At 37.0% G+C, this 104,259-nt stretch overlaps 4 protein-coding genes across 7 annotated transcripts; all 4 read right to left on the bottom strand.

The window, feature by feature from the left end:
- Nucleotides 1-7,011: 7,011 nt before the first annotated feature.
- LOC308702380 (arf-GAP with coiled-coil, ANK repeat and PH domain-containing protein 2) lies at nt 7,012-49,724 on the bottom strand. Of its 4 annotated transcripts, XM_081385190.1 has the most exons (24): nt 49,357-49,724; nt 42,030-42,087; nt 36,523-36,642; nt 35,699-35,752; nt 34,415-34,473; nt 33,378-33,561; nt 30,550-30,594; nt 30,376-30,471; nt 26,629-26,703; nt 20,804-20,916; nt 20,666-20,717; nt 20,487-20,587; nt 19,293-19,398; nt 19,006-19,214; nt 18,153-18,222; nt 17,706-17,800; nt 17,237-17,427; nt 14,005-14,085; nt 12,793-12,885; nt 11,563-11,762; nt 10,110-10,219; nt 9,898-10,008; nt 9,740-9,801; nt 7,012-7,914 (listed from the first exon to the last, which is right to left on the bottom strand). In XM_081385190.1, exons 1-24 carry the CDS (start codon nt 49,407-49,409, stop codon nt 7,835-7,837), a joined length of 2,418 nt encoding a protein of 805 aa, XP_081241316.1. In that variant the 5' UTR covers nt 49,410-49,724; the 3' UTR covers nt 7,012-7,834. The 4 variants fall into 4 exon arrangements, with proteins under 4 accessions (XP_081241316.1, XP_081241315.1, XP_081241317.1 ...); XM_081385189.1 differs by lacking the exon at nt 14,005-14,085; XM_081385191.1 differs by lacking the exon at nt 7,012-7,914 and having other exon boundaries at nt 9,519-9,801.
- Nucleotides 49,725-51,849: 2,125 nt separating this feature from the next.
- ppp1r2 (protein phosphatase 1, regulatory (inhibitor) subunit 2) lies at nt 51,850-76,750 on the bottom strand. Its single transcript, XM_081384534.1, has 6 exons — nt 76,344-76,750; nt 67,465-67,572; nt 66,714-66,797; nt 57,518-57,618; nt 55,143-55,313; nt 51,850-53,995 (listed from the first exon to the last, which is right to left on the bottom strand). Exons 1-6 carry the CDS (start codon nt 76,466-76,468, stop codon nt 53,976-53,978), a joined length of 609 nt encoding a protein of 202 aa, XP_081240660.1. The 5' UTR covers nt 76,469-76,750; the 3' UTR covers nt 51,850-53,975.
- Nucleotides 76,751-81,667: 4,917 nt separating this feature from the next.
- On the bottom strand, nt 81,668-89,107 carry alpi.2 (alkaline phosphatase, intestinal, tandem duplicate 2; the record flags this gene model as incomplete). The annotated part of the gene is made up of 11 exons (XM_081383985.1): nt 81,668-81,930; nt 82,420-82,536; nt 82,894-83,073; nt 83,164-83,313; nt 84,448-84,517; nt 84,975-85,100; nt 85,213-85,385; nt 87,278-87,452; nt 87,546-87,661; nt 88,831-88,947; nt 89,029-89,107. 11 exons carry the CDS (start codon nt 89,105-89,107, stop codon nt 81,668-81,670), a joined length of 1,566 nt encoding a protein of 521 aa, XP_081240111.1.
- A 405-nt stretch (nt 89,108-89,512) lies between these two features.
- Nucleotides 89,513-99,276, bottom strand: alpi.1 (alkaline phosphatase, intestinal, tandem duplicate 1). The gene is made up of 11 exons (XM_081383984.1): nt 99,141-99,276; nt 98,769-98,888; nt 95,181-95,296; nt 94,685-94,859; nt 93,160-93,332; nt 92,782-92,916; nt 92,624-92,699; nt 92,416-92,550; nt 92,136-92,327; nt 91,232-91,348; nt 89,513-90,040 (listed from the first exon to the last, which is right to left on the bottom strand). The coding sequence occupies exons 1-11, from the start codon at nt 99,226-99,228 to the stop codon at nt 89,769-89,771; spliced, it is 1,599 nt and encodes a 532-aa protein (XP_081240110.1). The 5' UTR covers nt 99,229-99,276; the 3' UTR covers nt 89,513-89,768.
- Nucleotides 99,277-104,259: the final 4,983 nt, after the last annotated feature.

Below are 104,259 nucleotides of genomic sequence, written 5' to 3'. Positions count from 1 at the left end.
CACTTCATACTGGGCTTTTTAAACCTAAATCAATGAGGTTTACACATTGAATATACAGTATATAAACCCGAAGACCCAATATATCAGTGATCTATAATAATACAATTATGAGGGTCCCAATGTTTTGCAACTTTTTATGAGTTTACCTCAGACTTTGACAATTTTATAAGACCATCCACTGCATTGTCAATACAGCTAATATATATTTTAAGGTGGTTCTGAATTGAAGAACCACCAACAGTCTGGAGTAAGGAACATATCAACACGTATTATACTGGTAAACACACATTACAGTATGAGAAGCGTCATCAATCATACGCTGCGTCCGGACCTGCGTACTGTATCGTAGGTGCTTTATTTGGTTTGAAACTTGCCTTGCCACGGGTAAAAAAAAAAAAAAAAAAGGTATGGTCTATAATATATTGTGTGGAATGAGTGAAATTTGTACATACTACATCCCCCATGTTGTCATTGTCATGTGACCTACCGTGTCAGGTGTGTCGCACCACCTCCATTCACAAATCCTCTCCAGTGGCCTCATGGGATAGTAAAGTGTCCATTGAATGCGCACTTCAGAATCTCACTGGTCTTAGTTTTTACTCACAAATTACCGTGAATTTGGTCATTCTACTCGTCTCCTATACTGTTTTTGACCTATATAGTATGGAAGTAGGCATATTCGGACACAGCGATTAGTGAAATTTTCCTTGTTTTCCTTGAAAAATAAACAAGCAACCGTCTTCATGTACTGTATATCCTAAGGTGCTTTCTATAGAAACTACCAAGTGACTGTGTTTAATGGTATGCGGTCAGAAGTGTTCCACCAACCTAAACTAAACTGACCGGAGGAAGCGTTTAGTCACACTTTTTTTCTCCCATACTCCAGTATATCCCCTAAAAGGAAAGTTTTTTTGTGAAGGCGTTCATTTCCCGTATGTCTTTGCAGTGTGGGTGGTGATTCTTTGGACTTTGACTTCAGGAAAATTGGCACATTTCCGGAAAGATAGTCCTATATCATTTATATTTCCTTGTAATTGTCCTAGCATCTCATTTTAGGGAGTGTGGAGGATCCCGGCCTTCCAGTTCTCTTGTTTCAGAGAATGCTGCATCCTGGTGTTTTTGTAAGATTAAAGATTGTGAATTCAGTCATAACTGCAGAAATTATAAAAAGAAAATGTTCCACTGTTCTTTTGTTTGGACTTTGCAACACAGTTCCCAGACATCATCAACCTCTCTTAATCGACCATGCTCTCGTCAACTCAGAAGTATTGCAGTCCGAGCGAATCCAAATCCACTGGCCGGATAGTTCGACATCACGGCAAAGCAGAAGAAATGTAGATGAGATCACTATATCGTTACTCTTTATTATGTGTTGATATCTTTGAAAGTCCTTCATTGCCCCCGTTTTAGTAAATATGACCATAGAAGGTGATGAGCACTAACTGGGGCAACAGAGACTCGAACGCGAACGCTTCGGGAATGGCACGTCCAACCCAAGTAAGATTGTTGGTGAACAAATACCTCCATCGTTTTCTGCCGTGGAGTCACAGTCTGTAACTATTGATGACAGACCGGATGGCAAGAGCAGGAGAAGTGTTTATGATGGGTGTCCAGGCACTGGAGGTGGTCAAGAGCCCTCGGTTTGTTGTTCTTGCTGGCTGGCGTTTGAACTGGGGACAGGGATCACTCTTACGATTCCTCGAGAGTCAGGGAGTGTTTGGGTCTTGGCAGGAATTGCGGAAACAATCCTCTAATGGGACCAATGGTCCTCCCAGTGGGAATAGTAAAAGTCACATTAGGCGACCAAGATTTGACCAGCAGGATTTCTAGCAGCATCAACTGACCTATCCGTAAGCCCCGCCGGTAAGCCCCGCCCTTACCGATAGGTCGAAAACTTACTTTCAATAGTTGGGATTGAGCTGATCAACAAACGGACAGGGAACTACGTCACCACGTTGAAAGGTCACGCGGCGCCGGCAATACTATTTGAACTACTATTCATATTCATCAGAATGTTATTCATATACTATTCATATTCATATTGACTGAATACTATTACTAAATATATAATAGCAAACAATACTATTTGAACTATCCTCCTACGTACGGTCGCATTGTAAACAGAGGGGCGGTACTTCTGCCAACGTGATGCCGTAGTTCCCTGTCCGTTTGTTGATCAGCTCAATCCGAACTATTGCAGGTAAAAAGTCTATAAATTATTTTTATTTTTTTGAAAATGACCCATCGTTTCGCTAGATAATAACCTCTTCTTCAGCTGTGATCGTGTACAGCCTGTTTAAACACTTCAAAGACTTTTGAAACTGCATTGATTTGGGCTTAAAAATGATGGTAACCAATGAAGTCCATTGTTAGACGAAAAATCCAGAAATGTTTTCCTCAAAAAATATAATTTTTCTCCCACTGGGGAAAGAAAAACATGGATATCTTGGATGGCATTGGGGTGAGTAAATTATTAGGACATTTTCATTTTGGGGTGACCTAATCCTTTCGAGAGCACTAACAGCTCTTTCATTTCCAGCACAGCTGAGGTCATCATTTTGGACCATCTTGTTAAGGACTGTTGTTTGACAACTGTTTGTTTCCATGATTGCATATCTATAGTGCCCACATTCCAGGAACTACAGCGAAGGAATTAAGTTTATATAAGAGATGAACATAGTTGATAAGCTTCTATTAATGTGCACAGTCTTTGGGTGTGCCTCGATCTGCTCCCTCGTTCAGTAGGAAGTACAAGGCCCATTTATAGCCTATATCGTTTTAGAAAATGGAAACAATACGGAAACATTTGCTCCCTGAAACTGCACCGTCTTCATCTTCTGAAATGTGATATTTTTCAGTCTTCGAGCCACTGTACTTTCGAACATCTACAGCAAAAGTCACGGTGTATTCAATGACCTGTGAGACTAGTCATCGTGTTGCAGATATTGGAGTCATCATCAGAGGAGGATCAAGGCCCTTACAAGTTCCCAAATTTGTTCCCAATATGCTGATTCATGTCATGGGGAACTAGGGAGTTTGATTTTGCAAGTAGACCGCCAGACCCAATCTTGGCAGGATTAGGAAGTATTGAAGAATACAAGGTCCTATTAAATTAATACATTAAACAAACAGTTTATTTCATTTAGGGTCTGGCTGAACATCGACCATAGAAGTGCTTCCACCAGTCTTGCTTTCAGGATGTGTTTCATTGGGTCTATATGTATGTGTTTATTTTATTAAAGAAACCCTGGAAAGAGCTAAAGACATTTTGGACACTGATAGCCTCTCGGACAATGTGTTGATTGAATGGACCTCCACAACAGAGGCTTCTTGTACTGGTCAGGGTCTGGGCTAACCTGTCTGAACTCTCTCTTTGAACACAGCTGGAAGCCAGATTCGCTGTCATGGATTCAGAAGATTTTCCAGCCATTCTCTGGCGAAGCATTGAGGTGTAGATGAAGAGACCCATGGGACTCTGCTCTTATAAAAAAGTGGTTCCACTGGAGAAAGGGCCTCCCTATTCTGGGAAGTGAGAATAGAGTAATAGAAAAGCAATGAGAGTGAGATGAGTGAACGGATGGTATGGAGCAAGAAACATCTACAATTTTCCAGACATTAGGTGGACAATTGTGGTGTAGAAATATGTTGCTGAAAGCTCCCTTTCCTCACCGTTGAAGGAATATTTCCATTAAGACTGTTTGGGTTCTTCATGCTAGTGATTCTGAATGGTCAACTTAGGGAAAGAAGTGAAGACTTTGGTTCATTAGGCAAGGAACTTATTAAACAGAGAGGTAGAACAAATGTGGGCCGTGAACACGGTTATGGTTGGCCTCTACACTTCCCACTTGGTATTACTGATACGTAGGCTATGACATAATTTGGCTTGATTGAAGCATTAGCAGACCCAAACTTATTGTTTCTGGGGAGCTTGTTTCTATTGGCTTGTTGCCGTTTTACAAGTTTGAAGAAGCCATGGACAAGTTTAAAATAACACTCAAGTATCCTGGGACTTTTGAGGACTGTAGTGTCCAGCCCTCGCCCTGACTCCTAAAAAGCAATCCAATTATATTAATAGAGCTTAGCCTCTTTGTTTTTGTGCAAATGTCTTTTTTTATGGGGGGAAAAGGACTCAAGCAGTGGCTCTCCGTCTCTCTGTGGGAAGCCAACCACAGGTTCTCTCTCCAGCGCTGAGAGACGGATGGATGCCCGGATTCCCGGAAGCACTCGCTCGGATAGAGTGGAATGAGTTTTATCATTGTATCATCTGACCAATTCCCAAATGAATGATTTAATGTTATGACATAATTTCCAAGTTGCTGTCAAGTCACTCACTTTTAAATCTGTTTCACATTGCTTCATTTGTTTTGTACTCTCAACCGTCCCAGGCCACAGTTACTGTTGAGTTTTATGAAGCATCCAATGCAATAATCTGAGCGCAACAGTTCAGTGACTTCAGGAAGGAAACGACTTGGCACAGCACACAGACGGGCCACACTGTTTCAGAAGTAATGAGGTTTGCAATCAGTTATTGGACACTGACACCAATATACAACATTTCTTTCCCTGAATTCGTTGGGTTTCTGGGTCACGGGCTGGAGGATGGAGGAAACAGGGAAGCATCAAGTTGAGCTGGAGTTTCTTGAGTCATAGCTATCCTTGCTGAGAATTTCCATCCATATCTTTCACCCTAGTTGGCAACTAGCAGCACAACCTTTAAAAGTCTGAGATTAAACTCACTGTTAAAGGGAGCGTTCATTGTTATTGTTAGCAAGACATTGTTTGGGATACGATTGGGGTAATCCACCCAGTGGTGGCACCTTGTGACTTTCATGTTGTGTAACTCTTTCCCCGCCATTGATGTAATTTTACATAATTTATGTTAATCGCGATTAATCACATCCAAAATAAAAGTTTGTGTTTACATAATTTATGTCTGTGTACGGAGTATAATTATTTTCTATATATAAATACACACACATGCATATATATATTTAAGAAAATGTGTTATTTATATATAAAATATTTATATGTAATATAAATTATATATAATATAAATATATAAACACAGTATATACATGCAAATATTTCTTAATGAATGTGTGTGTATTTATATATAGAAAATAATTATACACCGTACACACACATGTATTATGTAAAAACAAACTTTTATTTTGGATGCGATTAATCGCGATTAATCGTTTGACAGCCATAAATTTATGACAACGCCATTGACGGAAAATTTCGGCAATCCATGTTTTCACTGTCTTACGCTAGGGGTCGCTATTACACATCTTCTGAAAGAGAATGGCATCTACGGATCCAGACACAAGAGATAGGCCCTGTCCCAAATGGCACCCTAAACACTCTGAGTCGGCACTTTCGTGACGTAACGCCGCTTCGACTGTCGGGAAGAAGGAGCTTCAGTGCGGCTCAAAAAAAGTGTGCATCGAGGGCACAAATCAACCGCAAAGGGTGTGCTCGCAAACACCCTTCTAAATGCTAAAATGACTAAATGGGACACCCTACGGTCTCATGGACTTAACATACAGGCGCACTGCAGCCATTGTAAGTCCACAAAACAAAGTGCATATGAAGTGTGCCATTTGGAATAGGGCCATAGAAGCATTGCTTATGCACATGTAATAACACGATCTTCAACATTAAACAGCATATAAATCAAAACTGTCTAATGTTACTGAATGAAATGTCGACCCAGGACGAGCTTCAGGACTGTGACGCATTGGAGGTGTTGATGGATGGATTTGATTTACTCCATCTCTGTTTAGATCATCATTTTGAATCTGATCTAGATGTACCTAACCCTAACCCATATATATATATATATATATTCAGATATTCATTCATAATTTCCATGGCTCGTATGGAAATTTTCAAGCATGTTTTTCAAGCACCACTAACTGGCCTATGTTTTCTGAATGGAAAGTCTAGACTTACTAAAAGTTTTAAATATTGTATTTTATCAAATGTATTTTCTTTCTAATGCATTAACAATAATTAATAAACATGCAAGCTCAAAGGTGCGACCTTCTGGGTTTACCATATTCGATACTAAATCTGAACTTTCCTTCTGGGTGAACTACACACAATATATACTGTTGCCATCCACTGCGATTATATTGTGACAATATATTGTTACACCCCATTATGCAGATATACGCCAATGAAATTTTGCATCATGATGACTAAGGATACATTTACATGTCAATGATGTACTAAAAGATTTTACTTTGCTTTTTCTCGCGCACAAATGATCCCCATTCACACGGATCCGCGAAAACGTTTAAAACGCTGTTTTAGTCATGCCAGGCCAGTAGGTGGCGACGTCACTTTGTAAAGAAACACTACGCGCCTCTAGACTGAACATGTGATACACATGCGCATGACGTTGCCGTTTCACAAATTAGTGTTTGTGTAGTTTTGCAACGGTATCGATTTCAACCCATTTTGTAAAGTTTGCGTTTTCAGGACCCCCGCGTAATTGAACGACCAAAACGCATAAAACGTTTTTAGTTGAAAACGGCATCATGTAAACCTAGGCCCCTAATTGACACAAACTTTCACTTAAGCACAATGGCAGTTGCAATTTTTACCCTTTTAATGATATTGACAGTACTTAAAAGGAAAGACGTCCCAGAAGCACTTCTTCTAGAGTCACTATTCACTTGGCTTTAGTAGCAATAACCGTAACGCATGGCTTGAGCCGTCTTATCTGGCGAGGTTTATAAATAAAGCAGTGTGACGGTAATGTTGTACGTTTAGAAAAGCATGATATGAAAAGGTGATTCAGCTGGCAAGAGCCACAACACCAGTGTTTACAGTATACAGACACGTACGACACGGGAGATTACTTCACACAATCTGATACTGTAAGCTAGAAACGAGACCGGTTCAACACACAGGTTTCAACCAGCAGTTAAACAAGCCGACTGAAGAACTCAATGCTATAAATCAAGTATTTCAAGTAAAACAAACAAGGCGGCGTTATAAAAATGGTAGAGAAAACAATTTATAATATATCTTGAGGCATTTTCAGTCAGACATTCGCATTGGATAAAACAATCTGAAAAACTCATACACTCTGAATGATTACAGAATCAAATATAGAAGACATGCAAAAACAAGCTTATTACAACATTGAAAAGTACCACAAAATGCCAAATGTTTCCCAGCCCAAGATGATGTATGTACAGAATATACATAATTTACACCCCTTATTCTGTGGTCGGATTACGATTCGCTTGTGTACTATTAGAGCAAAGAAAACAGTGGGGTGTGCATGCTAACAAAATGGCTTTTCGCAAGATTTTCTTTCAGATATGCATTCAAACATCATCAACCTGCAATTAAATACATGATGAACATAATAAAAAGAAGTGAAATTGGTATTATGTAAACTTAAATCGTATCATCCTCGCTCTACATTCATACTGAAATGTAATGTTTAGGTAAAAACGGGCCTCATTTATGAAACAAATGTGTGCATTAATGCATTTACTTAAAAACTGTTTGGTGTGTTTCATAAGTTAGATCCTATGGCTCAAATATAACATTCAGCAAGAGATTCTATATAGATATACTGATAGAGCCAAAGCCATGAATTAAACACTATATGAAAGAGTTTTATCTACATTTACATTAAAAAGACACATAATTCAACTGGTGTTGCTCAGATTATGATGTGGGCAACAATATTGATTTTATAAAAAAAAAACCTTTATAAGATGTCCCATTGTGACTTGAGGAATACCTACTGATAAAAAAAATCCCATAGAAAAATGAGGAGGTTGTTATGGAGTGATTATGCCATCCCGAATCAGTAGCGGTTGAGTTTGTCCGGGTCATTTGATGCCATCTGGGTGAAGTCTTGGAAAATGTCCTGGTACGTTTCATCTCCTGTAAAGAGAAACCAGCTTGATTAAGAGAAGTAGAGAGTGATTGATCTGCATCAGACACGCTAAACACACACACGAGCACATGCTGTAATCTGAAGAACACACACACACACACACACACACACACACAGAGATGAGCTCCATACCTGCTCTACTTCACAGCAGAAACTCACAGAACAGCAGGAGAACGCAGGAGAAAAGAGCAAACGCAGTGTTTGAGAAGCACATGATGAGATATCAAGTATATTTATTGACTCTTTACATGATATCTATCATATAGTAGCACAGAAAATAATTCTGTGTCAAAGTGTGAAGATTTCCATGTAAAGAAACGTCACAGGAGCGACAGATGGCCACATAAAATATGTATCAGTGTGCCAAAGAAAGAGAAACAGACAGTAAATAAATGAATATACAACATTTTTAATGCTTTGCAGGATTATATATAATAATTCCATCACTTAAGGCCTTCTGAACACCTTGATGTTGCATATTAATACACCTGAGACTCTAATTTTAGACTGTGCTCTGTTGAGAGATCGCAATGATGATTTGTCGAATATAATATTTTGTTTAAGAGAGGTCACATACAGAGGTAAACGTCTGGCGAAATGAAGCAGAGGAAGAAAACGAATCGCTTGAACTGCATTGTGGGGCGTAAAGTCCAGCTCTATAGCGCCCCTCTGTGGCCGATGCAGAAACTGCAGCTCATTTGGCACTAAATATATTCATTACAACATTCAGACTGTCAAATTTCTTGTAATGTAGCTGAATAAACTTTAAGTACAATCTATTCCACAAAAAAATATATATTACTTTTTTTTTTTTTACAGGAAAAAATATATATTTTCATCAGCATCATTACTCCAGTCTTCAGTGTCACATGATCCTTCAGAAATCAGTCTAATATGATGATTTATTACCAATGTTGGAAACGGTTGTGCTGCTTAATAAAAAAAGACATCTTTTGTAACATTATCCACTACTGTTTAAAAGTTTGGGGTCAGTGCTTTTATTATTTAAACAAATTAATACTTTTATTCAGCAATGATGTGTTAAATTGATAAAAAGTGATTGTAAAGATTTCTATTGTTATAAAAGATAATAAATAACTTTCACTCATAAATCAGCATATTAGAACAATTTCTAAAGGGTCATGTGACACTGAAGACTGGAGTAATGATAAATTATATATATATATATATATATATATAAATAACCATTAATTACCATTTATCTGCATAACACAAAAGTGATTTTTAAAAAGTAAAATAAATAAATAAATAAATAAATAGAAATGGTACTTTGTGCTAAAACTGATGGTCAGTATAGATCTGTTATTAATAACAGAACATGCATTCGTAACAATGATCTATATTTTATCTATGGCCAAATGCAGTGGTCTACTCTACGTCTTCATAGATATAATAATTATAAACACACTGATTTGATTTAGACAGTTTCACTTCCCCAAGAATATATAAGAGATAAATACCAGGAATGTGTCATAAATACACTGAGCATTCATTGCACTGCTCATTCAGACAGTTTTAAGACAAATATACACTATGTAAATAAGGTGCATATGTGTTCAGCACTAAGTAACGTCACTCTTTCACAAGACTAGTTATTGCACGTGTTCCAGCGGTAACATGTAAGATGAGCCCATCCTGGGGCCGAGCGATATACTGGCTGTGTACATTCGTCTGCTACAGGTTTGTGGCGTAATGTACGTGTGCGTTAGGCGTCTCGGAGCTGCAAGCTAATGAACTCCTCCATACACTTCCGGTACTGCATTTCAGTGGGGCTGTTAGAGTTATATTGACCTGAGTGACTGTACGGGCCCTCCGACTCACGCATCTCCTCGTTCATCTTGGCCAGACGAAGCCTGTCAGCCGCACACAGGAAAGGCAAAATTCAACATTTTATGATCGACACAAATTTCTCAATAAGCATCAGACGTGTGAAAGCTAGGGGAACTTACAATGTGACAATGTCAGCGTTTGCTGCCTCGACTGCGATTGTGAGTGGCGTTTGATTCTCTGCGTCTGCTGCGTTCTGATTGGCTCCACGTTTTAGAAATAAACACACTTGTCTGTAGTAGCCAAAAAAAAGAAGAAGAGAGCATTAAACCATGATTCACAACTATGAAAAACAAAACCTGCATTGTTATGAAGTGTGTTGAGCAGAACTAACCCGGTATGGCCCAGTATAGTGGCGTGATGTAAAGGTCCTCGGCCGAGTTTGTCCAGCTGATTGACACTGGCTGAATTCTGGAGCAGGAATTCACAGGTGACGAGAGACCCCTGATACAGACACACACGAGACACTTTCAAACACGCAGTCTCTGCTGGTCTAAATAAAACAGCATTCGTCATTACGTCTGTAATGTGATGCACTTCATGTTCAAATATTAGCCAGAAATGCCTTTTGGAATAACATGCACTGATGAATCGTACAATAAGACCAGGAACACTGATTATTTTGAAAGTAAAAATCGACTTAATCTGCACAATTAATTGCTGTATGTCGACAAAAAAACACAATGCACGTGCGAAAAAAGCAATACCAAATAAAAAATAAAACAAAAGCAACAAAAAACACAAAAACATGAAACAAAAAAAGAAGCAAAACAAAATGCAAATTGCAAAATGCAAAAAAAAAAAAAAAAAAGAGTAAAATCACAAAAAAACAAAAAACAAAAAAAGACGCAAAACAAAAACGATAGCAAAACAAAACAAAATGCAAAAAAAAAAAAAAAAAAAAAAACATTATCCACTACCATTTAAAAGTTTGGTGCTTTTATTATTTAAACAAATTAATACTTTTATTCAGCAATGATGTGTTAAATTGATAAAAAGTGATTGTAAAGATTTCTATTGTTATAAAAGATTTATATTAATAAATAACTTTCACTCATAAATCAGCATATTAGAACAATTTCTAAAGGGTCATGTGACACTGAAGACTGGAGTAATGATAAATTATATATATATATATATATATATATATATATAAATAACCATTAATTACCATTTATCTGCATAACACAAAAGTGATTTTTAAAAAGTTAAATAAATAAATAAATAATAAATAAAAATGGTACTTTGTGCTAAAACTGAAGCAAAACAAAATGCAAATTGCAAAATGCAAAAAAAAAGAGTAAAATCACAAAAAAACAAAAAACAAAAAAAGACGCAAAACAAAAACGATAGCAAAACAAAACAAAATGCAAAAAAAAAAGTAAATCATAAAACAAAAAACAAATCAAAACATGAAACAAAAAAATGCAAAAAACAACAAAAACAAAATGCAAAAAAAAAAAAAAAAAAAATCACAAAACAAAAAACACAAAATAAAACAAGAACAAACAAAAAAGAAGCAAAACAAAAACGATAGCAAAACAAAATGCAAAACAAAACCTAAATAAAAACAAACCACAAAAAAGCTAAACAAAAACACACCAAAAATTAAAATCATGAAAAACTAAACAAAAACAAAATAAAAAACAAACCAAATCATGAAACAAAAACAATGCAAAAAACAACAAAAAACCCCAACAGAAAGAGTGTAAGCATTGTGAAGGTGGTGTGTGACCAGCATGAAACACAGAAACTCAATCCCTGAGTGTGTGCGAGAGTCTCCTCACCCCATGGACGGCCATGATGAGCGGCGTCCGGTTCCCGTCGTCTGTGTTGGTCCAGTTCACTTCTCCCCCGTGCGCGAGGGCTTCGGCCATGTCGGGGAGGCTGCGTGAGAACGAGGCCCAGTACAGCTGCAGGCCTGAGGTGAACTGCTTCGGCTCGCAGAACACCACCACAGCCTTCCCAGGACACTCCTCTGGAGGATCTGAACCACAGCATGGGCAAACTACTCACAAGCGGAACAATGACTCTAATGCTCTGTTATCTAGAGCCGCAATAACTGAAGAACTGTGCAACACTAACAATACTGTCTTGTTTATTACTGTGAAGCTGATTGGTATAAATGAATAAATGTGACATGACTTGACTATGGGGCAAGTGTGAGGCGTAAAGTTTACTGAAGCTCAAAAGCCCCTGGGTCACGCTCTAATTTCCTTGATGGAAAAGACAATGTCTCGACATTGTGCTAAATAACTTTTATATTTGTTCATAAACAAGTTTATATCTTAAAGTCAGAACTGCAAGATGCAAATACAAAAAAGAATTGCAAGAGGCAAAAAAATGTCTAGCAATTGAGAGTTTATAGTTAAACTCGGAATTATGGGGGAAAAGTCAGAATTGTCAAAGTTGGAATTGCAGGAAAAGAGTCGAGTTTATATCGGAATTGCAAGAAATAAAAAGACTAAACTGTTAGCTATAAACTTGTAATTGTGAGAAAAAAGTCTGAATTTCAAGTTAAAAATTTGGAATTGCGAGAAATAAGTCAGACCTGCAAGTTATAAACCTGGAATTGCAAGTAAAAAGTCTGAATGAATGTGAGTTTATATTGAAATTGCAAGAGAAAAGTCTGAATTGCAAGCTATAACCTTGGAATTGTGAGGAAAAGTTTATATAAGAATTGCGAGAAAAATGTCAGAATTCTGAGATAAAAAATTGAAATTACCTTTTCATTAGATATTTTTATCTTATATCTTATTTTTTATCTTTATCTTATTTTTATCTAAATATTATTATTATTAGTTTATAGTCATATTGACATATAACCACAAATTTTAGGCCAAGTTTTACAAACAAGGACAAAACGTGGAGTTTCTTTTTTTTAAAATCAAATTTTAAAATCACAATTTTTATGAGAAAAAAAACCCGGAATTTTTTTTAAATCAACAATGCGATGCTATTTTTCCCTCAAATGTTGCATCCTTCCGGAAGTATTTTTCCCTGAAGCTCAGACTGACCCGTGTTGTTCGGCGTGTTGGAGGCGGCACTCGTGCTTAACATCTCTCCGCTTCCATCTGATTGGTTCTGCACTTCACCGTCTGTACTTTTCACTGCCAAACAGAGATCAACTTACAGACTGACTCTGTAATACAGTACGCAAACCAGCAACATCACGAAACATAGCGTGAAACAAAACATGAAAACAAATAGAAACACAAAAAACATTCAAAGGAGAAAACAAATAGGCATGAGCGATGTTAAAGTTTCTTACAAAGAAACATGTGATGGGATGTTGAGCGATGGAGAGACGCTGCAATGTTTCCTTCACAGAAAACCCACCCGGGTGTTGATTGAGCAAATTTCAGAATTTTACTTCAATTTAAAACTTTATTCTATCTTGAACTGACGTAGCAAATAGGATGCGAAACTACTGAATTTGAATGTAAACAATGAGAAAATGGAGGGAAAACACTCCAGAGAGATTAAAGCGTAATGAATAATCAACATTTGAAATCTCAATATCAGAAATTTGTGTTGGTACATCTCAATATAACAATCAACAGATTAAAATTTTATTTTATTGTCAGTATTTATGTGCTATGTAAGTTTTTTTAATTTATTTTTTACAATTTGTGGTGCTTATGGGGAATTTAAAATCTGTTTAATTGTGGTGCTTTTGTCAGCATTGAACTTTTAATTTTTTTTTAAGAAATATGTCTAATCAGTTAAAGAAATGTATCTACAAGTGAGAACTTATTTGAAACTAAAAGCATTTATTATTAAAAATAAGATATCTATAGTGCACAGTTAAAAGTTGCACATTGATGAAACGAAAATAAAATATAACAAAAACAATCTTCCTTTGTGATATATAAATATATAAAAAACAACTTCCCTTTGTCATCAAGTCGACTTGTGTATTAAAGTGTTTATTAAGAAATATGACTAATCAGTTAAAAAAATCTATATTTTAGACAATAAATTGGCATAATCAGTCAAAATGATTTATAATTAAGAGTAATATAATTCTTGCTAGTTAATGACATTTGTTTTGTCAAAAATTTGTATGACAGCGTTGATTTTTTTTTATTCATTCAGTAAATTTCTCATCCTGTAGGATCTGTGACGAGTTCAACTCAAATCCACACTTGTGAACTGGAAGCGAGTCGGTGACATGGTGAATTTTGCTCAACCGTGACACTGAATAAGACACAGACAGCTGTACTTACAGCGGCGAGGCTTGGCGGAGGAGTTAAAGTAGGAGAAGAGAGAATCAAGCTCATCTACACAGAAGAGAGACTCGTGGTGCGCTTCAGCAGGGTAGGGTCACAGAGAGGGGCAGAAACACAGAGTAAAGCACTTCATTGAGCCCGCGGCCCCGTTCACAACGTCAGATAGAGGTCTGCTAGAGGTCTGCTAGAGGTCTGATCATAGACAGTAAAGAAGTGGACAGAGCCATCTCATTGGAACTCAATTGAGACAAGTGAAGCCCATTTTTAGCAATTTTTTAGGACTTCTGTTCCTGACGCGCAGACTCAAACCGACTCAAACTGAGCTTGACGACGTAGATGTGACGTGAGCAACCCGTCTGTCTTCTAGTGGCTGTGGCAAGAGAAATCTGAATCATTCCCTTCCGAATCTTGCAGAGATGGAGATTGTGAGTAGGAGCTGTCCATGAGCTAGGAGCAGGAGACACTTTTGCTAGGTATTCTGATTAATTATTTTGTCATTTTGCCTCCACGTCCCCCCGATTGCCCGCGAGCTTCTCCTCCTGTCCATACGGTAATCTCTCTACTGTGCGACAGAGAGTCGCTTGGTTATGATGCAATCGTTAGCCTACTTTTACAAAAACTGCTTCTACGGGGCCATAACATAAGCTACAAGGTAATGGAGCATTTTATACATTGTCGTGTTTCTTTAGAAATAAATAATGGACAAATGGAGTCTTCAAACGCCTCAGATGTGAAGTTATTCGCTGTCAAAGTGACGCCAGAATTAATGGGAGTCAATGGAATGCTAACAGCAGGTGATGGTCTGCTACAAGATGGTGGCACGCGGCCGGCTTTAACTTCCGGTCGACTTCCTTCCCGCTTGGGTCTGATAGAGGTCAGCTAGAGGTCAGCTAGAGGTCAGCTAGAGGTCTGCTAGAGGTCAGCTAGAGGTCAGCTAGAGGTCTGCTAGAGGTCTGCTAGAGGTCTGATAGTGGTCTGATAGATAGAGGTCAGCTAGAGGTCAGCTAGAGGTCAGCTAGAGGTCTGCTAGAGGTCAGCTAGAGGTCAGCTAGAGGTCAGCTAGAGGTCAGCTAGAGGTCTGCTAGAGGTCTGATAGTGGTCTGATAGTGGTCTGATAGATAGAGGTCAGCTAGAGGTCTGCTAGATAGAGGTCTGCTAGAGGTCAGCTAGAGGTCTGATAAGAGGTCAGCTAGAGGTCTGCTAGAGGTCAGCTAGAGGTCTGCTAGAGGTCAGCTAGAGGTCAGCTAGAGGTCTGATAAGAGGTCAGCAAGAGGTCTGCTAGAGGTCTGCTAGATAGAGGTCTGCTAGAGGTCAGCTAGAGGTCTGATAAGAGGTCAGCTAGAGGTCTGCTAGAGGTCAGCTAGAGGTCTGCTAGAGGTCAGCTAGAGGTCAGCTAGAGGTCTGATAAGAGGTCTGCTAGAGGTCTGCTAGAGGTCAGCTAGAGGTCAGCTAGAGGTCTGATAAGAGGTCAGCTAGAGGTCTGCTAGAGGTCAGCTAGAGGTCTGCTAGAGGTCAGCAAGAGGTCAGCAAGAGGTCTGATAGAGGTCAGCTAGAGGTCTGATAAGAGGTCAGCAAGTGGTCTGCTAGAGGTCTGCTAGATAGAGGTCTGCTAGAGGCCTGATAGAGGTCTGCTAGATAGAGGTCTGCTAGAGGTCTGCTAGAGGTCTGCTAGATAGAGGTCTGCTAGAGGTCTGATAGAGGTCTGCTAGAGGTCAGCAAGAGGTCTGCTAGAGGTCAGCAAGAGGTCTGCTAGAGGTCTGCTAGAGGTCAGCAAGAGGTCTGCTAGAGGTCAGCAAGAGGTCTGCTAGAGGTCTGCTAGAGGTCAGCAAGAGGTCTGCTAGAGGTCAGCAAGAGGTCTGCTAGAGGTCTGCTAGAGGTCAGCAAGAGGTCTGCTAGAGGTCAGCAAGAGGTCTGCTAGAGGTCTGCTAGATAGAGGTCTGCTAGAGGTCTGATAGAGGTCTGCTAGATAGAGGTCTGCTAGAGGTCTGATAGAGGTCTGCTAGAGGTCAGCAAGAGGTCTGCTAGAGGTCAGCAAGAGGTCTGCTAGAGGTCTGCTAGAGGTCAGCAAGAGGTCTGCTAGAGGTCAGCAAGAGGTCTGCTAGAGGTCAGCAAGAGGTCTGCTAGAGGTCTGCTAGAGGTCTGCTAGAGGTCAGCTAGAGGTCTGATAGATAGAGGTCTGCTAGAGGTCAGCTAGAGGTCTGCTAGAGGTCTGCTAGAGGTCAGCTAGAGGTCTGCTAGAGGTCAGCCAGAGGTCAGCCAGAGGTCTGCTAGAGGTCAGCAAGAGGTCTGATAGAGGTCAGCTAGAGGTCAGCAAGAGGTCTGATAGAGGTCTGATAGATAGAGGTCTGCTAGAGGTCAGCTAGAGGTCAGCAAAAGGTCTGCTAGAGGTCAAATAGAGGTCAGCAAGAGGTCTGATAGAGGTCAGCTAGAGGTCAGCAAGAGGTCTGGTCAGATAGAGGTCTCCTCGGGTCCTGAGATCTGTACCCGACCCCAATCACTTCTTACCACAGATCTATATGATGACTGATCGCTCCTTTTGCTCTAAACTGCCATCACCGGAAGTGTCCGAGCGGCCATCTTACTATTCCCTACAGAGGGCATCATTGAGTTACAGCCAAAACATCGACCTACAAACACCCGATTTGCAGCGTCTCAGTCGCACAGGATTAGTTTTATGACATATATATGTAAATTAATTGTTCTGATGTTATCTGTAATGGTCTTTTCGGAGAGTACTGAAATAGTTAATGTGGGTGTGTCTTACTGCACACTTCCCACACAGGTAACCGGCCGAACACAAAAATAAGATTTATATATTTATAAATATGTACGCAATTATGGAGGAAATATTAAACATGAACATATATGATTAATTGATTAGTTGCAGACATTGATTTGAATAGCCTAATATTAATACAAGCTATTTCTTTACCTTATTGGGATTTAAATTAGGAATCGATAAGCAGAATCAGAATCTAGACTAAAACACTTCAAACGATACCCAACCAGGTCGGACCTCTGGTTTTCGTATTGAAGTGGACCCTTGTAGACCTCTACCATGAACATCTGTCTATGGTGATTACACCACTTGGATGATGATATGATCATACCAGCTAAACGGGGCCATGGCAGGACAAAGCAAAGGTTAAATTGAATCAGCAGAGGGTCCAGTTGCAGGATAGAGACGACGGCTCACATTGGGTTTGATCAGACCCGATGATCAACTCACCAGAGGAACCCGAGGCTGGATGGGGTTTTGACGTTGACGGCCCACTTGTAGGTTGGGCATCCGAGCAGTCGCTGAGACATTTATCTTGTTTACTCAGTGATAAAACCTTCTGTCTGATCTCATCTTCTGACCGTCTCTGTACAAACCTTCGCTCCACATACTTGGCTTTAATGTAGGCCTCCACCTCATGCCTGTGGGTCACAAGACACAAACGCAGAGCTTTTACAGTTGAAAACGCTTTTTTGTTTTCCAATAGGAGATGTATAAAGTAATCTCGGTTTTAACAATTACAATTGAATTATTTAATGCTTTTGAAATCAGTCTCTTCTGCTCAACAAGGCTGAATTTATTTGATCCAAAATACAGTAAAAACGCTAATGAAATATTATTATAATAAAAAAAAAACAGTTTTCTGTGTGAATATATTGTTAAACTAATTTATTCCTGTGATTTATTTATTTATTTTTACCTGGGATCTCCTGGTTGTGGTTTTCTGGCTCCTAGTTCTTCTCGTCGAGCCTCGTAGATCTGATTTATGACACCATTTCCCAGCTCACACATCAGCTTAATAAAAAAATAACTCTATTATTCATTCATATATAAGAACTGGAGCAGTCCAAAACACTGGACCATTTTAGAATGAGAAAAAAATCCTCTTGAAAAATGTTCAGTTAAAACTTTGACAGAAACGAAGAAGTCTCTTTTTCCTATTTGAACAGACAGACGAACTCAGCAAACCTAAAATCTGGTGCAATCGCACTCCGCATGTCTGAAAACGATCTGTGAATTCACGTGTACGAGGTAATGAGATGTTCATGAGATGAAAGAGATGGACAGATGTTCATATGCTCTAACAACCATCTGTCGACCCCTATCCATATGTTCATTATGCTGGGACTGAAGCCTCGTGTCTCACCTTGAGCAGTTCAGGCTCCCATGTGTCCAGCGTCAGGGATCTGACCTTAGAGAAATGAACTCCAAGACTCCTGACAAACAAAACATATATTTTATAAAATATATAGTACACTCAAGTAGTGGTAAAACAGATATTTGCCTTTTTTTATTATCAGCATTTATATTTTTCTGTTCGGCTGATGTGATGGCTTTAATTTTAACAGTGTGTGGGACTTTTATTTTGACAGCACAATACGTATTTGAATATCTAATGAAGATTTAATTTCACAAACTTAGGCAAATTTAGCTGTGAGATCTTCTTAGTCCTGCATAAAAACGTGAACTGCGATCCACACACTTTAAACCCTAGATTTCAAACTATGCTGCGCTATATTCAGTTGCCCACTATGTCATACTCACTGTGTGCTGTGTGTAAAATTAGCGTTCATTTTGCTAACGAAAAATTTGTCGAAGAGCTCTTTTCCCATGACTAAGACGACGAGACGAGAATAAGGTCATTAAACGATTCAACTGCGTCTGTATCAATATTGTTGTTGAAAAAAGACAAGCATAAAATGTAGTTTAAAAAAGTGATAACTGCCAAAATCTCTCTTTATTTTTGCCAGGAAAAAAGGAGACAAAATATTACAGACTGATGTTCAAGCCTCTACTAAAAGCTTTCATGTTTGCGGTTGCCAGACGTTAAGAGCTTAAATCCCCCAATCAGAGCTGTTCTATTAAAAGTATACATCTTCTGCCTGGTGTTTTACTTAACAGTAGGAATCTGCTCAGCCACCCTGCTCTCTAAAATATCAGCACCAGCCATCAAACATCGGTCGCCCACTACATTGCAGAATAAGTGCGGTGAAGCGCACCTGTGTATCCCGGAGCACTGTATGCAGAGGGTGATGCCCAGGTTGATGCTGGCCCAGCACGGGTCGGGTTGCCCACAGTCGCAGCAGCTGCTGTTCCCAGCGATGGCCATGACCTTCTGCAGCGCACCGTCCCCCTTCAGAGACTTCTCCTTCGCTTCGCCCGCTGAGTCCAGGCTGCCTGTAGAGGTGGACGACTTTCTGTCCATCTTCTGCAAACACATGCCACTGTTACACTGAGCTCCTCCAGCTGGGCGTGAGTGAGCTGAAAGCGGGGTAAAGCGTGGTACCTCTGCGTCCTCTGCGCGGTCCCTGAAGGCTGTGGCGATGCTGTTCTGGACGGCTTTGATCCAGGCCTGCCTGAGTTTCTCAGAGTCCGCTTGCATCATACAGCTCCTTTAAGAGAAAGAACATCAGCTATCTGACATATGCACTGCGAAATAACCAGACAAGAATCAGTGTTGTCTTTTTTAAGTGAAAAACTAAAAAGAAAAAAGTGCCAATTTTTTGGGCATAAACCATGAAATGTATTTGTTTTTTCTGCACAATGGATTAGAAAAAAACTATTCAAAATGTATTCTATGAACATGTTTTTTTTCCAAATCTAATTAAAGAAATTTAGTTTGTAGGATGTTCGGGTATTTTTACTGGGAAACAAAACTTAATATTTAACAAAATTTATAAAATAGTTTAAGTATACTGTCCATTTTCTATTTAATTTTGGTAATTTTGTTATGTGCTTTTGTTATTTTTTTATTTATTTTTTTTTTATTTCAGTTAGTTGCCAAATCAAAGGTTTTTCATTAAACACTTAATTGCAATATTCCAATTTTATTTCTCTTTCTTTTTTATAGTTTTAGTTAACAATAAAAACATTGGTTAAAGTGATTGGGACATTAGTAACAAATGCGCACACTGGACTTTTTACGCACTAGTATTTTGCATATTACCAGCAATTTCCACTGTCACAGCTATATGACAAAAATATAAATATATAATGACAAAATGAAAAATAAATAACTATTGGAATTGTGTTTCAAAATCAATTTTTAGTAGAAATGACACTCTACCATCATATATAAAGTGCCCTCCTCTAATATTGGCACCCTTGGTAAATATGAGCAAAGGCGGCTGTGAAAATAAATCTGCATTGTTTATCCTTTTAATCTAATTCTAACCATTCATTGAGGCAAAACAATTGAAAGTGGGGGGAAACTCTCATTATGAAATAAAAGTTCACGTTGGCCACAATTATTGGCGCCCAATCATTGCAACGTCCTTTTCTCGTTATAGGAGAGTTTCTCCTATAATCAGAGATCATTCCTCCATGCATATGACATATTTATGTGTAGATAATATATATATATATATATATATATATATATATATAGGTAACAGACAATTATTTGATAAAGTAGGTGTTTTGTGTTTCTTTGCAAAAATAAAACTGACCAGCGTGATCATAATTGTGTGCTTTTACTCACTTGGTTGGAGAAACCACTTCAAAACAAAACCTGCGCTCGATGTCCTCGCAGTGTTTGACGGTGCACAAGCGCAAGTCTTCCACCACAACTGTAGGGTTATCCTGAAACACAACACCACAACCACTGCTAAACACAGTTTAAAAACTCTTGCTCGTTCTTTTCTATCATCCAAGGATTACCTTAAATTTCTTTTGGTACACCAGCTGATTGTTCTGAATTGAGAACCATCGCCTGCAAAGAAAACGCAATTAGCAACGATGACAAATGTGTGTGTGTGTGCTCACCTGGAAGACACAGTATGATGTCTCGTCACTGACCTGTTCCATGTTTTGAAGGCGTTACTGGCCCTCTTGAACAGATATCCCTCCATGACAATCCCATTCTCTGCATCCACATTGTACTCCAGCTTAGTGTCGTCATTTGAGAAGTCCTGAGCAGAAAAGGCAAAAAAACAATCAATAATAATACTGTATAAACACTCCACACACATTTTGGCTGATGCACACCCAATGTTTTGCTAATGGACGATAGACAGACGATAAAAGCGTAAGATCACAAGAAGAAAACCATTAAACCACTTGAACTTAGCCTCTGTTAGATCATGAGGTGTCTCGGGTCTCGAACCTTCTGGATACCAGATCTTTAACGGATTAGTTCATCAAAAGTCGAAAATCGTTCACCCTTATGTTGTTCCAAACTCGTATGACTTTCCTTCTAAAGGTGAATTTTTGACGTTTCTGAAGAGAGTTTAGAGGTCGTACCAACAAAATAAATGTCAAAAAGTCTGTCAAAAGCCAATGCCATTTGACAGTACAGCCAAACATCATTGGCTCTGGAGTGTCATGTGACCAAACGTCAAATCTAAAGCAGCCTGTCTAATAATACCATATTTTCATATTCACTTTATTAAAGGAAATGAGCAGCGTGTGCATTCTTCAAAGGTTCTACTTTTGCGATTGTAAATGTGACCGATTTAGACTAGAAAAGGCCAATTACTAATACCATTAATTAGATGTACTGTATCTATAGTGAATTTAAATATAGTGCACTGTAAGATATCTAGCCACTGGTTCTCGTTCACGGTAAGGATTATCCTGGAGATGTCATGAGAGCTCAGACTAGTTAAGTCCAGCCCAGCTGAGCTCAGACTAGCAAAGCCCCAGTAATACTAGAGCCGTCACCGGATCCCGTGTTTGTGTGGCTGGTTGGTGATGGAGTGAAACTCAAACAGCTGAAGACAGATAAGTGTGACATACTAGTAGATGAGGTAAGTTTACAGCCTGACCCGTATGTGCTGCGTGAATCCAGTTTGATCGGCTCTTAGATACTCTTACGTCACATGATCTCCAGTGAACAGGGGAGAGCAGAACACACGAGTGTGTTTGCTCTGAAATAATTCAGCACCCGTTTTAAGTGTGCCTGCTAACAAAATGCTTGAGAATGCAACGATTATTGTATTTTAATATTAATTAGGATACTTTTACAATATTTATTAATCTAGGTTAACATTCTAGGTTATATTTATACATTTAAGTTCTATACATTAAAGTTTTATTATTTGTTTTTTATGAACAAATATGAATTAACAAAATCATATTTATAATAGATTCTGTCAAAAAAAAAAAGATGCCTAATGCATTAATTAATGTTAACAAATGGAACCGTATAGTAAAGTGATACCAAAAATGTTATTGCCTTATATCCATGTTGCAGAAATATATAACTACAGGACTTAATTTGATTAACTAATTTTAAAATAGTTATTTATTTATTGTTGTTTAAACAAACACACACACAATAATATGAATTCATTTAAGAGTTACAACACTCTGCAGTGTGAACAGAAAGTGGACTGAGACCAGAAGTGGCTAAAATGAGATCTGAATCCACTTTCAAGGCCAGTGACAGTATGAACGCTAACAGAACTGGGTTCTTTGTCACTTTATGATCCACAGCTACAACAATCCTCCTCTACGCGAACTCCAGACCACGACATTCAGTGTGACCCTTCACTTGTGTGTTCACTGTGGGACCCTTCACTTATGTGTTCACGAAAAACGGACACGACAGCACCAACTGTTATTAAAAAGCAGATTCGGTTTCCATTTCTTTGTAACCTGATCAATCCATGAGCTGATACGTGAGCCTGCCTGCTTAATATATACAGGGTGGCAGGAACAAAGATTGAGGCTCCAGCTGTTCCCAAAAGCCCAGAGTACCCCGCTGTACCTGCAGCTCTTCTTATCTCCGCTACTACAGCCAGAAGCAGAACACAACTCAATGAAGGCGCAGAGCAAGTCATGTTGTGTTTTCTAGAGTTTAGATATCATACTGTGTAGGCTGAACATACTTTATATTGCAAAGTCAAAAAATTCTTAAGTAGTCCAGCAGTCTTGTTTAAAAACTATTTATTTTATTGAAAATGATCAACATTAAGTGACACTGGAACATGAATTTACATTTTAAAAAATGAGGACCTTGCCTTTTTTTCTTTTATATATATATTTATATTTTCCTTGATGGTTAAACTACTTGACTTTCTGAGTCATTAAATGTAACTTATTCTTCCAAAAATGTTCATCTTTTCATCATAATGGACATCCGTATTTGTCACTGACCTAATATTCATTTGAACACAGCACTTCCAGACACAAAAGCTGATCACTAGATACATTAAAATGAACCAAAGCAAAACCTGTACTATGACATAGTATCATTATGAAAATCCCATCTTGATGAAGTAATGCTACATTAAATAAACAAACCACATCAGAACCAGCAAACCAAACAACTGATTACACAGGATGACCAGACGTCTAAATGAAAAAAAAATCATAATTTAGGCAAGATGTCACACCAAGCGGCAATAGGAGACGTTCGCATTTATCACCTCTCAAAGTAAACAACAAAAACAAAACAAATAGTAAGATTAACTCACCAGATACCACACATAGTGGAACCTGCTGAAGATCTTCATGCCGAAGAGAGAAGTGTGTGTGTTTCATCTAACTTCCAAACATTACTGTGACAGTCTACGATCACCTGACCTGAAATGAGCCTCTACACACTCAACGTTACGCGTGTATGAGAATGAACGTCCATGTATATGAAGACTGAGACGGGCATAAGCCTTGGTAACCATTGCTGGCTCCTCCCCTTCAGGAACGCTCTAGTATATGTGTGTGTGTGTGATGTATGAATTCATTAACTGTGGCTCATGGGTTGGATTCACCAATCCAAGAAGAGCATTAAACATTTACACTGTCGGCAGTGCACTTGTTTTGAGTATTTTCTTCCAGAGTGCAAGTACGATAGTGTGATTAACTCTTTATTATACAGTTACAACCAACATAAACAAACTTCAATGTGTTTTTGACAACTTGTGAATGATTATTAAACAGGGCTGTCAATGTTAACACATGCAATTAATAAAACAATCCTTAAAGCGTTCAAATAATTGGACACACTGTGTTTTCAGTGAATTATTCACTCAGTGTGTGTTTCGCTTTAAAGCACAAGCTCGTCATATTCTGTGATGTTTCCGAAGAGCACGAGAGCTCACACACCGCTGTATGGCCAGATGATACACACACTACATTTCTCTGCTGGATAAAGCAAAACAGCGTCTCGCTAGTAAAGCTTTGATGGATTAGGATTGAAATCAAGGTAAAGGCGATTGCAGTGACGTACAGGAGTCGTACAGTAAGCACGCGCGAGTCCGTTATTACTGATGCACAAACAAACCGTGTGTGTGTGTGTGCTCTCGACGCACTGATCACACACTGTATTTATGCACGACACATTTCAGGTTGTTTCCACACACATTCAGGAGAATGGTTTGATCTGTCATGTGTGTGTTGCTGTGTTTAGTAATTCTGAATGGATCCGTATACTGTGTGAATGCAGTCAGGTCAAGGCTGATGGCTGGTTTAGGGTTTGGGGGCGGGGGGCGTCTCCATGTGGTCCAGTTCAGTCTCGCAACTTGACATGTCTAAAGCGTAAACGAGCTCTTTGCTGTTGCACTGTACACACACTGTACACTGAATTCTGGAAAGTTTTGTTCTGTAATGTTTTAATCTGATCTTGATGCATATAGCAGATAATGACAAAATAAACGCGTTAAACAAGATAAATGATGTATGCTTAGTTCCAAGAGAAGTATGCGATTAATCGCGACTAATCGAACAAATGAGTGCGATTAATCGCGACTAAAATCTTAGTCTATTGACAGCTCTATCGTTAAATTATTAAACACAGTTTCTAGGGCATTGGTCACCAAACTAAGGCCCGCGGGCCCGACCCAGGCCCGCCACCCCCCTTTGACTGGCCCCCCAGCCCCCCAGCCCCCCACTACTTGAACCGGCCCTATGAGGCAATCCCCAAAAGTCATCATGGCCTATTTTTTTTTATTTGCTTTTTGGAAAATAATAACATGTCTGCATCTGGTATTTTGTCGATTTTTCCGAATTTTCATCAACCGACATGCTCGTGATCAAGCACTGACCTACCTATAATTTGGAATAAATGGAATATCTGTGGTATTTCAAATTAAAACAAAGTGTGAAGACTCGAGTACTACTTTTGCAAACCACAAATATGTGCCAGGAATCAAGTGTTGATATAGTAGTTGGGATATAGTAGTTGGGATGGCTGTGCCAGGCTAGTAATCTCTACTACACAATGAGGCCTGCTGGTGGTCATTTTGGTCTGGGTCATACAATTCTATGTTATATAGCTGACCCGGCCCCGGCCCCCCCATCAAAGTCAGGAACGATAATGTGGCCTCCTGAGAAAAAGGTTTGGTGACCCCTGTTTTAGGGTGTTCTTGATGGAGATTAGCACGATGCTATGTGGTTGCTCATGATCCTTTTTGTAATAAATTGTCTGAAACAAATCTCTTATATATTAAAAATTTTTGAATTTTTTGAATTAGAATTAAATTTAAAAAATTGATAGAATAACAATACTTGTATTTGATAATATGAGCTACTGAAGTAAAACCACGTGTCTAATAATTAACGCAAGTAACGTGATTCATGCAGCATTCAGAAGGGACAGACTCACCCGCAGTGTGGCCTCATATGAGCAGTCAGAAAAGAAGAGAGAGCACGTTAACAACTGCTGATAGAGCCGATGAGAGAGAGAGAGAGAGAGAGAGAGAGAGAGAGAGAGAGAGAGAGAGAGAGAGAGAGAGAGAGAGAGAGAGAGAGAGAGAGAGAGAGAGAGAGAGAGAGAGAGAGAGAGAGAGAGAAGAAAAACAAATATAGAGAGATCGAGTCACACTTGACATGAGATCAAGGTCAGGCTGGATTGTGGCATGAGCAATATGGCATGATAGATGAACATAAGAGCCTTCAGTTCATGAAGTGCCTTCAGGTCGTAAATGACGTAACTCCGGATATTTACAATATAAAAAAATATAGACATTAAAAAAATGGCATTTTTCATTTTTTTTTTCAATTATGATCCACTTTAATTTAGCTTAGTGCATCTTAAGGCGCAGTCACATTGGCAACATTTTGGTAAAAAGTTCACAAGAAAAATAAGTCCAATGAGAAGCATGAAACTCCAAACCAAGTCGCTTCTAAAGGCCAATGTGGCGAAAACTGAACCCACTATCGAAATCCACGCGGCAAGACTTTTTTGCGTAAATTTTATGAGGGACTTCCAGTGGCAAAAAGTTTTTCAATTTGCTGTGGTAATGAAACTGGTAGAGGAATAATGAAATTTCAGTGGAATTGGTATTGAGATTTTGATATCCTGATGACCCAACCACTACCCAGAATGCACTTGCACATGCCATGTGTGAGGATTCAGTTTAAATCTGCCATCATGCTCGTGGTAATACCGAAAGATGAACAGCTCTACTGTAATAACAGCAGCTTTATTACTCTGAGTGTTTATTCATACACCCGAGGACAGGATATCAGGCAAAAGCTTTGCTTTGTATTCTTTAAACCATTTCTAAAGGTCAAAACCCAAAGAAAGAAGAGAAGAGAAGGATGTTCCGTTTCACAAAGCATCAACAACATGCTTTTGTTGCTTGTTCTCATTGGTCGAACAACTATTTTCTGATTGGCCCTGTATTTTGTGTGAGATTTGAGGATCATTAATGTTCAAGTGTTTGGAGAAGCTCTTGTACCTTCTGTTGAATAGTCGAGTGTTTCGTCTCCATATCCTTCCTCTCTTTGGCCGAATCAATCACCAGCTGATCCAGCTGAAAGACAAATATTCATACGTGTTAAAACAGGAAGAAAAATGAGGAGTCGACCTATGAAGCAGGTCCATTTTAAACATTCTGCTCGATTAAAAACATTTAATAAGGCAAAGAATGTTATCGTGTGTTAAACAAAATAGTTTCAAGGCACAGAGTGAGACACCGCCTACACACAACGGTACTGAACTTCATAAAACTGGAATTAAACGCATGGCTGCCAATGAGAAGCCACTTTAAACACAAAGTCATATGGTTTAAAGATGGTCTGGTTTCCTACATCTGCATGGAAATCCACTCTTGCCTCATTATTTCCCCATATTCTAAGATGATGATGGAACATAATGCACTGCTTCACCACCACTACACACTGCCTAACCAATTCAACATTTATAAACTTTCCAATGGCCAAATCTACGCTCAGTGACTCCAAAGGGAATATTCCACTACACTGTTCTTCAAAACTATGGATCGTTCTACTATGGATCAAATTGGAGGTCTTTAATATATTATTGGACACTACTATTATTACCTCTACAACTGATGTGTGTGATTTCAGATTTCACAGTTTATTTATTTTTACCATTCACTTCCTATTCAACTACCTCATCAGATCCGCAGAAGATCAAATAGTGTGTAGAAAGTATAAATAAATAAAATAAATGTGAAATTTATGGAAATAAAACAACTAGCCAATTCAGTGACTTGCTCATCTGCCACAAATAAACCTCGCCAGCCAACAGTTACATGCTATATAATTGCGAGCAATTTTATTAATATTTCACCAGGTTGAGAACCACGGATCAAAACTACGTTTTGGATGAAATGAAAAATGTATGTGAGAGCCGGAATTCTTACTGGTTGGTAGGTGATCAAATACTTATGTCATGTATTAAAATGCAAATTAATTACTTAAAAATCATAAAATGTGATTTTTTGGATTTTTGTTTTAGATTCCGTCACTCACAGTTGAGGAGTACCTATGATAAAAATTACAGACTTCTACATGCTTTGTAAGTGGGAAAACCTGAAAAATCGGCAGTGTATCAAATACTTGTTCTCCCCACTGTATATATATTTATTTATTTATTCAGTTCTCAACCAGAGGGCCTCATGATTTAAAATTGTTTAAAACAACTAAAAAACAGATTTTTCTTATTTTAATTAATTCCCTCAACAACTGTTTGTTTCTTTTGAATAACCAGAGTTCTTGGAAAACTTGGATATACAGTATGAGGATGTCTAATTTTAAAAGTGTGGTTTCTAGACATGTAAACTCCAAAGACATATTTATAATTAATGTACATTTTTATAATTATGTTAAGCTCTAAAATATTTGTTAAACTCTAAAAATCGTTACCCTATAGATCGCGAATGACTGGAAAAGACTTAAATTCAGTGATTAAAAAGAGTAGGAAGCATGAAGTATTATAATTATTTGTCTTGCTTATTTTAATCAATTTTATAATTAATCTGAGGGTGAAGGATCTGATGAAGAGGTTACTTGCTACAATTTGTACATGCTAAAACTGGTTGTCAACACTTAGGAACTAGCCAAGTGTAAGGGTTCAAATAACTAACCGTAAGCGTAACTGCTTTCGAAAACATCACTAATTTGTCTTTTCTATAGGGGAAGTTTTTCTATAGGGGAAGTTGATGAAAGGAACTGAACTATAATGGGATCTTAGCACTCTTTATCTGCTCAGATACAGCCAGCGATCATCCGTCACCCCGTATCACGCATGGATCCACGTCACGCGCTGTATTCTGCTCGAGCGCTTTGTTTTGATCCGCCAGGAAAGAGGCGGGAAGCACCGCTGATAATATCAGATGGGAAATGTTTTTCTCCGTCGCAGTCATAAAGTTTCCACTCTCGATAGGTGTTCTGACTGACCACCTGACTAATCCTGTGAGCATGAATCAACCATGAGCTGCACTGAAACAACGTGACTCAAAGTTTTACTACAATAATGCTATTTTTTCATTATGAAAATGCATATTGTAAATGTACATAATAACTCCAGATCTTCATATTTCAGTACAGCATCAACAAATCATAAAAATACTCACTGACACTTACAAAACACTTTTTTCAACATTTTGTCATGTGGTTTACTTTTTGTTTTCAATATTTTGGGTCACTGTATAATTCCCATACTTCCATTTGTGCTATTTCACAGAAAGTGAAAAATAGCTGAAAATGAGCAGATGTGTCTAAACTGAAATGAAAATATCCAGACACACAAACCTGCGAGCAGCTCCTCCAGACCTCTCGACAGAAGCGCTCCACGCTCTCGAGCTTCATGATGTCCGACACTAATCCTGATAACCTTGTGCTGTGTAATTCATGTCCACACTGATCTAAACTGCCTCATAGAGACTCAATTTATCTCCCAGACAGGGAAAACCCTTTAAATCACCCAGTTTAAGTTCCTGTTTCCAGTGAGAGCTCTGTGTAACAGCAGCTAGTCACACATCTCCAGAAGCCCGTCTCATTCCTGCCCACAGGAAACAAAGATTCACGTGCTCCTCATCTCACCGGGGTGAAAATGAAAACACTGGTTTGATGCAGAAATAGAGCTTCCGCTTTTATGTAGAGACACAAATGATATGACCACTATCTGTTGGCACATGCTAAAAATAGATAGATAGTATGTATAGGTGTGTATGGATAGTATGTATAGGTGTGTATGGATAGTATGTATAGGTATGTGTGTATGGATAGGTATATATAGGTATGTATGTATAGGTATGTCTGATAGTATGTATAGGTATGTATGTATAGGTATGTCTGATAGTATGTATGTACAGTATGTATAGGTATGTGTGTATGGATAGTATGTATAGTATGTATAGGTAGGTATGTCTGATAGTATGTATAGTATGTATGTACAGTATGTATAGGTATGTATGTTTAGTATGGATAATATGTATGGATAGTATGTATAGGTATGTCTGTTAGTATGTATAGGCATGTGTGTATGTATAATATGTATAGGCATGTGTGTATGTATAGGCATGTGTGTATGGATAGTATGTATAGGCATGTGTGTATGTATAGTATGTATAGGTAGGTAGGCATGTTTAGGTATGTCTGGATAGTATGTATAGGTATGTATGTTTAGTATGGATAATATGTATGGATAGTATGTATAGGTATGTCTGTTAGTATCTATAGGTATGTCTGGATAGTATGTATAGTATGTATGAATAGTATGTATAGGGCTATAGGCATGTGTGTAAGTATAGTATGAATAGTATGTATAGGGCTATAGGCATGTGTGTATGTATAGTATGAATAGTATGTATAGGGCTATAGGCATGTGTGTATGTATAGTATGTAAAGGTATGTATGTATAGGTATGTCTGGATAGTATATATAGGTATGCATGTTTAGTATGGATAATATGTATGGATAGTATGTATAGGTATGTATGTATAGGTATGTCTGTTAGTATGCATAGTACCATATGTATGTATAGGTATGTCTGGATAGTATGTATAGTATGTATGTACAGGTATGTCTGGATAGTATGTATAGTATGTATGTACAGGTATGTCTGGATAGTATGTATAGTATGTATGTACAGGTATGTCTGGATAGTATGTATATGTATGCATGTTTATTATGGATAGTATGTATGGATAGTACAGACAGACAGATGTATGACGTACCTGTCCAGTCAGGTGTTTCATGAGGGGTTGTAGTTCACTGAACAGATCATAGCCCTGATGGAAGAAGGTCAGGTGGGCGTACATGAACGACAGCATCTGTGCAACACACAAGAGTTTCAGCAACAGCTCACACACGATCATCTGAAGGACACATCACGAGTGGGAATACTTTACCGATTTGAGGATTTCTGATCGCCTCTTCGACTGGAGCACATTAATCTGAAATACAGAAATGAATACATAAAGGTTATACTTTATCTTACTCAAATAAGTACTTAGTAATATTAATTAACATCATGTACTTACTATAGAGTTACGGTTAGGGTTCGGTTTGAAGATTAGGTACTTGTAATTATGCATCATTTACTGTTAATACTATAGTAAGTTCATGTAGGAACGTGTAACTACGTCACATTAAAATAAAGTGTTACCTAAAAATTCCCTACTTAATAAATAGGTAGTTTTTATTGGCATCATTAAGATTTCAAAGCAAAAGTAAAACAATAAAGACATGAGGTCAACAAAAGAATCTGGGATTTCCCACAGAAGGGAAGTGGTAATATCGTCAACAAAACTACAGACAAAGATGTTTTTGATTTTGTCTTTGATAATTTTTTCATTATATATATACATACACACACAAACATATATATATATATATATTATATGAAAAACATTTGGTAATGTTTGGTGACGTGTCACTTTACATGTTTTACTCTGAAATATTTAGTGACTACAATATATGCAATTTCGGTCACGGCAAAAATAATACATATTACATGACAAACAATAACAAAAACTGTAACAGTGAACACCGACAACTACTATAGCTTCAATAATGACACATTACTATCAAATGTAAGACATCTGCTTCCTGAAGTCCTAAACTGCACATCCTTCATTCTTCCTCAACAGAAATCAGCCGTTCTCTCTGTGTGCCACCAGGTGGCGCTCTTCCCTTCACGCCACTTCACACTGAGAACGAGCCCATTAAAAGCCCTCGCTGACGACTGACTCACTGGAGGGACTGACTGCCGTTTCCAGGCGGATGCACATCGTTCTCGGAGAAAGGTCAGCCTACGGTAATTGAGTTACAGTCACTCGAGTGACCCTGTGAAGGGGACTCGCTTAACCTGAGCTTGTGCGGTCACACAGGAAGTGCAATCAGAGAACAGCTGTGCTGTGAGACATTAGCCAAAGTTTCCCTCTCTTTCAAACACTGCTTCACTGCAGTGTGCAGTGCTTCACTTCATCTCCAGTAAATCTGTATTATTAATATGATATTTATGTATTTGTTTTGTGACTGTGATGTAATGGCATAATAATTTGTACAAAGGTGGAGGGAATTAGAGGAGTTTATACAGGGGCAGCAAAGATTCAAGACTACAAAAAGAACTTTCCCGAATTTAACAAAAAATGAACAACTAGGCTAGTAAACATGAGCAGAAAATATGGTATATAATTATGTATAAAGTCTTATTGTCCACCAGACAAAACTCATGAGTCCGTTTGCTTTGAAAAGCAAAACAACACACAAAACAGTAACACTTTATTTTGATGGTCCCTTTAACACATTCTGTTGACTATTAGTAACTTTACCACTACATGTCAACTAATTCTAGACCTAACCGTACCAGTCTACTAATACTCTAATGAGAGTTAGTGGACATGTAGGAGCAACGTCACTTATAGTCAACAGAATGTGTTAAAGGGACCGTCAAAATAAAGTGAAAACAAAAAAACAAAACAAAGCAACACACAAAACAAAAAACAAAACACACAAAATAAAACAAAACACACAAAACAAAAAACACAAAACAAAACACAAAATAAAACAAAACACACAAAACTTAAAATAAAACAAACAAAACAAAACACAAAATAAAACAAAACACACAAAACTTAAAACAAAACAAACAAAACACCCCACAAAATAAAACAAACAAAATAAAACAGAACACAAAACTAAAAACAAAACACACAAAACAAAAAACACACAAAACTTAAAATAAAACAAACAAAACACCCCACAAAATAAAACAAAACACACAAAACTTAAAATAAAACAAACAAAACACCACACAAAATAAAACAAAACACAAAACTAAAAACAAAACACACAAAACAAAAAACACACAAAACTTAAAATAAAACAAACAAAACACCACACAAAATAAAACAAAACACACAAAACTTAAAATAAAACAAACAAAACACCACACAAAATAAAACAAAACACACAAAACTTAAAATAAAACAAACAAAACACCAAACAAAATAAAACAAAACACACAAAACTTAAAATAAAACGAACAAAACACCACACAAAATAAAACAAAACACACAAAACTTAAAACAAAACACACAAAACAAAACACCACACAAAATAAAACAAAACACAAAACAAAACACAGAAAACAAAAAACTAAAGGCAAAAAATGTTTACCAAAAACAAAAAAATGAAGTAAATAAATTAAATAAAATTGTAAAAAGTGTAGCTTAAAAAATGAAGTCTGACAAAAAACACACACACAAAAAAATAATAATAATAAAATAAAACAAATATAGCTTAAAAATGTAAGTCTGACATCTTCACAATTCCCCATATTTTCCCTCCAAGTTCTCATTTTGAATTTTGTCAAAGTCTGTTTTGCTTTGAAAAGTGGTAGATACTAAATATAAACAACAAAACACTAAATAAAGCAAAAATGTTTACCTAAACAAAAACAAAACTAAAATAAATTTAATGTAATTAAAAAAGTTTAGCTTAATAAAGTAATAAATAAATAAAATACGTTTTTTTTGTAAACTTTTTTTGTATTTCATTTGTTTTACGTAAAAAATGTAACCTGTTAAAAACAGCAGATAAATGATATACAGTAGTGTACTGTACTGTAACACATATAATCCATCAGCATAAAGGCAGTGCAACACTTTGATGACCACAGAACACAGCTGTCTCTCATTAATGTGATGTGTGTGTGTGTGTGTGTGTTAGTCACCTGCAGCACGTAGTCCAGCACGATGTGTCGGAAGCACTTGCGCGTGGCGTTGAGGATGTTGGTGGCCTCCTCCACCTCGTGCTGCTTGTTCCGGGGCGCCTGGGCATTTTTGGACAGCGCTGCGTCTTTCTCCTCGCTCACTTTGTCAAACTGTTTCTTAGCCTCTTTAAACTTCCGAAGGTCCCTGCGCACAGCAATACCAGTCCTTAAATGTGCACTCAGCGATCGCTGAACCTGTGCCAGCACAAACTATAAACCGAGACGAGAAGACCGGCTCTGTGTTTGGACTCGGCTTGGCAGATGTAGAAGATTAGAGTCTGCGCTCACAGAGTGGACGACTAGCATCGCTCTACAGAGTTCTGTTGTGGACGCTTCAAAGTTTGGGATCGGGAAGATGTGTTAAATGTTTTAAAGGAAGTCTCTTTGGCTCATCAAGGCTGCATTTATTTGATTAAAAATACAATAAATTATTTATCAAAATAAATATTTTTATGTTTTCTATGAGAACATATGTAAAACTGTTTTTAATTTATTCCTGAGATCAAAGCTGTATTTTCAGCTTCAGTGTCACATGATCCTTCAGAAATCACTCTAATATGATGATTTGATGATCAAGAAACATTTATGATTATTATTATTATTATTATTATTATTATCAATGTTGAATAATTTTTTTTAAGGATTATTTGATCAATAGAAAGTTTAAAATCAGCATTTATTTGACAGCATTTTTTTGTAACAATGTAAAAGACTTTTGATCAATTTAGTCCTTGTTGAATAAAAGTACTAATTTCATAAATTACTTTTTACATTGTCTCTGGCCTGAAACTTTATAAAACATCCATGTGATGTGGACTACATTAACTTTTCCAAATAAATTAGCAATAAACCGACATGTTGGCCAATGGTCATGCATGCAAAAACCCATATTAGTCATATTAGCTAATATAAAACTTCAAATGTTAATAACTAGTAATGATTAAGAGATCAGAATCATGTAAATTGATACAACACCGGTTTATCTTTGTGATACTCACTCTCGCACAAACGCCAGGAGTTGAGATTTGATTGATCGCTGTGCTTGGTCAAATAAAATCTGCAAAAAATACAAAAAATAAATCACCATAAAACAAATTAAGACTGACATTATTTTCATAACAAATAACCTTATTTTCTCTCCAAGTTCTCATTACTGTAATGCAGCAAATACAACTTACAGTACTTTTGAGTTTTTTTGTTGTTGTAATTCTCATATACAGATTTACAAAGCAAAATACTGTTAATTTATTTATTTATTTATTTATTTTTTCTGTAATACAAATGTATTTTTCAGACACCATAATGGCAGTACCACAAATACTGCAATGCTTTATAATTTAAATATATCATACATTTTGGCATTAAATTATGAAATAATGTTAAAACAAGTATTAAAATAATTACAAACAATTAATCATGTGTTTGTTGTTTTTGCACAAGTTAATTACAAAGAAAACCAAAAAAAAATTTTTTCGTAGCATGTTAATATCAAAGCAACTGCTATCATCACATCAATATTTAATATATGAACTACAAGCCCATTTCCCCCAAAAAATTGCTCTAAAAATAAAGTCATATATGTTAGTACATAATGTAGGTAAAGCACCATGAGAAACCAATTCAAAGTATACTTTTATCACATATTTTTGACATATTTCAACTTTAAAGTCATAAACTGTGTGTGTTTAGACATTCGAAGCCAGTGCCAACGGGATCAAGTGTGTGATGGATGCATTTGTGAAAAATCATGTGCTTAGTTCAGACTCATGAGGACTTTAACCACAAGTCATCTGACCTCACCACAGACTTCCACACTGACTCACTGAGTCCCAGTTTAAAACACACCAGCACTGTCCAGCCATGAAAATCACAGAACGATCCTTTATATTATAGGAATAAAAAAGGCACAAGGACCCGAACACAAGCTCGATATGTAGCAGGTTTGATTTCACATGTACAGTAGCAGGATATGAAGTGTGGCCACAAGGGGCGCTATTGCAGGCATTAGCATTAATCGCTTTCTCCGGTCAGTTTTAGGAGAAAATAATGAAGAATCAGTTTGAAGATTAAAGTTAACTTCCAAAAACAGTAATCTCATGCTTGACAAGTTCAACAGTGAAACGTGTCAAATGATGACGGGGTCATTTCTCCTGATGTCAAAATCCTCATCTCGGCACATTCAAGCTTCGCATTTCGAAAATGATGGGGGGGTGGGGGGAGAAAAGAAGAAGTCATAAACAATAATGCAATAGCGCAGACGCTTTTGGCCCAGATTCTCTTACCGTGTGGTAGTTGATCATCTCTTGAAGATTCTCTGCAAACGTGGTGAGGCTGGACTGTGGACAAATTAGAGAAACACTCGGGTTATTCATCACAGATGCACAAATACCACGCAGAATCCCACAAAACATGTGTGCAAGTCACACAAAACAAAATTAAGTAAGTTAATAAATAAAAAAAAAAAAAAAGTTTAGCTTAAAAATGAAGTCATAATACCATCATATTCGCCATACTTTCCCTAGAAGTTCTCAATTTGACTTTTTGTAGTTCATGTTTTACATTAAAAAACTGTTAAAAAGTATAAAAGCAGTACAACAAATACTGTAATGATGTATGAATGCTCTATAATCTTAACATATCTGTATTTTCCCAATATATATACATAAACAGGAAATTAAAAATAGATGCATTTCATGAATATCTTGTACATATTGATGGAGGCTTGCTGACCCTTAATGATAGAATTGTAGAGGTATTAAAAACACACACACACACACACACACACACACACACACACACTGGTATTTACCTGCGCCAGATGCATATACAAGGAAATACACAGGTATGTTTTTATCGTACAATGGATCGTTCACAATGGACATTTCAGAGAAGCAGGAAAGTAGATGTGCAGAGACCAGGAATGCTGGCTTGTAGCCAAAGTGTTTATGTGAACACGAACTAGAATGATCCGTAACGAAAGCGCAGTCTTTAAACTGGACAGCCTACAGCAGGGCCGGTCAGCTCTCGAGGCGTCTGCTCACGTTCATGCGCCCAGCTGCGTGTGTTTCTGACTCTGAAAGCCACTGATTGGCCGTCACGCACTCACCTCAATGACAACATCTTTGGCGGACTGCTGTGCCAACTCCCGAATCCCGTTCACAAACTGCTTGTTGGCCGTGTTGTACGCCTTCCCAGCATCTATCATCCCGATGCAGAGCTTCACCAGCTACACACGGAGGAGAAACAAATATATACACTGATATTTGAATATAAACATAGTCAAAATGAATATAAAATATAAATATACATTTATAGTATAGAAATATACAAATATATGATTAAAGGTATTTGGGATTTGCTAGACTTTTGCCTGACAAACGATAAAACAAGCCAGATTGAAGTGGTTGGTGCTTTATTTTTGTACTTTCTTGTTATTGGTAAAAAATAAATAAATAAATAAATAAATAAACACAACGACAAAACAACGTGACAACAAAAACACAATAAAACATTACGATAAAAACACAGAGCAAAACAACAAAACCCCAAAACAAATATAACAATAAAACAACATGACGACAAAAACAACACAACATCAAATGATCAAAGAATCCTGAAAAAAATTGTACATAACAGTTTTCAACATTGATAATAATAATACTAAACGTTTCTTGATCATCAAATCATCATATTTCCCTGTATTTTTAATTTTAAGCCTTGGTGAGCAGAACCGTTAAAAATAAATAAATAAAATAAATAATATATATGCATACATATATATATATATAGCTGCCTTAAATTTAAGACAATCAACATTTCAACTTAATTTACATTACACTGACTTAAAAAGATGAGTTGAATCATGTATAACTTATATAAGTTTAAAATTGTTTAACTTTTTTTGATGAGTTAAAGCAATGTAAAACATATGTTGCCATAACTTAATGATCATATAATTTTTTACAGTGAAGAGACTTATTTTAAAAACATTAAAAATCGTAGTGTTTGTACAATTTGTACGGATTATAGTTGATAAACCCATAAAACAGAAATTGCTGGTTGTCAAAATATTAAAATAACTACTAACAATTAATAACTTTAAATCATTTGTTTAGTGGCTTCTAGTAGCACCTGGCTGTCACCAGGTCTGTTAATGGATGATGTTAATGCAGATAGACGTTCAATTATTACACGTGTCACACGCACAGACACATTAGTGTTGACTTTAAGAAAAGCTTCAGCATCAGCTCCTCCTTCAGAGCTCATATCCTTCCTCAGAGAGAGAGAGAGAGAGAGAGAGAGAGAGAGAGAGAGAGAGAGAGAGAGAGAGAGAGAGAGAGAGGGGAGAGAGGGAGAGAGAGAGAGAGAGAGAGAGAGAGAGAGAGAGAGAGAGAGAGAGAGAGAGAGAGAGAGAGAGAGAGAGAGAGAGAGAGAGAGAGAGGAAGTGAGTGGCCCAACGGCTCTGGGTGGGTCTGACATCTGACCCGACAACGAGCCGCTCGCTCCTGCTGTACAGCACTCGACGGGACTACAGCTGGACTACAGGCTCGCAGATGAAACTAGGGTTTAATAGTGACACGTTTCTGTTTTCCTCAGATCCAAACTAGCACTATACTATGGGAGCTTGTTTACGCCACAGAATAAAAAAATAAATAAAAAGTTTGTTATAAAATGTTATAAAGTCAGAATTGCATGATAAAGTTGCAATTGTGTGTTATAAAGTCAGAATTGCGTGTTATAAAGTCAGAATTGCATGATATAGTCGCAATTGTGTGTTATAAAGTCAGAATTGCGCAATTGTGTGTTATGAAGTCAGAATTGCATGATATAAAGTCACAATTGTGTGTTATAAAGTCAGAATTGTGTGATATAAAGTCACAATTATATGTTATAAAGTCAGAATTGCATGATATAAAGTCGCAATTGTGTGTTATAAAATCAGAATTGTGTGATATAAAGTCGCAATTGTGTGTTATAAAATCAGAATTGCATGATATAAAGTCGCAATTGTGTGTTATAAAATCAGAATTGTGTGATATAAAGTCACAATTATATGTTATAAAGTCAGAATTGCATGATATAAAGTCGCAATTGTGTGTTATAAAATCAGAATTGCATGATATAAAGTCGCAATTGTGTTATAAAGTCAGAATTGCATGATATAGTCGCAATTGTGTGTTATAAAGTCAGAATTGCGCAATTGTGTGTTATGAAGTCAGAATTGCATGATATAAAGTCACAATTGTGTGTTATAAAGTCAGAATTGTGTGATATAAAGTCACAATTATATGTTATAAAGTCAGAATTGCATGATATAAAGTCGCAATTGTGTGTTATAAAGTCAGAATTGTGTGATATAAAGTCACAATTATATGTTATAAAGTCAGAATTGCATGATATAAAGTCGCAATTGTGTGTTATAAAATCAGAATTGTGTGATATAAAGTCACAATTATATGTTATAAAGTCAGAATTGCATGATATAAAGTCGCAATTGTGTGTTATAAAATCAGAATTGCATGATATAAAGTCGCAATTGTGTGTTATAAAATCAGAATTGCATGATATAAAGTCGCAATTGTGTTATAAAGTCAGAATTGCATGATATAGTCACAATTGTGTTATAAAATCAGAAGAATTGCACAATATAAAGTCGCACTCGCAATTGTGTTATAAAGTCAGAATTGCATGATATAGTCACAATTGTGTTATAAAATCAGAAGAATTGCACAATATAAAGTCGCACTCGCAATTGTGTTATAAAGTCAGAATTGCATGATATAGTCGCAATTGTGTTATAAAGTCAGAATTGCATGATATAGTCACAATTGTGTTATAAAAATCAGAAGAATTGCACAATATAAAGTCACACTCGCAATTGTGTTATAAAGTCAGAACTGCACAATATAAAGTCACACTCGCAATTGTGTTATAAAGTCAGAATTGCATGATATAGTCACAATTGTGTTATAAAATCAGAAGAATTGCACAATATAAAGTCGCACTCGCAATTGTGTTATAAAGTCAGAATTGCACAATATAAAGTCACACTCGCAATTGTGTTATAAAGTCAAAATTGCATGACATAGTCGCAATTGTGTGTTATAGTCAGAATTGCGCAATTGTGTGTTATAAAGTCAGAATTGCATGATATAAAGTCACAATTGTGTTATAAAGTCAGAATTGTGTGATATAAAGTCACAATTATGTTATAAAGTCAGAATTGCATGATATAAAGTCACAATTGTGTGTTATAAAGTCAGAATTGTGTGATATAAAGTCGCAATTGTGTGTTATAAAATCAGAAGAATTGCATGATATAAAGTCGCAATTGTGTGTTATAAAATCAGAATTGCATGATATAAAGTCGCAATTGTGTGTTATAAAATCAGAATTGCATGATATAAAGTCGCAATTGTGTTATAAAGTCAGAATTGCATGATATAGTCACAATTGTGTTATAAAATCAGAAGAATTGCACAATATAAAGTCGCACTCGCAATTGTGTTATAAAGTCAGAATTGCATGATATAAAGTCGCAACTGTGTGTTATAAAGTCAGAATTGCATGATATAAAGTCGCAACTGTGTGTTATAAAGTCAGAATTGCTTGATATAAAGTCGCAACTTTGTGTTATAAAGTCAGAATTGCACGATATAAAGTAGCAATTGTGTGTTATAAAGTCAGAATTGCATGATATAAAGTCGCAATTGTGTTATAAAGTCAGAATTGCGTGATATAAAGTCGCAATTGTGTTATAAAGTCAGAATTGCGTGATATAAAGTGGCAATTGTGTTATAAAGTCAGAATTGCGTGATATAAAGTCGCAATTGTGTTATAAAGTCAGAATTGCGTGATATAAAGTCGCAATTGTGAGAAATAAACTTGCAATTCTGATGTTGTGAGTATATCTCGCAATTTTGACTTTATATCACGCAATTTGGAGTTATAAAGTCAGAATTGCATGATATAGTTGCAATTGTGTGTTATAAAGTCAGAATTGTGCAATTGTGTGTTATAAAGTCTGAATTGCATGATACAAAGTCGCAATTGTGTGTTATGAAGTCAGAATTGCATGATATAAAGTCGCAACTGTGTGTTATAAAGTCAGAATTGCACGATATAAAGTCGCAATTGTGTGTTATAAAGTCAGAATTGCATGATATAAAGTCGCAATTGTGTTATAAAGTCAGAATTGCGTGATATAAAGTCGCAATTGTGTTATAAAGTCAGAATTGCATGATATAAAGTGGCGATTGTGTTATAAAGTCAGAATTGCGTGATATAAAGTCGCAATTGTGTTATAAAGTCAGAATTGCGTGATATAAAGTCGCAATTGTGAGAAATAAACTTGCAATTCTGATGTTGTGAGTATATCTCGCAATTTTGACTTTATATCACGCAATTTGGAGTTATAAAGTCAGAATTGCATGATATAGTTGCAATTGTGTGTTATAAAGTCAGAATTGTGCAATTGTGTGTTATAAAGTGAGAATTGCATGATACAAAGTCGCAATTGTGTGTTATAAAGTCAGAATTGCATGATATAGAGTCGCAATTGTGTGTTATAAAGTCAGAATTGCGCAATTATGTGTTATAAAGTCAGAATTTCGCAATTGTGTGTTATAAAGTCAGAATTGCATGATATAAAGTCGCAATTATGTGTTATAAGTAAGAATTGCATGATATAAAGTCGCAATTGTGTGTTATAAAGTCAGAATTGCGCAATTATGTGTTATAAAGTCAAAATTTCGCAATTGTGTGATTATAAAGTCAGAATTGCGCAATTGTGTGTTATAAAGTCAGAATTGCGCAATTGTGTGTTATAAAGTCAGAAAAAAATGTGTAATTATCTTTTAAATTGTTTTATACCATGGTCTGGTTGAATACTCGATTCTGATTGGCTGCAGGGTGTCCGTTAAAAAGTGATAATGTACACCTAGGAAAGGCGTCCCGTCAATTTGCCTGATGACCGTTCTAAATGATTGCGCTGGCTCAAACTCACTGATCAGCTGCTGCGGTCGGGTCGCTGTGGCCACGTTGCTTGGCAACGCCTGTATACGGGAGATATTAAATAGTGCGCTCGACTTAATAAATAAAAACCCTCACGATTTTTACTCTAAAACACATTAAAGTATTATTAATTGATTCAATATTTCTTTCTTTCGTAAGGGACCATGGTATAAGCGGGTTAATGCCCTTCGAGGTGTCCATTGTCAGGTATTAATGGACTCCGCTGCGCGTCGGACGGTTCACGCCTCGCCGTCGTCCATTAATACCTGATAATGGACACCTCGTCGGGCATTAACCCTTACTTATTCTGTGGCGGAAACAACCTTGCACACTAGACTGATATCCGGACACTGGAACAGATGTTTTCACATCGTGCTGTTCATCAGCTTTTCTTCTCGTCAGTTTGAGTGCTGATGACATTAAAGCTGATGACAGAATACACTGCATGCATATAAAATTTGGAATAATTCTATAAATTCCAATGTGGTCCTCGTACCATCGCAAAGCATTTTCACAAGAGGTTCCCAACTAAGTTGAGTAGGAAACGCAGGCCGTGTTCTCTACACACTGGCCTCAGCTGACCACTGCTCTGAGAAATACCTTGTCTAGTTTGGACTCCAGCTCACAGACGTCTCCCTCCACCTCCTCGATCGTCGCCCTGTTGAGGACACAACAAAACTTCAGTCACAGAAGAAATGACACAGGACAGGCTGAATTGTCTCCAAATTGTGTAATTTATTGTTTTCCTTTCCTGTTTATCAGTGTGCAGCTGCTTTGAATAGGTACAGAAGCACAGCAGCCCATGACTAACACTATTAAGTGCCTTCAGGACCACACTAAAAGCTACAATAGTGTAAAATATGATCCCTAGGCATATTAGCGTGAAAACAGAATGGCCACCAGCAAAAGGAAACACTCAGATTCTGTTGATTAGCCAATAAATGAATGCAATATGTACTTCAATGAACACACAGCTCTAGTTTGATCTTAAACAGCTTCTTCTGGTTCCTGTCTGCAACTGAAACTCTGCCTAGCTTTGTTTTCAATCTCTTTTCTAACCAGCTCTTCACTGTTTAAATAGCTGGATACAACCTCATTATTATCATATATCTGATATTATCTATTAAATTAATCTGACATTGCTTGCTTTCTTATTTAAACTGCTATAACTAGCACACAGTGTCGTTAGCATTATGCTAGCCTGTTAGCTTGTCGTCTGTGTTTACCGTTGAGCTGGATGTATATGATATCGGATATCAATATTTTTCAAGGTTTAGATCAAAGTTAGATACAAGTTACACTACACTGAACTGGCTTGAGCTGCTTTACAGCAGAATTTGTGTAATATTTCATGAAGTTTAGTTTACATAATATGTTTTCCTTTCCTGTTTATTAGCGTGCAGCTGCTTTGAATAAAGCGCTATATTGTATAAAGTTGGCTTGGCATCATTTTGTCACGACCGCAGCAGAACTGTGAGAAGACATGATGTGTGCGGTTTCACTCCTGTTTTTCTGTCCACATTTCCATGTGACCTCATTGCCGAGATGTTTCAGTCAATCTAAATTCCTGAATAAGCACGAGGAAGACATGCCTTAGAGAAAAACATCTCTGAAATGTAATGTATAGTCCGGGTCCTGGATGCTGATCGTCAGCAGACCGTCAACAATTTGCGTCCTTAACATGTATATTTTTTAGAGAAATCACAAATTACAAAATACCTCTCATAACTGATTACCAAATAAGACTGGCTCCCAATAAGAGGAACAGAGGCACATGTTCATGAGTGCGGTTTGATGAACTTCCACAACCACTTTCAGATCATGATTGTCAAATCTCAATCTCTAAAAATGGCACTTCAAGACTAGGTGTGACGTCAATGAAGAGTTACGCAAGACCCCATGGCGATCGTTTCATAAACTCTTTTTTGTTATAATGGTTGAAACTCTCTTCACATCCTGATAGCAATCAATAATAGAAGTGGTCTAAATATTAAAACATGTACATATATCATATGTGGAGGTCTCAGGAACAGTAAATGTTCTTCCATTAATTGCATTCGGGCCGATATCCTTCCTGCCGGTCAACATGTGTATCATCAGCGCGTTTCTTGAGGCTATGCAGAGTTGTAGACAGACGTCAGTCACAGAGCAGCACAAACAATCAGACCCAGAACAACGTGTTTACGCAGCGTTCACGCCATGTGTAACTGTGATTACAGGGTTTCTGCAGGTTTCAGTAAGTCAAATTTAAGACCTTTTTAAGACATTTTAAGACCATAAAGATTGAAATTTAAGACCTACACGATGCATTATCCAAGTTAGATAGATAGTTACCTCGGGATCATTAGAGTATCTATCTATCTATCTTTCTATCTCTCTAGGATTACCTGACTAAATGAAATTTAAGACCTAGGATGAAAATCTGGCCGTTTTTTAAGACTTTTTAAGGCCTTAAATTTAAAGTTAAGAATTTTAGACTTTTTAAGACTTTTTAAGACCCCGCGGAAACCCTGGATTATGACATGGCAACCCGTGGCGCTCTAGCCGGAGCTGTCCACGCCCCCAGACTCGGATTTATGCGTTTCAATGGCAACGCTATCAATGCCGAAATAAATCTGCAGCAGTCAGGTGGCACAAGTAAGAGCTCAGTTTATGTTCATTTGTATTGTAATGTTATGTGCTTTGAGACATGAGGTAGTATAACGCCGTCTCTCGTGTCGTGCCGCTTTGCTCTGTGTGTTCATGTGTTTTGGAGGAGGCGTGGCTTTGGAGACGCTCTGAAGGGAGGGTGGGATCTCAGGCTTTCAAAGCTAGCTCGCTATTGCTAGCCTCTAAGAAATTGCCTACCCTACCTTTAAAAATTGTATCCATTCCTTACACTATATGATCATATAGCTTCAAATGCACGATATAACTGTAACATTATCAGTTATCAGACATTTTATATATATATTTTTTTTATATTTATCTTTATCGGACGATATTGGATATTTAATTGTGCATTTCTCCTATTTTCAAAGTTTAATTAAGGGAGCTTATGTGAATGATTTCTGAATGATCATGTGACACTGAAGACTGGAGAAATGATGCAAAACTTAGCTTTGCATTACAGCAATACAATAAATTTACATAGAAAACAGTTCTTTTAAATCACAATAATATTTCACAATATTACTGTTTTACTGTATATGTTACGCCTAAATTCCCTTTTAGCATTTAAAATGATTTAATCAAATTTTTTAATTTATTTTTTCAATTGATTTAGATAAAACAAAATAATTTAATTATCAGCCATAAGTCATAACATGAAAATTATCGGCTTATCAAAACCAGCCAATATTAGTGAATCCCTAATATTATTCAAAATACTATTTAAATTATTTTTAATTATATACATTTAATTATATTTAAATAAATTTATAACTATGTACTAGTTATGCCATTATATTTTAGCAATGTTTTGAAACCTAAATGGGTACAAATTAATTTTCACCCTGATTTTGGGTTAATTCAGGATAATTGGGACATTTTTCCCAGTCAATTTGGCTTAAAATGCTTGGAAATGTTGGTAATTTTGGCAAATAATACATAATGTAAGTTGGTTATTTCTGGACGCACACATGATGGGACATAAAATCTTCGATTAAATGCGAACGTATGAACAGTTTTCTAAGTTGGAAACCTTAGAACAAAACCCACACAATATTATTTTAATATTTTACACACAAGGCTCCAGAACTTCACCTCTGTTCTTTATAATCCCACACACACGACCTAAACTAAACCCCTAAGACACCATGACTTGTGTATGCAATCTATTTTAACCAGTTGTCTTCCTGTAACTCTGCTGTTGGCTGTCTGTGTTATCTTGTAATGATAAAGAGCTCTTGGTTATAGTTCAGCCGTAGAGTAACAATTCTGAAGCACATCTTCCTGACAGAACGTCTGCTCCTTATTTTCGTCCTAGAGATTTTCTCAAAACAACTGTGGCTGGAGCAGCCTGTTGGGTAAGTGCTGACACGGGGGAAGTGGGCTGCTGCTAATGAAATCTAGGCCATTGCCTCATAGACTGAAACCTGGAGCCGATCCAGAGACTGTGTGAGTAACGAGAGGGGGAAGGTGCGGCAGAAACGGTCCCATTCAATCACACATCAAACATCTGGCTCCATCATCATTAACTACCTGCCCAGATGTTATCCCATCGCCCAACAAATGCCACGACACCAAATAAAACGTCCAAAAAAAGAAAAAGTAACTTCTTAAGAATCTTAAATGAGTCCCAAACCGAACTGAAGAAACTGATCCTGCTATACTTTAAAAAACATTTCCACGACAAGGGATGCAAACAGAAATTACAAGTGAAAAAATGGGAAGAAAACAATTGATTTCAATCATAATCTGATCCCTAGTCCCCTTTTTATTGGTTTTGATTTCGATTATTTGGCTAGAAACCAATAATATGGGTGGTTTTAGGTATAGGCTATAAGATATATATAATATATTTTTTTAATTAGTAGACCTTGCAAGGCGAAGCATCACTGTTCATTTCCTTCCTTCTGTACAAATTTTGCCTTCTAAAAATCCTTCCACCCACATTTTTTTTAACGAAAATGTACGTCTAGTTCATAAATATCATTGTGTTTTAGGGGAGTCACGATATTTTACAACTTGCCTTGTCATATAAAGAACAAATTATCTGATATATTGTGTTTTAATTGGTTTTGCCTCATAGTGAGAGTCAATAATAAGACAAATCTTTTCCTAAAACAACATACTTTTATCATATTTTTAAATAAGTAGTTATACATATTAGTCTTTCATTACATCAGTTATAATGTCGTGAAATGAAATGTAAATCGTAAAACTCGTTTAAAAAATGGTTTTCCTGCATTGTTTTGACAATTTAGCATAGCATTTTAACAAAAAAAATTAAAAAGTTACAGTATATCACAGAGCAAAAAATCTCAGTGGCCCTAAAACAAGCTTCATTTATTTTGTGAAAAGTAAAGTTTCTTTTGATTTTTCCAGTTCGTGATGGATATCATGGGATTGTTTGTTGTCTGGATATCCTCATCAGTGATGTGCAACCACATTAATAAAAGAACCAACATCAAAGACCAAGAGCCAGTGTAGAGGACTAAACAACCCAGAGCAGGAAACCACATCAGACCTCTCTACATTCATCATAAAACGCACGGCTATTCCGAAAGCGTGGATGAGGGAGTGTTTATCCAGCTGGACTCAATGGAGGAATCAAGGCCACCTTCAGAGATGTTTAGAATGGAAACGCTGTCTTTCAACCAAGAGGTAATGAAGGATCTCAAGACGAGTCTTTAGTTGGCTCAACGCCAGTCTCTGGGAAACATGGGAAAGCTCTAAAAATGGGAAATCGTTAGAAATCCCTCACTGGGACGGAGCTGTAAGAGTCGAGCGGCTGTAAGGCTGTATATATCTCACGCTGTGACGCTCGGGCCGGCCCCTCTGTTGTGGAACTCTTCCTGCAATTGTTGGGAAACAATCTGGGATGAAACAGAGGGGGAGGGGAGTTCCCAATGAGGTAAACCTCAGATTGTTTTTAGAAAACCAATAACGCCACGTAATGAGATTACATGGAGGGAATTTTGTCGGCAAACCCTTGCCAACTCTTTACAGAAATTAAGATAAAGAAAGAAAATGGTCATTCACAACACGAACAACACTATAGAGACATCGACAAATAACATGTCCAAGATAAAGAGGGAAATGTTGAGGGAAATGTTGGTTTTGATAAACGGTGTTGGGTGAAAACCTCGTACGTCCGAAACTGCTACTTTTCAGGAAATAGGAGAAAAATAATATTACATATAATTATTATATATATCATTATATTATATTTATCAATATCAATATATATAGTTGTACCAAATGAAGTTTTACAACCTAAACCAACATTGTCTTTTCACAAAAAGGCCAAATGATGTAATATTTTAAGAGATTTATTGACCTAAGCTGTCACACAGTCATGAAGGTCTACCTATTTGTCTTCTCTATTTTCATGATCGTTTAACAAGACTGCTTCAATGCTCATTAACCTTTTTTCCAAATAAATAATAATAAATGTTATTTATGATTAGTTTTACCACCCTGCCATTTTAACTCCATTTTAACTAGTGTTTGTTTGCAGCTCCTACAGTTTTATGAGTTCACTGTTTTATAGAGTTGCTTACTGATTCAAGAGTCTCTATATCTGCAGATTAGAGTATCATACAGTAGTTTCCCCGCATTATCCACCAAGTAAAACTGCAAATCTGCTTAGAAAACCAATAGCACACATTTGTTGCCTTTACAAACACCGCTAACTATAGTTGTGTTGCCTTGAGATCGCTAAAACAAACATCTGAGCCAATCCATGTGTCTTTAAATCTGTTCTTTAAGCAATCGAAGCCACATCTAGCCTAGCTTACAATTAAAGATATGCATTTGCTTCACAATTTCAGTGGTTTATCGCGGCGCTAAACACGCGGCTTATTCGGTTTGAGATGAAGAGAGAAGTTGCAATGCTGAAGTGAAATGCATTTGCTAAAAACAAAACAACACCTCGCCTATAAATGTGCAAGTGTACTGTGAGAAATAATGACTCATGTCCTGCAAGATAACCTTCGGATCATGAATAGGTGAAGATAGAGCTATATTATCACTTGTAAACCATGAAAATGATGCAGTCAGTGTTATAATAATTCATAACTTTGGGGATTTTCTCCTGTATGATCACAGTCCTTAATAGAGAAACCATTTCAGTCAGAGATTCACATTGGCGAGCATGTAAACATCAGTGGTTGATCTTCGCGTAAGAATAAGGATCATTCACAGCAACTTAAAACTTCCAGCTTAAACTGTGCCAGACATTAAAATGTCCAACGTTTTCCATGTTTTTCCTCACGAACATCTGCTCCTTGTTTCTGAGAGGATGTTGTTATGAGAGAGGAGGAGGGGATGAAGAGACAGAGAGCAGAAGTAATCCTTCAACGCTTACAGAGAGACTAGATATCAGGACTTATGGTTTCGTAATTAGCTTTAGTCATTTAGCCGAGTTCTCCTGAAACAGGTTTAGTGTTTCTGGAGGCTAAAATTACATACTGTCTTATGTCTTTCCAAAGTATGTTCACATGGCTCTTTTCCATTCAATGACAGTGAATAAAGACTGTCAAGGCCGTCAAGTGACGAAAAACAACAAAAAAGCACAATAAAAGCATTAAAAGTTGCCGATATAACTTGTGTACTATATTTCAAGTCTTCTGAAACGCCGTATCATACTTTTGTGATGGTACACTAGTTATATGGACTGTTTCTTATGTGCTTTTTGTCGTTTTTAGACCTTGACAGCTCCAGTCCCCATCCGCTTTTAGTAGATGGGGGAAAAAAGACATTAAACATTCTGCTAAACTTATCTTTTTGTTTCCCACAAAAGAAAAAAAAAAAAACAGGTTTTGAGCAACTTGAAAGTGAATAAATTATTGTTAACATTTATTCATTTTCATTCATCATATGCATTTTTTATTTGGTTGAACTGTCTCTTTAAATGTCTTGCTCAAAGTGCAAAGGCTGATAAGTCGTGAATTTCGTTGCATTTTATGTAAATATGTGAATTTGTGTTAATGTTTAAGTTGTCTGTCCACTCAAATAACATACAAGACCAAATCTGAGACACCCAAGACATGTTTGATCAAATCAGCCATTGACAGCATAAAATATCACCAATCTAAATCAATACGTTTAACGTTAACTTACTCTTTAAGTGTATGTTTACGTTGTATTTTATAGATTAAATCTAAAGTTCACCAAGTAACAAATACTTTCCAAAAAAAAAAAAACACACACACACACACACACACACACACAAAAACAATCATGAATATTAAATGAGTATACATTTAAAGGTCTTTCTCACCTGAATCTAGGTGAGTCCTTGAGACATTCCTCAAAATCCACAGTGATCTTCATGTTGATTTGATGAGGTTAATAAACAGATTAAGAGCTAGCAGGCTAACATTAGCTCCTGTAAAACCAATAACAGCTCAAACTTCTGCTCAAATCACTCAAGAATCCCCAAATGTCCTCCACATATGAGCGATTACGTCTGATATGCTCGTGTCAGTTGGACTTGAAGCGCTAGAAATGATTTTTAATAGGTGTAGTTCCTCCAGAATTAGCGAGTGGACTGCGCTGATGAGTGTAAATGAAGAGCAAAGACAGGCAGTGTCTTAAAACACAAGTGCGCTGCCTATCTAGACTGTATTTGTGCCTACGTTTCGTCCTGAAGAAAAGAAACGGAATAATTGAGTAGAATGACGAGTCATATGTAACGGTCGATTACATAACAGGCGGGGCTTAGTTTTAAGCCAATCAGAAAACGCTTTACCTGTCAATCAACATGAGCTCTGACATTGGATTGGGTTTCATTGTAGAGAGGGCGTGTCGTTATTGGAAAAACGGCTCAAATCGTTCACAGCATATTTAATTATAACAAATAATAATTACTAATATCATATTATCCACGTTTCGCGGTGCAAATAACATTTTCTTAGTATACTTTTTAAACAATTCAGCGTTTAGCGATCAACGATGTCACGTGATAGCTGTTACTTTGCTCAGCGCTGTTCGGGATAAACCAATCACAGTCGTTTGAGATAGTGGATAAGATTTTTCTTTAAAGATTGTGGGGTGGATTTTAATCTATATTTATGTCAGGTATCAATCCTTGAATGTAGTATACTTGCATAATTATGCTTTTTAGTGCACATATGTGTTCAGTAAGACCAAAAACAGTCTTGAGATGCGAATGCGGCTCAATGGCAGATTGGGTTGTTTGAGCCGTCGAGCGCCATCTGGAGGAGGACAACGTTCAGTCTCAGAAAAGGTAAGTAAATAACATTTACCCATTTGAGACACAGCCAGAAAACAGTCCAGCGAATCCAATCCTCACTTCCCCTCCTTCCAAGTCCTCTCTGACACACACACTCCACCACATAATACACTATTTCGTTGCAGCATCAAAGATTATGCTTCAGATTATCTCGATATCATATAGGCCTTTGCTTGTGAAATTCGCTAATAAAAACACTGACTTTGGTTTCGGGAAACTATCAAAGCTCTCCAGGATCCACGTTTGAGGAAAAGGTTCACACCCACTATTACTCAAAGTGAAAGACAAACATGTCGTGCTGATCTTTAAAATAATTGATGGGCATCGGTCACGCAAATGCTTTATTTGTAGTTTTTATATGTAGCCTATTGTTTTAAAACTTTCCCTTCTTCCCAGTTATTTTTACTGTATGGATCAAGTCTGTCTTCGTTGCTTGCATGTATTTATGTATTGTGAAATACTGCCATCTAATGGTCTATTTCTGACATTTACATTTAGTTTGAGCCGAGTCGTGCACAAGTGGAAACTCTTAAACTTACGAGCTCTTTTTCCGAGAAAACTGAATATATTTGAATACCCTTTCAAAAATCACAATGGTCACTATTTTCTGCCGAAAGAGTTACTTTAATTATTGTTACTACTGTAAAGTCAATATTATGTGGTGGGCTCTGTCAGTGTAAAGATCCATTCACACCAGGAAAGATCTAATATAACGATAACCATTTTAACGTGCGTACAAACAGAAGATAACGTGCTGATTATTGTTAAGTACGCACTGCATTTAAAGGGATAGTTCACCCAAAAAAATGAAAATTGTCATATTTACTCACCCTTAAGTTGTTCCAAACCTGCATGAGTTTCTTTCTTCTGTTGAACACAAAGGAGATATTTTGAAGAATGTTGGTAATCAAACAGTTGACGGGTATCCACTAACTTCCATAGTAGGAAAAATTCAATGGAAGTCAATGGGGTCTGTCTGGTTACTGACATTCATCAAAATATCTTCTTTTGTGTTCAACAGAAGAAAGAAACTCATGCAGGTTTGAAACAACTTAAAATTATGACAAAACTTTCATTTTTGGGTGAACTATCCCTTTAAGGGTCATTTACACAAAGGACGATATCTAGCGATAATCGCTTTAATTCAGTGAGGATAGTTTAATTCACACCACAGCTATAACAACGAAGAGTGAGGAGCCATAAAACCTCTTTTTTTTTCAGCTGATGAACGATAAAACATGGACAACCAATCAGAAGCAAGCATTTAAGACGTTATAATTTGAATACAGATAACGTCGTCGTCCGTTGGTTTGGACGCTAATTTATGTATCGTTATAGTTATCGTTGTTGGTGTGAATGGGTTTTTAATAACAGTATAAGATTCTGCTTTTTCTTTTTCTTTTTTTTCCACTTTGATGACAGTATTGGCAGTTTACTAGAGGAATTGTGCAAATATAAAGGGGTTACCATATTATTTTGTAATGGCATTTATATTACATAAAAACAATTACAAAGAACAAATTTGTACCAACATTTTAATGATGACAAATATGCACATTTTCATTTGAACAACATGCACATCTATTTAAGAAAAGAAACAGAAAAAAAAAATATTGAGGAATAAAATTGACAGATAAATGGCCAAATTACACAAAATACAAACAGAGAAAGTTCAACAATCAAAAAGCACTTGTTAAAGCATTTGTGCTCGAGAATGTACAAAATTAGGGTTAAACTAGATTTGACTTGAGATATGTGTGCAATCCATGTCAATAACTGATGGGACATTGAAGGACAAAACCAGGCTTTCATTAGAAATAGACAACCAATTAATGAATGTGCTTTTTGTTCAGTGTGTCAGCACTGTTTTTGAGATATTGCAAGAATTTTACTTTTTTTTTTTTTTACATCATTCAGTCAAGGGAAGGGCATGTGAATATGATTTAACATCCACAATGATGGAAAGAAACATAAAAAAGGATCTCAAATGAAGGATTCTGCTGGTTTTAGGTTGAGAATAAATACATTAGCCAGAAAATGCTTTAAAATGCATTCAGGCAGATACGGTTGCATTGAAGCACTGTTTCCAAAAAGCAATGCCGCGTCGATATTTGGGTGGATTTCATCAAACCCGTCAAGAACATATACAGCTCATTTTTTGTTTTTCACCAAATCAAAAGAACAAAAAAAAAAAAAGAGAGAAAAAAAGAGAAAAAAACTTAAAAATATAATTTAATTGTTTGTTTTTTTCATTAAAATCAAGCACACAAGTAAATATTTAAATCATATTAAAAAATATTTCATTATCATTACTGTAATGCATCTGGATGTTTTATGCAACAAAAAAAAAAATCTGACTCAATAGCAAGTTTTTTGCATATTGCTATCGAGTCGATATTTTAGCATTACGGTAATGATTCTGAATTACCTTTTTGCATTACGGTAATGATTCTGAATTACCTTTTTGCATTACGGTAATGATTCTGAATAATTTTTTGTTTGTGAAATGAGTCCAAACATATGATGCATCAGAATCTTTTTTTTTTTGCATTACAGTAACAATAACTCACTGTAATGCACAAAATATTCTGACTCATTACTGTAATATACGGTACTAAAACATTTTTATACAAAATATAATTTATTTTTTTCCTTTTGACTTTGGAGACAAACATGACAAGTTATTGCAAGGTTTTCCGACATTCACCCATTTAGCTTCTTTTTTTATATATACACAACACGCATATATTGAGTGTGAGTTTGACTATAAAGTACACCAGAATAACAGCCATTTTAAAGGTCAATTTGCTTGGGTCAAATTATTTATTATTTTATTTGATACTGCGCTATAATTATATTCTTCAGTGATCACAAAAAGAAATAACCCCATTATACTAGAGTTAAAAAAAAAGGCAATCAAAACAAACAAAGCTCAGTAAGGACGCCAAGACAAAAACCTCCAGGTCCATTCAGCATCTATTAAAGCTGTAGCTTTGGAAACGCAACAGAGACAACCATAGGGTTCAGTCGACTGATCAGTAGTTTACAGCTAGGTTTGTAATACTCACCTGTTAACTCAAACACAGGGCAAATACAATTAGTGCCAATGTAATTAAACATGGTTTTCAGAAGCCATGCATACAGTAGAGCTCATGTGAGCAGTTTAATACGGGCTCTGTGTGTGTGTGTGTGTGTGTGTGTGTGTGTGTGTGTGTGTGTGTGTGTGTGTGTGTGTGTGTGTGTGTGTGTGTGTCAAGACCACATCAGTCCCCCTTTACCAGTGCATGCTAAACCACCAGCTTGTTGAAATGGCGTTAAACTCAGTTACTGAAGTGTCAATAACAGTGGTGCTGGGAAATAAGAGAATCAGTGTGGTTCGCTTCGGCTCGGAGATCGCACGCTCTCGGCCACGGGACGAGGGAGGAGCCCAGGCCCGGAGCGGTTTGATAACAGTCTCGATTCTTAGCATGATGGCGATACACGTTTGGCGAATGAGGGAGCTGGTTGATATGCGTGGCATTGCGGTGTTGGTGTAATACACAGGGTGGAGGGGATCCTGGAGCTGAACCCAGACCGGCGACGACACCGCGCCTTCCAGAGGTTCGTGAGACAAGGCAGGAGTCGAAGGACAAATCTGGACATCCTTATGAATCCAGGGAATCAGCTGGAGCAAACCAGGACAATGAGAAGGGTTAGTTCTGTCAAAACTATTTACATTTGTAAAGAAGAAGCAGTGAAGATAGATATATATATATATAAATATATATATAGTGGTTGGTACGGTTTAAATGTTTTTGGAAAAAAGTCTCTAAAAATACAGTAAAAACTGAAATATTATTACACTTTAAATCAGCTGTTTTCTATGTGAATATATAGTAAAGTGTGATTTATTCCTGTGATCAAAGCTGAATTTTCAGCATCATTAGCATATCATAGTCTTCAGTGTCACATGATCCTTCAGAAATCACTCTAATATGATGCTCAAGAAACTATCACAGTTCAAAATACACATACAAGTGTACACTATGACAAGTGTTGTTATTATTATTCATTATATATAAAGCCTATATAACATTTAATATACATATATTTTATATTATATAAATGTATTATATTATATATTCATAATTTGGTTTAATTCCATGTTGGCAATGAAACTGTTTTTGACTACCACAAAACAGAATCAAAAAGTTCCTTTGCAAACCAATGTATTTTTCAATAAATTGGCATAAAAGCATAATGCATCAAATATGATACATAAAAACACGTAATCAAACATAAAACATACATATACATGAACCAAATGTGTAAAAAAAAAAAAAAAAAAAAAAAGTATATATATATATACACTTTTTTTTCATATTTGGTTCAATAAACTTCAATAAACCATTTGATTAAACATTTTTCCTTATTTTCTGTCAAGCTTTACAGGGTTAAACAGGGTCAGTATGAAGGGTTCTGGGTTTATTATCAGCGAACTCTCTGCTCTATGAGGAAGTATTCTGTCCTGGATTGATCTTGGAGAGCATCTGGAAACCCTTCCTAGACTCTCCGGGGACCTCTAGGGGTCAGCAGACTGTGGCTGAAGACTCGGCTCACACTAACTATATCTTCTCACACAACAACGCTTTACTTTTAGCTTTTCAACACAATCGCTCTTGGACTAAAGCGTTTTAAGTAACTATGCAAACTACATGTGTAGTTCAGTAGTGTTGCTCAAATATGGCTGAACTGCACTAATGTTCCAGCAGAGGCAGATCAGGGGCATGAAATACCCCATCAGCACTGTGTGTGAACGTCTCCTTATTTACCGTCTTGCGGGGGGTCAACGCTGATGTCCTCGGTCTCTGTGTCGTCCTTCATCTCTTCGTCCTCATCTTCCTCCTCTTCCAGCTCATTGGCAATGAGTTGTCGGGCTAGTTTAATGTTCATGCCTTCATTATAATGCATCTTCCTCATCATCTGAAACTGCTTCTTCCTGGCTGAGGAAAGACAGAACACACACACAGCTCTGAACGCCAGAATCTGCTGATTCACTTTTCTTCTTATTAAACAAACAGAACATACGATGTTGTTCTTGTCTTTAAGCACAACCTTAAAATTATAAGTTTTTAATAATTTGTTTTTTCCATTAAAATTAAGCACACAAGTAAATATTTAAATCATATTTAAAAAATATCTCATTATCATTACTGTAGTGCATCGATGTTTATGCAAAAAAACTCAATGCAATATGAGAATTAAGAATAAAAGGTTAAATATAAAATAACATTTTATTATTATGCTTTTGTTGTTCTTCAGTACATCAAACTGAATACGGCACTGCTGTTGTTTTTTTAACCTAAGCTTTTATTTTCTGTCTTTACTACACATTATGGATGAATTATCACAGTAACTCTGTGGTTATAACTGATTACAGCCGCACAAGAGCATGCATTAGTGTCCTGTGTTCGGAGTTTTTAGACTATGCATTCAATACAATAATCTGAGTATTTGTCTACTTTTAGGACTGTTTTTTAATTATTTATTTATTTTTTAAATGATGTGTGCAAGCTGTTTCTCTGTTGTTGGTTTTAGTTCTTCTCAAGCTTCTTGAGAAACGTGAAGTCCACTTTGCTGACAAATACCTGTGTCATTGTTGTATTGAAATTTGTTCATATATCAAGATTTATTGCTTTAAATAACGGATAAGAATTGATAAGAATTGTGGAATTTCACTGGTTTTGCTACATGGATTACAGAAATGTTCATATGCATTTATCTTAAAGTGTTACGCTACGATTGTGATAGAGCTGCAACAACTAATCGATAAAATCGATAATAATCGATTATGAAAATCGTTGTCAACGAATGTCATTGTCGATTAGTTGGTCTGCACACGTCACGGGGAGCGTTGCTGATGACGTCACTTTCATGACAACGCAGTCACGCGAAATGGCAGAGAGTAATCGGAGAGAAACATCAGCACGGCAAGCAAAAACTGTATATTCTCATTATATGAAGATGTGAAAATGGTATAGTCTAGTTGAATTCAATGCTACTGTGTAAACAGCTTTGTTTACTAACTTCGGGACAGTCACACTAGATCTATTTTGTATCGAGCATCAGGTTGCGCAATCAGTTCGCTCGCAACATAAGTGATGGATTAAAATAGCGCTACCGCAGAAATAGGTTAAATTAAATGGTGTTTACAAAGTGAAGCACTAAATATAAAGGCAGTTAAATAACAGCAGCAGTAAAATATTGTTTAACAGTCACTGTAGTCAGTGGTTTTCAGCGAATGCTTGTGCAGTAATACATCATTTTTCCTGTAACTTTTAACCAAGCCTGTTGTCAGCTGCGTACCTCCATTCCGCTCTCTTTTTATAGCATTTGTCTACTATGTAAGGGATAATCCAGCTTATTACATGGCTCCCACCAAATAAATCAATTATTTTACACAAAATATTGATTTAAAAAGGAGTTTATTGATTTAAAAATGATTGTATTGCTTCCGCTAAAGAAAATAGTCCGTTCCGTCTCTACGGTTAGAATCCTGCGTCCATAGCAACGCTCTGTTTTTCTGGTGTGTTATACTTCGCAGCGCTCTGTTATCAAGAAATAACAGATCGCATTCTACATTAGAATTCAAAATCTGCTGCTTAATATCTTATTACAAACATGTTTGTGTCCTAATTTCATAATGTGAAGTTTATATGAGCAGCGCGCAACTCAATATTTTGTTTTGTTTATATATAAATATATATTTTGGATATTTAAAGAAGTTTTACTGTTTAAAAACTGGACAAACTTTTGTGTTTGGGGTTTAAAATGTAAAAATTAAAGATTATATTACTAAAACTCAATGTGTGGCTTTTGCACTTTTTAAAGTACACTTTTACACATAAATACCCTGATTTAGGGTTTTATTTAGTTATAAACAAAAATCAAATTGAATTAAAAAAAACCCTATCCGATTAATCGATTAATCGAAAAAATAATCGTCCGATTAATCGATTATCAAAATAATCGTTAGTTGCAGCCCTAGATTGTGAGTTTAAGAAAAAGACCTGAAAAGAGAGAGCTGTTGAGAAGAGTGTGTTTGAGCCCCTGGCTGACGGTGCGGTGAGCTGTGTGAAAGTGTAATCAGTGTGAGAGGAAGCAGAGGTGAATCTGAGGCCATGAGAGAGAGAGTCACGTGACTCACCTTGATCCTCCGCACTCAACTCCTCCTCCTCTTCCTCACTGCTCTCCTCTTCTGGCTCCTCCATGAAGCGAGACTCGGCGCCCTCCACCGCTGCCTCCAGCCTGAGAAGACGGCAAGACGTTTGTTTGTTAACATGCTCTTTTTTTATTTTGCTTCATATATATACTGTATATTAGTGCTGTCAAAAAATATGAATATGAAATATCTGAAACGGTTCCAATACTCTGTTTCTGCAGAGTCGATACACTGATGCCGGCTGCGCGTTCTTGCTCTCTTCTCTCTGACGGTGAATTGACACACACCCGCCTCCTGTCACTCACCTCCTTCATTCACTCCGGTTGAATAGGGATGGTGTTGTGCATAATTTTACTCATTCTCGCATGTTTCGCGCTCACACCAGAAGCCTGATCTATATAAGTGACGCGCACATAAAGCCGACTCTCAAATAGATAGTGATGAAAGTGAATTCTATTAACACTTAAACATCAAATACACACAAAATGATGTCAAAATGCCCATCTTGCGGAGTATTCAGGTAAGTTTCAGAACGTAAACAGTTGAGAGAAAACACGTGTAACAGTACATTGGATCCGTGCAGACTAGGGTTGGGTACCGTTTCTTTTTTAGTGATTCCGATTCCGTTTATCGAATCCGGTTCTTATCGATTCTTGTTTCCGATTCCAAGATTTTTTGGAGGGAGAAAAAAGGGCAAATATTTGAGGAATAAATATTTCTACCTTTTATTCTTGCCAATTTTAAGCAATAACCAATAAAATGGCTAAAGTGAAAGGAGTCTCTTCATATAAAGGTGTTGATTACATTATTACTCCAGTAGGTGGCAAAAAGTAGGTGTTGTTGCTATGCACCCATGAACTGCGCTCTCCATGATGATGACATGGAAGTTTCAGCAAAGGATTAATTAATTTATAGCCCTTGCATTAGCTTTACTAGGCTACTAGATATATTTATGGTGATGAGAATTAAAAACCCGCCCCGTTCAGCTGTTCGGCCGAGCTTTCGATGTTACAGAAAGGTCGGTTGTTTTGTGTCACATGACCTGCGCACCGCTTGCGGCATTCTGAAAAGTTGAGATGTTTTCATCTCGCCGAGGCATAGGCGCGCCTGCAAAAACGAGCGCCACGCACTGCATGCTTGTCGCGCGCCCACGCCGCTTCATTATGAACGGCGCGCCTACATTTGAAATAACGAATTTGCAACTGTCCCAAAGTCAGGAATCAATAAGAGGAAGGAATCGTAATGTGTGCGTCTTATCGAATCCCCGGTTTTTGGAAATTTGTTACTGGTTCTAAAATGGAACCGGTTCTCGATACCCAACCCTAGTGCAGACGCTCTTAAAGTGACAGCAGCCTAATAAACCTGCTGCAAAAAGGCTGCTCTTGACAATAACTTTTGTAACTTTTTTGTCAGCATTAATTTGTATTTAATTGGATTACTTTATTTAAATTCTGTTGTATTTCTTACCAGAATACTAATGTTAAACCCACCTGAGAATTTGTCAATTATATTGTATTCATTTGTGCTACTGTTTCAGTTTGTTTTGATTTTGAACGGTTTACTTGTCTGTTTTTTGTTGTAAATTTGGTTCAAAGTTTCAATATTATGTGCTGTGTATAACAAAATTACCCAAATTATCAAAAGATAAAAAATAAAATGATATATATATATATATATATATATATGGCAGTACATTGATATTTTTCAAGGTATCGCATTGAGGATATTCCAGTATTGTGTAAAAACTACAGTACACACACATACATACACACACACACTGATTCATGTGATGCAAAGCTGAATTTTCAGCATCAATACTCCAGTTTTCAGTGACAGACGATCCTTCAGAAAGCACTGTAATATGATGATTTGGTACATATTATAATATGATTATATTACATTAATAATATATTATTTTATGTATTATCCGTATTGCTTATGAATAATATAGCTACTGAAATGTATACACATTTAGACAATTTATGAGACCATAGGCTTGAGCAACAAAACTTAATTTCCCATCATTGTTTGTAGAAGCACAAGACTGATAAAAGCATCAATTACACACCTAAAGAGCATTTGTTGTTGCATTAGCGCTAAAATGTTTCCTGTCTTTGTCATGAAGTGAACCAATAAATATGTAATTGCCCAAAACATCAATTTATTTCCGACCATGAACATCATGACATAATTACCACTTCTTATAAGAAACTACCCAGGGGGACTTGAAGGCAGCATCATTTCCTTAAGGAAAGCATGCAATAAGTTAGTCCATTCATGTTACTCTGATGGCCTTTACATTGCTAAAATCTAACATCTAACTCGGTGTGGATTCTTGCAGTAGTTTCTCATAAAGCCTGGTGATATTTGTAGTATTCTGACTGTTAATGTGACAGAAAGCATCTCTCAGGAGTAATCGGACACACACATGCACAATGGCCTCAACGACTGCTGGGTCGGGAAGCATAAAACACACGTACCTGAGGGAAACACAAGACACACAGTGGGAGGTGGACGATGACAAAAGAGAGAGCAGAGATACTGACGGAGGAGGAAAGAGAAGGCGAGTGGGACAAAGGCAAGAGCAGTTGCATTACTAGGAGGTTCGGGACGTGAATGAAGTGTCTCTTCCTCTTCCTAACATCAGATACAGATTCGGTTACAGGCCGGCGGCAGACAAACCACTCTCTCGCATCCATCTCAGAGCCTTTAAAGACACGGATCTAGATGCAAAGATCCAAATCCTGCATTAAAGTCTTTGAATGAATGGAAGAGGGCGCGTTTTAAGTGCCTTTCTCTAGGGGGAAGCAAGTCTATAAACATCCCAGTGAGATTTCATGCCCAGTGAACTCTTCTAACCTAAAGATATTTTCAGAATGGACTAGTCAGTGGGTTTTCTTAAAGGAACAGTTCACATAAAAATTCTAAAATCAAACATTACACATTTGCACGTCACGTGACTTACTGTCATGATGGTATTGAGGTGAGTGTATATTGGGCAATATATTTTGCAACCTTTTTTCCTGCTGGTGTGACTTTTTTCGCACTGGTGTGTTGCCACCAGGCTGGCCATTTATCAGCTCTATCCAATAATACACAGCGCGAGCTCAGATCTTGTTTTAGTTTAAGTTACTCGCTGGGAGATCTAGTGAGAAAGCGTTTGAATTCACCTCAGTATTACAGGGTTTCTGCACATTTTTTAAAGTCAAATTTAAGACTTTTTAAGACCTTTTTAAGACCCGAAGAAATCAAAATTAATACCATGCATTAGGGGTGTGTAATATTGACAAAATATGTCTCGATCGATATTTTCAAAGTTTTGAGGGTAATAATTAGATAATAGTAACAAAAATTAACATTTTTTATTAAGGGGTAATATTTGCCATCTTAAATTGATTTCCAGTGGCATTTTCATCTCTATATTGGCATTTGTAGATGTATGCATCATCTTTTATGTCAAATTCTAACATTTAAATTAAATTATATTAGAATAATTACACAATACCACTGTTACCAGTCAAATTAAATCATTAAATCAAAATCCACCTTTGCAGTGCAGAGGTGACACAGTGGCGGCATCAGATCTGGCATTAATATATTTACACTGCATTTACAATTGCATAAATAAAGCTATGAGATTGTTAAATATGAACTGTGATTTCTAATTTTAACATTCTAATTAAAAAGTACTCTAAATGTGAAACTAAAGCTGCCAGTAGGTGGCGGCAAGTCACTGTTTTAATAAGTGAGTTGAGGGAGTCATTCATTCAACCAATTCGTTCAAACGGCTGATTCATTCGGGAAGCAAGTGACTGTTCATTGAATCATTAAATTGATTCGTTCAAAACGCGGATTCCAGTCAAAAACTCATCGCTGTCTGTTGCATTGAGGCTCTGCTATGGCTTCAATTTGAAATTCTCGTCAGCGAAATAAAGGGGAAACAAACAATATTGACAATAGGCTACTGTTTATAAAATTTAAATCACAATGTTAATTTATTGTTAATTACTGTTATATAAATAAATAATCACATTTGCAATTGTGCACGGGAAAACGGAAGTCTTGCTGATGTGATATTGTAGGTCTATGATAACAACATAATATGATATGAGACAAAAACTCATGGGAACATATAGCCTACCTAACGTTATAACTGCACTCATCACGCAGTGAGTACGAGACCAAAGCGATGTCAGCTCGCAGTACATCGTTAAAACAATGATTACAATATCATAATAATAGACAATACACATCGCACACCACTACGAACATAAAGACTGAACTTAGAACTGAACTGACGTTTACCAACTCACTTCTCATTCTCTCCTCCTGTTTCGCGCGTGCAGGTCTGCAGGAGATGGACGTAACGCTGCCGCGAATGACGCGAAATGTCACGTGAACCACAAAGAAAGAATAATAAATAAAAAAAAGTACGCTAATTAGATGGTTCTAATTTAGAAAATATTTAGATATGTTTAAGTCAAATTGCCATCTAAAATTTAAGACCTTTCATAAGTAAAAATAAGACTTTTTAAGACTTTTAAAGGCCTTAAATTTTAAAAATCTAATTTAAGACTTTTTAAGACTTTTTAAGGATCCGCGGACACCCTGTATTAATAACATCGCTGCGACATCTAGTGAGACGAATTCAAATGCAATACACGGAAATCTGAAAGTTGAATATGGATGATTGAATTTTTAATAATGTTTTGAATTGAAATATTCAGTTTAAATACACAACCACATTGACTTTCAGCCCATAAAAATGCAAGCCCTCAATGCATTAAAATGCAATTACGATTAATGCAATGCATTTTTGTTTTTTAATTAGTGCAATTCAACAAGCTTTTTTGTTTCAAACACATTTGGCATTCATTTTATTCCAAAGTTGTGCTTTCATCACTTACATTTTGACCAGTTTATCATACAAAATGTTCATTTTTTCAGAAGATATGACATTTCTTCTATTTCTTTAATAACTAGCCAGCTAATCTATCAATAACATTTTAAGAAAGGCGCTTTCAAAAACATGACATTCATGACGCGATGCTAATAATGCAAGACAACACATTGGTCAAAGACCTTCATTTGCATTTAAATGAAGTAATAAAAAAATGACTGGATGGAATGCAATACTTTAAATGTTATTTAAAGGGATACTTCACCTCTGGGAAGATGAATGTGTATTTAAAATAGGTCATTTAAGTAGAAGAAATGTGGAGAAATTTTTGAATTTGGAGCTTTCTAGACTGAGAAAAGCCAGAAAATGTATTTTTGGCTTATGTGGATGAAAGACAACAACTCCCAGAATGCACTTGCTTCGCTGCCTTAGGAGGCCACGCCTACCGGTTAGAGAGCACAGTTGAAAACAACAAGGCTAGCCTAAGTAAGTGATGAGTTTGCCAGGGATTTAGAGATGCCCAAAATGTCCGGGATTCGGCTTTTGCGTTCTACAGTCGCCATTCATCATGTTTACTGTGGCGAGCAGGACGAGGCTGACGGCCGCGGGAGAACGGCGCGAGGCCGGTGGCTTCATTACTGAGACGCGCCGGGTCTCGCATCTCTCACGGAGGAGCGGGAATTTTCTTAGCAATGTTAAAATGCACATCAACCAATCACTTGTTTAGCGTTCATGTAAACACTACAGTCAGATTCACCGATCGGAATTAATTCAGTTAGATTGAAACGAGAGGTGTGCATGTAAACAATGAATGGCGACCGCAGAACGCAAAAGCCGAATCCCGGACATTTTTAACAGTCTCGCCCGCCGGACAAGTCCGGGAAAAGGAAGATGGTAACCCCTACTTACTCAGCTTTCTCCTATTATTCAGCTTTCTCCACAGAACAAGAGCATGCTAGCTTAGCTTCCAAAGAAAGACGGCTGATACTGTGTACATTCTGTGAGTGAGATCCCACCCTCTATGGGCGGGCTGAAAACATGCGGAACAACGCCATCTACTGGCTGTAGTCTTTAGCCTCTGGACAGAAAATCCTCCGATGACGCAAAATGACGATTTTTGCGTCATCGGAGGATTTTTTCCAGACAAAAAATACATAAATCTCTCCTCTCAGGGGGATATGAGGGGGGAAAGCATGGTAATTCGAAAATACTACAGGTTTTCTACTAATACAAAGCTTAATGCTAAATCCTGAAGTAACCCTTTAAAAAAGCATTGCTGTGCAAAGTTTTTTTTTTTTTTTTGGACGAAATAGTCCTTTCAAAGAAATTTTGCTTGAGGGAGAAAATTTCCAAATGCAGATTTTGCATTGGGTTCAAAAACTAACAAAGAGCTGCTTGGTTTCTACCCCTACTTCTGTTCGAGTGGTGCTAAGTGCATCATTACACTATTGACAGTGGACACCAGGCCTTGTTTGCCCACAACACTTCACTAATGCTGTAGGTAGTGCATTTGTTAGATAGCAGGGCTGCACAATATATAATTTTAGCATTGAAATCGCGATGTGCGCATCCGCAATAGTCACATCGCAGGATGTGCAATGTCAAGTATAGGAATCGTAGTTGATCCAAAATGCACGATTCTCTGATTAACTGCAAAGTTTGCCCATCATAGAGCGAAAGTTTTAGGTCCTGTCAGTTTAAACATTCAAACGATTTTAAACCATTTGAGAGCAAGTCGACACAATTTGTAACTCGCGAACACCTAATTCCCTTCTCTTCCATGTCCCGAACGGACACATACACGCAAAATTGTGTCAAAATGCCCGTCTCTGCGAGAATCATCATAAACATTATGGCTTACGTGAACATAAACAATTAAGAAAGAAAACTGATGTGGCCATTATATTGGGGATGTGCATCCGGTCTTAAAGTGACAGCAGCCTAATATTCCTGTGTCATTAATGTTCATCAAACAACACAATACAAAGAGAAAATCACTTTAGTAGCTGTAACAAAGATAAATTATGTTTAATTTATACGGTGTCTTCAGTTATTTTACATTTGATTATTGAATTTCTGAACCTGAATACGGTTAGACTTACATGAAAAACAAAGCACTGTTCATTTCATTTTTATATTTGTTCTTTTGTATTTATCTAATCTTTAGGTGCTGTCAACTGAGAATTGTAATATTCTTCTAATAAAAAAGAAAGCTATTTTGAACGGAAAAAAACGTCCATTAAAATGTTTGGTGTGTCAAGAGGCGAGCGAGACATGATGATGACGTAACTGAAGCGTTTTGTTTTTGTTAGCTTATCCAAAAACCCTCTCAGTTGGTGGCAAAAATCGTGCAACGACATACTTGACCATTCCTGGCACATCGGTCAGAGCTGAGCCACCGTTTTCTCAGTTTACTGATGCACTTACACAATTGTATGCGCAGTAAGGAAGTTAAATTATATTTAAAAAACATTCTTTCAAAAGGTAATGCACTTTAAAAAGTGACTCATTTCACTTCAATAAAAGATGTGATGCTTGATTTGGTTTGTATTTGCTTATTGCGCTCGCTTGCGCCCTCTTGTGGGCATAGGAGATGAATTTTTCCTCTAATTTGAATATAATTCGAATTTTGCTAATATTTAAGAAAGAAATTCGAATTTAGCTTTTCAGCCATTTTGACAGCCCTACTATGCTTGTAATGGGTTTATTATTTTCTATGCATATTCATTCCCCTACAAAATCACCATTCAAATCATCTGGTGAAACTGTTTTCATATTGTAATTGTAATATCGCAGAAAAACAAAATATTGCAATGTCGATTTTTTCCCTATTAGACAATTGCTGCTTTGATGGCTGTACCAGTGATGGATTTAGAGAACTTCTCTGAGAGAGATGGTTTACTGTGCTGACTGCCTTTAAAGGTATTTAATATATTTTACATAAAATATTAAATGAAAAAAAAAAAAAAAAAAAAAAACTAGTTGACTAGACGACTGCACTAGAGATCCAACTAGGTTCTGCTCATAGTAGGCTAAACACACCACTATTGATCGGCAAAGTTTTTGTCAGCCATGGGTTGCTGGTTGTGGATCAATACCTGTGCCATTATGAGCCGTTCTTGCTGACATGCTGCTCTGCATTTCAGAGAAGCACATGGTGGCTTTTTTTAGGAAACACTGAGGAAAAGTGTCTGTTCTGAGTCAAACTGAAGCAGCACGCTGGGCAGACGCTGATCTGAAAGCGGTTAGCAGCTCTGCTTGAGTTGCTGTGAAGCTGACTCGCCTGTAGGCTGTGACGTGACATCTGTTCTGGTTGCTCATGTACTGTTTCAAAGTTAAACACGCTACCTGCACACATTACGAACACTGAACTAACAAGGCAGGAAACCAAAATAAGTACAAATACGGTTTCTTGCAGTGTCTGTGCTTAGTTTAATGAGGTTATTTAAACCTGCAACATCAGAGAACGCTGTGAATCTACTGATGTCGAGGCGGATTGTGAATCGTAAAGACACAGCAGGATTGCGACAATCTATCATGTCAACAAACTTTGAAGAAACCTTAACTTTATTATGATAATTATTACATTTTTGCTACTTTAACTATAAAAATGTTTAATGCAAATTATTATTATTTCTTAGTACTGGTGTCATTTCCCCCACAACAATTTTTCCACCAGTATATATGTAAAAGTATCCATAGTTGAAGAAACAGCCATTTTGATTTTAGATGAGCACACACACATGAGTCATCCTTGGAGTCTATAAATTACATCTGATTTATGGTGCATTTTTAAAAAGCTTTTTTGAGCATAATGCTTTTTACAGTCTGAAGCTCATCCGGTGTTCAATACATTATGTGAAATGTAGGCTACAGATGTGAATACACTGAAACCTCCATGACGAGTTGCTAGCATTTATGTGTGTGTGTGTGTGTGCGACGCAGGATTCAGCACTCGTTTGCATCAAGACCAAATACCAATCCAAGCTAAGATTTATGCTTTGAACTATTTTGACATTGCAGTCCGACACTCACATAAGACAGGGTTGCCAATGATGCCTGAATGATCCGTTATAGTTCTTGTCAATAACAATAAACAAAATAGTATAGTAAAATGTATTATTATTATTATTATTAATAATAATAATAAAGTATCCTAGGTTAATCCTGTGATGTAGTCACAAGAACTCTGGGACCTAATCATGGGCACGGAACGAAACATTGAGAATCCCTGCACTACCCTTCCATCCACATCAGAGATAGCAATCATGCATCACTTACTTCTTAGCGAGGTCGTCTCCGCGTAGAACTGTGTTCCCGTCCGAGTCGCTGAGCGCCCCCTCATCTTCGTCATCTGCAACCATCCTAAGAGGGAAAGGAGAGTTTTGGCCAACTGCCCGAAGGGAGAAAGACAGCACGACCTTTTCTGCAAATTTGCCCTGTCATATTGAGTTGCAGCCTCAGTGCTGCCCTTGTATTTTGCAGACAGGGCAGTAACATATCCAGAGAAGGGAGCAACTGTTTTAACTACCAATATTTACAATCCATACAGTGCCTCGGCAAGAGAGCAGAACTTAAAACAATAACTTTTCTTCAATAAGCAGCATAAAATGCTATATGCTACCCTTAATGCAGTATCGTAACTGATTCAACTTATGTTGAAAGTCCATATTACAGGAAAACTACTTTAAACCAGACATATTCCCTGCACAGCGCAAAGTCCTGACTAATTGAAAAACAAATGTATAGTTAATTTTATTTTCCCAATTTCACGTTTTATACATAGACTTCAATGCTATACTGAAAACCAGTTTGGCCAGATATTATTTAATCATTCCTTAGATAATTAACTCAATTCAGTTTTATTCTAACAAGCACATCTTCATTTTCTTATTCCTCAGCTTCACTCCTGAGTCTATGCTTTAGTATTCTACGCAACCACATTAGAAGTGATACTCAAATTAACACTGGTATATTACCCACTCATAATCTAAAAGGCATTATAATGGCAGGTTTTGTATGTGCTGCTCACCTGTTGTATGGCGTACTGGGTTCGTCTATCTTCATCAGCCCATAGTCCTTATCTGCCGGGTGATAAGTGGCCAAAATGTTCATTTCATCCCATTTCTGTGACTTCTTCCTGAAAGAATAGGTCCAAACACGGATTTAGAGATAAAGCTATTAGCCCTGATGCAAATATTCCCACTGAGATCTGCTACATTAAACAAAGGACTTTGCCCCACTTTGAAACTTTATGGAGTACCTTGGAAACAGAGGACACACAAAAAAAATAGCATCAAGTGGCATACATAGCCAAATATACCAACCCTTTAGTGATATAAATGGTAAGACTGACTTGAGACGTGAGAAAGGGCCTCGTGTGCCAATGTTTCCCAATCAAGGCTTGAAATTGTGACTATTTTACAACTTTATTCTACAATCTCTTCTCTTCCATGTCATTCTCCTACGCTGTTGACGTAGTGTAACAGCGCAGCGCTTCTGGGTTCTGCGTCAGCATCACACACATGTCCAGCGTCGACCTATAGTGAGCCGGCGTTCTGACGCAGAACCCAGAAGCGCTGCACTGTTACACTACGTTAACAGCGTAGGAGAATGACATGGAAGAGAAGAGATTGTAGAATAAAGTTGAAAAATAGTTGTAATTTCGAGATTTAGTCTTCAAGACTTAATAAGGCTTCTTGACTTATCAATAAGAGATAGAACGAATAAAGTCGTTATTTTGGGGGGGTTTTGTGCACAAAGTATTCTCGTCACTTCGTAACATTAAGGTTGAACTACATGGACTATTTTAACGATGTTTTTACTACCTTTCTGGGCCTTGAAAGTTGCAATGACGTTGCTCTCTATGGAGGGATAGAAAGCTCTCAAATTTCATCAAAAATATCTTCATTTGTGTTCCGAAGATGAGCGAAGACCTTACGGGTTTGGAACGACATGAGGGTGAGTAATTACTGACAGAATATTCATTTTTGGGTGAACTAACGCTTTAACGTCAGTTATATTATTATGTAAGATTCATTTTTAAAAATATCAACATTTTCAGTTTCCTTCATAGTGATAATAGGGGTGGGAGAAAAAAATCGATTCATCGATGCATCGCGATTCTCTCTCCAACGATTCTGGATAGATTCTGAGAATTTCAGAATCGATTCTGAACTTAGTTTTTAACCAGATATGCGATGACGCTGAGTTTGCTTTAGAAACACCCGTAATCTGCTTTCTTCCAATTCCTCACACACATACATACACCAATCAAACTTTCCGTAAAATAATCTTTCATAAATTCGGAAAGGTTGAAGCGAATTACAAGGACATTCACCGGCTTCATTGCACAGAATGCGCTGTGAGAGACGCGCGCTTTGTTTGATGTTACGTTACACTTGAAGCGTGCTGTCTCGCCTTTCGGTATTTTCCTTACAAATGCTCTACGAAGTCATCATTTATGTGGTTTGGAATGCAATGGCCTTTTATATTTAAAATATGAACCTCACTAACAGAAGGCTGCGTTCAATTTCAAATGCTGACGCGCGCTTTGTTTGTGTAGACTGCTCGCGCATGCGGCTGTGCGACTCCGTGTGTAAGTGATTTAATATACTTGTGCAACATTAACGTAAACACAGCCAGTTATGTCTTAAGCGATTAAACGGACAGGAAAAAACACTTTACTTCTGTTTCAAAAAGAGATCCGTGCGTGAATGCAGCTTAATAGATCTCTCGCAGTCTATGATGTCATAGTAAAAAACAACAGTAGGCTAAAGATGAAGAAAAATCACTCACAGTTCTTGAATGGAAAACGTTCAGAGAATCTTAAATAGGCAACTGAAAGCACTATTTGTTTGTTTGTTATGTTTCTATGCTCCTCTTTATTATTTGCTACTTAGCCTACTTGTTTTGAAGTTATATTAGTTTAAAATTCTTAACATACAACTGTTTTAATTTTTTTTTTTTTTAATTTGTAATTTTTTTACCTTACCTATGTAAACTAATGAATTAATAGGGAGCGGAGGGGGGAGGAGTAGATAAAGAAACATTCTGGAATTGGATCAGATCGTGAGGTGACTAAAGATTTCCACCCCTAACATTTACATACTGTGAATCGTTTTTTTGAATCGAGAATCGTTTTTGAATCGAATCTTGGGCCTAAAAATCGAAATCGAATCGAATCGTGACATTTTCTGAATCGTGCACCCCTAAGTGATAACATGAAAAATGGAAGATTGCTGCCATCTACTGGAAAACAAAACACTTAAAATTAATTTGGAAAAAACAGTATGCCAGAGAAGTGCTCAATGAATATATGTAATTTCTCTTGCTATTAGTGTTTAGGCTATAATGTAGTGTAGGTGCTGTTTTTGTACAGTTTCACCAGTATCAGCTTTTTTTTTAATTTTTTTTTTATATATAATGTAATGTAACACCCAATGGTATTACAGTATTAATGCAGTTTCTGTGTTTGTATAAATGATCAGTGGTGGAATTGGCTGTGATGCAAGGAGCACCAGGTAAGATCTTGCCTAGGGCAGCAAATTGGTCAGGGCCGGCCCTGCATTTCAAGGTTTGTACAACCTTTGGAGAATGAAATTCAAGCACTTTTCCATGACTTTCAAGTGCTTCACACTTTTTCCAGCCCTTCAAAGCTCTAAATATCATCCAATTTAAAGATGCAGTCCGTAACTTTTGGTGCTCTAGCGGTTAATGAACAGAACTGCACGCGTCTTCTCTCCGTTTATATCTATGACAAGTCACGCAGGCAATGGGCTTCTCCGCGGTAGTGCCGACCGGTCTAAAGTAGTCCGGATATAAACAGTTCTTATAGGTGTACCGTAGGGATTCAGGAGGATAAGACAAAAACATGGTTTGGAAAATGGATTCATGATGTACTCGCTCATTATATGATTTTTGTACATTTTTTGCAGCTTTAAATGTTAGCCTATTTTTAATGTGATTACCAAAATTATGAGGTGTTTTTTTTTTCAAATTTTCTCTATAAAAGTTAGGTTTTTACATGTTACTGTTGTTAATAAAAGCTAATTTTATCTGCATCTGATCTCAAGCTCAGAGTCAATTGTGCATTTCCAAGAAAGAAACGTAATATTAGTTGGTACGCTTTAAAATTTAAAGTATGCCCTCAATCAATAGATTTCGGCCTTCGCAACAGCAATCAACACCCACTCCACACACTGACAGAGACACTTCACAACACAAAGCATCCGACTGGCCTTCGAGCAGTTTAATCTGACATGCTACAAAACTTTAACTAAAGCACTGGTCAACGCAGACCAAATCCATTCTTTCTGTCTTCTTTAGTCAGATGAAAACCCTGCGAGTGCATTTAGTGACATGAACGCAGTAGACTGGGCCGCTAATGCTTGTGCAGTAGCAGTCAAATGTGCCAATCCACATGGAAGAAGAACAGTTACACAACCGCCGCTTGGACGAGGTACTGTGTTACAAAGCAAGTGTGGAAATCTGCTCAATGCAGGATTTAAAACATGATGATTTTTAACTACGGCATTTCAAGACGCCAAAGCACAACCTACAACACTCTTGCTTTGACAAGAAGGATTATTTTTAGCTCTGTTTTTTAGGGAGGTCCTGGACACAATCAGGGCAAGATTTACCTAATGCGCACAGGTCTATGATGCACCAGACAGAAAAATGAAACTAAAGCGGGACCGAGGACCAATCGAGTAATGATAATCTCTTCAGAATAGATGTTCATGTTCCCTCGCAAAATAATCAAAAGATTAGTTTCATTCATGTCAGAGGCAGAGGCCCACTCAAATGGTGAACAGAGATTTATTCTGGATCACGTGGGAGCATACGGTGCACTGTATTAGGGGTCATGTTTTTACGGATCATGGGTTACATGAGCACCAGTCTGTAGTGAATTATTAGGAGAACAAGCACAAAACAATAGAGGGAACTTGTCTGAGGTTAGGAGAGCCGAATAATGCAAAACCTTATAATTCAAACAATGTGTTCAGGCAAAAGTTAGATCTACAAGCTGGTACAGGATATCCCTTAATAAATGTATATATACACACTACCGTTCAAAAGTTTGGGGTCAGTAAGATTTTTAAAAAACAGTAATATTGTGAAATATTATGACAATTTAAAATGACTTTTAAACTTCTACTTTAATATATTTTAAAGTGTAATTTATTCCTGTGATCAAAGCTGAATGTTCAGCATCATTACTCCAGTCTTCAGCGTCACATGATCCTTCAGAAATCACTCTAATATGATGATTTGATGCTCAAGAAACATTTCTGATTATTATCAATGTTGAAAACAGTTATTTACATTTTTATTTAATGATGCTATGATGAATAGAAAGTTAAAAAAAACAGCATTTATCTGAAATCTAAAGCTTTTGTAACATTAAACACTACCGTTCAAAAGTTTGGGGTCAGTAAGATTTTTAATTTTATTTTTGGGGGAAAGAAATAAAATAAATCAATACTTTTATTTATCAAGGATGAGTTAAACTGATCAAAAGTTACAGTAAAGACATTTATAATGTTAGAAAATATTCTATTTTAAATAAATGCTGTTCTATTGAACTTTCTATTCATCAATAAATCCTGAACTTTTTTTACACAACTGTTTTCAACATTGATAATAATAATGAATGTTTCCTGAGCAGCAAATCATCATATTAGAGTGATTTCTGAAGGATCATGCGACACTGAAGACTGGAGTAATGATGCTGAAAATTCAGCTTTGATCACAGGAACAAATTACACTTTAAAATATATTAAAATAGAAAACAGTCATTTTAAATTGTCATAATATTTCACAATATTACTGTTTTTTTTTTATTGTTTATCAAATAAATGCAGCCTTGGTGAGCAGAAGAGACTTCTTTTAAAAACATAAAAAAAAACGTACTGACCCCAAACTTTTGAACGGTAGTGTATATATATATATATATATATAAAAATAAGTTTCCAAAGTCTACGGCAGGTGTAAAAAAAAAAAACAACACTGTTGTTGGTTTTTTTTATACTTAATATGTTCGCCTCTTGAATGAGAAAACTGGAAAAACTAAATAAATACCAGAGACTTAAAATGAAAGAGGGACCCATGCCATATCAACAGACCAAAATATCCAAGACTTGGGGGTTAGCCAGTAAGCAAAAGCCTAGCAACCACCTAGCATGCCTTAGCAACCGCATAACACACCAGAAGACACTGAGAACACCTTAACAAACTCCCACACACACACACTCGTATTGTGCTGGTGATTCTGCACGAGTGAAACTCTAGTTTATCATACACACCAAGTGGCTTTATAGAGATCAAATGTTTATTACAAATCAGCCACCAAACATGTCAAACTGAATTGACCAAAGGAAATAAAACAACATTTTGGAAGAATTAATTTACCATGTTTTCCATAAATTAAGTTGTATCGATGAATAAGGCACATTTTATTGTTACATTTAGAAATAATGTAAAATAAAATGAAATGATTACAAATATTATAAACACTACAAACATATAGTTTGAATTTTACTCTTTCCTGAACAGAACAGGAATGAAAAATACAAGTATAAAACAAACAAATATTAATTTTAAACATTTTTAAAACCGCCAAATCTAAACATTTAGTTAAAGTGAAACTGAAACTATTAGCATGTGGGAAATGCACTATAAAATAAACTTGGGCCTTTGATTCGACATGAAGTGTGTGCGGCACTTTGCGCATGTTTTGCGTGCTTGACGATAATTGCAATATATAGCCTAAGGACTATAAGTAGCAGCATTTTATGATAAAATAACGTGATATTTCAGAAAATAGGATATAATAGTCTTGGTTATCAGAGTAAGTGTTAATGGTATGAAGTTTGTTTATTTTTTTACTTTTTTCCAAAAAAAAAAAACACATTGCTTGTTGTGGGACAAGAAAAATATCATGATATAATAAAAGCGACAATACTTCCGATATCTAGTGCAGTGTTTCCCAATCACTGTGCCGTGGTACACTAGTACACTAGTTACAAAAACTTATTTAAAATAAATGCTACAAATATGCTGTTGGGTTATTGTTTCAATAAAATGTTTCATTGTTTTATTAAAATAATTCTGTTGGTAATCCTTTACATCTGTATGTGGGTTTTACAAATATTTAACCAATAAAAAGCATTTAAAAGAGGTTGTGACTAAACCATTGGCTCCTCAAACTGTCAGTCAAACCTCATAACTCAATGATCCCGCCTCCATTTCGAATGTACCGCACTCGTGAACGCTCGGAGAGATCTCTGCTGGTTTGCAACGCAAGGGAAAATAAAGAACTGATGTGTGCAGAAGTACAGCGTGTTATTTACTCAAGAATTTAGAATTTGAAGAACGGAGATAGCCGTCTAGTCTAGAAGCAAATTATAGTGTTTTAAATATCTTGTGCACAGCGCTTCATCTTTTGTATCATGAGATTTTGATCATGAGATTTTGATCATGAGATTTTTAAACAAGAAAACTGAGCGCCCATATTAAAGGTAATATCCTGTGTGTTGATGGAAACGTATAAACTACCTCAGATAAACTACTGTTCCAGTGACCGACAAACTATCTGTCATTCACTGGCCAAAAACCTCATAACTCAATGTGAGCTTGATTTGCATACAATTTTAATATTATAACCACATGCAAGTCTGACCATATCTATATAAAGCCACAATGCCAACTTTGACAACAGTGTTTCATTAAATACGAGTAATATATGTAAATGCATTGTTTTATCACCAACAACATCATGCTTATTGTGTCCCTACCGGACTTAGGCTTTCACATTAAAAGTCAGTACTAACTTTTCATACAGGCTAGCCTATAATATCTAGATTTATATGCCATTTTTAAACAGTGCATGTTTGTGCAAAAAAAAAAAGGTTGGGAAACACTGATCTAGAGGTTACACTCTTAAAAATAAACATTTGAGAATTGCTCAGCAAATCTTTCAATGATCTGGGGTGCGTTTCTCGAAAGCATCGTTGGCCAATTATGGTCGCAAGTTCATCGCAATGTCCATTGAACTCTATTGGTAACGACGGAACTTGCGACCATAGTTGGCCAACGATGCTTTCGGGAAACGCACCCCAGATCTTCAAACCATTTTTTTTTTCTTAGTGTGAAGAACATTTCATTAATCTAAAGAACCTTTTGTCGAATAGAAGGTTTCTATGGATGTTAAAGATTCTTTAAGGAACCAAAGAAGGCAGTAAACCCTTTTTTTTTTTTTTTTTTAAGAGTATCGTCACTGAATACATTTTTTTAAGGGACTAATTGAGTGTCACTGCAGTCTCGCGGGACGGGAATTCAGTAATAAGTGCCATTCTTACAGTGTGTCCCATTTTCCTAAGAGTGGGAGAGCTGGATTCAAGAACAATGTCTTCTGGCGAGAGAGGAAGCCAACGAGAACACCTACATACTGTGTGCAACACATGCCATACTGGGGAACACAACCTCCATGACCAAGAGGTTCAGTGCCTCCTTTATTGATGTTTCTGAAAAATCCTGTTCAGATTTTGGTCGACCTTAAAGAACAGATCAATACGTGAGCTGTATATAGACAGAAGCCAGGTGGTTCGGTTAACAAGGAAGTGGGATTGTCTTTATTTCGGTCCCATCCTCGATGTTCTCTGACCTCCGGGAGAGACGGGCATCCACAACTTCTCTGAGTGACTCTGGACCAGTTAATGTCAGAATGAATGAGATCGATTTTTACATGCGTCGCCCTTCAGGCAAAAAAAATAAAAAATCTCTCATCTGATTTTACAAATCTGCAGTGACAGCTGTGTTTTATGATAGCAAGAGTGAGAGGACTAGTGTTGTTATTACAGATTTATGTTGACATGTTTATTATTTGACTTTTACTGTTCATGTTATCCAAGAGAAATCACACTTCCTTTAATATTTTCTTTAATTTAATAATAAATAAAAAATCATATATATATATATATATATATATATATATATATATATATATATATATATATTTATACATTTTACTGGAAGACCACTTTATGAAGAAAGTTGGGGTATATATATATATATATATATATATATATATATATATACACCCCAACTTTCTTCATAAAGTGGTCTTCCAGTAAAATGTATAAAAATTTGCGATCAAATATTAAGTATTTTTTTCCTTTAATTGCAAAATGAAGCATTGCAAGTATTGCCATTTTCTAAACTATAGCGAATAACCTGTGATAATGTGAGAAATGTTGAAGAAGTCTGAATAAATGTATTAATTTAAATGCATTTAAAAGATTAGTGAGACTCTCCCAGTTAATGCTTAAGTCATAAAATGATTTATATTAATGAATATGAATTGGTTTTAAGAAATTTCTACCCATTTGAAGCCTTAATGATCCACTGTATGTATGCAATTATGTTATTAATGAAACTTTTTAAAGTTCATTAATGCATGTATAACATAAAATAGCCTATCAGTTTGAACTACATAACTTGTATGTTTGGTCAAGGTAAAATGACTGAAGACAATTATATTTTACTACATATCAGTGAATTAAAATTAAACCATATTTCACATAGAGCTGTGCATCTAAACAACAGGTTCAGAAACTGACTAGAAGAAGCTGATTAGTAAAAAGAGAGGGAAAGATTCATGTTCATTGCAGTGGGAGGATTTGTTTTGACATGACAGGTCAGTGGCTAACCTATTAGCAAACTATGCTACTATCACTGGAACACACCAATTAAACTGGACCAGTAATGGACTGGTTGAGTGCACTAGTTCATGTTGGTGTCAACATCATTTCAGGGCAGAGTTTGATAGACAGGTCTCATGGTGACAGTGGCACTGCTATAGACGCCCCGTCTGGCTGATTTAAGCTGTTTTAAAGAGCATTTACTCACTGTTGGTCGTCTTCAGAGTTTATAGGGGGTCCTGGTTCTGGAGTTTCCTGGACTGGCTCTTCGTGTCGGCCTTTGATACTGGATTTGTTCTTCAGAATCCCTTTAATGGGTCGCGGTGCTGCCATAACCGTCAAACCCACCCACAACTCCTCTTTTGCCCTGTTTACGCCTCAAACAAACGACTAAAACACACCGAGGCTGCTCAGAAACAACACTCTGACCTAACTCGTTAACCGCTTATGTATTGCCTGCCTTAAAATGAAAGTTAAACGCTGTTTGTGAGTAAAGTTTGCGACCGTTGATGACTTGAATTCCGCCAAAGCTCGCGCACGCACTTGTCCATTTACAGCGAGGAAAGGAAATAGGGCGCCGCAGTCAGTCTCGCTCTCTTTGTCATCGCGAGAGTTGGAGTGTTGCTATAGCAACGTAACTCTAAAGTGTCGAGTAACCGTCGCCATGTTTGTTGGGCTGGTGAGGTCAAGCACAGGACAGGAGTCTGTCACACTTGTGTGGTATTGATTTGAGAACATTTTGTTGCAATAAGAATTAATTTAGCACAAGTGTGTTCCATATATTCATTGTTTATCCCATGCTCTTCCTTATTTCGACACGACCTGCTAAATAAATAAATCGCAAATTGTATCTTTGTAGACAAATTTTGCTAATCACAAAACCCCATTATAAATCCACTATTCATATTAAGACATTTACTAATAGCATGGTAGCATTAAATAACACTATACTAGTTGAGAAGTGACATATTATGTTTTGCATTTGTCAGTTTTTCTTTAGATTGACAGCCAACTGAGGCCTTTGGCTCAGTATTGCAATCTTCTGTGGTCTTCATTTGAGGGAAAAACGGTATCTTCTCAGGTAACAAGTTTTCCTATTGCTTTTCGCCATAAAACCAAAAGATCTTTACATTGGGATGCATGTTACATAAACCTATTCAAGTTATAAATACACCTAATGTAAGTATGTTGTTGAAGAGCAGCCTTTAATAGCAATTTCAAGGTCAAAAGTCCATTAGTCCTTTAAATCATAAAGATTGTGTTGCATTATACTTATTTGTGGGCAGGTTGTGTAGTAACATACTCAGTTATGTCACTGTTCACCTCTCAAGTTAGTGGAAACGTGGGCTGGTTTTCAGCGAGGGTTGCAGAGACCCCGACACAGCACCGTTTCAGTGGTAATGAGAGCATTTCACAGAGAAAAGTTGTGTGAGTATTTGCTCAGGAGAGACCACTGATGCTGTAAGGCATTTAGGCTACCTAAAGCATTCTGAAGAGTTAGGATTATTTGGTTTGTTCTCTTAGATTGTGCCAATACATTTGTATTTATTCTATTAAAGTGCACCTATTTTGCTAGAGTTGCACCGCACCATCCACGAGAAGTCGCCTGGTACGAAACTTGGGGGTGTGACTCTCTGGGATTCTCAGGAAGCCGCCTCCCATTATACCAGCATATTAGGCGCTTGGGTTGTAAGTTATATACTCTCACCATATATTAGCACATGAAAGAGTGAATGATGAGAATGATAGCAGAGGGCTCGACCAGAGTGATGCAACCAATCCAGCCGTGATTATTGCCGACCGGCCTGAACTTATCTTAGCATCCAGGATATCCTTCTTTTGGAGACACCTCTGACTCATCATCTCCTTCACACCCAGTTCCCCTGCTATCACATTTTTGTAGGTCCCGTAATAGTCCACTTTCTCCTTCTTGGCACCGGCAAGAGTGTCAGGAGCAAACTCATATCAGACTGTTACATCCCATATGAGAACCAGGTCAAGCCGCTGCAAGGCCCCCTGGGACGTCATGAACGATCATTCCCATTGGACCTCACAAACATGAACCTCGGCCTCGGCCCCGAGGAGATGACACAATTTCTAGGCCGGGCAATCCTAGCCGCCTGCATAGCTAGACATTGCCCTAGGATGTGTGAACCGGATTCCAACCTATGTGAACAGCGCCGGCAGGCTGCAACTGTCTTGCTCCTTCACCTACAGTCGAACTCTTGGATAGGGTACACCCCTGCGTGCAACTGAAGAGCCGCAATATACCGACGCTCCAAGAGACCAGCGGGTTTCCTCAGCCAAGCATTACTTCTCGGGGGAACGATGGAAGCTTGAAATCCCCACACCCTGAGCTGGAAGCGCCATCCACGCTTGGAATTCCTCCAGCCTCCAGGTGGCGTCTCTTCTTACGTACAAAGCCTCTCCACTTATCTAACAGCCCATCACAGGTGGATAGTGTCGGATTCAGCCACTTCTTCACCGTCCTCCTGATCTTCCCATCCAGGTTATGGAGTACACTGTCGCTGACCCCACTCTGGTCAGCTTCGTAGAACAGCCATGGAATGGCATATTGATTAAGGGGGATCACCCTCTGAGAGGGTTTAAGATAGGATTTCCCAATTTTCCAGCATCAACTGTCAAGATCCACCGCCTTAAAGGTATAGTGGAGGATTTTCTTTTTCATCAAAAAGATCCACTTTTTCATCAAGTGGATCATCAAGACTATTGGTCCTCCTAAGTGTCAATCATTCTGGTGATATGTTTACGTAAGGCCGTCGTACGTGCTCGTGCACACGATTCACACGATAGCATGCGCTCAAAACACAGTTTGGGCTTCCCACTGATGCCTCAGTCGTGAAGTTTCTAATTGACAGGTAAAGTTTGCTATTCGGAGAAATCCATTTAAAATCACTGCTAGTAAAAGTTAATGTAAGCTATGATTAGCTCGTGCATGCTCTCTCGTGCACACGTTTAATAGGCATTCCCTCTCGGGAGCAGGTAGAGTGTTGCGCATGTGCATTTTTTCAAAAAGTGGAGAGGGCGGTTCTTTTCTAAAATTCGGGAAAATCCTCTGCTATACCTTTAAGACCCATCCCCAGATTGTATCTGCCATGCTGGTTTCCTGAAGGGTCTTGCCCCCAGAACCCATGGGGTGCAGTCATTGAAGAACCGCTGCAGGGCCTGACGAGAAAGCTATGACACTTTCCAGGTTGGACAAGATGACAAGTGCTCTGACAAAACACATCTAGGAGGCACAGGTTATGGGCCATATCACTCCATGATCCTCCGATCAGCACAAGGTCATCAGCAAAAGTAATAGTTACTATTGATATTGACCCGCCACAGTGTACCCCTTACAGGAGCGTTGAGGGCATGGATGAGAGGGTCAATGGATAGGTTAAAAAGCAGGGTAGACATTGGATCTCACAATTGGGATCCCACTTGAGAATATCCCGCTTCTCAATCCCATCTGGGCCATCTGGGTTGACCTGGACAGGTTCCCCTGTCCTCGGTGAGTCTCCGAAAAAGCTATATATTGGACAAATCAATTGGATAAACAGTGAATTCAGTTTAGTTAACTAAAGTCATTTATTCAACTTTTTAATATATATTTTTTAAATCAACAAATACATTATTATTATTAATTTTACATTTTTTAAAAAATCAATTTCTTTTGTCCTCTTCCAGAAAGGCCACGTTGGTCAACCAGCTCCACAAACTAACAGCAGGTACCATGAGTCTGCCAGGGAAGGCTGACTCAGCACAGCCCAGTTCGCTAGAGATGAATATTGCTACAGACACAGGTTTTATGAGATGACTGATGCACTGATTAACCACAGAGGGTGAGGTCCGCAGATTAATGGTCTTTTGAGAATCCCTTACATCAGCAAAACAATTTGAGTGCTATGTCTGAGTAGAAAGATCAACTGAGTATGAGGGTACTATATGATGGTCCTTGCAGTGTGATCTACAAATTGCAATGTTTGTTAAAAGTGTGTGTGTGTGTGGTCCAGGTAAACCCTATTTTATGGGGACAAAATCCCCACAAAGATGACGATATCTGAAATCCTAGTTGGGACATTTTTGGTCCCCATGAGGAATATGGCTTATAAATCATGCTAAGTAATGGTTTTTTTTTTTTTTTTTGAAAATGCAAAAATTATGTGAAATGTAAAAAAAATATTTGAAAAGTTTTCTGTGATGGGTAGGTTTATGGGTAGGGTTAGAGGATAGAATATACAGTTTATACAGTATAAAAATCATTATGTCTATGGAAAGTCCCCATAAAACATAAAAACCCAATCACTGTTTTCTCCAGAGCTGCTTTATAACTGACTTGAACTCATGCCATCATTGATGGTGTTTACTTGTTAAAGGGGTGGTATAATGCCCTTTTCGCAAGATGTTGTGTTGATCATGTTCCCGGGGGCGGGGTTTATGTAAATTTTAGGGTTGTGATGTCACTAACCCGGGAGGAATGTGGTGTAGTCTCTACCAGCCGTTTGTTGTAGTCCTTAAAAAGCAAAAAAAGTTCTTTAAAATCTCCCTTTGCTTTGATCTTTGAGCGTCGTGACTTTGCAGATGTTGTTTATGCTCAAACAGCAACATTACACACTAACTAAAGTTAGAAAAGTGAAATCATAATCAACCACCCCTTTAAACAGAACTGAATCAACACTGAACTTTTTATTTGATACATTGCAATGAAAACTTTTTCAGAAAATAGCACAAAATGGAAGAAGTTTGGATTTATTTCTTGGATTTTTTTTTATTTTAGAGGTAAACTATTTTTTAGCCATTATGATGTAGTGTCAAAAATTCTTTTTGAATTTTTTATTTGACAGACTTATTAGAAAGTAGATGATGAATTTTTATTCGCAGGTACAAAAATATCCCTTCTTTTATACTTTTCAGCTTCATAAAACTCAAAGAATTTCCATTGTATGGATGAAGGTGGAAGGTTTGAATCTTTCTTTGAACAGTTTTCAATCTCACTTAGGAACTTACAAGATACAAGGTCATCTGGCATTGGAATGGTGTACAATGGGCACACAATGGCTTATAGTTGAATTTCACAGTACATTTACGGGATTTATACATCTTAACTCGTATGAAACAACAGCAGAATTGATATCTTTCAAACCACTTGGTTTATTTTACCTGAAGATGAAGACACCAGTGAATCACACTGTTCCCAATATCCACAATATTTATAACACATCATAATAGCCAGCATTTTGAAGGTAAATATTGTATTTAAACATTTTTAATTAAGAGGTTTATTTTCATATACAGTACATTTAATTCAGTGGTTTTAGAGAACATCCAATGTAAAGGTAATCCCAGATTTCATTCTCTTCAGAAGTGATTCATGTCCTCACAGAGGATTTAAAAGATATCTCAACAACCAAACTTTATTTGCAAACAGTGTAGAAGTTATCCTACTATTCTCCAGTTGCATAATGCTGCAGTTGGATTGGAAAAATGTGTTCTGATGTACAAGCTAACATTGCACCATTAGTCACATTATATCAGGGCTGTGAGTGAGGACAGCAAGCTCAACATCAGAACCAGGAGGCTGAACTGAGTGCAGACTCCATAGCCATGCAGGCAGTCGGTGTAGGGCTCGATACAGGCGGCGTAAGCCATGGCGTGAGGTATGTAGCTCTGCTCCTGGACTCCGTGGAAGAGGTGGGCCATTGGGCCTTTGGCAAAAATGGCAACATCCTCAGAGCCATGAGTTTCTGAATCCAGAGGTACCGCAGCCTGCTGAAGATATTCATCTCTGCCTGGGAATAACAGGCAAATATTCATGAATCATCCTATACAGTTATTATTTCATTTATCAAATTATTATGTAACTGATTAAAGGAACATTTCATCCCAAAAAAGTTCCAAAACTAACAAAAAGCACAATAAAATGTGCTATATACTAAGTCTTCTATTCAATGAAAACAGAAATGTTTGTGTGTTCCTCAATCAAACTATTATTATGACTCAGTTTCATTCTAAGGAAAAGAGCAGCCTGGAGATTCTACTAAATTTCTTATTTTTGTGTTTCATTCAAGAGAGAGAAAGTTGCACATTTGAAACAACATAAGTAATGACAGAATGTTTAGTTTTGGATGAAGTGTAGCTTTAATGTGTTGCTGTGTTTGCAGTAACACAAATGACCACAAGATGGGGCGTCTGTATTTTCAAAACAGAGCTTGTACCGTGCACTTAAAAATTCTGTTCTGCACTTGAGGGTAAAACAATTAAAAACTCATAAAACTTACTTGAGACCGTGCTATTCATGTCAGGACGTGTATTATTCGCAATCTGGTATCCTGGACCGTTTCCATAAAGCGCATTAGTAAAGCTCTTACCATCATCAGCTTTTGAATAGGAAGTGCCTAAAAGACAAAGAAAGTTGTTTTTAATCCCAATGTGCCCTCAAATTTGTTCTTATTTTTTGAGAAAAATGCATTCCTACTGGCAAATCATGCATTTTTTCAAATCATGCAGAATTGAAGATATTTTGAAGAATTTTTCAAACGTGTTTGTCCATACAATGAAAGTCAATGGGGTCCAAAATCAACAAAACGGACTTTTATTGTACAAAACAAAAAAATTCCAAAAATATCTTCTTTTGTTTTCCACAGAACAAAATCTTACAAGTCTAAAACTAAAAGAAGGTGAGTAAATGATGACAAATTTTGATTTTTGGGTGCACTATCCCCAAAAGTTGTGGACATTTCGTATTTGCCTACCTAGCACAGGATTGCCCCTGTAAGAGTATCCACCGAAGGAAAACACATGGGAATGGTCGGCAGTCACCACGGACAGGGTGTCATCTTCACTCGTCAGCTCGGCCGCCCGCGCGATGGCCCTGTCAAATTCCACAGCCTCAGTCAAAGCGTACTTGGCCTGGCCTGCATGATGGCCATGATCTATTCTCCCACTTACAGAAAGACAGAAACACACAGAAATAAGTACGCTCGACTCAACACATCTTAAGGGTTAAGCAATAGAAACGACACTAAATGTCCTCTTATCTTCAACAAAGAGGTAGAATCCTTTAGAGTTTTTGCGAAGAATCTTGATGGCTTTTTCCACCATTTCTGTCAACGATGGGTCCATGGAAGAGTCGCGCTCCAGCTCGTACCTGGTGTCCTTTGGTTCAAAAAGCCCTAATCACAATGAAAACAACAGTATTAAACCACAATGAGAATAACCTGGAGTCAAAAAGTATATGGACGCTTGTTTTCAGCCACTGAATAACAAAATAAAAAAGGTAATTTCGAATTTTACCTCGCAGTTCTGACCTTTTTCTCTCGCAATTGCACGTTTACATCTTGCAATTCTGACTTATTTTCTCAGAATTGCTAGCCTGGGAGAACCCAGACAACTTCCGGCAAATTTAGATTTGCTCTGCAAGCAAGTCTGGCAAAGAGCTCATTCAAGGCCATTTCCCCATGCCGAGAAATCGCGGCACCAATCAGAAACGTTGAGGCGGGCTTTACACATGACGATCGCTCTGATTGGTTTTAGGTCTATCCAAATGAGTTATTAATGAAGCTCTGCCAGACCATAACTCAGTTACTACTGAGAATGGTCTGGTTTTAACCAGGCTACAGAATTGCATTATAAAGTCAGAATTGTGAGATGGCTAAAAACTTTTCCTCATAATTGGACTTTATAACTCGCAGTTGCAAGTTTATATCTCACATTTCTGACAAAATAAGTCAGAATTGCAAGATATAAACTTGCAATTTGCTCAGAATTGTGAGTTTATATCTTGAGAGTTTATATCCCTCAATTGTGACTATTGCCAGTTTATATCTCTCAGTTCTGATTTCATAACTCGCAATTGCAGTGTATATATCTCACGATTGTGGAAAAAAAAAGTCAGAATTGTGAGAAAAAAGCCGCAATTATCTTTTAAATTGTTCTATTGTGTGGCGGAAACAAGCTTCCAAAAGGTTAATGACCACACTGTAAAATATTTTTATTATAAATTATAATTAAATAATGTATAAATTATTCTTTTCACAACTTTTTATCTTTTGTCAAATCGAATTAGTTAATTAATGTGGTTCAGATAACATAATATTTTGAGTTTCTGTTGATTAAACCAATCTCCTTCATTGCATTAAATCAATTGTTTAATTTCAATGAACTAAATTTTTTAAGGCAACCTGGTAACTTACTTTTTTAAGTTAAACCAACAATATTTTTTTACAGTGCACTAATATAACTCTTATACTGTAGGATCAGCATAACAGGTGGAATTTTCCTTTCCAAACGGGAAAAGGCGGACTTACCCATCAAGTAATCGGTGTTGTCCTCGTTGACAGCATCAAACTCTTCTTTATTCCACACATATTTGGAATTCTAAAGAAAGGAGGAGTTGTTAAAGGTGAAGTTCATCCTAAAATACACATTTTCTCATCCTCTCATCCTCATGTTGTTCTAAACCTGAATGGCTTACTTTCTTCCATAGAACAGAAAAGGAGATTTTAGGCAAGATGTGAACCAGCCAAAACTGCAGCTGGAATGAGCGGGAATGGATAGATCGCTTCACATCAATCATGACATGGGGTTGGCTCTCGTGATGAACTGAACGTGAATGAGATTTGCTATCGGAGCAAGATTTGCAAGAATACTGAATACTATAAATTCCTCGTTCACTTCCATTGTATGGAAAAGAGCAACCAGGACATTCTTCTAAACATCTCCTTTTGTGTTCCAGTGGGAAACAAAGTAATTTAGTTCTGGAGCTTCATGAGGGTGAATCAACGATATGACAGAGTTTTCATTTTTAATGTATTTTGGAAGGGGTTTGACTTACTTTTCTGTTTTTCAACCACTCTTGGACAAGATTTGTATTGTCTCCTCGGCTCCCCTTAACTGTGGAGTATTCAGGATCAAGGGTTTCCTTGGGAAACATGTACTGTCTGCCACCTCCTAAAATAACCTACAATAAAATCATAGAGTGATTTCATAAGTGAGACATTCAGATTGACAGCTTGTTCGATAATCGACAACTTATCTATAGTTCAATGTTCTGCGAGATTATAGGGCCTTACGTCTATATCAGTGTTATGGACGAGTTGGTACGCGATGTCCTTGCATCCCCCTTCGACGGCTTCAGTTGTCAGCTCTTTATCGCTGTACCAGCCTCTTTCAGGAGTGTGGGCGTAGCTGGCGGCGGGTGAAGCATGCTGGACACGTGCCGTGCTTATGATGCCAACAGACTTCCCTGGAAATTACAAAACCAGTCATTTATATGGATAAGGTATTCCTTTTCAGCAAATTATGCCTTCAATAGGTGTTTAGATAAGAGATAATGAGCCTCAACTGCTCATTTAACCATAAAAGACATATAAAAGCACAAAGGGTTCAAAGTAGTGATTGATTAGTAAATGAAGCGTTCTAACAAACTGTTTAGTCATTAGTTCAAAGTGTGCCTGCAATCAAAAGTAGTAGTATTTTTTGATTGAATTATCCACCAATTTCTATAGTTATCAAATGTAAGATCATAGACAAATAAAGTTCTACCCCTTTTTCTATCTGTGAATATTTTGGGTGACTAAAGGTGTTTTAAAATCAACAGGTAGACAACCTTAGGATAAACTTTTCACATCTTGCTTAATAGTGTGAGAAAGATAATAGCGATAATTGTCCGAAATAAAGTACCAATTACAGCTATTCGGAGAAATAAAGTTGAAATTATGAGATTGAAAGTGCAAATTGTGAAATGTGAAGTCTCAAATATAAGAAATAAGCTATTGTGATAAGTTTAAAATGACGAGAAATAAAGCTAAAATGTCAAGATTTAAGGTTCAGAATGTGTGATATGAATTTCGGTAGTCACAATGACGAAAAATAAAGTTGGAATTGTGAGGTTTAAAGTCGTAATAGTGAAAAATAAAGTCGCTATTGTAAGAGATAGAGTTGAAATTGTTGAGAAATAAAGTTGAAATTGTGAGATTTAAAGTCATAATGGTAAAAAAAAAAAGTACCGATTATACTAAAATTGCAATTTAGATATTAGGAAATAAAGTCGCTATTGTAAGAAAAAAAGTTTAAATCGTGAGAAATATAGTTCAAATTGTGAGGTTTAAAGTCGTAATGGTGAGAAATAAAGTCGCAATTGAGATATTAAAAATTAAAGTCGCTATTGTCAGAAATAAAGTTGAAATTGTGAGAAATAAAGTTGAAATTGTGAGGAATAAGGTTGACATTTTGAGGTTTAAAGTCGTAATGGTGAGAAATTAAGTCGCAATTTTACTAAAATCGTAATTGATATATTAAGAAATAAAGTTGAAATTTTGAGGTTTAAAGTTGTAATGGTAAGAAATAAAGTCGTAATAATGCTAAAATTGCAATTGAAGAAATAAAGTTGAAATTGAAAGAAATAAAGTTGAAATTGTGAGGTTAAAGTTGTAATGATGAGAAATAAAGTCACAATTATGAAAACAAAAATTTGCTATTGTAAGAAATAAAGTTGAAATTGTGAGAAATATAGTTAAAATTTTGAGGTTTAAAGTTGTAATGGTAAGAAATAAAGTCACAATTATACTAAAATCACAATTGAGATATTAAGAAATTAAGTTGCTATTGTAAGAAATTGAAATTGTGAGAAATATAGTTGAAATTATGGGGAATAAATTTGAAATTGTGAGGTTTAAAGTCATGGTGAGAAATAAAGTCGCAATTATGAAAACTAAAAATCACAAATGAGGTATAAAGAAATAAATTCACTACAGGTGAACTTGAAAATTTTTAATATCGTAATAAATTTTTTTAATATAATATATTAGTTTCACCTTTTTAAGTTGAATTACTGAAATAAATTAACTTTTGTACCATATTAAAATTTTTAGTTGAAATTGTGAGAAATAAAATTGAAATTATGAGAAATAAAGTAGAAGTTATGAGAAGTGAAGTCGCTTTAGTGATATTTTTTTTATCTCATATAGATGTGTATTCCACATATACCCACCAGTCCCTAATTTTCTGTTTTGACGTCATCTTTAGATGCAAAAAAATAAAATAAAAAACACTTCAAATTTCAAAAGAACATATATCTGCCTAACTCTGGGAATGAATGGCAGTAATGGGTAAACTCAGGGTCTTCCTTGCCATTACCTGCCATCTTGGCCCGATGAAGAATGGATTTGACCTCGTTGCCTTTAGCGGAGCTGCAGACTTTGCGTCTGGCGGCTGCGCTGAGACCCAGAGTGCCGTAGTTTGCCTTCACACCACAGAGATAAGCAGTGGCTGTCGCTGCGCTGTCAGGCATCTGCTGGTCCACGTTATAGGTCTACAGCGGGGGCAAACACACACAGCTGCGTTATTAAGAGTCCTCAAGTCCACAGTATCAGCCTCTTCTGTCCGGCCAGCGAGATCTCTGCACCTTGGAGAGAGCGAGATGAGGGAACGTGTCCATGGCTAGGACACTCTCCTCTCCGGTCTTCCCGTCCATCTGTCCCTTCATGATCCTGGCTGCGGTTACAGTGCTGATGCCCATGCCTCATCGCGGGACAAAAACAACAGGTTACACTTCTTTAAGGCACACAAGTATTACTGGTAAACATCCTATCAGAGTGTGATGATTTAAAATTGACTAACACATGCATGATTGATTTATGATTTACTGATTATCTTAGTCTATACAGTAATATTATACATTTGATCTTTACTAAATATTATGTATTATCCATAAGTTTTATAACATTTGATAAATTAATTGAATAGGCACAACTGACTACATCCAAACTAATCTGTAATCAAATAATCTGATTATCTAATCTAAAGTCTCGTAAAATCTCGTATCTTAGGACTTTGACAGCGGTGATTTACACGTGAAATTAAAGCACACCACATGAACCCAAGCAAGGTCTTGTGCTAATGTTCATTGTGTAATATGCAGTAACATTGTAATAATAGGGTTACTTTAGACAGTGTAAAAAGTGACGAGTTGACTTAACTTAATAAAGGAAGTAAATAAACTTAATGCGTAATCGAAAAAATTAAGTTATGTGGATTTTTTTTAAAAAAGTTGCATTTAAGTTACTTTTAGATATTTCTATTTAGCTTTAATTCATTTTAGTTTTAGTTCAAGTAATTTTAGTACTTAAACTTATTTCAGTTAGCTTATATATTTCAGTTAAAAAATGTAAGTTTGACAAGTTTAATATTTTATTATTTAGTTTAGTTTAGTTTTATTTTGCTTTATTTTTTTATTTCAATGACCACAAACAATTTTTAACAGCACAGATTGAAATCTTTCAGAAAGATTTTTCCAGCTGATAAACAATAAAAACTATGGCAGCCAATCAGAATCCACCCGACTTTAAAGATCTCAAGCATTTAAAGTGGTAGACAACATAATAAAAGCATGCAATTATAATAAACAGAACATTATTTTCAGATGACATGGATGATAGTTATTATGTTTTTCTTTATAGTTATCATTGTTGATGTAAACGGCCTTTATGCTGCAGAAATTAGTGTCTAAAATGTATTGTAATTGCATTTATGTTTCCATTCCAAACAACTGCTAATTTTGACAAATTCCCAAAATCTGTGCACCACAATAATTGGTGCATCTCTGCTAAACTGCTACGGAATCTGTTAAGATTATACAAATATAAAAGAGAACAATGCAAAACCAAGAAACACAGTTCTGTGTAACTCACCATCTCCGAGGAAGAGGATGAGATTTTTAGCACGGTGCATTTTGGGCATCATGGAGAGGGACACATCAAGAGCCTCTTTAGCCTTCCCATACCAAAACTTTGGGTTCTGCTCCTCCACTTCAAGTTAATTCCAGAAAAGAAACATGGTTTCATTATCTTTGTTTGGAGAAGAAAGAATAACTGTGGCATAGCACTTACCAGGAGAAGCGGAGAAGCATCCATCAAAGGCTGCTAAAGCAAACACTCCAATAATCAGAAGAGTCTGTGTCGTGGCCATGGTTGGAGCGACTGCTTGACAGCTCTGTCAAACTCTAAACACCCTTCTCTTTATAGTTTCCCCTCAGACCAAAGGTCACTTGTACTGTTGATCATGTAGCCTACTTATCACGCATGACAATTTGACATGATATAAATGCTGATCTGAAAACTGCACTGGTTTGAACAGATTTTTTGGTTCTGAACTGCACTGTTGTTAACTAAGACGCATACTAGATAAGTAAAATGGCAGTAGGTAATATGTATTGTTGTATGTATTTGCTTAAAACAAGCTAAATGATCTGCCAATGGGATAAGAAAAATAATCTTGTTTCTGTATGAATTAATCACTTTCAATTTATACGACAGCAATTATGAAAGTGCTGTTTAATTGATAACACCGACAAAATGACTAGTGTTTTCTTTTAGAAAGTTTATTGATGTCACATGTTTGAAATGTATAATCACAGTGCAAAAGAGCTTTCCATTGTGCAATATATACAAAAAAAAAGTCTGGTTATAAAATAAATGTAAAAAAAAAAAGGAAAAAACTTTTTACATTTATATACACAGCATTGCACATCTGCAGAGAACCAAACTTCAATATAAACAATTTGGGTTATACGTCTCCGAAAAAGCCCAAAAGAGTCCCGGGGCCTCATTCGCTCATGTAATGGAGTCTGTCATCTTGCGACAAGCCAAAACCCAGCGGTTAGTGCGATAAGAAGCCCTGAGAGAGTGTTTCCACAGCCACCGGAGTCATGAAGACCCAGGGGGCAGTTGGTGTACGGCTCCAGGCATGCTGCGTACGCCATGGCGTGGGCCACGTAATTCTGCTCCTTGACCCCATGAAAGAGGTGAGCCATCGGGCCTTTGGCGTAGATAGCCACATCTTCCCCTCCGTGTGTCTCTGATTCTAAAGGAACCGCAGCTTGTTGCATGTACTCTTCATCAACTACAAGCAGAATAAGATAATCTATGATAGTTGCATATATACATTTATATATACACTCGTAAAAATGTTTTTGTAGCCATAGAAGAAGCATTTTTGGTTCCCCAAAGAACCTTTCTATGGAAGCTTGTTACCGTCATGGAATAAAAAAATAAAAGTAATAATGACTTCATTGCGACTTTTCACTCAGAATTGAGAGTTTAGCGTCCACAGATGTAGAATTTACCGTAATTACGAGATTCCGGCTTGTAAAAAGCACTCACATCCTTGCAGAACTTTACAACTTGTAAACTGGGAATTTCCTGAGAGCTCCGACTTGTACCACCTGACCTCTGTACCACATGATCTCTGTACCACATGACCTCTGTGCCACCTGATCTCTGTACCACATGACCTCTGTACCACATGACTGCTGCAGATTAATACTGCCATTGATAGTGTTGCCATAGATAACCATAATCCCGAGTCTGAGGATGTGAACAGCTCTGTGTATAATGTCACGGTAATTACGGCATGGCATTAACGCAGCATATATCCCACAATTCTGACTTCTATTCAATCTTCTATAGAATTCACATCTTCTGAATTCTAACTCGCAAGATATAAACTTACAATTGCGAGTTATAAAGTCTGAATTGTGAGATATAAACTCGGAATCGCAAGTTATAAAGTTTGAATTGCAAGACATAAAGTTCAAATTGCGAAATATAAACTCACACTTGCCGATTATAAAGTTCGAATTGTAAGATAAAGTTCAAATTGCGAAATATAAACGCACAATTGCGGGTTATAAAGGTCAAATTGCAAGATATAACCTCAGAATTGCAAGTTATAAAGTAAAAATTGCGAGATACTTTGACTTTTTTCTCAGAATTGTAAGAGACTCCCAATTCTGAGAAAACAAAGTCAGAATTGTGAGATAAAAAAATAATAAAAAAATCGCAATCAACTTTTAAATTTTTTATTCTGTGGTGGAAACAAGCTTCCAAACCTTTCAGTGATCGGTTCTTAAAATATATATTTCTTCTTACTGCAAAGAACTTTTTAACAATCTAAAGAAGCTTTTTCCACTATCAAGAACATGTAGTGGGATGGAAAGATTCCATGGATGTTAAATGTTCATGGAACCAAAGATGCCAATCAACAACCTTTATTTTTAAGAGGGTACAGGTACTAAATTATGTGAACACTTACAATAATCCACTGCTGAAACGTTTCCTCTTGTTCCGTTCACGTGACTGTATCCTGGTCCGTTAGCATACAAGATACTAGTGAATGGAAGACTATCCTCAGCCTTCTTGGGTGCCAGGCCTGAAAGACAAATAACAAGTAAAAAAGTGCAAGAAGCCGTTTGGGTCAAATCTAAACTCAAACCTAATGTCTAATTTCTACTGAAACGTTTAACCCTCTGGTGCTCTTCGGAAAATCTTTACGTATTGGTTTAAAAATAAAGATTTCTCAATCGGAATGGTAGAAATATGTGTACAAATGGTGCAAATATGCTATGTGAACACACACACACGCACACACACACACAAATAATAAATGAGAAAAATCACAGACATGATTTGAAAAGGTTAAATTTGCTTGAAAAAAAATAGTCACTTGAACTCATCGTGGTCAAAAATTACTGCATTGAAAATATGAAACAAATTTCATCTAGTGGAAATGTTTGGTACTGTGACACAAACAAAATCTTACTGAAAGCTCATTTTTTGAGATATCAACCTCAAATTTGGAACACAACTTCTTTAGATTTATGGCTTTTATTTTATCACAGTTTTGGAACATGTTTTGGAAATTTCATATAAAATTGCATATGAAATAATTTAAGTTGGAAATTCAGGTTTATGCTCAAAAAGTGAATTAATGGATTATAACTACTGCCTAAATATAATATAGTACCATAAAATCCACTAAAAATGCAAAATATGAATATGCTAAGCTAGTAGGTTAATCAGTTAGCTTGCTAACCAAAGGCTGAAAGCCCAAATAAAGTGAAATATAGGGAGGATCTTTTGACTAAATTAGTAGGTCATGTTAGTACACCTTTCTTAACATTGTCATTATTTGAATGCAAAGACAGGAAGTAAGCTACCAAAAATAGGGTTCCCTCGGGGAGTGTTTCCACCAAAAGTGAAGACATGGGAATGATCTGCAGTGACAACAGTGAGAGTGTCCGATTCGCTGGTCAGCTCAGACGCTCTCTGAATCGCCCGGTCAAACATGATGGTTTCAGTCAGAGCAAGCTTGGCAACCCCATCATGGTGTCCATGGTCTATTCTACCTCGTAAAACACAAATGGAGATGTGTTTCACTGTTAATTCACAGAATAACTTGATAAAGCAGTAACACCACAGCAAGTGATAAATACTCATCTTCCACAAAGAGAAAAAACCCTTTAGGATTCTTGCTGAGGATCTGAATGGCTTTCTCTGTCATGTCCACAATAGAGGGGTCACGGGTGCGATTCCTAAACACTTCAAATTTCATATCTTTGGGTTCAAACAGACCTAAATGAGAAAAATGAATGAGAATATCTTCGTGGCAGACTGACAACGCAGAATCCTTGTGAACTGGCATTACCCATCAGGCAGTCTGTTGTTTTAACATCCACCGCATTAAGCTGCTCTCTGTTCCAAACATACTGGGCGTTCCTTCCCTTACAAACAAAACAGATAAAGATTGTAGCAGGGGTTTACAATCACAAGTTGTGCTGGGATAAATTGATTTCTAGGCGATACCTTACGAGCATTTAGCCAAACGTCAATGAGGTTCCTTTTGTCTTTGCGATCCCCTTTGCGAGAGGATGAAGAGGGGTATTCTGGATCAGGCGTACCCTTGGGTGTCATGTACATGCGGCCACCGCCAAGAATTACCTACAACAGAGACAAATAAATGACATTTACTAAAGACGTTTAGTTATTTCACTGATGCATTTGGTATTTAAATGATGCCATTGTGCATTTAAGTCACTAGATTGTCGAAAAAGCTACTTTGAACCTTTAGGTTGCCAAGCTGCAAGCTAATAATAATTTGAAGTAGTTAAATAACAGTCAAGCTACTGATTGCTAGCTATTCTACATGCTCAAAACAAGCTAACATGAAACACTGGGGCTCACATCTATGTCGGTGTTGGTCACGAGCTGCGTGGCGATGTCGGAGCAGCCCTGGCGGCGGGCGGAGGAGGGCACGTCTGCGTCGCTGTACCAGCTGCGGCTCACGGAGTGGGCGTAGGCCGCGGCGGGTGAAGCGTGCTGGACTCTGGTGGTGGTCACAATACCCACAGACTTTCCTTGATATACACACAACCACACACCATCACATCCCGCATGAGTAAGGCAATCTGCACTCTTCAAAATAAAGCTTCTTTATTGGCATCTATCCCTGAGTGCAACATGGTGTCGCCCCGATCCGGCCCGCATCTGGTACGCGTGTAATCCACATGTACCAGATGTGGGCCGGATCTGAGCCGACACTATGTTGCTGTCTGGGATAGTTCAAAATTAAGAACCTTTATTATCCCTGGTCCTGGAACCTTTCCATTCCACAAAAGCTTCTTTAGACTATTAAAATGTTCTTCACACTAAGAAAAAAAAAGGTTATTTTGAGAAGTTTTCACTGAAAGTTGCTTTTGGGGAACCAAAAATGGTTATTCTAGGACCCCTTCTTGGAACCTTCATTTTTAAGAGTTTGTGGCAAGGGTGTATAATTACATTCAAGCTATTTTAAAGGTGCTCTAAGCAATGTCACGCGTTTTTTAGGCCAAAACATTTTTTGTCACACACAGCAAACATCTCCTCACTATCCGCTAGCCGCCTGTCCCCTGAACACACAGTAAATAAACGAGGTCTCTGTAGACAGCCCAGGCTCCACAAACGGCAAGAAAAACAAACTGGCCCAGCCTGGACCACGAAACATAACAAACAGTGTTCCAGCCAATAACCGACAAGAATGATTGGGGGGTGGGGGTTGGGGGTTGGGGGGTTAGTGCGCGTGCACATGAAGGTGTGGAGGAGAGAGAAGAGATGTCCTAGACAACGACAACGACTAACGTAAAAAATTCTTTAAGTTTTTTTCTTTAAATTATTTAAGTACTAAATACACACGACCAAAGAGACGACGTTCCGATGAACAAATAAACAAAGAAGAGGGAAAAGGAGAAGGAACGCGCAAAGTCCCGAATTTACATCAGAAAAGCATTCAAAAGGTGGCGAGAACTCTGCCGGCAGAAGGGACATTCAGGCGGCTCTATTTTTGATGGACAGGAGGGTAAATCCAGTTTGGTTTTTCTAAATGGTTCATGACTGTTTCAGGAAGCACGGAAGGGAGGGGGAGGGGACCAGATGAGAAAGAGGGAGGGTCGAGCTAGCCTCCGTTTTATTTGACAATACTTTGAACGTCAACAAGAAGTGACGTCACCCAACATCGCTTAGAGCACCTTTAATGCATGAATTTAAAAAAAAAAAATCACAGGAAAATAAAACGTTTAAATTTTGGTGATGAAAGATGAGTTTTAAGTGATAAAATACAAGACAAGACAAGACAAAACAGTCCATATGACTTGTGCACTATTTTTGGGTGAACTATCCCTTTAAGAACAACCAACAACATTGTGATAGTGAGGCTAAATGGAAAATAGCTTACCTTGTGTTTTGGCACGATGCAACACTGAGAAAACCTCATTGCCAAATGTTGTGTTGCACTCATAGGCCACGGCTTTGGCACTCAAGCCCACCGTCTTGGCATTGGCCTTCACACCGCAGTGGTACGCCGTCGCTGTGCTGGCACTGTCCGCCACTTGCTTGTCAACACTATACGTCTGTTTTGGAAACACATCACATAACTTTAAATAAGTATAGCGTTAAAAACAGACTGCTGTTCATAACTAGATAAACAAATCTCCTCAGTCCATCATTCCCTCTCCCTCATGTGTGTTCTCAGGGGCATAGCTATCTGAATTCCTCAGGATTTTTGCTTTGTTTGCTATTAAAGGTGGTGTTTGTATTTTTTATGATTACCAATAATCTCAATATGGAAAATTAAAAATGCAATCATAACCAAAACATGGCTTTGTCTTGCATAACACTAATGATCAATTCGGCTGATTAGCATATAGTGTGGGAAATGAGAATCGTTAGACCTTTGACAGGGCGACATATGGAAACGTATCCATGGCCAAAACAGTCTCCTCCCCCGAGCGTCCGTCCATCTGACCCCGCAGTATACGGGCGGCTGAGACCGTGGACACACCCATCCCTGAAGGATGAACACACACAGTCTGCTGTCACACATAATATCACAGCTTGACCCTGAGCCCGAAACCATTCATAAACTCTGCAGTAAAATATGGGGTAAGAAGCAACAGGTATGCGCGTAATACACAGTCAACCAATCATTATCGCAAAACAAACCCCAACAGGTGCACATTATCAAACTTACTATGCAGCTACTTGCCAAATAAAACATAAACGTGTCAATGAATCAAGTATTCAAGAGAGCAGTGTGATAATTGTCATACAGATAAAGCAGTTATAAACCCTTAGTGTAGAGTACTTCACAATTTAGAAGCACGCTAAGTACCGCAAGTTACGTAATCGGATTACTTTTTTCAAGTAACTTGTAAAGTAACGCATTACTTTTAAAATAACACGATATCTGAGTTACTTTTTCAAATAAGTATGCAGGTTATTTTGTTTCCCCATGTATGGACTGACCACTCTCCTGTCCTCAAGTTGAGAGGAATCGTGAGTAAGTGCAGAGTTGTTGTGTGTGAACATGATGTAATTGTAGATCTAGTGGACTAAATGTGAACATTTACTCATCTCACTTGCACAAAACACATTCAGTATTCCTCAAAATGAAGGAAAACAGTGAAACTCAAACTCAGAATATTACACAAATCTGCAATAATTACATGTTATATAACACAGATATACTTTATGTATTTAATCTCACTTTATTAACCAATGACTACACAATGACTACATAAACATCACATTTGTTTATTTTTGTTGTTTTTATTGCTGAAGTAAGAGTGTTGATCTTTCTTCTCCTTCAGTCCAGAATGGCAGCACAGCTGAAAGGTCAGTTTGAGCGGCGCCCTCTACTGTACAGGTGTGGATTTGCCTTTCCTTCAGCCTGAGGCTTATTCATTTAGCTTATTAATTCAAATGAGCCCCGCCTCCACTCACTCACTCAGCTCAGAGATCCACTGGTTGACGATTACATGTTGATCTGATTGGTTACAAGGTAGTTTGTGACGTCAGAAACACCAGCGATTTCAAAGCGTGTTTTTGAGACTGTCTTTGGTTCACTGCAGTTTTAATGAGAAAATACTCAGCAATGCTGTCGACTTATGAATTTACACATGGTTTGTCTTAAAGCAGATTAAAAACCCCACATAGACATATAAACAACATTAAAAACTGGATTTTCACCACAGGGGGACTTTAAAAATCTTTTAATATGCTTTAAAATGTACTCTATTTTGATGTGTTGACTAAAGCACATGTAAAATATTTGATTATCATTTTATTATTCAATATCACATATAAAGCTAATATATTTGAAATGTACTTAATTGCATCTTCCTCATTACAAATGTGAAACTACTAATATATTCAAATATGACACAAGTTTCAATTGAAATGACATTAAAGTATATTTTAGTTTGCCATAAATGCTTGTCAGTGCTATTTTTCAAAGTAATTGTGAAATTACATATAAAGATGTAATTAAGCTCTATTGGGTAAAAAAGCACTCTTACAGGTGCATTGTGTAATGTTTAGGAGGATCTGTAGACAGAAATGCAATATAATATACATAATTATGTTTTCAGTGGTGTATAAAGACCTTACATGAACCGTTGTGTTTATATTACCTTAGAATGAGCCATTTCTGTCTACACACACCGCTAATAGCTAATAGTGACACATTTGTCACTATGTTGTTCTTCGTGCAAAGAAGCTAGCTAAAGTTAGCGAATAAAACACTGACACAATGATGAACAAGTAACAATAATATTCGCAATAACATATTGTTTTACTGAACAATAAAGTAAACCTAATTTCTTAATTTATCTTTGTAAAGAAACCTCAGTGTTCAACTGGCACCTTCCTGTCGGCCACCGTAACTTCTGTTGGTTGCAATTTGTAACCTCACCACTAGATGCTGCTAAACATTACACAGTGCACCTTTAAAGGATAACTCTCGCCAAAATGCAACCTAGGGTCTTTTTGTGAATCTACCCGAGGTGAACTTTAGTTTAAAAGCATAATTAGGATGGAAACGCCACTTTTAAGTTTGACCGTATTTTCGTTTTCGGAATTGCCTTGTGAATGGGAGTGAATGGGGCACGACTATGATAGCATCAAAAATCGCTATTTTTGTGTTTTTTTTGTGGGCTCTACACATGAACTCCAGCATTGAGAACATTGTGTGTGTACAGAGTTTACTAAAAAGAAAGATTTTGAACAACTCACTGTCTCTGTGTCCGCCGCCATTTTGACAGTCAAAAATAATCGATCTCTGAATGCGAATGCACTGACTCTGAATTTTAGTATTGCTTCTTATATGAGGATCATTTTTCAAACACAAGGTCAATATTGATTTTCACTAACGACAAAACAACAAATTATCCGTGAATTTATATGGAACTAAGCTTTAGGAGCTTTCCATCTTTATTCTCCTCCCTGTTACGGAGATCGACTATTTTTGACTGTCAAAATGCAGCGGACACAGAGACAGTGAGTTGTTCAAAATCTTTCTCTTTAGTAAACTCTGTGAACACAAACACTGTTCTCAATGCTGGAGTTCATGTGTAGAGCCCCTTGTGATACTGAGAGCACAGTTTCATGTTGTGTCGAGCCTTCTTAGTGTTTTAAAAATAGCGATTTTTGATGCTATCATAGTCGTGCCCCATTCACTCCCATTCAAAAGGCAATTTGACCGAAAACAAAAATACGGTCAAACTTAAAAGTGGCGTTTCCCTCCTAATTATGCTTTTAAGTGAAAGTTTGCCTCGAGTAGATTCACAAAAAAAAAAAAAAAAAAAAAAAACCCTAGATTGCATTTTGGCAAGAGTTACCCTTTAAGTGAACTATTGCATTAATATAAATTTGAACTATAATACATTTTCATTGCAATTAATTTTTTTCCAGTTACTTCATCACTTAAGTATATAATTTTAAAGTATATTATTTCTGTACTTCTTATGCTAAAGTGTGTGTATTAGAGCTGGGCAACGATTAATCACATCCAAAATAAAAGTTTGTGTTTACATAATATATGTGTGTGTACTGTGTCTAATTATTTAGTATATATAAATACACACATATGCATGTATATATTTAAGAAATATTTGCATGTATATACTGTACATTTATATAGAATGTATATTATATATAAATATATATATTTTATATATATAAATAACACATTTTTCTTAAAAATATACATGCATGTGTGTGTATTTATATATATGCAAAATAATTAGACACAGTACACACACATATATTATGTGAACACAAACTTTTATTTTGGATCAATTAATCGTTGCCAAGCACTAAGTTATATATATATATATATATATATATAATTAAAATATGATATTGAAGGCTTAGTGTATTTCAAATCTCAAAAAAAAAAAATACTTAGAAATTGTACTGTTGTAATAAGAAGTGTAGTTTGATGGGCCGATCAACTGTGTTAAGTTGTGTTGCTAACTCACCATCGCCGAGGAAGAGGATGGTGTTCTTGGCGCGGTGCGCTCGCAGTGGCAGCGTGAGGGCCGTCTGAAGCGTCCTCCTGGCCTGATCGTTCCAGTACACCGGTTCCTTCTCCCATTCATCTACATACCAGAACAAACATGACGCTTTAAACAACTTCTCCTTCTCAGAAATAGTGTTGGTCTGAGGCAGTAACTCCACCGCAAACCTGCCCTGACAAGACCCGAGCCACCCAAACACCAGCTCTTGAGGATCCAGATTCAGCCCACACACCTACATGCGAAACACCCACGAGCCGAGCGTGGACATCATTACCTGGCTACCCACCGAGCGCTAATTTTAGCAGTGTGGACAATAGGAGCGCTGTGTCTTACCCACGGGCTCAGCGCTGCAGCTGGTGTTCAGGAGGAGGAGGGCCAAAAGGAGCAGCACCCCGGGGGCCCGGCTATAAACCACACACATCCCGAGACGAGGAGAAACGGAGAGACTTCAGTGCACCTCGGCGTTGGAAAGGAGTGTCTCCAGCAAACCTCCAGCCCCTGCTTTTTAAACCCAGGGTGTGTGTCACGCCGGGGCCCCAGACAGCTCATAGGCTCGTGCTGACGGTGCGGGACCACACAGGGCCAGGAAGCCCCTCGACCTCTCTCACAAATCCGCCGTTTTTGTTTTAGAAGACTGCCCTTCCTTGTTTCTTTTCTTCCTTTCCTTTTCCCAGCTGTCCTCTAGGAAGACGAACGGCCCCTTTGATGTGGCAAATTGCAGTAATGTGTGTTTTTCATACATTGGTTAATCGGCGGCGTTCAGTTTTGGCACTCAAACCATACTGCTTTTTTGTGTTGTTGTCATTATGACTTGGAAAATGAATCCAGGGTGTGAGAAACGTCACGCACACCAGTTCTTGTAAGGTTTCGTACTAGGCGACTGATGTAACATTGGCCCTGAAATGTCAAAATCGTGTTGACCTTAGTGCAAAAAGAAGTGTGCTTAATTATATTGAATGCACACTTCAAATATTATAAGTGTATAAGTTAAAAACTGTATGTTTGCAGATAATATTATATATATATATATATATAAAATAAAAGGCAGATTACACTTCAATGACTATAAGTACACTTAAATAGTGCGCTTTGTAATAATATCATAGTTTTTCTATAAAGTTTTACTTTAAATTACAAATCATTGTTTTAATTATGTTTCGTCCTGCTTTAAAGACTTATTTTGATGTGTGACTGTCATAAAGCACATGTAAAGTCTTGTGTTATTTAATATCACATTTAAATTTAATGTATTTTGAATGTACTTAATCATTACAAACGTGTAGTTAGAGTGCATTTGGCAGTACACTTTAACCATATTTCAAAGAATTATAAAATGACACATAAAGATGTGGATCAAAAACATTCTAAAGTTAATTGCATTTAATTAAAATTTTAACTAATACATTTTCATTTATTTGTACATAACTGAAAACATTACATTCAGTTCACACTTAAGTAAGGTAAATTATTTCCCTACTAAGTACACTTTTTAAAAGTATGCTAAAGTGCACTTCTTTTCCAAAAGGGTGTCAGTCAGATCTCTAACTGTTGACTGTATCAGTATTTCACATTCATATTTACATACGCAACAATGAAGCATGAAGGAAAAATACAGCGCTCAGTCTGTCCCAAACAAGTCAAGACGAGGAAGAACTTGTTATAATGCGATGTACATGCAAGCAGTGTGTAGCTGTTCACAGTTGCAGAGCAACGTCATTACAGAATATAGAGGTATATAGATAGTATATTTATATAGATTTATATAGATATTTATATAGATGTGTGATCACATAGGCTATGTGTATATGGGCTGTTTTATAATGGCTTAAAGAGCCAAAAGTATGTTAAAATAATTTTTTACTAGATTTTATTTATATAACGTGAAGATAATTTAAGATTGCAGACATTTAAAAAAAATAACAATTAACACTACCACTATATATATATACATAGTATTTATATATATATTGTATTTATATATGGAGTTTGGTCATACACACTACCTATAATTATTCTTATGAATAAATGTAGCTATTTATTGAACAATGGTGTCTTTTATTTGACTGCTGTCACTGTTGTTTTATGTAAACAATAAACCAATTTAAGTCCATGCGTTACAGTGATTTTACTTTAGTAATTGATGGTTTGCTGACTAACTCTGCACCCTTGGATTGTTTTGTGGGAAATAAACGTAAGCAGCATTTTTCTTCAATGAGGTAGTGGAGAATTAATGTTGTAAAAATAGAGAGAGACAGAGTTAAACAGAGAGGAGAGGGGGGGAAAACGCAAGACAACGAAGTCCAGGAACGTTGAGTTTAAATCCAGAAAGGCTCAGCTCTGCAACACTGTTAATGAGGCCTAAAGAGCATCTCATCTGTATCGGCTGGACAAGAAGTGCACTGCGGACTCCACACTCATTTGTGGCAAATCAAGCCGCTAATAAAAGCGGAAATATGAACCGTTCTTTCACTGAGGCCTCACATGATGTGTGACCACACTGCACGTACCAAAATCTGAGCGGGGAACTCAATCCTCGGCTAGCCGGGACACGCCAGGCCATTGTTATGGTAGGCACTGCTCCTAAGGGCTGAACTTGAGATTAAGCTAATAATGAGTTGCGGTAAGACTAAAACCAGCTCAAGCTCTGTTGAACTATTTTCCATTCTCCTTCTAATATTTTCCCAAAGACTTTACACTGGAAGTGTTATCCAAAAACCTTAACTAAACAGAGACTATACATCTGTTTTGGATACAAGAACGGTGGTAAATGCAGTGTTGGAGAATGCAACAGTTGGTAAAAAACTTCATTATTGCACTACTATGCATACTATTTCGTATAACTATTACATATAAACTTATATAGACATTTGCAGACTGTTAATAATATGTGGGTCAATGACATCAATTATATATATATATATATATATATATATATATATATATATATATATATATATAATGTAGTTAACTTTTAGGTAGGTACCAAGGCAACATTTCTTATTTTCATTTAGTTAACTAAAATACAAATGATACAATAAAAACTAGATTAAAATATTACTTAAACTACAGTAGTATCTCAATGATACTAAAATAGCACTCTTATGTGAAAAATTAATAAATCTCTTAAAGGGGGGGTGAAATGCTCATTTTCACTCAATCTCCTGTTAATCTTGAGTACCTATAGAGTAATATTGCATCCTTCATATCTCCAAAAAGTCTTTTGTTTTATTATATTTTTAATTGAAAGATTGGCTGTACCGAGTCTTTCCGGAAAAAAACGAGCGGCTGGGGGCGGGCCGTGTGGGCGAAGCTAAAGCTGTGCTAACGCGCCGAGCTAACAACACAGAGAGACATTTGTTCAACAGTTTTACTCATAGACATAATATACATAGACGCCCTATTGGCCGCTGGATCGTACGTCAACGGCGCCGCCATACTGCGGAGGGCAACTTTCCCATACCTCTCATAACGAGAATTGAGAAAAATGCCTATTTCTTGTGCTGCTTGGGGCTTTACAAATCGCCACACAATTGAAAACAGGTCTCAGGGAATTACCTTTCTCAAGCAAAACTGAAAATTTGTTTCTGGTTGCATTTCATTTACTATTTTTATTATCAGAGGAGAAAGGCCACGAAATTTAAAAATACTACTGTTATTGTGTCACGAAATGTAGTTTTAAGAGTTTTTCAGTCGACAATGTAGTTGTTTAAAGCTCAAATCTGTGGTTTATTTATAAAGATAGCGCCTTTTTAAAAATGTTATCTGACGGTTTCGGAGTTGTGAGATCCAGCGATCCCCGCGGGCGTTCAGCGCTCATGTACCCCGCCGAGAACAGCCTTGCCTCGGCTATAGTGCCTGTCGTACACCGCTTCTGAGTTCTGACGTTCGTCGCTGTCAGTCTAGTGAGAATAATTCGTCTTGTGTTTATCTAACGGGCGATCTTTGGTTTCATTAATCTATAATTTGTTCCTTGGCAGATTGTTTTGGCTGAGGGCAAAGTGAAGTTTCATAACTTAATATATTTAGGCTATTATAACAGTGTAGCCTGCTGTATGTTTGACTGGATCGTTTACTTTATTTCTTGATTTGTATAGCTTCTTATACCTTTTAAAAACTGAAATTTAACAAAAAGAGACAGGGTTGCGTCATTTTATTTTATATAGCCTATGTAATAATATTTTAAAATGTATAAATTTACATTATTTATTATTGTTATTATAATAATATACCACTTACAATTATCAATCTATTATAGTTATGCTGTCAAATTATTTTACTATTCATAGTAACTATTTAACCTATTATTTTTTATTGTCTATATTCTGTAATTGATATTTCATATTCTACTGCTATTATTATAGTATACATAAACTATATGCTATTATCAATATATTATTATTATTATTATATTAGTACTTATGATATTATATAATTATACTTTTCATTACTATTTTATTTACTGTATACTGTTTGTTTATTTTATTGACTAAACTATTTACTATTAGCCTACCTCTCACTTTATCTTATATTTACTATTTGCATTGCACTGTAGTTGTACCATATCATATTACCATAAATGATCCATCAGTTATCTTTGTTATTGCTAAAATCGGGTCAATGACAGAATATGCTTTTCCCACAATAAGAAAACTTTATTTAATTTAATGTGAAAATTAAATTATATCTCAGTATGGGGGTGTTCACAATTCTTATCCAAGAATGAAAAGCTAAATACATGACAAGCCAGAGCTTTCGCCATTCCTTATTAAAAAAAAATATATATATATATTATAAGTCTATCTATCGAGAGTTTAACTAACTACAGATGGAACTTTTTTTGTACACCACATACAAACCACCGAAATCGGTTGATAAATGTAATTTTTTTTGGTTTTTATACAGAAAAACCGCAGCTCAGCAGTTTACTTGCATTTGATTACAGCGCAGTCTTGCCCTCCACAAAATGGCGGACGCGTTGACGTATCGCAGCAACGTTCCAAAGCGGCCAATAGGGCGTCTATGTATATTATGTCTATGGTTTTACTCACCGTTCCAACGCACGACCGCGAACCTTTATCATTGTGACTGCTCGATCCTTAAGCATTAGACGATCTGGGCTTTGTTTATAAAACAATCATCGTCGAAATGCAGGGAACAATTGTCTTAAACAACTCCGTTTATGTTTAGGAAAACAAACTCCATCCACTGGTCCCTTAACGCTGGGTTCTTTGGGAATCTGTGCAGGGTTGTCTTGCCCTGGCAACCAAAAACACACTTCTTTGGTGACATTGACTTCCCAAAGCCGGGCAGGGCGCTTCGATGGCGAACTGCTTTCACTCTCTTGCTCTGGTCTACGAGTGCGCGCGCGCCCGCGATCTTACCGGAGAAGTGCCCTTAGGACCCATATAAGGAAATTCCGCCCTCTCTTACGTAAGACAGAGCCATACTCGAA

The sequence above is a fragment of the Scardinius erythrophthalmus genome (genome assembly GCF_964197995.2).
Source record: "Scardinius erythrophthalmus genome assembly, chromosome: 14".
Taxonomy (NCBI): Eukaryota; Metazoa; Chordata; class Actinopteri; order Cypriniformes; family Leuciscidae; genus Scardinius; species Scardinius erythrophthalmus.
Note: the sequence above shows the minus strand (reverse complement) of the source record. Positions and strands in the feature narration are given on the sequence as shown.

Coding starts and splice junctions, on each gene's coding strand:
- LOC308702380 (XM_081385191.1), bottom strand. CDS start 49,409: ATGAAGATCACTGTGGATTTTGAGGAATGTCTCAAGGACTCACCTAGA. Junction 26,704..30,375: donor TGAAACACCTGACTGGACAG/GTACGTCATACA, acceptor TTTGTCTTTCAG/CTGGATCAGCTGGTGATTGA. Junction 20,917..26,628: donor ACTCGACTATTCAACAGAAG/GTACAAGAGCTT, acceptor TTTTCTGCTCAG/GACTTCTCAAATGACGACAC.
- ppp1r2 (XM_081384534.1), bottom strand. CDS start 76,468: ATGGCAGCACCGCGACCCATTAAAGGGATTCTGAAGAACAAATCCAGT. Junction 66,798..67,464: donor CCCAGTACGCCATACAACAG/GTGAGCAGCACA, acceptor TTTCCCTCTTAG/GATGGTTGCAGATGACGAAG. Junction 55,314..57,517: donor GTTGAGTGCGGAGGATCAAG/GTGAGTCACGTG, acceptor GTCTTTCCTCAG/CCAGGAAGAAGCAGTTTCAG.
- alpi.1 (XM_081383984.1), bottom strand. CDS start 99,228: ATGTGTGTGGTTTATAGCCGGGCCCCCGGGGTGCTGCTCCTTTTGGCC. Junction 95,297..98,768: donor CATCCTCTTCCTCGGCGATG/GTGAGTTAGCAA, acceptor TTCATCCTTCAG/GGATGGGTGTGTCCACGGTC. Junction 92,917..93,159: donor TGACCAACACCGACATAGAT/GTGAGCCCCAGT, acceptor TCTCTGTTGTAG/GTAATTCTTGGCGGTGGCCG.